This window comes from Podarcis erhardii (genome assembly GCF_964252035.2).
Source record: "Podarcis erhardii genome assembly, chromosome: 1".
NCBI lineage: Eukaryota > Metazoa > Chordata > Lepidosauria > Squamata > Lacertidae > Podarcis > Podarcis erhardii.
Genome location: NC_138497.1, coordinates 32,333,901 through 32,471,571, shown reverse-complemented (window position 1 = coordinate 32,471,571; position 137,671 = coordinate 32,333,901). Strand labels below are relative to the sequence as shown.

At 43.9% G+C, this 137,671-nt stretch overlaps 4 protein-coding genes and 2 long non-coding RNA genes across 15 annotated transcripts in view; 4 read left to right on the top strand and 2 right to left on the bottom strand.

The window, feature by feature from the left end:
• Window positions 1–5,223, top strand: part of LOC309345451 — a 35,190-nt gene extending 29,967 nt beyond the window's left edge. The window contains exon 4 of the long non-coding RNA XR_014158238.1: window positions 5,043–5,223. This is a non-coding gene — a long non-coding RNA (uncharacterized lncRNA). The remainder of the gene's footprint in view (window positions 1–5,042) is intronic.
• Window positions 5,224–18,426: 13,203 nt separating this feature from the next.
• VSX2 (visual system homeobox 2) lies at window positions 18,427–50,819 on the top strand (the record flags this gene model as incomplete). Its single annotated transcript, XM_081864082.1, has 5 exons — window positions 18,427–18,907; window positions 20,073–20,157; window positions 24,898–25,021; window positions 46,487–46,667; window positions 48,351–50,819. The coding sequence occupies 5 exons, from the start codon at window positions 18,427–18,429 to the stop codon at window positions 48,743–48,745; spliced, it is 1,266 nt and encodes a 421-aa protein (XP_081720208.1). The 3' UTR covers window positions 48,746–50,819.
• Window positions 50,820–63,011: 12,192 nt separating this feature from the next.
• Window positions 63,012–81,877, top strand: LOC309341569 (acetyl-coenzyme A synthetase 2-like, mitochondrial). The gene is made up of 14 exons (XM_081861241.1): window positions 63,012–63,635; window positions 65,669–65,765; window positions 66,671–66,870; window positions 67,755–67,930; window positions 69,287–69,439; window positions 73,064–73,211; window positions 74,047–74,184; window positions 74,825–74,917; window positions 75,655–75,767; window positions 76,504–76,630; window positions 76,944–77,071; window positions 77,975–78,038; window positions 79,844–79,965; window positions 81,339–81,877. The coding sequence occupies exons 1-14, from the start codon at window positions 63,332–63,334 to the stop codon at window positions 81,513–81,515; spliced, it is 2,040 nt and encodes a 679-aa protein (XP_081717367.1). The 5' UTR covers window positions 63,012–63,331; the 3' UTR covers window positions 81,516–81,877.
• A 6-nt stretch (window positions 81,878–81,883) lies between these two features.
• Window positions 81,884–104,165, bottom strand: ABCD4 (ATP binding cassette subfamily D member 4). 6 transcript variants are annotated; one of them, XM_081861580.1, is made up of 20 exons: window positions 104,024–104,165; window positions 99,934–100,058; window positions 99,673–99,800; window positions 98,465–98,604; window positions 95,845–95,961; window positions 95,560–95,685; window positions 94,910–94,960; window positions 93,678–93,772; window positions 92,803–92,924; window positions 89,808–89,899; window positions 89,163–89,246; window positions 88,780–88,982; window positions 87,087–87,178; window positions 86,765–86,801; window positions 84,817–84,866; window positions 84,244–84,296; window positions 84,065–84,141; window positions 83,497–83,612; window positions 82,294–83,349; window positions 81,884–82,245 (listed from the first exon to the last, which is right to left on the bottom strand). In XM_081861580.1, the coding sequence occupies exons 1-19, from the start codon at window positions 104,038–104,040 to the stop codon at window positions 83,269–83,271; spliced, it is 1,806 nt and encodes a 601-aa protein (XP_081717706.1). In that variant the 5' UTR covers window positions 104,041–104,165; the 3' UTR covers window positions 81,884–82,245; window positions 82,294–83,268. The 6 variants fall into 6 exon arrangements, with proteins under 6 accessions (XP_081717706.1, XP_081717702.1, XP_081717703.1 ...); XM_081861576.1 differs by lacking the exon at window positions 104,024–104,165 and adding an exon at window positions 103,853–103,982; XM_081861577.1 differs by lacking the exon at window positions 104,024–104,165 and having other exon boundaries at window positions 99,673–99,795.
• An 8,541-nt stretch (window positions 104,166–112,706) lies between these two features.
• On the bottom strand, window positions 112,707–118,761 carry LOC309345607. Its single transcript, XR_014158322.1, has 2 exons — window positions 118,639–118,761; window positions 112,707–113,213 (listed from the first exon to the last, which is right to left on the bottom strand). It is a non-coding gene; the product is annotated as an uncharacterized lncRNA (long non-coding RNA).
• Window positions 114,881–134,901, top strand: VRTN (vertebrae development associated). 5 transcript variants are annotated; one of them, XR_014156158.1, is made up of 3 exons: window positions 114,881–115,008; window positions 118,578–118,992; window positions 120,029–120,087. XR_014156158.1 is itself a non-coding variant. In XM_081860683.1 (2 exons), exon 2 carries the CDS (start codon window positions 132,050–132,052, stop codon window positions 134,066–134,068), a length of 2,019 nt encoding a protein of 672 aa, XP_081716809.1. In that variant the 5' UTR covers window positions 118,857–118,992; window position 132,049; the 3' UTR covers window positions 134,069–134,885. The 5 variants fall into 5 exon arrangements, 3 of the variants coding, with proteins under 3 accessions (XP_081716809.1, XP_081716807.1, XP_081716808.1); XR_014156159.1 differs by lacking the exon at window positions 120,029–120,087 and adding an exon at window positions 119,773–119,787; XM_081860683.1 differs by lacking the exons at window positions 114,881–115,008; window positions 120,029–120,087 and adding an exon at window positions 132,049–134,885 and having other exon boundaries at window positions 118,857–118,992.
• Window positions 134,902–137,671: the final 2,770 nt, after the last annotated feature.

Sequence of the window (137,671 nt, the reverse complement as noted above, 5' to 3'; positions counted from 1 at the left end):
TTCTCTACCACCATTGCATCCTCAGTGAACTGTCCAGCAGAGTTTTTTAGGGTTGTGTCCAGGCCCATTAAGCCAGGCAGGATTTGGTACAGCTACCCGTTCAGAAGCCTGCTGTAACAATTTTCCAAAGGTAAAACTGCTGGTATTTGCTCTGAAATTGAAGCCACGGTTACTGCAGATCTTGTCAAGGTGTCCAGAATGCCATCTGGTCACATTTTATGGGAGCAGTTTTAGCATTTGTGTCCTGATGATGGGGACAGGAGGACAAGCACAGAGATTAGCCAGCCATGTGTCCTCTGGATTCTTGCCCATCATGGCCTTATAAGAGCTAGCTGGGCAGATCCATGACTGATTAATGCTGCAGTGCAGGAAGGAGTAATGCCTGTCACCTTCAAAGAAGTGAAGGTGTGGCCTGTCCTTAAGAGGCGGGCTCACCAGCCCTTGCAGTGTTGGACAACTACTGCCCAATTGCTAGTATCCCCTTTTAGGGCAAGGTAACCATGAAGAAGGCTGATCGGCAAAGAATTGATGCTTTTGAATTATGGTGCTGGAGGAGACTCTTGAGAGTCCCATGAAGATCAAACCTATCCATTCTTAAGGAAATCAGCCCTGAGTGCTCACTGGAAGGACAGATCGTGAAGCTGAGGCTGAGAGAAGACTCCCTGGAAAAGACCCTGATGTTGGGAAAGATGGAGGGCACAAGGAGAAGGGGACGACAGAAGATGAGATGGTTGGATATTGTTCTCGAAGCTACCAGCATGAGTTTGACCAAACTGCGGGAGGCAGTGGAAGAAAGGAGTGCCTGGCGTGCTCTGGTCCATGGGGTCACGAAGAGTCGGACACGACTAAACGACTAAACAACAACAACAACAACAACCGAGTGGCTGGCTAACTGCAGATTTGTCAGTGACAAAGAGTGCCTATATCCAGTTATGGCTGGCTCGCCAGTTATGGCTCTTCTTGAACTTTGGTAGGCTGGCCTCAGTAATCCAATCTGATGACCTCATGGCTGGACTACTGCAATGAGCTCTACATGGGGCTTCCCTTGAAAACTGCTGTTCATGCTGAAAGTGACTGCCCAGGTGCTGAGTAGGGCAGCTAAGTGGGATCATATAACAGCATTCCTTAAAATGATACATATGGCACTCCAGATACTTTCCCACTCCAATTTCCATCAGCCCCAGTCAGCATGACCAATAGTCTCAAATAATGGCAGTTATGGAAAAGGCACAGATTCCCAATTCTTGGTCTAGAATACGTAGTTCTTCTCTCAGTCTTGGTTTTGAACCTGGGGACTTAAGAGTTCAAATTCCAACAGAGTGGTTATACTCAATCTCTACTTTTTAAGTCCCGTCCCCCCCCCCCGTAATATAGAATGAATGAAAGCATAAGATAAAGACTGGGATGAGGATTTATCATAAATACCCAATTCCTTTAATATGGTGAATATGTTTGCTCAAATGTTCCTGTGTTGGACCTACGGTTTCTCCACAATCTCTGGCAACCCAGTCATTATCTTGTTACACAGTTTTAATTCTTAGTTGCTGTATTGCTCTCATGAAATATGGGTCAATAAGCAACAGGGGATAGGACGTCCAGATAATAGCTAGTTATGCCGTCCAGCCACATACAACAAGCAACCGTTCAGGGCTCTGTCTCTGGGAGGGAGGCAATGGATTTTGCTGCTTGGCTCATTTTTCAGATGGCTGAAACAAGAGAAGTTAAAAGAATGGTGCACCTCCAGTTATGTTGTGCTGCTGAACGACAGAGAAGAGGCATGGGCAGCAGTGAGTAGAAGGCAAAACCTTGTAACAGGGATGGCAGTTCTGTGCCCCCCCCCCCCCAGGTGGTATGGGACTCCATTCCTTTCAGCCCCAGCCAGCACACCCCATAGTGTGCTGTAGTCTAACATCATCCTCATGCCGCCTTATCATAAATATGTGGGTGCGCTTTTATGGCAAGGTGAAGCTATTGTATTGTACCTGGACATTTTCTGTGTATGCTTCACACTTACTGCCAGGCACCACAAAGTTCCAGGACATTTAGGTAAAGGTAAAGGGACCCCTGACCATTAGGTTCAGTCGTGGCTGACTCTGGGGTTGCGGCGCTCATCTCGCTTTATTGGCCGAGGGAGCCGGCGCACAGCTTCTGGGTCATGTGGCCAGCATGACTAAGCCACTTCTGGTGAACCAGAGCAGTGCACGGAAACGCCGTTTACCTTCCCGCCAGAGCGGTACCTATTTATCTACTTGCACTTTGACGTGCGTTTGAACTGCTAGGTTGGCAGGAGCAGGGACCGAGCAACGGGAGCTCACCCCGTCGCGGGGATTCGAACCGCCAACCTTCTGATCGGCAAGCCCTAGGCTCTGTGGTTTAACCCACAGCGCCACCTGCGCCCCTGCAGGACATTTAAAGGAAAGCAAATAGAGAAGTGATGCTTTGAGGAAAGTAGCTACTTGGGACACACTGCCTGCAGTTGTGTGAAAAGGTCATGCTATTGGCACAGGCATGTTTGAACTGACTTGATTTAGTGTACCTTCTTCAATCATTTCCAAATGGGGCGTTTGGGATACTTCAGTAGGTGGGCAGGGGTTTTGTGGAGGTTTCTTTATTTAATTTATATTCCCCCCTTTCCCCCCTAGGATCTCAAGGTTTCATATATGGCTCTCCTCCTTTTATCTGCATAACCACCCTGTGAAGTAGGTTAGACTCAGAGATAGTGACTTGTTCAAGGCAAGTCTTATGGCACAAAGAGCATGGATTGGAAGCCCCTAGATCAGTGACTTGGAGGAAACCTCTCAAAACAATCCGTCTTGTTCGTGCCCATCCCTTTCTATTAAAAAGCTCCTTTGGCACTATGAGACTGTTCTGCTACAGGTGAGGTGACATGGCCTCGTAGGGTGGGGGTTTAAGATGTGGGAACTTTTCTGTTTGAGGCTATGCTTGCAGGCTATACAGTGGTACCTCGGGTTACATACGCTTCAGGTTACATACGCTTCAGGTTACAGACTCTGCTAACCCAGAAATAGTTCCTCGGGTTAAGAACTTTGCTTCAGGATGAGATCAGAAATCGTGCTCCGGCAGCATGGCGGCAGCAGGAGGCCCCATTAGCTAAAGTGGTGCTTCAGGTTAAGAACACTTTCAGGTTAAGAACGGACCTCTGGAACGAATTAAGTACTTAACCCGAGGTACCACTGTACTTGTTTGGGGTGCCCTATTGTATTGGTGCTGTGGGGGGTTCCAGGACGAGTTGCCAAGTTGTGGGAACTTTCCAATTTGAGGCTATACAGTGGTACCTTGGTTCTCAAACTTAATCCGTTCCAGAAGTCCGTTCCAAAACCAAAGTGTTCCAAAACCAAGGCACACTTTCCCATAGAAAGTAATGCAAAATGGATTAATCCGTTCCAGACTTTTTTTAAAAAAAACCTAAAGCAGCAATTTAACATGCATTTTACTATCTAATGAGACCACTGATCCATAAAATGAAAGCAATAAACAATGTAATGCAGTCACACATTCAATCAATTGGTAGCTGAACTGGACTCCACACAGTCACAAGAAACAAAACAAAAAAGAGCTGCAGAAACAAAAACACAAAACAAATAGCAAAAACAGACAGACCTCAGCATAATACTCAAAATGGAAGTGTGGCACTCAAAACGGAAGTATGGCACTCAGAAAGGAGCACGTTCGGCTTCCGAAAAAAGTTTGTAAACTGGAACACTTACTTCCGGGTTTGCAGTGTTTGGGTTCCAAGTTGTTTGAGTACCAAGCCGTTTGAGAACCAAGGTACCACTGTACGTGCAGGCTATACTTGTTCAGGGTGTCCTATTGTAGGGGTGCTGTGGGGGATCCCATGACGAGTTGCCAGGCAAAGCAGCAACACTATGGCTGTAATTAGCTGCATTAGAAGAAAGTCCCCCTCTCTGATCTCTAGGCCTGAGGCCACAAGGTCCCCTTCTTTTCTCCTTCCCTTTCCTCGCGTCTCCATTATCAGCCCAGGAGCAAGACCAGCCTGCCTGCCCCTTCCCTCCAAGACTGAGGCGGGAGGGAGGCGCCCATTTTTTATTATTAATTGTTGCTTTGCATTTGCCATTCGAGCTGCTAATCCGAGGACTCCGTGTTTGGCTGCTATCCTGGTGCCAGGCCCTGCCGTTGGGGTTGGGGATCTCTGAGCCCAGGGAGGGGACCCTGGGCCGGCGTAGCAGCTGTAATTATTCCCCAGACAAATCTCTGCAATGGGAGGACTAGAGAAATCGCGGCCCATATTGCGCGGCCTGCCGCCCCCACCCGCCAGGATAATTTGAGACTCAAATCCCAGCAAAGACCTGCTACAAATTGCTGCAAATTAAGCTGATTTTGCCCCGAATGAGGGATTTTCTGCTGCAGATCAACCCTTCCCGAGAGCTGATGAGGTGGGGATTAGAGAAGGGACTGAAATCAAAGGGGCAAGATGAGGCGGGTGGCTGGCGAGGGGATGGGGGGAGAGGGAGGAAGGGAAGGGAAGAGGAAGGAGGGACGAGGGTTGGCCTAGCAGTGAAAGTCCCGGAGTATTAGCACTTTATTGATTTCTACTTTACTGACATTTTATTCTATTACCAAGTTTCCGATTAGCCTTAACAAAAAAAAACCAATCCGAGAAAGGCAGAGAAGGCATGTTGGGTTTTGACCTCAGGGCACTGGCTTTCATCTCGTACTGGTTTTAGAGAAGAGATCCCTTTCGATTTGCCAGATTGTGCAGTTTTTTAAGGGAATGTGAACTAGAACATATTAAACACTCGGGTGTATCAGAACACCTCAGACCTGTTGGCATTTCACCAAAGAGACCCCCTGAACAGACACCGACACACCACACCCCCCCACACTTTTGTACAATTTTTGCCCTGATATGCAGCGTAGTGACATCAGGGCATATGAAATCTTTATAGGAATAAAACCTACAGAAGAGGAAATGTGTTCCTGGGAGTGTTTGTGTATGTGTTAAATGAGTTAGCTCCCGCCTGTTGGTTCTCCTCCAACCCTCCTGTACCTCCTCCCCACAGGTATGTTTCCTCGGTAAACATGGGTTTGAGAACACACCTTGTGGACATGTTATGAAGTTTTGCATAGTCTTTATATGTTGATAGAACTAGTTTTTTCCTCTAGGCTGCAGGCAGAATATGCTTTTCTTCTTCAGAGGTATGTACCTGTGTTATGTATATTTACCCCACAATCACCACAGGTATTTTCAGTGCTTCAAAAACCTGGAAAAAAAATTGACCAGAGATGACACTTCAAAAAAGAAAAGAAATGTGTGTGTTCAGAGCAAGCAACACAACTCCGGCTCTTTTAGAGGCTATTGTCTGTCTCCAGCAAGCTGAAGGCTAGTTGTTCTACTACCTTTGCTAGTTGTGGCTTCAGGACATAGCTATCAGATGTAAATTAGAAACATAACAGTGCCCCTGCTACACACATGGATATTACTTCTCATGTCAGAAAAAAAGTTATGTAAGAATTCAGCCTAAAGCTTGGGTAGGCAGTTTGGGAAACTGCTCACTTCTCCATCCACACTTTATCCCTGTGGCTCTTCTCCATCCACACTTTATCCCTGTGGTTCTAGAGTAGATCGTAGTTTTCATCTGTTTTAACAGGAATGCATGTTGGAGGTCTCTGCAATGGCATCATTAAAGATTTTATGCTGTGCATGTTAAAATTAAAAAGATATATGTGCAGATAGTCACTACGAATGTAATCAACTTGATTTAATACTAATAGGAACCAGCAAATGGAATTTATGACTTAAAAATAAGTGTGTGTTTTTTTTAAAAAAACATAAATACAAGTACTTTCTGGGGAAAAAACAGGGAGAAAATCTCAATCTGAATAGTTTATTAGAGTCTAATCCCTCACCAACAAACGAAACCGGGGCTGCCCACCCAATAATCCCGACTGCCATTAAAATATTAAAGATAAATCTAATCGTCTCTTTATCCAAAATAAGCGACTTTTATGTTGAGAGAAAACGTCTAACCCTTTGGGAAGAGAATTACTCCTAATGTATCAAATGGAATTCAGTCAGGAGGGTGAAACTGGGTTTAAAATCAAATGAGATGATAATAGAGATAAAGCGTAGTATGCCAAATTAAAAACACTCATTTACACAAATTAAAATCTCCCCAAAGAAAGTATACAGTTGAAATGGGACTTCACTGGACTCCCGTTCCCTCCTTGTGCGAAAGTGGTATAACCCAACTAAGACTGAGACTTCTAAAGGTGCTGATTGGATATTATGCCCAAGAGAGAAGCCTAAACCCAAAGATCATTCTTTTCTCATGACATCTCTTCACATATATTCCTTCCAATTACTTTTCTCACCTGTGTCATGTTTGCTTTGTGAGTCCTTGTCATCCAGGAGCCAGGAAAATCCAAAGGAATTGGTACTTTTGAGTTTTTATGACCCTCTGTGGCTAGAGGTCTACAGCTGGTCTTCAGGTTCCATCCTTGCTCAGCACTGAATTTGCTGGGTAACCATGGAAAACAGGGAGCCTACCTTCTGCCATATCAGGTTTATTTGTCCATCTAGCCCCTGTTGCTCTGAGTGATATTAGCTCTCCTGGAAGTGTTTCCCATTTCCCAAGAGGGAAGTGCCAGGAATTGAACCTAAGATCTCTTTCTTGCAAAACATCCACCCTGCTGCTGAGCTATGCTCCTGACCCCTCCATCTCAATTCCTCACCTATAAAGTAACAGGAATGTTAATGACTAATATGAACCATTTGCCATTTGCCATCTCTTTAGTGTCAACATTCTGAAGTGTGTAGAGAACCGAATTCTTCAGTAAACTGAGAGTACCTGCAGCTTGGGTTCTTCCGTTAGCATCCTTTGCTATGGAAGACATAGTACTGCTTAGCTCTTGATTATTGTTGTTGTTGTTTGTTGTAGCACACTTACTCAAGCCATCCTAAGCTCTTTTCAGTCTGAACTCTTATTTGCTAGGTAAACCCTTTTCTAACTCAATAGCTCTTTGGGATGTGTAACCATTTATTTTAAAGAATCATCTTTATACCTGTAGCTCCTTAGCACCACTGTAGGGAAGAGTAGTATAATTTTGGATTTTAATTCTTCTGTTTCTTTGCTGAATTGTGGATACCTAATAAGAAGGCATTGTTGTCACTGGACATTTTGCTATACTATTTGATCTCATTGTTGAAAGATATGCTTCTGAAAGCATACAGTTTCAGTGCTGTTTCAATTGCCATTGTGTTTCTAGCCATTATTAAAGAGAACATAAGCAAAAAATGTAATCAGAATGTAGTTTGGAAATCAGAATTCAAGATAGGTGCACCTACCTTTTATAGTTTGAACCTGTCTTTAAAAACCCTTTTAGAAGCTACTTGAGATGTATAGTATTGGGAGGAGAAGGATAGTAATTAATATGACCCAGATGGACCTTTGAATAAACCATCAGGAGAGCATAAGGATTCAGCTAGATTGGCTCCTAAAATTCCATAACGAAGATAAGAGCTGAGAATGAACAAATAAGTAGTATTCTCTGTTACAGCTCAAGTTCCTGCAGAATGGGAAATGTTCTTGTTTCCTTGCACAGTCATTAACTATTAACTGTGCTGTGCACTTCAGCAGTTTCTGCGCTTCAAAACCTTGCATTATACAGAACAACATATAGGAGGAAGTGTTTGCTTCTGAAGTACTAAAAAGGGAAATGCTGTGGTTCCAAGGGTGGGGAGAGCATTTGTTTTGAGTCATGCATGGAAGCCTTTACTAGAAGAACATTTTAGTCAGAGTCTAATAAGAGTCCAGAGTTTTAGAGTTTTCTAGTTAGGAATGTGATGGTAGTGGCCAGTGAAGGAAGAAGAAGAGCATGGAATTTGGATATAAACAGTTTCAGTGAGAAGAAATATAGTGGATATTGAGAGAGAATAGGTGAGTACGGCATGAATCCTGATTCTTTGTTCAATTGAAATTCTTCCCAGATCCCTTAACAGCCTCCAATCTCATTTCCAACTTAAACATTATACACTATGAGGACTAGAAACTATTTTTATTTTTGTAATAATTTTTATTTCCAAAAAGAGAGAGTAAGTATATCTATCACAAATGTTCAAAGAAATAGATATACTGCAAATGGTTAAATAACAAAAATAGGATGTTTCAGTGGCTGTTGTCTAAAATACGTTTTCTGGTAATTAATGCATTTATCACAATAGCAATTAATACATTTCTGCTAAGGGTAGTGATACGTTTTCCTCCTTTTGTCTACGTATAATGTTTGTTAATTAGCTAATTCCAAATATTTTCTTAATAATTTCTTAAGATTATTTTTTAAAGCACCATTGAGGTGAAATCTCAGATACAATGCCAAGTTGTGTGCCATCAAGCAAATAACTTACACAAGCAAGTATCTCACACAAGCTCATTGAAACAGGGTATGCACATAGCCACACTGACCATAGCAAAGTCTGCAGGTACTTGCTCCGTATGAAAGGTTGCTTCTGTTTTTAATGGTTCAGATCTCTTCATCAAGGATAATAGGAGCAAATTGTATAGTTAGTTTCATATCATCCAGAAGAAAACGGGACAATCTTGTGAAAACGAGACAGAACCCCTTTGTGTCATCTGAGTACCAAGCTTGGATGTCTTCCACAAAGTCATATGTTATACATTGACTTGTTTGATTTGTTATTGCAGGCACCAGTTCAAAGGGTGATTAAAGGTACCATCTTCATGCCCAAACATTGAAGCTACCAATTTATGAGGAATTTAAAGACCATGGTAGACATCCTCTAGCTCTGCATCATTAAGCCTGAGAACACATACAGAAACAAATGTGCAATATAAAACAAAAATAATTATACTTTGATCTATAAAGCCAATTCAGATAATTTCAGGAGCTGAAATATAATATGTAGCCTTAACATGCAGCTGAGAAACAAAGGAAACCAATAGATAGAATATGATCTTAGGTCCATAAAACTTGGAGGGTAAGAGAGAGGGTGTGCCAGAAGGAAAATGAATTGATCTCTGTATATTAGTAACTTTGTATTAATGTAACATTTTTATATGTAGCTGTGTATTTTTGTAATATTTTGTTTAAGTTGCCTGTTGTTGCTTCAGTTTTTTTGGTATACCACTTAGACATATTTTTAAAATATTAAGCGGTATAGAAATTATATAATTTAATCAAATTAACAGATTTCCAAATTAATATTTATGTGACACTGGATATTACTGCTGCATAGTAATAGGTGGTAGTTTAAGGGTGCAATCAGAAACACACTTACCTGGGAATAAATCCAATTGAGGAGAGTGGGTGTTTTTTTGGCGGGTGGCAGGGAACATGTTTTGGATTTAACTAAGGATCTGACTTAGTTTTGTGGTCACAGAAGGTGAGAATTTTAAAACATTCGCAAACATCTGCTTATTGTCCTGCATAGCAACATTATATCACATGTACTGCACATACCGTACTTATTACAGTCAGTTGCTTGGACAATAAGTCATGACCGTTTGCCTCTAGGATTATTTTAGCTTTCATAAAAGAGCTCACAAATTACAGGAGAAGTTATTAAGAATTTGTAGGTGGATATGAATAGGGAGTTGGTAAAAAGTCGTGACAAGCTTTTCTTTGGCGTGTGTTAGTTTCAGAGGGACAAAACAGCAAAATATTTTAACAAGTTAATGTTGATTCTCCTTTGGATGAATGCTCTGTACTTTTAGTTATGATTAATGTCCACTCAGCGATGTCTTTAGTCTTATTAAGTGCAATATATGTTATTTCCCAGCAGAAGCACAAGTACCTACCATATGTTATGATGAACATTTGTCAGTTTTGCACCAACACGTATTGGAAAGCATCTGTGATATCATTAATAAGTAGACATAGGGTGAGATTGACCGAACTTTGTCAGTGGCAGTCCTGTTCATGGGTTTCTGCTTGCCCAGTGGGGCTTTTCTGCCTCTCTGGCCCCTGTGTGCCTCCTGTGCCCCTGAAATTGGTTCAGGGGGTAGAGAAAACCCTTAGAACAGTGCATGGAGGAAGGGAGGGAGACAGTTCTTTCTGGCAAGCTGAAATGCTTTTGCAGGCAGAATGTTTGTGACAGCGCAACACTGAATTCCACCCATAGCCTTCCCTGACCCTTGCCCATGTAATATTGAAGTTCTTTTAAAATTGATTTTTTTAAAAAAACATGCCACAAGGATATGTGGTAAAACTATTATAAGGAATATAGAGCACAGGAAACTGCCTTATGCCAAATCAGAGCTTTTTAGATACAATTGTAATCCAGCTATTTTGTGCCATTACATCTCTATTATTATTATTATTATTATTATTATTATTATTATTATTATTATTATGGCTTTTTGTTTATTCTGGTGTTTTTTGTTCACATTTTAATTGTTTTCTTTCTTTTGTAAACTGCCCTTAGAATGTGACTGAAGGCTAGTATAAAAATAGTTATGCAGTGGTACCTCGGGTTAAGAACTTAATTTGTTCTGGAGGTCCGTTCTTAACCTGAAACTGCTCTTAACCTGCGGTACCACTTTAGCTAATGGGGCCTGCCGCCATGCGATTTCTGTTCTCATCCTGAAGCAAAGTTCTTAACCCAAGGTACTATTTCTGGGTTAGCAGAGTCTGTAACCTGAAGTGTCTGTAACCTGAAGCGTCTGTAACCCGAGGTACCACTGTACTAAATAATAATGAAGCATATAAGCTGCACGATGCCTCTACAACTGCATTTCTGCAGTGTTCATGCTATATTGTGAACAAAGGACTCGCATCACTCCAGCATTAGGGGGGAAGTTGCTCTTGTTATGGTGGGAAAAATTACTGGCTAAGATCCAAATAGCTGTTTAGGCTCACATCAGGAACTTCAACTGGCCCCATGGGATTTTTTGCTTTTGAGCAATACCACAAACTTCTAAAAGCATGCATGAAAACTTTGTTTTTAAAGCATTGCCATGCAGCATATTGGGAGGTCAGGTAGTGCTGTTTGATAAAAACAAATCTAAAACGTCATTGGACTAACAGAACTTGTTTTACAGTTTTTAAAATCCTGGCCATGAATACAATCCATATAAACCTTAGAACAACAACCAGAGATCTTTAAAGTTGCAATTAATCAACAATATCTCGCTTTTTATTCTGAAGTGTTTGTGGCTATCTTTGCAGTGGTGAGGCACTGTTACTTCTATTTATAGGTAAGTCAAAGAGCAATTTGTGTTCAAGTGTTATTCATAATTATTTTTAGCCTCTCTTGCACAATTTGAGTACACCTGCGGATTGCAGTGATTCATTTCTGAATGCACAGAGTCCAGTTTTTGTTCTGCGAATTCACATATCAACTTTTGTGTTCTTTTTGTGTCACCTGTGAAGACAACTGGTCTTCTATCAACTGCTATTGAGCCATATTTTGGGAAAGGATATTTTTTCATTTTGCCCCTACCATTATAATAAAGGCTTCTGTATTCATTATACGCTGAGCAGGAGAGTAACAATGGCTAGACAAGCATCGGAATGTGCTGCTCGAAGGAGACACATGAATCAGCTTTTGATATTGTGAAGTATTTGTGAGTAATAATTGAAGTGGGTTTAAAGACACTAGTGAAAATGCCCTAACAATTTGCGTTACACATTTACCGTATATTGGGGAGAATATATATATATGCAGGCTTTTGTTCATTGGCATTAGGGCAATAGGTCAGTCACGCCCCGCCTCCAGCCTTCCAGTCAGGCGCTGTGGGTTAAACCAGAGCCTAGGACTTGCCGATCAGAAGGTCAGCAGTTCGAATCCCTGCGACGGGGTGAGCTCCCATTGCTCTGTCCCAGCTCCTGCCAACCTAGCAGTTTGAAAGCACGTCAAAGTGCAAGTAGATAAATAGGTACCGCTCCAGCGGGAAGGTAAATGGCGTTTCCGTGCACTGCTCTGGTTCGCCAGAAGCGGCTTAGTCATCCTGGCCACATGACCTGGAAGCTGTACGCCGGCTCCCTCAGTCAGTAAAGCAAGATGAGCGCCGCAACCCCAGAGTCGTCCGCGACTGGACCTAACGGTCAGGGGTCCCTTTACCTTTACCAGAGAGTTTAGTGGAAGAGTTGCTCATGTACTTCTCCCTTTCCCATTGAAAACAAAGGAGTGCTTAATTTTCACTGGATCATGTACTTAGTGTTTACATCCAGGAAAACTGCGTGGCTGTTTTCAAAATAATTTTACACATGGATATGATGATTGTATAAATTGTTCAATAATCTGTATTTTAGAATGTGTTCTTCCTTGACACTTTGATATTGGCCAAATACCATGAAAGCAGCTGGAACTCTATTCCTGTTGGTTGAGATGAAATACTTTTTAAAATATTCACTTAATTTCTTATCATCGCCTGGGTTGCAGCTAATGAGATCCCAAAGAGATATTTCCTCTTGGCAGGTAATAGGTCCCCCCCCTTCTTTCACCTCCCAAGCATCTGAGACAGAATATTTGGCTTAGATGAATGTTGCTCTGGCAATGTTGCAGCACATTCTAATTAAGTAACAGTGTCAAGTCATTTTTATATCTGTTATAACGATAGCTGAAAACAGATTATATTAAAATATTCACAGATTTAAGGGACACAAACGGTGGTGATGGCCAGTTCTTCTAACAAAACGTGTGTGCAGGTACATATGCTTCTCAAATTCACCATCAGATAAGAGACTTCAGTTATCTGTTCCACAAGGTGTCCTGTTATAAAACTAGTTTCTGTTTCCAGGCTGAGGTCCTCTGATACCCCAGGTACATAGAGCATTTTGCCTTAGTATTCAGGTGCGTCCCACACCACACAGAGACAGTGCCACCTAGTGAACATGAAGACCTTCTACAAGAGAGTTGTGTGAGGGTGTGTTTTTTTGTATATGGAAACTAAGAAAAGGAAACAACAAGCATATCTGGGATGATTCTCCATAATGAATAAAATAAATTACTTTAAAAACGTAATTCGAGTGTTTATAGAAATACAAACAAATATGCACAAAGTCAGGTGACAAAAGCACAAATCACCAGTGTACCAACAAGTATCTCACACAATTTGCAATGTGGCTGATTTCACATGCCAGCTTACCATACTAGAACTCCTGGACACCCAAAGAAGCTGTATGTTGGAAGATTCAGGGAAGATAAAAAAAAGTACTTCTTCTTCGCACAAGACTATAGAACTCGCTTCCACAGGAGGCAGTGTTGGCCACCAACCTAAGATGGCTTTAAAAGAGGGTTAGACAAATTCATGGAGGAAAGAGATATCGAAGGCTACAGGCCATCATGGCTCTGCTCAGCCTCCACAGTTGGAGGCAGCAATGCTTCTGAATACCAGTTGCTGGAAACCACAGGAGGGGCGGGGGCTCTTGTGCTTGAGCCATGATCGTGGGTTTACCACAGGCATCTGGTTGGCCACTGTGAAAGCAGGATGCTGGGCAGGAAGGGCCATCTGCCTGATCCAGCATGCTCTTCTTATGCTGTTATGACAGGGGGTTGTAATGAAGTATCCAGGTTCAATTTAAAGTGCTTGTTTCGACTTTAAGGTTCTGAAGGACTTGGGACCAGGATTTCTGAAAGACTACCGTCTCCCACTCCCATATGTACTCACTGAACCTTAAGATTCCCTTCAGTGGCCATGCTAAGTGTCCCTGACAAATGAAGTGAAATAGATGGCTGTCAGAGAAAGGGCCTTTTAGGCAGTGGCACCCTGGTTACGGAACAGCCTTCTCAACGAGCTTTACCTGGTGCCATTTTTGTGGTAACTTTGATGGCAGCTGAAGACTTTTCTGTTTACCAAGGCCTTATAAATAACTTGCATAGTTTGGTTTTCAAAACTCTTATTTAACTTTGGGGATGTGGTGAGTTTTGTCTTTGCTGTATTTATGTTGCTTCTGATTTTATGGTGTTAGGTCTTGCTTTGTATTCAGCTGTATTCTTACTTATTTATTATAAGCCGCCCAGATAACTTTATGTCACGGGGCGGCATACAAATGTCGCAAATAAGCCAGTCTCCATAACCATTCGGGAATTAAAGGATCCATATACTTTCCCCACCTGGAGTCTGTCTACTAAAGCATCACGAAATATTTGTCTCCTTTAGTGAGAAACCAGAGTTCTGGTTTAAGCCCAAAGTTTACTACTGTTAAGAAGGTTGGTTGTATTGTGCCATATTACAGCCTTCTCCCTTTACCTCTCCCCCCACAGTACTTCCATCAGAATGCCACTATACTGCCTAGTGGGAACAAATGCTTTTTTTAAATCTTTAGGTGTCAGCTGGCTCAGGATAATGCACAGGTTCTCATCTGAATCAGAGTGAATGAATTAACAAATTCATGTTGCTATCAAGTGCCAAAAGCAAGTGAGTGGCAAATGTGGCCGCGTGTCTCTGCTGAGATATGCAGGCATCCAGGGCATGGCTAGATATCATATATGGTTGTTTTTTAAATGCCTTTTGAAGCTTGGAAAGCAATGGCTTCCTAGATAGAAACTATACTTTTTGCTTTTTAGATTCCAAAGAAACACTGAGCTTCTTGTCACCAAAGAGCAACAGTTCTCTTCCTAAATTAGATATATAGTGGGTGATAAGAAGAACCAAAAATTTGTATTCTACTGTTCACAGCCCATTCCAACACAGAGTGAAAAGTTCTTAAGCTCATGGAAAGCCCATTGTGTTAGAATCTGGCCATTGTATTTATTCTACCACCACAAAATAATTCTTACAAAGTACTTTCATTAAGGCCCTTCTTAGCAGTGATATATAAACTAGCTATGGCATTAATACAACAACACCCAGCTGTCTTGGTGAATTCAAAGTTAGCTGGGCAACAATAAAGTGCTTAGGGGTGCATGGTGTGATTATTTATTTAGCTGCCAGTAGATGGCACTGTTACTTAAATCTGTTATTATAAAGAACATTGTTTTTAACAGGTGGCCTTGCTGAACATACCTGGAATGGCACATGTGAGAGTGTAAAGCAGTTGCCAAGATACACTTTATTGTTATTCTGGATTGCTGTTTGACAGTCGGATTCCAGATTCAGCTCTTAGGCAGAGATTCCCCACCCCCACCCCCAGATCTCTTATAAGGAAAGCCACACATCAAACTTATGTGACTTATTATATGCAAAAACACTTTCGTTAGCAAAACAATAAGATTTTTTGTAACAGATCAAGCATATGAATCAAAGAAAATACCAAGCTATTGAGAGGATTCTGTCAGCTATCTAGAAAACTATTTAGTGTTCTAACAAAATGTGGCACCCTATTTATAGTCCTGGGAATCTTAGTTTCTATTGTATTTAATTTTTTTAAAAAATGCATATCTAGATCTCATGGTTGTAGATCCAACCATGAAAACATGTGAGTGATGCCTGGTAAATGTTAGACCAGCAGGAACTATGTAGGAATTCCAGTAGTAATTTTTTTGTCTCATCTCATGCTCACATGTGTGGTTTCTTAAATTTATTTATTCAGAACATTTATTTCCCACATCATGGAATTCCTAGGCAATCTCTCACTCAGGTATTGAGAAGACACTCATTTCAGTCAGGTGGCTGTATCACATGCTCTCGCATCAAGTCCTAGGATTGATCTATCTTACGACACACTTGTGTTAGTGTACTAGGGGAAGAAGAAGCAAAGATCACCAGTGTCAAAGCAATGATTCTTCAAAATCAACTTCGTCTGGTCATGTTGTTCAGATGCCTGATTATCGTCTTCCAAAGCAACTACTCTATTCCAAACTTAAAAATGGAAAGCATAATGCTAGCTGTCAACAAAAGAGGTTTAAAGACTCAAGGCAAATCTAAAAAAATGTAGTATAAACACCAACAACTGGGAAACACTGGCCTGCGAGCACTTCAATTGGAGAACAGCCTTTACCAAAGGTGTTACGGACTTTGAAGACACTCTAACTCAGGACAAAAAGGAGAAACGTGCTAAGAGGAAGGCACATCTGGCAAACCTTCACCATGTTCAGCTCCAGCCTAGAAACCTATGTCCCCACTGTGGAAGGACGTGTGGATCCAGAATTGGCCTCCACAGTTACTTAAAGACTCACTGTTAAGGCCATGGTTATGGAAGACAATCTTACTGGGCTATGAGTGATCGCCAAAGATTCTACACAAAGATTCTATCAACACAGGAATGTTGTGTTGCATGAAGTTGTTTTGAGGAAAACTTTGGAAAATGTAAACAAAACAAAAAAACAAAACTCATTTCCTGAGCAGTTTATATAATTTAAGCATAAAACAAAAGGCAGCAGCTGGATATACCAGAAAATCAGGAGCTTCATCAGAGAAGCTAGAAAACAAAAAGATCCTTTATATTCTGCAATGTCCCCTGTCCCCTGAAGATTCTTTCCTTTACCATATGTAGGGGTTTACTATATCTGAAGAATGGGTGAGGTGTTAGACTATATAATTTCAGTTCAAATCTGATTATCTCCTGTGCTCATGGATAACTTTCAACTAAACTTTACTTTTAGGTCAGAAACAAACAAGATGTGTTTGTGTTTCCAAATCAAGTCTTATTATTAATTTACTTGGCTGAATATTTGAACACACAACCAATTAGAAAATTGGATATTTTACTGTGACTCACTTTCACCTCCTCCACTAATATAAAATGAATGGATAGCAATATAAATTTATTTTTTAAAAGAAGTATATGTCAGTTATTTTAAAAACTGTATGCAATTCTAAATAAGATTTGATTCAGCACAGGACATGAACTTTAATTTTCACAATACAAAATATCACATCCTTGGAAACAGGTGCAAAAATTTAAAATGTCAGTTGAAAACCTTACCTTTTTGCTAAACAATGATTTAGTAAAATTTTCTGGGTGAAATCAATTTTGAATGTACAAAGCTTTTACTTCAAAAGTTGAATGGAGACCTTTGATCTATAGTCCATAAAAGTAAACTATAGTTTGCTTTTAGTTTGGTTCATATGATTTCTTTCAACTTAGGTTATTCGTTTTGCTTCCAAGAATCCACCTTCAACAATGTTAGTATTAAAAGGATAGCATTAAATTTGCATTATGGAAGGCTAATTACTGCAAGACAAGAAGCAGCCCTTATTTTTTAGATGGGCGCTAGTACTGAATTGCTTTCGCCCTCTGTTCCACATTGACTTCTCATTCGCAGTCATTCAAAATGGCACCTGTATATTTCATCTTACATTATAGTTGTAGCACCTATTGAAAACAGCGCGAAGTATGCACATTTTCCATGCCACCACAAATCCGGTTTGCTGCAGTGATTCCTGTGAACGAATTTCCAAACTGTTTTTATTATTATTTATTATTATCTGCCACTATTCAACGTATAATTAAACACACCACAAGATTATTTCCATATTTCGATATGGAAATCATTCTTTCCACATTTCGATATCTTTTCCCAGTTGTTTTCTCCAAATCCAAATTGCGAAACTGATCACTGGGAAAAGGAACCCGTTGCTGCCAAAGTTTGTGCAACAAACTGCAAAGTCTCGGATCAGCCCACCTGCCTGCCTACGCGGCGATTCGTTCTTTTTTAAAAAAAAAAGAGAAGAAGAAGAGGGGTGAATTCGGATTTGAATAACCCTCTCAGGAACTGGGATGATTTCATTGGTGAACTGGGCGAGGGAACTGTCGCCGTGACTTGTATAAGACGCGCCGCGCTCGCCTCGCCTCTATTCGCGCGGTCAAACCAAGGCAACGAAACGCTTCCCAGGCGTCGGCTCCTCTCGTTGCGCCTTCCCTTCTCCTCCGCTCCCCGCGGCCTCCACCCCACTTCTCACGCGAGGGCTGCAGCCTTCGGAGCCTGCTGACCATGTTCCAGGAAAATGCCCCTGCAGCGCTCGCCCGCCCGCCCGCCCTCCTGTCAGCACTACGCGGGACTCCCTCCTTCCCGCCCTTTCTCCTCTCACCCTGGGCGCGCGCGCAAGGGCCCTGCTCTTGGCCAGGGCAGCCAAACCCCTTTCCGCTCTGCCTCAGAGTCGCCTCTTGGGTGCTGCGGGGTCTCCCACCCACCTGTCACATCCAGAGCTTCTTCAAGCGGCCGCGGCGAGTTGCCCCTTCTGACCCCTCCAGAGCGACACCCAACAAACTGCCCTCCGTTGCTGGCAGCCGTGCGGGCGTCTTACCTGCCGCTTAGGCTCTAGCTCTGCGCGCAGCTGCCCGTGCGCCCCAGGCCGCCCTCTCTCTCCACCCCCCCCCCAGCGACGGGTCTTCCCCCTCCTCCTCCTCCTCCTCTCTGTCTCCTCACCTCCCCCGCCCCCCCCCCATATTTGGCTTTTTGGAATTCCTAATCGCGGCTGGTCCCTGTGATTGGCTGCTGGGCTCTGACCCCGCTCGGGCTCCAGGCTGGGCGTATAAAAGGGGCCTGAGGCGGGGGCTCCCGAGCATTCCCCGGAGCGGGCACCAGGGACCAGTCGCAGCATGACGGGCAAAGCGGGCGACGCGCTCGCCCACAGCCTGCCCGCCAAACTCAAAGCCCCCGACGGCGCGCCGCCTGCTCCTCCTCCTCCGCCGCCGCCGCCCACAGCCTCGGGCCCCCCAGGGGCGGCAGGGGCCCCGGTGGGCTCCGTAGCCGCGGGGGCCAAGCCCGTCTCGGGCCCCGCGGCGCCTCGCTGCACCGGCTTCGGCATCCAGGAGATCCTGGGCTTGAACAAGGAGCCGCCTTCGCACCCTCGCGCGGCCCTGGACTCGTTGCCCGCCGGCCACCTGCTGGCGGCCCGCTCCGTGCTCAGCCCCGCCGGGGTGGGCGGCATGGGCATGGGCTTGCTCGGCGCCGGCAGCCTGCCCGGCTTCTACGCGCAGCCCACCTTCCTGGAGGTGCTGGCCGACCCGCCCGGCGTCCACCTGCAGCCGCTGGGCCGAGGCCCCGCGCAGCTCGACACCAGCCAGACGGCCAGCTCAGGTAGAGGCAGAGCCGGGGGGCGGGCGAGGAAGAGGGCAGCCGGGAGAGAGAGAGAGAGAGAGATCCAGCCTCAGGAAAGCCGGAGGCCGCGGCTGCAACCCCGTGTGGGAGCCCTGCAGGCTGGGCAGCCCCACACAGCTGACCCAGCAGGGAGACTCCCAGGTCTGAAGGGGTGGTCCGTCCCCCCCGTCCCCCCTTCGGGCCAACACAGGCTCTTCTTGCCTTCCCATCGCCAGCGATCTCCGCTTCTTCCAGATCGCGGCTTTTTGAGAAAGTGGTCCATCAGCTCCTTCCCCAGGCTGCGGCCATTATAAAAGCATAACGAAAGATAATCGACGGGGGCCAAGGAGAAGGGGGCGGGGGCCTCCGGAGGCAGGGAGAGGGGGCGACTTTCGAACACAGGACCGGCCGCTGGTTTCCATCCTTTTGAAGGGATGAGATCCAAACGCGGGGACCGGCGCTGTTGAAGGTAGCGCGGTCGGGGCCCAAGGTCCCGATTTGTTACCATAAGTGCCAAGGGAATAAAAGGAAATAATAGGAAAAGCAATGGCCGGTTTCCAAACGAATAATAGTAATAATAATGCAGAATAATTTTAAACGGGTAAAAATTAGGAGAAACAGCAAAAGTTGTTATTGTAGAGTTTCTAATATATAAATACCCTTCCTTGTGTTCCAGCTCCTCTGGTTCAAAGTCCATTTTTTCCTTGCCCTGTCTTTTAAATATAGGAGCGATAAGATTTAGTAGGATCCCCCAAATTGCAAGCTTTGGGGCGATGCGCCATCGACTTTTTAAATTCATAAATACTTTTTTTTCTTTTTTAAAAAATTGACATTTCGAAGGGGGAGAAATGTCGCGTAAGGCTTGGAAACGAAACTGGCCTTCGAGTTTGGAAGGGAGAAAAGAGGAGCCAAGAGCGCGCAGAGAGCGAGGCGTCCTCGGGATGCAAAGGGGGAACCCGGCCAGGGAACGAAACCTGAGTCGATCGCACGAGACCAGCGCCCCGATCCCCCGATCCGGGGAAATCCGAAGCGAGGTCTGAGTGCGAGACTCCCTCGCCTCGCACCCCGGAGCGTCTCGGGGAGCCGGGAGGGGAGACTCACCCGAACACACCCACACCCTCCAGGAGCTCTGGTCCCCATCGCTGCCGCCTTTCTGTGTCCCCAGATTCCGAGGATGTTTCGTCCAGCGACAGAAAGATGTCCAAATCCTCGTTAAGCCAGAGCAAGAAGCGGAAGAAGAGGCGGCACAGGTAAGGCGGACGCTGCTCGGGAGCCCGGCGAGGCGGAGAGGGAGGATCTCCCCACCCCCACCACAATTGCCTGGCCTGCCCTCCCAGTCTCTACCTTTGGGCCTCAGGATCCAGGGTGTCAGGATCGAGCCCCCCATCGCCTTGTGCACGCGGGTGGGTATGGGGCTGGGGGGACGACGACAGAGAAGGGAGCTGCAGAGATGCGCCAAGGAGAGTTGCGCCCTTCTCTGGGTCCTCCATCCCAACGGAGTCCTCTGTCTCCTCCACCAGCATCTCCTCGGATGGACCCGAGGCGCAGCTCAGGGAGGAGGCCGCGCTTCTCAAGGCATTTGTTCTGCCTTTGGGTGCTGTTTTGTCTTGAAACCTCCGACCCAAGAGAGACCAGGGGGGGTCGCCCTGGCTGATCCGACCGGCTGCACGGTGGCACTTTCCCTTCTCCCCGTGAGCCGCAGTTCTCCTTCGCCCCATTGTTGTAATCCGTCTTCCTTGCCTAGTGGTCCATTGTCATAAAAGACGCAGCAACGGGGTGGGGTGGTGAAGCTGTCCTCGGAGACCTCTCTCTGCATTCCTCATTCTCCAGGGATCTCTTGGGCTGTTTCTTTCTCTCTTTTAAAAAACGAAATAAATTAGGGATATTTTTTTTTTTTGCATGTGTTGGGACCCTTTAAAAAGCAGTGCTTTGACCCAACCGGAATCTCCTGGTGGTTGTGTGTGTGTGTGTGTGTGTGTGTGTGTGAGAGAGAGAGAGAGAGAGAGAGAGATGTTATTATGAAATGCATCCTATAAAATGATATGGCTGGCATCTGCTCAGGAAAACAACAACAACAACACGGGAGATCAAGGGTGGTTTGTGCGATGAATTTATATTCCTCCTCCCTCAGCAAAGAATGCTGCTGCAATTTCCGTGACTAGCAATAAAGTATTCGAAATGTTCCGCAAGCTGACAGGACAGTTTGCAAACAGGAGATGTGGGAGAGAGGAAAGGAAAGTGAAGAGGTCTTTTGTGGAAGTCTACCCTCCCTTCCCAGATCTGTCACAGTCTCAAGAGGGGCAACTTGTCATTTTGCCCCCAGGAAAGGGGGACGCGGTCCTCTTTCCAGAAGTAGCTGCGTTCGTCTCTGGTAGAACTGCAGGGGTGGCCAGGAAAATATTCCCAAGCGAGCCAGTGGCAATCCTGTTATTCCTGAAATTCAGGACAATGGGACAGCAATGCATCTGTTCGGACCCGGTTTGGGAAAATAATTAGATCAATTTTGCTAAGCGGCGGAGTGTCTGTGGATTACGAGAACTTTCCCGTGAAAGGTTGGCTAGAATGACGAAAAGGGCAAATTAAGGGTTCAATATTTCTTTAAGCAGTGCAATTGCCGTGGCAAAGCGGATGCTTCCGTTTGACTGATGAGGTCAAAGCAGATCGGGTACAAGAACTTCCCAGATGAACTGGACTGATGCAAGGGAGTGGGTTGGTTCGCCGTTTAGATCCAGGTTAAAATCGAAGCACGATTCCTTTCTGGATCCAGAAAAGAGCTGGAATCAAGCGTTGAATTTCTTAGTGATTTCAGGAGTGGCTTTTTCTTCTTCCAATAGGTGTACAGTATTTACCTTGTCCAGTATATTTGGTTTTTTTAAAAAAACAACAACAATTAATTCACCTATAATTAAATACTTCTCCAACAAGTAGTTGCAAAACGGAGAGACACTAGAAATGTCTCTGTTACTGAGGTTTGTTGGTACAAAGTGGACTAAGGTGACTTTTGAAAAAAACGAAATTTAAGTATGCATTTCAGAAAGACGCATTCTGCCATTTATTTTTGACAGGAAAACTATCCTGCAAGAAAAGTGGGAGAGTTGTGTTGTCTCCCCCCTCCCCCCCCCAGCAATTTCCCCAAAGAAATAGTCTTCAAATTGCCTCGAGAGAAGGATATCGAATGGTTAAACGAGTTTGCTGTATTCGCATTGGCTGTGATTCCGTTTGGGGGGGGGAGACACCCCAAACTCTACCAGTTAAAGAACTAATACAAACGCTTGATCGTAGAATATGTCCTTTGTGTTAACAAGGTCTTTTTGTTAACACCGTTACTGATCCGATACAGTGCATTAGATTTAAAATGCTTGGAGGTGATTTGAGAGCATTGGAAATCCGAAGACTACATTTTCTTTTATTTTTACTAAGTGACTTGGATTTCTTTCTCCTCTGGATGCTATATTTCTTCAGGGATGCAGGTGTTTATTTCATATTTCTTTTGGCTTGCTTGCATCCGTGTGTACAGACACACACACACACACACAGAGAGAGAGAGAGAGAGAGATGAACTACAATATTGTAATGCAGACTGCTTCCTTGGTAGATTAATCACAGAACCAGAGGGCTACCAGGCATCAGAAATTGGTGCGGATAGCCTAATGCTCATTCAGATTTGCGACACAACAGGAGCATGAAAGGAACCTGTCTGCTCTGCAGGCATCTTTCTTCAACTCCAGTTGTGCTTCCGTTTGTTTCCAGTCCCAGACAATCGTTTTGGGAGTGTGCCTGTCTGTGAGGAGGACTTTGGAATAGATAAACGTGGGAGAAGTGTGTCCTTGGTATGAAATTCGTTGTTTTGAAGAGGTGGAAGTCCTACTTACTATGCTGTTCACAGCACAGCACAGCACAGCTGAACTGCTGACGGCACTGGTGGTACTTACTTAGGTTGTAAAGTGTTAGGGAATCTATATGGTGCTCAGGTCATTTATTAAAAAAAGGAAGACTGGCAGATGTGAGAAAGGCTGGGCACTTTCAACATTATAAAAGAGGGGACGGTGTTCTTACCCATCAATTTAAATGCCAAACATAGCATGCTGTGCACTGGTGTTGAAATAATATTTGCACCTGAAAATGCTGATATGAATGCTGCATTGCAAAAAAGAAATAAAGAAAAGCAAATAATGGTTTTTATTCTTTAAAACTTGCATTTTGCCAGAAAATCCAACCTTCCACATGAAGCCACTCCCTATAGGTATTGACAAGCAAAGCAAAGTCTTTTCAACTTAAAGCATGTCTTCTGACACTGAAAACTACATCTTACAGAATTAAGAGTCACCATCTGGATTCACACTGTTGGGTTTGAATGTAGTGAATTTGCCAGATTTTGTTAGGGTTCTGCTTTAGTGTTACATTTCACAGAAGTACTGCTAATAATAATATGGAAGTAATTTTTTTTTTAAGATCCATAACTCTTATCAGTTAAGTTGTTATTGTAATAGCAACTAACCAAATCAGCAAGCCAGCATCCTTATTGTTATTTTGCTAACATATAGCAAAAGATTACCTTTATTTTTATTTAAAAAAAGAAAGGCAAAATGATAGTCTGAAGAACCTAACAACAAGTAGTTTAATTCTTAACATGTGTGATTACCAATAGAGATGTACATATATTTCGACGCTCTATAGTTAAGATATATATGTGAGAAACTGAATCCAGTCTAAAACACATTTATTTGATAGCAAGCGCCATTGACTGCAAATGAGCTTACATCCTAGTGAGGGTGGTTAGGCTCACAACCCAGAGAAGCAAAGACTGATTCTATCTGCAATAGCATTCTATTTACAATAATAATAAAAAACCATAGCATATATACAGTGGGATGGTATAGATGATAATCATGTATGCCACTCTGAATTATTGGTGGGGATACTGATATGAAAAATAAATTTATAGGGACTCCACATTTTTTGGCTGTAGAAGCTGAGCTGGTGTTTGGGGGGTGCTACTTCTTGTCCCCCCCTCCTGTGACTTTCTATGAGGTGGTGCTTTCCCCTAATTTAAATCTTTTGAGTAGCTTCTGCTACAGATGGGTTTGTTTTTGTGATGTCTTTCTTGACAATGAACAGAAGCAGGAATCTAAGACTACCCATTTACCGTATCAAAGTTTTTTTTTAAAAAAAAATCAAGTGCCACACTTATTTTTGTTTAAGTACCCTCACCCTTTGCCTCCTTCTGAATAATAGCCCCATTCTCCATGTGTTGAGAGATTTGCTTTTGTCTCCCACTTTGATTTGTTAATATACTTTATGGATAGGCCTTCGCTTTCAATTCAGCTGGAGGGCTTTGGAGACATAGTTAATTCTTCCATTTCAATAAATTGGACTTGAAGCTAGCCATTTTATGCACACTTACTTGAGAGTACCCCACTGAGTGAAGAGGGATGCAGCAGACAAAATGTGGGTAGGATTCGACAGCAAAGTGCTTACCTTTGCTTATCATAACTATGGTGAACTTTCTCTCTCTCTCTATGTACCTTTACTTCCTATGGCTTTTGGCTATCCATCTGTAGATACATATAGGAGGCAACATGGTGTAGTAGTTAGAGTGTTGGGACCCAACCTGGGGAACCAAGGTTTAAGACCCGACTTGACTTGACTTGCAGAGGCTTGACAACCATATGTCAGGAGTGCTCTGATGGTGTTTCCTCTTGGCAGGGGGTTGGACTCGATGGCCCTTGTGGTCTCTTCCAACTCTATGATTCTATTATTCTATGACCATGTAGCTCACTGGGTACATGGTCCCAGAGTTGTTGTGGGAGAGGGAGAACCAAGTTTGCCACCTTGAGCTAGTTGGAGGAACAAGATGGGATGTAAATGCAATAAATCAATAATCAAATATATTTTACCCACTCTCTAAGCTTTCCCTTTGGTCCTTCACCCGTTTAGGTTAGATTTAGTTTCATTTTTACTTTTTCATCAGTTAGTTTTGTTTCCTTCAGGACAATTTTCACATCCTATCAACTGGAGGAACTGGAAAAAGCATTCAATGAGGCCCATTATCCTGATGTCTATGCGAGGGAGATGCTGGCAATGAAAACAGAACTTCCTGAAGACAGGATACAGGTAATTGTACTGCTATGAGACCCCCATGATACTAATTTTCCTTTTCATGTTCTTTAGTTTCTTCAGAAAGGACAATGTATCTTTTTAGACAGAAATAGAGTGTCAACCCTAAACAGTTTTCTTGCAACCCAGATCCTCAAGAGCTAATTATCAACTGTGCATGAGAAAATAACCCTCAGTTGGTATGGTTTTTGTGTGTCTCAGGTTGCATTGTTTGCTCCCGAGTTTATAGTAAGATGTATTATACAGGGAGACATGTAAGCTAGAAAAATCCTGAGAAGGGAAGTGTAGTGTGGGAAGAAGGCTAAAAGTATCCTTGTTGAAGTGGCATGAGTACTCAGGATCTATGAGGGCTCAGGATCTATCTGTGAGGAAGGAAATGGTTAAAAAAAGGAACCCAAGCACAATTGTGTCCCAAGCAAAGGATTGCTGGAAACCTGGTAAGTGGAAGTTCACGTGAGTGAATGCTTCTCCATACAATAAAATAAAATTCCCGTAGATTTTTTAAAAAAAATGCACTGTTGTGGAGAAGGCTAGGGTAGAACTCTTTTCCCGACATTCTTTTTTAAAGTAGAAAGTCTCTGTTTTGTATATTAAGAAACAATCTTAATATAACAAAGCCCAACATAAATTTACCATCTAACAGAAAACTGGACCTGAACTGAACATGCCACGTATTTATTATTTGGAAAATAATTTTATGAGTTAGATTCATTTCTAATAAAATCAAGAAGTGTTTTGTTATTCACTGTAATGGTGTGTAGATTGTGTCCTAAGGCTGAGGATTGCTCCCTAAAGCTGAACCAAATAATGGCTTATTAGCAAAAGTCACTATTAGTGACTGCCAACCGCAGTAGCCTTAAGGAAGCTAAAATTTGTAACACTGTGAGAACTGCCCACTATCTGTTTTGGCATGGGGTTTTGTTTGTTTGTTTGTTTCTGCTAACAAATCTATTGCCTGATTGTACTGATTTCTTTAAGTTGTGCATTCTGCTAGTGCTTAACTGTGGACCTACCCTTCTAAAAATTGCAGCCTTAAAGCTTAATCCTATATGAGCCCCTCTGCTGGCAAATCATTGCAAAGTCATGACCTGTGCTGTGCTGCTGACTGCCTCAGCTGATCCTGGGTGTTATGCCAGTACAGTGTGGTGTGTGGCAGAGTGGCCCTGCACTGAGATGTCTTGTGACGCACAACTCTTACATGGCAAGAGTGGGGCAGCTAATGTTTGCTGCAAGCTAAAAAGCATTTCAGTTGCTCAGTCACCTTTCATGGGTACACTGCTCTATGCTAGAGATATGGTGGAAGGGCTTTCGGTGAGGTTGCGACTGATGTAGGCAGCAAAACAGAATGCATCTGTGCTACTTCCCTGGTACAGGATACGGTTGTACCAATGACAGTATACAGCACTTCATGTCTTACCGCAGATCAGAGGACTCAAGCATCAATAGCGCTGAAACATAGGAAACTGCCTTATAGCAGGCCAGGCAGTTTGTCCATCTAGCCTAGTGTTGTCTGCCTGTCTCAGGTAGAAGCCTTTTCCTGTTACCTGCTACCTGATCTGCTTTTTAACTGGAAATGCAAGTGACTGAGACCGTGACCTGTGTGCAATGCATGTGTGCCACTACTGAACTTTGGCCGCTTCTCACTTGTTCGCTTGCAAATGAGTGGTGACAGCATCAGGAAATTATGAACTAATATGGCATTCATAAAACATGGTGCGGGTTAATAATCTGAGCCAAAGCTGGCAGAATCCTGTTGAGAGTTCCTGCTGGAAACCACTCATTATTTCATGAGTCGTCCCCCCCCCCTTGGATACTAGCACAGCATCAGCCCTTACCTACCATCTTTTAATATTTTGTCACATTAATTGCGACTTCATTGGGTTTCCTTGCTTCGGATATTTGCATACTCTTCTCCTAATCCTCCCCCCCCCAACATCCCTTGGGCTTTCACCTTCCCATAGCACCCCCTCCCCGTCGACACTATAAAACTGTTTACTTAAATTATGCACCATAAATCACCTTCTCTCCAGCTCCTTAATCATTTGGTTGCTCTCTGCTGAACTCTTTCCAATTTGTCAATCTTTGTGGTAACAAGACATAAAGTGTGTATGATTGCAGTGTGCCAGGTTGGTTCCTCTCGTGGCTTCAAATGGGACTGGAGACTCCTGTCCTTGAGGGTCATAGGCGACATTCAACTAATATTGGCTTATATCAGAGATCACATTGTGCCTTGTGCACTTCCTTTACTCAGGGATATTGCTTAAATTTCTAAAACTTTTTGTCGTCCCCTCCCTTAATTGCTAACCTGTGACTGTGACCCAGAAGACCACGTGAAAAATTCTGCACGCACAGCCACATTTCCAAGAGCCTTTCCACTGCACGTTTTACTTAGTGCTAAGAGTGCCTTGCAGTTATTCATTTGTTGTTCTTTCACCTAGCACAGTTACTGGGGAGAAACTGCTTGTTCCTAGCTTTAAAATGGGAAAATTGTGTTGCTGGGGAAAGCACATTTTACCCAGCTAGCACTTCCAGTGTTCTTTATGTATACTGGTTTGACATCCACATGGGGTGACATGCACCCCTACTTGCTGATCAAAAGACAACAGGCTGCCCGGGAAACAGGGTCAGGCCTTCTTGGTGGTGGCACCCTCTCCTCCATTGGGAAACCTGTCTATGCCCAACTTTCCTTAGGCTTGAGATGACAGGTGAAGATCTTTTTAATGAGGGTGGGTCAGTTTGGAAACTGAAAATGCTAAATACTATTTTAATTGACTTATTGATATATAAATGCTAAATAATATTTCAACTGACTTACTGAGTTTTATATAATACTTTCTTTTAAACATTGCAGTACTATGGTTGATGTTAGCTGCTTTGGGTGTTGTATGGCTGGAATGTAAGTTGAGATAGTAAAACAATCAAATAAGCTAGAGATATAGACAGATATATACCTCTGAGACTGTGGTTATAGGAATATCATAGGGGCCCATTGACTAGTGCTTCCATGTAATTGCAGGTGGCCTGTACTGGCCATCACTCCCGCCCCTTACTATTGGCCATACCATTTTGTAAGCTTTTAAAAAAGTATTAATTGAATTTTATTACTTTTGCAAAGACGTTTTTGCTGCCTGCACACAAGCATGACCACCACATGTGCTCATGCACAAAATAGCATGGCAGCCCGAATTAGGCATCCATCTTATACTGAGTCCGACCACTGGTCCATTGAGCACAGTGCCAGAGATGGTGCCTTTCTATCCCTCTTGACATAGTTGGACTCCAACTCCCATCAGCCTCAGCCAGCATGACCAAGGGTCAGAGATGATGGGAATGGTAGCCCAACAAGGGACCACTAGTTCTCTTTCCTTGGTCTACAGTGACTGGGAGCACCTCTTCAGAATTTCATGCGGGGACTTCACCATTTCTACCTGGAGATGCCTTGGTGTTGAACTTGTGTGTGCATCTGTAGCAGGTGCTATACCACTGAGTTAGCAAGGAATCTGAGAAGAAAGGTAGGTTCTAGGATAACAGCAGGTATCATATTGGGGGCAGGAGATTCCAGTTTAACTGGGCGACCAGACAAATGCACGCAAGCTTAAGCAAAAGTATGCGAATAGGCATCATTTTAATCGCAACGCATTATTGTGCTACATTTCCCGCTGCTTCTGCTCCATAGAGCTCAGAGCAGTTCATGCAGCTCCTGCGGGGTGGACTGTTCATGTGGTCCTGCCCAGCATTGTGGTCCTTTACGGCTGCACTGTGGGAACAATGCTCTCACACAGATAGTCAACAGAATACTCCAAGCAATGCAGCTGTGTTGGTGCCCGTGTGCCAGAACTTAGTGTTGTGGCCAACAGGGAGCCCCCTTTCTGAACCCTGAGTACTGTACTTACCTCATGACCGTTGCATAGGAGACAATGGTACCCACCATGGAAGAAAAGCCAACACGTGGTATCCTCATATTGCAGAGGTGTGAAGGAGAGAAACTTTGTGGCTATGGAACTTTTAAAAGTCAGAAGCTATGGTTGGAATGTATTATCCGAGATTCACACACATGAAACTAATACACCCAGTGCCTTTTATAGCATGGTCAGGGTCCAGGGAATGAGCCAAAGAAAAGGAGACTGAAAAGACACAATCAATGTTGTAATGGCTTATCCAATGAGAAGGAATGCATTGTGAAATATATGATGCTGTATTCAAATTTAATTTTCTGTTTCAACTTCATGCATTCTGTCACACACACCCGCCCCACCAAAAAATGGCAAGTTTGAGAGTGGTTGGTTGTTTATGTCTGCAGTTTATGTCACTTCCAAATAAGTTTGTTTTACACTGAGAATCAGTTCAGGGAATTAATTGTAAATCAAGCCTCATTAATTCTCCTTAGAGTGGGGAAAAGAATAAATTAAGGATTCTGGAAGACCGGGGTGGGTGGACATTGGCAAAGGAGATGCAAGCATCTTTCCCATCATTTCACCTTCAGTTCAATTAATGTGAGTCTCTTGATTGGCAAGAGAGGATGCTGACCCTTTCACCATCTCTTGCAACCCAGGGCTTTGTGATACTCTATCACTGACTGATGATGAGGAGAAAACAGAGCAATCTCCTATTTGTCAGAAGCATTTTGCTTCCCTAGATCTCACCTTAGACCACATCAGAGGAAGGGATGAAAGTAAATTCTCAAGACATTAAGTCTTCATTAGCTATATCCTCTTTAATGATCCTGGTCAAAAATTTGAATGTAGAGCTATAAAGTGATGTTGGCCGGAGACACTTTGAAAACATTTCCAAGCAAAATTATAGTTATCTCCCCTGTTCTATTATTGTAACACGGATGTCTAACATCCGATCATGGTACTTTCTTGTGAATGTTAATTATTTCATTGCTTCTCAGGATATGAACAGGAAAAAAAATATAGGTAGAAGTGGGGAAAGAATTGAAGCAGGAAAAACAGAATGAAAGTGAGAGTTAGGAGAGGAAAGAAATGCAACTCTTAACAGCGAGTTCTTAAATGAACTGAATTCTCTCAGTGAATTACACTGGCTGTATTGTAAAGGCACTGAACAAATGGTTGATAACATAAGGTTTATAAAATAGGTGTAAAGGACGTAAGTAGGAAGATGCCCAATGTGGCAGAAGGGAGGATGATTCCAGGAAATGCAGACATAGTGCCATGTTCCTTAGATGTTATCTAGCATATGGTTGTACAGCACAGAAAGAGTCTCTCCTCTTATGATACTTCTCATGATACCTATTCCATGTGATCATAGTGTGCATTCTCCATATATTAAATAAAGCAGTTGATGGCTGCTCCATTTCCATGCAAATATGTTCTTGTGAATCCTTTTGTCAGGTATCCAATGGCTATTTGCAGTTCAATATATAATATATAAACCCCACATTTTGCTTTCAGCATTTCCTTTTTATTAATATTTAATATTTGTTTTCCCACCAAAAAGCCTTCAAAGTGGTTTGCAATTTAAAAACCAATAAAATACAAAACAACAACAGTGAGAAGCAATTAAATAAAACTAACAGGCACAAGACCTGGCAAAATAAAACAGTCTTTGCAGCTCTCCTAAAACTTGTAGTGTTTGAGCCACATGAGTCTCCAGACATTCTATTCCATCTTGATAAAGGTACTGTTTCATACTTGATATTAAGTATTTGATATCCTGTGTATTTTAATAGTTGGTACACATGATTGGATAATGCATACTGAATGTGCAGAAGATGCAGTGATTTTTTTTTTTTTAAAAAAGATAATTTAATTATTGCACATGTTTTTGGATGGACTCAGCTCAGTGAAAATGATTTTGCTTTGTGAACACGGCAGGAGCGTCTGGGCATTGTGAGTGATGGCCATGCTTCCCAGTCCGCTATCACTGATAGGATCATGCAGTCTTGTCCTGCTAGGTCTCATCTTAGCAAAAGTCACAGAATGGCCAGCTCAGCACTGTGCCATGGAACCGTTTCTTGCTTTCCCAGAATTCTGAATACAGTGGTACCTCAGGTTAAGTACTTAATTCATTCTGGAGGTCCGTTCTTAACCTGAAACTGTTCTTAACCTGAAGCACCACTTTAGCTAATGGGGCCTCCTGCTGCTGCTGTGCCGCCAGAGCACGATTTTTGTTCTCATCCTGAAACAAAGTTCTTAACCTGAAGCACTATTTCTGGGTTAGCGGAGTCTGTAACCTGAAGCGTATGTAACCTGAAGCGTATGTAACCCGAGGTACCACTGTAATCAGTTGGTCAAGCCTCCTTTTCATGCTGCCAAGCTAGCAGCCTCAATTATTTGGAGCGGAAAGTGGAGAAATCTATCTGCCACTATCCTCCAATGATATGAGAGAAGGGACTGAGGAAACAGCTTCTGTTTCCCCACGCTAATGGTGTTTGAGATCTCAGGATACTAGTGAGTGTCTCCATCATGCTCTACCCCAGTGGTTCAAATTCACAGTACTGTCTGGATGGTTTGGTAGCAACATCACTGTAGTCCGCCTAACTGAGTAGGCTACTCCTCACTGTTGCCCAGAGTTGTTTTCCCATTTTCATACCTAAAGTATTATACCTTTTGCTTCATACTCAAAGCTCTCATTCCCAGAACTGTTTGCTCTAGGAACTGAGCACAGATTGTACAGATAACAGATTTTGTCATACCGGCTTATCACAACTTCCCCAGTTTTAAGTCTCCAATGAAGAGATTTGGGTTCTCTTGACCACAGTTTTTCAGCAAACAGAATTACCTTCAACTACTACAGCAGAGACTACTAGCTTTGGGGGAAATGTCTGTACATGTGCAGGGAGGACTCAGAATTATCTGTTTTGCAGCCTTTCCATCATGCATCTGTTGCTTTTCATCTATTTGTTTGTATGTTATTACTCATTGAATACTATTACTATTTTGCTCAACAGTTAAGGATTAAAAGTCCACCTTCATGTTAGGAAGAAAGACACATTTTCCGGCATTATAGCCATAAATGGCTCCCCCCCCCCCTTCTGGATAATCTTAATTGATCTGAGCAAGGTTGCTGAGAGTGAGTTTGGGCCGCAGTAAAAAATATCCACCCCCCCCCACAACAGCAAGGGCAGATGGATTAAAAATCTGTACACAGGATATAAAATAAATGTGTGATCTTGTTTTTATGTTAATAATAAATATGATATTTTTTGTACCCGTTGAGACTATTAAGATCGTAATGACTAATATCAATAATATAAGCACCCACACAGTCGTTGCTGAACTAACCATACACTTTAAACATTAAACTTGCATGTGTAGCATAACACAATGCGTATCACAAAACAGCTTTGTTGCATTTGTAAAATGTGAGCCAGTGTGGTGTAGTGGTTAAGAGTGGTAGATTTGTAATCTGGGGAACCGGATTACAGCTGCTGGGTGACCTTGGGCCAGTCACACTTCTTTGAAGTCTCTCAGCCCCACTCACCTCACAGAGTGTTTGTTGTGGGGGAGGAAGGGAAAGGAGAATGTTAGCCGCTTTGAGACTCCTTCAGGTAGTGCTAAAGCAGGATATCAAATCCAAACTCTTCTCTTCTTCTTCTTCTTAAGAAAACATGTAAATGCAACCGCGCGTAATAGGATGAGACAGCATTGCCATACTGTCAAAGCGCAGAAGTGAATGTTTGTATAGAGTCAGGCATGCTTGATTCATGGCACAAGTTCGCAAGCCATTATTCAGACTTGTGGGTGCATTGAACATGAAATATATACATATATATATTGTTCAGAATTACAAAAAACAAATGCAGATAGTCGGGCTCAGGGGCCCCCTTCCAGACTGCTGGGGCCCAGTAATTCGTACCAGCCCCCCCTTGTTGGCCCTGGGTCTAAGGCTAATATGAATACCATTATTTCCCAACCAGGTTTTTAAATGATGGCAAAGGAAGGCAGCAATACATAGTACTGTGCTTTACAGAAAAACCTAGAATATTGTTGTTTTTAAACATTCTGATGACCTCACATATGTGTCACATTGATATGATCAATTCTGTTTGTGCGATATGTCAGCTAGAAGTTAAACAGGGAAGATTTAGGTGTATCTAGCCTACAGCAGTGGTATCAATAAGTATTTTCAGAAAGAAGTTATCAGATAGCTTAGCAATTAGCGAGGCCACTGGCAAGAAAAGTCCCCATACATTGCAGAACAATCCTCTTTCCTTGTAGTAGCATTCCTCTGCAAGTTTCTGGCAGGCAGCAGGGGCAATGCCAGCTATCCATCTTGTGATCAGGTATGCAAGGTGTGTGCCACCTTTACTGTGCTCATTTAACTTCATATCCCTTTTAATAGAGTCATAGAAAGTGATGCCACCATAAACAGTTCCAATAATCTCGACATTGCATTTGAATAGGTAGCCATAAAATAGTTCCTGGTTTATAAGAGCATAGCAGCTTTCTGCAACAAAACTTAGAACTGGAAATTTCTAAACCAGTTCAGGTCTGTGCTCATAGGAAGGTTTAGGAACCACCTACCTATCTGAAGACAAAAGTCCAAGCTGAGCTCATATTTTTCCCGTAACTGACAGAAGAAAATAGTTCTTCATGTCTTGCATTGAGGGCAAGGAAGTGCTCAGAGTCATCTCAAGCAACTTACTTCCAGATAGGTTGAGCAACAGGCTGCTGCAGCCTCTTACGCTTCAAATTAACTTCAACACGTACAGTTTCCTGTCATGTGTAAAATCTATTTTTGACATTTATGTTCCACAATAAAAAGCCAGCACAGGATTCACAAAGAAACATATTTAGAAGCTTTGCAGGGCCTTATGCTGCGACTCAATCATAGCTGTCAACTTTTCCCTTTTCTTGTGAGGAATCCTATTCAGAATAAGGGAATTTTCCTTTAAAAAAAGGAAACGTTGACAGCTATGGACTCAATATAAGCAGTCTCTCTCAACCTGCCAGAGCAGGGCAGATCATGGAGCACCTAAGTTTCAGATGCTGCAGCCTAGCCTATTCTGAACATGCTTCCAACCCCCTCTGAGGAGTTCCCACCTGGACAGAAGACATTCCCTGGTGTATTATCGCTCCAGCAGTCCCTCTGACTCTGGATTCAGCTCTGGCTCAGGTTTGATTTAAAGTCTTCCCACCTCTACTATTCCTGCCTGCTGGTGGCATTACTAGGGATTCCTTCAACGGAGCAGGATCCAACCTAGATCAAGATCAAGCTACTTTTGCTACAGTCATCGCCACCAAAACCAGCATGCCCAAGCAGAGGGCATCTACTTACCCTTCCTGGAACCTGCTAGGCTCCACAGAGGACTTGCTGTTCAATACTGAAAGAGAAGCTAGGCTTCATGAGCAGACAGCAGAGGTGAACAAGGCATCCTGCACGAGGAGCGAGCAGCTCCCACCCTGATCCTACAAGAATCCAATGTACTCTTGCAAAGTGCTCTTTGGAGGGTCTGATCATCACCTTCTGTGCACTTGGCCGGTGAGAGTGGAGTGGAGTGGCCTGGTAAGGATAACAAGCACCCCTGCTACTCTCCCAAAGGTAATGTGCTGAAAGGCTATGCCTATCCAGTGTTTGAACTGGAGACGCCTGTGAATGCTCTGCTCCAGTATTGCTCCTGTGTTGTGCCGAGTCCTGTGGGCTGAGTGAGTACTGTATCGAGATGTGCAGCCACAGAATGTGCTGCAAAGAAGTGCAGGTGGTTCCTTTGGTCCTGGCACGCAGCAATTTCATGTGCAGCCCAACCTAGAGGCTTGACAAAACGGTCCTCATGCTAGCTGCTGATGGGATGTTGAATGCCAAGGCTTGTCTTCAGGGGCCTGTTTAGTGATGTGGTGTGGTGCATGCAAGTTGACAAGCACATATTGGATCTGTCTGTGTCCTTCCAACAACCAACTAGCCATCTGAAAGCAGTGAGTGCTGGGTTTGTGGAGATCAAAACAACCATGTTTCCAGTACAAGTTCCAACTAGTCCATACGTGGAAGATGCCAGGGTGTATCAGGTCTGAAGTCTTAATCAAGTCCCTTCTTCTACAGAGGTCAGCTCTGCTTCAAGCACTTCTCACGCTCCTACGGGCATTGGAAACATTCCATGGAGATCTTTTATCACTACCGTCCACTGATGAACAACCAGAAGAATAGAGACGCTATCTAAAGCGGTGGTGGGGGCACCAGGAACTGCTCCAGCTCCTGTTTACCTACCACTGTTTACCTACCACTAGAAGATGCCTACTGGTGCCACACTCAGGCTGGGGATGTCCATCTGAAGGACTTAATGGGGAATCTTGCCTTCATGTTTGCACTTAATGGTCTTTATTTGTTTTTGCACAGTGATTTGGTGTGTGTGTGTGTGTGTTTGGGGGCTGTTCAGACTGGAGGGCCCCTCAAACAATTTTGCAGTTCCCAGATTTTGGTTTCTTCTTGCTGGTTAGAAAATGTGTTGGATGAAGATGCCTTCACCTTGGTTTATTTATCAAGGGCCCGTTTTTACCTGCCTTGCAGTACCGATGGCAATAATGCAGGTGTAATTGTGGGGTGTTGTTGTTGTTTTGCAGTTGTCTTATAGTGTGTTTCCATTCATTTAACCCTCTATGGAATGAACTGATTGTTCAGCAAGTGTTCTTCATGTAAACAAAATCAGATTTCACAATTTAAGCTCCAGGATTTTTACTAGTTCCTTTTTACACTCTTGCAATAGTTTTTAAGTTGCTTGAGATGAGATTTTTTCTTTCTTTCCAACCAGCTTTTAACATAATTGTGAATGGTGCTGGGAGCTGTAAAAAACAACAACCCCCCCAAAAGTTTCCCAGTTGCAAAAGGCAGAATTTGCAACCCCAGAGGAATAGACTTTTTGGATTTTGAAAATAGACCAGATCTTGGAGCTACTATAGTTTTTGCACTTTAAAGTTGCACTGAAGAGGGGCTTGATAAAGGTTTTTAATCACCAAGTCACAATACTTATTTTTTTTTTTTAAATTACTGAGCTGGTTTAAAGGGCTGCACTTTGATGGGGCAGGCAAAGATTCTCTAAAGTCCTGTTCTGTGGGGGGGGGGCGGGGAGAGAGAGGGAGAGAGAGAGAGAGAGAGAGAGAGAGAGAGAGAGAGATTTTGACAGCCTTTAAAGACTCTAGTAAGCCAGCAGCTCAGTCCAAAATAGATTGTACAGGGAGTTGAAGTTCTGATTCTGCTTTATTGTTCTTCCTCTTTTGGAAGATGTGTGCCAAAGGATGAGTGTTCTAAGTTATCCCCCTTCTTCCTACTGAGTTGATGTTGCATATTCCAGCTGTTGTTTATGGAGCAGCAACCTCATGTATGACTATGTGCACATGTGGCCCTCTAGTGGACATTTTACAGCTGAAAGGCAAGCATACATTGGTTGTCCAATGAAGTTTGTTGTTTGTTACAACTTTTCAGCAGATAATTCCTAGCAGAATAATCTGACAGAAACTTGTTACTTGTAAGCCACTAAAGTAAGTCCCATGGAACTCACTGGTATTACTTCTGAGTAGATGTGAACAGGATCGTGTTGTTGGTCACAATCAAGGAACGGGTCGGGGAAGTGATGTGTCCATATAAAGTCCATTTTGGATTGGGAAGGAGGCGCAGGGTAGTATTGAACTGAATTTTATTCAGACCAGACCTATTGAAATCAATGGACACAGCCATGGTCATTAATTTCAATGGGGCTACTCTGAGTAAAACTCTGTTGAATAAGCATCTTATTTATTGAACACTCCACCCCGTTTTCCTTGCATAATGCTTATGCAGAGGTTAGATTATATCCAGACTTTTTGAGCATTTGCTCTGATTTGTTTGTAGGGAGGTTATATAACAAAGAGTGTCCATCCTGCATTCATCCCAATATCCTTGTACAATGCTTAGACGTCTTCTTGTTAGTCATTTGTTCGCTCCACACTTTTCGGTGCATTTCTCCATCACTTTCCAAGATGCACAAAACTCCTGCTTTTTAAAGTGTATTTGTTGTGGTAGGGTGACAGAGTCCTTTCACAGCAAAAAATATAAAGTTCAGGTATGTGCTGAAAGTCTGGAGGTGAGTTATTTCTTGCGTTCTGATTGCAGCACAACTGTAGTCTAGATCATGTTGCTCTATAGCAACCTATTATGTGTGGGTGGTATTTGAAACCAGATTATAATCCCCAGTTTATTTTCACACACTCTGAGAGTCTCAGGGATGGGGGGGGGGAACCGTACATAAATAGGTTTATTTCCCTTCACACAGTGTAAGCCAGATGTGAGCGACCTTTGGCCCTCCAGCTGTTCCTGAACTACAACTCCCACCTTCCCTGATCATTGGCCATACTTGCTGGGGTTGATGGGAGTTGGATGTCAGCAACATCTGGAGGGCCAGATGTTCACCATGCCTCTCAGATAAATGGTAACTTTCAAATAGGAAATGGCCTCAAAACAGCGAATCTGAAAATCTGTAGTCCTCATGTGCTATAGAGGCAGCAGGCACTACGATACAATACAATACAATACGATACGATAATCTTTATTGTCATTGTCCCATACAGAACAACGAAACTGAAAATCTACATCAGTCATTCAGAAACCAACAAGCCTGCTATCCCAGCCTGGTTAGCCCCCTAAAAACTCTGATACCCCATAATTAAATATAATATACTCCCATAGAGACTACATTACACTGGGTTTAAAACCAAAATCACATTTGAATAGAAACTGTTTCTGAGGCGGCCAGTCCTTGTCTTTATCTATGTCTATCCAAAATTAAGTATCATGGCATATCTGGCCCATTGTGTCGACGTACCATTTGTTGTCTGCAAAGAGAGAGAGCTGCAGTGGTCTGGATTTGTACATCAAAGGACATGGGAAGGAAGTATAATAGACAGTGTGAAATCTCATTGCACAAGAGCCATCTGGTGGACAAGGAAATAAATTACATGGAAGGCAAGATAAAATGAGTAGAAGCAGCAAGACTGCTACGGGAGGGCTGGATGAGGAGGCATTTTCACACGTTAAAGCATCTTTGCCCTGTTTTTCAGAAATGCATATCTATTCTACATTAACTTTGACCACACATTTCCATTGTACTGTAGAGATTTAATGGAGTTTCTTCTTCTTCTTCTTTGGCGATGACTCTTAGCCGAGTAAGATTGTCTTCCATAAACACGGTTTTAACAATGAGTCCGTAAGTGACTGTGGAGGCCAATTCTGGATCCACACGTCCTTCCACAGTGGGGACATTGGTTTCTGGGCAGGAGTTGATCACAATGTGGATTTGCCAAGGGTGCCTTCTCCTAGCACATTTCTCCCTTGCGTCCTGAGTTCGAGTGTCTTCAAAGACCATGGAAAGCGTAATGCTGGTGGTCAACAAAAGAGGTGGAGTTTAAGGCCTCATGGCTACAATACCTCTCTAGTCACATGCAACAACTAGTGGTGTTGGATAGGCATTCCCAACTGCACCCCCAAAGACACATCCAGCCAATTCAGTGGAAGGCATCAAAATTCGGGTTCAAATGCACCCCCAGATGAACATCTATACTGTGGCTGTGCTCATAGAAGCCTCCTTACATACTCAGACTTCCCTCATTGGAACAGGACACTAGTATAAAAAATACTGTGCATGTCCCTAAACTCTGTGTACAAAGCTGCAAATGACATTTGCTAAATGAAAATTTAGTTATGCATGTAACCCCTTGATAAGATGGTCAGCTGTTAACATCTTGGCAACCTGTAAAGTGGATGTTCCCTGATTTTCTAGATTTTTGGCTAAGTGCAGATATATGATTCTAAAAAAATCTTCACCACTTGGCAGGCAACTGATTTACCACCATGAAATCATAAGCAGACACTGGTACATTACCTCCTGATAAACGATAATATTGCTGTGTTAGTACCTAGGAGTGAAAATATTCTCTGAACGTGAAAGAGGAGAATGAAATGGGCAGACAAGACTAGGTAGAGCTGAAGACAGATCACTCCCCTTCTCCCCCCTCCCCCATGGCAGTTTGAAAGAGGGGCACTGCTCCAAGTGTGTATGCCTCCTTTGCAGCATTCCTCTGACTGCTATTATAATTAAGCCAAAGTAGTGTAATTAAAGTACTGTAATCACAGTATTCTACCCATGCCTCCATTTCCCGCTTCCTGTTATTTTCCTGTGCCTACTTTAGATTGTAAGCCTCTTGATGTAGGGATCTGTTATACCAGTTCTTTGTAAAGTGCAATGTAGAGAGATGCTGCAACAACAACAAGAACAACAATGTGCATGTCCACTTTTGCCGGCAAAACCCATTTTGGAGGGTTTTGCATTGTTCCCCAAACCTGCAAAACCTGTTTGACAAGAGGTGAGAATGGAGCAAAAGAAGTACCGGTATGTCTCAAACCAGTTTCAACTCTCTGAAAAACCGTTGCCTGAGATCCTATACCCTTCTCCAGCATTTCCTTATACCTTCCTAGAAAGCCGCACCAGTTTAAGGTTCGATTAGACTTTAATGGATATGCCGCCTTTCCAAAGACGAAACGAAAAACAAAACAACTGCCGCAGCAGCAATCCCTAAAAGCAAGCAGCAGCCCTCTGTCCAACGGCATATATCAGAGAAGCTTTGAATAACTGACACCTTCCTCCACACCAGAGAGGCTCCACTTTATAAAACAGATCCACCACGGCAAACCCCTGTCAGTTTCCCACCTCAGACAGGAGGAGGGCACCCCACCATTAGACTGAATGAGGCAGTTCACCTCTCTGCTGCCACATTTTTGGATGTTATTAAGGGGCAGCAAATTGCCGGTTGATTAATAAAGTTTCTCCTCCATGGCCACCTCCAAGTTCAAGCTGCCTCTGCGCATGATCTAAGAGTTGCACCCAAGTATCCTGGGGTTCACCTCTCCATCGGCATCCTTTAAATAGCTGTACCCCAGGTGACAGCTTCCTCGTCTACTTGTGAAGTCCACTGATTTCTAAGGCTGGTTTCATATGTATTAGGGAGAAAGTCCCATTGAATTCAACGGGAGTTACTTCTGGATCGCATCGTGCTTGTCCTATATTTACCTAAAGCAGGTCCAGACTCCAGAGCACAACGGCATTGGTACGGGCGAGAAAGCATTACAAGGGAAAAAAATACTGGGTGTGGGATGATGATGAAGAAGAGTTTTGGATTTGATGGGGGTTTTAACTCCCAAGTACAAAACGTGCTTGGGACTGCAGCCTTATTAATTCCCAGTTTACGATGCAGTTAAAATTTGTATATGAAAAATGTCTTTTCTGCAACTAATCATAGGGGGTCCACCAATGGAGGAGGGGGGAGGTATTTGTTGGCAGCAGCCGTCGCAGCTCCCCACCTCTCCGCTTATAAAGCCCCTCTGGCACCATCCCCTTCCTGACAGGGGCTCTTCTGGAGCCAACCCCCCTCCTCCCCACAAAAGATAATAATAAATAAAACTGGTCCCAGTATGAATGGTAGGGGAGAGGAGACCCCCTGCTCTGTTCTGGCTGGTTTCTGCTGTCCGCCCAGCGGAGTCATCAGAGGGTTAAGCTGTCAGCTCTATAATGTTAAACAGGTGTCAAAAGGCGCCTCCATATATCTGCAGATTGAAATCAAATTCTTTGCCGTATAAAAAGATAAATTACCCAGGCGATTCCCGCCTCGTCCCACTCATCAGGCCAGCGCCAGACGGCGAGCAATTTTTTTTTAATGTGCTAACGACCTAATCAAGCAATCAAGTCGGAGAAGATTGCGGAGTGACCCCCGAGCATCCATCTGCCAGCGAGCCCCCCCCCCCATCCTCCATTCATTTCCATTCCGCCGGGGGCAGAATTTGCTTTCCCTGGAAAGGGAAAGGGGAGGGAGGCAAGGGAAAGAGAGAAAAGAAGAGCTATTGGGGAGGGGGGGCGAGGAGAGAGTAAAAAAAAAAAAAAGAGAGAGAGAGAGAGAGAGAGAGAGAGAGAGAGAGAAAGATTCCTAAACAAATTAACACCCAATTTTCCAGCCTAATTAGTTAAATGAGAAAAAGCTGGTGGCGTGAGGGCGCGCGGGGCTGTGTCACTGCAGGGAGGGGGCGCCTGCGCCGTGGAGAAGCGAGCGGGAACTTCACCGCCGCGGCATTAATTAGCGCGGGTCAATGGCGCCGATCCCCGGGGAGCAGCCGCTTTAATTTCCCGTGATATTTCAGTGCCTGAGGCCCATCGATTCAAACTGAAATTAACTTATTTTTCAATCAGGCCCGGGCTGCCCCTGGGGCTGACTCTTCCTTTGCCTCCTCCTGAATAGGCCGCGAGCAATTTTTCATCTCGAAACTGATGCTTCTCTCTCTGTGGCGGGAAAGGAGGGGAAGAGAAGAGGAATGAGAAAGGGGAGACGCAAGCAAGCAAGCAAGCAAGCGCTAATAGATTTCTGCCACCAGCCTCACGGGTCACGCCGCGGCGAGGAGACACTCTCGGCTGCCAATTTCGGGGCCTGCTTGGGCGCCTCGGACTGGGAATTCAAGGCGGGCTACGCCCATTAGTCTCTCTATAGCGCGCTCCGGCTTAGACAAGACGTACCAAAGGCCAAAGGAGCGCCCCCCCCCCAACACACACACACACACACTCTCTCTCTCTCTCTCTCTCTCTCCCTCTCTCCCTCCCTCTCCCCCCCTCCCTCCCTCCCTCCCTCTCTCTCTCTCTCTCTTCAGTGGTGCCCCTTAAATAATGAAAACCCCAGGCACGACAGTGAAAAGCCAATATCACAGAAAGAGAATAATGGGGAATCAATTACAGCCCTGCTCCTGAGCCATCAGGCACTGGTTTCTGCCACTGCCGAGAAAAAGTGAAAGCGCAGGCCCAGCCAGAAGGAGAAAAAGGGTTGAGATGTGCAGCCTCACCCAATCTCTGCCTGGGCCTGGGGTGATGTTTGGGAGTGGGTGTGTGGAGGGGAGGCCATTGGAATGAGGACGAACCAACCCCAGGACCGTAGCATCAAGTGATGACTATAATATACGAGGCGGTAAAGGTAAAGGGACTCCTGATCATTAGGTCCAGTCGTGACCGACTCGGGTTGGGGCGCTCATCTCGCTTTATTGGCCGAGGGAGCCGGCATGACTAAGCCGCTTCTGGCGAATGGAAGCAGCGCACGGAAACGCCATTTACCTTCCTGCTGGAGCGATACCTATTTATCTACTTGCACTTTGATGTGCTTTTGAATTGCTAGGTTGGCAGGAGCAGGGACCGAGCAACGGGAGCTCACCCTGTCGTGGGGATTTGAACTGCCAGCCTTCTGATCAGCAAGTCCTAGGCTCTGTGGTTTAACCCACAGCGTCACCCGTGTCCCTTACGAGGCAGTAGTTAGTGGCAAAGACAGTGCCATCATGTCAGGCAATGTCACAGCATGGGCGCCTATGAGTTGAACTGAAGGGTATCATGGGAAGCAGCGGGTAGAAGTATCTCTGGGCCCGTTCTCTCTAATTTGGGGAGCAGTTCTGAGACTTTGTATGAGGTTGAGGATGACCCATGGTGTACAGCAAACGGGGGTTCCTAGGGAGAACACATGTGCAGGGTCATAGAGGTGCGTTGTGATCATCTGGCTGGGCAGTCCAGTGTTTGCTGTAGTGGGCACATTCACCTCCCCACTCAAATGATGCCCCCTTGTACCACTTTTTTCTTTCTTCCATTCCCTTCTATCCCAGAAAATACATGATTATGTTCAACGACACAGTGGAGGTAAGGAGCCTTGCTCCTAGGTCTTAACACTGGGTTTGTGAAATGGCTCTGGGAAGACGTTGGTCTGGTGCCCAGAGATAAAACCACTCCTCTTCTGGTCCTGCTGTTTGGTTTAGCATTATGCCCAAATCCAGGTCTGTGGTTTTACTCACTCCAAACAAACCACAATCTGTAACTAAAGTTTGTTCTTAATTTACTGTTCATGGTTTGTCTGGGGAAGGCAACCACAAGACCTGGGTCATAAGTAATGCTAAGTCAAACTATGATGTAGCATTCAGGTAGTGCGCAGCAGTGTGGCCAGGCGGCGGGGAACAAAGTGGCCACAATTTTCACTCCATGCAGTTGCACATTCATGTGTTCATACTTTGCTTCCTGTGTGCAAACTGGGCTATTTTGTGAGTGCACATGCATGCTCTGGGCTGGGGAAAGGGGAACATGCCCCCTTCTTGTTCTGCTGGTTACATCCATTAATAGACAAATGGGCACAAACCTACATGGTGTACAATCACACGAGGCTATCAGTGGCCAATAGTAAAGATGTCTATATATTACCTCCAGGATCAGAGATGCCATGCCTCTGAATACTAGTAATGTATTTCACAGTGAGTAGGAAGAGAATACTATCCTCAGGTCCTGCTTATAGACTTCTCAAGAGGCATCAGGTTGGCTACTGTAGGAAGCAGGGTACTACATGGGCCTTTGTTGGTTTGATCCAGCAGGGTTAATCTTATGGTGAGGACAGAGGTGGATTTAGGGGAGTGCGACCAGTTCGCCCGCACTGGCTGCTGAGCCAAGAGGGTGCTGCAACAATGACAAACAATAGAAGGTGAGAGGCAGGGGTACATGCCAAATTTTGGCATTGCACAAGGGTGGAATCTACACACATACAAAAAAAGTTGTGAAAATGCTTTTATTATATATATATATATATATATATATTGTTGTTGTTGTTGTTTAGTCGTTTAGTCATGTCCGACTCTTCGTGACCCCATGGACCAGAGCACGCCAGGCTCTCTATTTATATATATATAATTTGCCATTAGTGTCACATTTGTATAATAACACACTTAAAACGTCATATCTGCAGCTGTATAGCTGAATCCAAGGAGCTGCTTTAAAGCCCAAAGTCTGCCGCTGATGAGGACTCCTCTTCTTGGCACATGTTCCTGATGTGAGAACAGTTAGTTAGTTGTACCAATAGGAAAGTTGTCCTCATCATGGCCCAGTTTAGGCCTGACATTTTACACTAGCCGGATTAGCTGATCTTAAGGGTCGGGGTGACAGGCATTGCAGGCAAAAGGTGCCTGTTACTGCCAGAGCAACAGCAGGTTAAAGGAGTTGGACCCCCACACACCAACTCTGTTCTTGCAATGCCAGCAGCAGCTCAGCTGATTTCTGTCTTGGCTTAGCTTTGGCATGTATGTTGCAACTCCTTCACTCTTGCTTCGTTTCCATTGGTTGCAATGGGGGCATCTGCAATACAAGACAGCAAGTAGTGAGTGGAGAGTCAGGAGAGGATACAGGAGGGGCAGGTCTGAGGAAGCAGACAGGCCTCTAGTTATTCATACAAGTCTGCCAATCTCTTGGTCATGCTTAAATGGGTAACTAAGACACAGGGCTTCTATATGTAATAACTCAGGTTTCCTAACATTGTATAAGGTTGCTCTTAGCTTAATCTCTGGTTTTTTGAGTGGCACAGATATACTGTGTTTTTCCATGTATAAGACAACCCCTGTGTATAAGACAACCCCCTATTTTGGACTAAAGAAGCAACAGCAAAAAACATAGTCGTATACACGGAAAAATATGGTACTTGGGCTGCTTCCATACTAGGTTTTTTTTTTGGGTAAGGGTAAAATTGCCTCACCTTGTTCACTCAAATTTTACAACACGGATGTGTCTCTGTGATGTCGTCCACAATTTGCAAACCTCCTGCATTTCCCCAAGAGCATCTTCCATTTGTTTTATTATTGCAGACAGTCTGTGTGCAGAAGAGCAATGCATTCTCCAAAGATAAAGATACCATTAGTGTTGCTCTTCCATCTTTTCCTTTTTCTAAGATGGAAGAGTAGCATTAATTGCCCGCTTGGTGTGGGAAGGTAAAACCCTATCACAGCTCAGCATACCTTTGTGGTGGACACAATTTTATAAAACAGTTAACATTTTAATTGGTCTTTTAATTACACCTACATCACTTTTCTAGCTGGATTGTTCAAAACAATACTAAGATATTTGCAAAGTACTGTGTAAATGAATTAGCACTATTATGATAATGTACAAAAGAAAAAGAAAAAGGCTTTATGGCCACTGGCATTTTAGCAATGTGTTTTCCCCCCTAATTAATTTTTTCCATTGTATACTCCTGATTCGAAATAAACATTATGCTTTGTTTTGTGGTATTTAATGGGCAGTTATAAAAAAAAACCCACACTTAAAAGAGTGGTGTCCAAACTTTTTTTTGATGAAGTGAAGGGCTGTGAGGGACAACTGTTGACCTTTTTTAGGATTGATGTTACTGAGCTTTTTTTAGGATTTTACCCCAGGAAATAAACTAATAAACTGCCACAGGGGCCAGATTAGTTCCCCAAAACGAACTTTGGACATGCCTGGAGTAGGGGCTTAGTGCTAAATAATTAAATAATTTTAGTTTATTGTTTTTAAAGGATCACTTGGAATCTCCTCCCCTCCAATAGTAACTCAAGTGATTTGAACCTTCACCCATTCTGCATCATACTGCTAGTGTAGATGGAACATAGTGGGTTGAGCATTTGGGGAAAGTGCAGAAGCTCCAGTAGTGTGGAAAGTTGATTGCAGTTCTGTAAGCTACAGTGCAAGAGCAAAGATTAATTAATATTATGTGTGCTTCAAAAAAAAAGTTGTGGGATCAGTGCTTCTCATGCATGCACTTTTTTTTAACAGCATCCGCATGATGTCGTTGGCAGCAAAATGCCAGCCCATTCCTCCTCCTCCTCCTCTCCATTTAATCTGGGTCTACCCTTTTTTTGGGAAATCCAATAAGTCAAAAACAAACAATCAGATAACTATGATAGCCTAATAACACCTTGCAAATTAACCCCTATCTGGAAGAACACTAGGAGCTATCTATCTGGAAGTAAAAAAAATCCCACACTAACACATGTTTATATTTGTATGTGAAGGTAAATATTCTATATTGCATTTGCAGTATTCTGAAACTAGGCCAACAGAGCAATTCAAACCCCACTTAGGGCTTAGCAGCCATCAGTGGCCCACAATGGCTCAATAATCTTGCCCTCCCTGTTTTTGGCTGCGAATGTGGCAGTGGTTCTGCTACTCCATCGAGCTCTGGCATAGGCAGTGCCAAGAGTGGTTTGTGCCTTAAGGCTGCAGTCCTGTACATACTGGGAGTTCGTCTTCTAAGTACCCATGCCTAGGATTGCACTGTAGTCCCTATAACACACTTACCTGTATATAACACACTTACCTGTTATAGTCCCTATAACACACTTACCTGGGAGTCATCTCCACTGAAAATTATAAAAAACATTTTTAACTTAATAAAAAAATTCCTTCCAGTAGCACCTTAAAGACCAACTGAGTTAGTTCTAGGTATGAGCTTTCGTGTGCATGCACACTTCTTCAGATACACTGAAACAGAAGAAGTATCTGAAGAAGTGTATCTGAAGAAGTGTGCATGCACACGAAAGCTCATACCTAGAACTAACTCAGTTGGTCTTTAAGGTGCTACTGGAAGGAATTTTTTTATTTTGTTTTGACCATGGCAGACCAACACGGCTACCTATCTGTAACTATTTTTAACTTAAAAATTCTCCTCTTTGCAGGTTTGGTTTCAGAACCGAAGGGCCAAATGGCGGAAGAGGGAGAAATGCTGGGGCAGAAGCAGCGTAATGGCAGAATATGGGCTGTATGGTGCAATGGTACGTCACTCCATTCCACTGCCAGAATCCATCCTCAAATCGGCCAAGGATGGCATAATGGAATCCTGCGCTCCTTGGCTGTTGGGTAAGAGATTAACCTTGGGAATGGACCTATTTTGTCTAGCGTTTCTGGTAGGGTCCTGTCAGTGATGAAGGCAATAAAGCAGTTGGACCAGGGAAGTGTATAGGTAAACACAGAGATTACTGCTACGAGTATCAAGTTTGTCTAATACAGAGATGGAGAACTTGTTTCTCACCAGATGTTGCTGGACTGCAGCTCTTATAATTCCTGACCATGGGCCATGCTGGCTGGAGCTGATGAGAGTTAAGAGTCCAACAACATTTGGAAACCACAAATTCCCCAACCTCTTGGCTAAAATTTGGTCATCTAGGGATTTGATCCCCAGGGTCTAAGGTATGATTACCAATAGTGCATTATTTCCAAGGGGAAATTACGCTATTATACTTTATGGACTTCAAACCCCTTATTCTTAGGCCTGGTGCTTATACCGCACTCCAACAGCTATTTTGTGGTGAGTTCTCCTTGCCCATGCTGTGATGTATCAGGAGTTTTCATGCCCCTCCCAGATGTTCATGCTGGCTGCTGGCTGAGGATGTAGACTTTTGATAATGGTTGTGGTTCCTTAAACGAAACCCCACAACTTTATTGTGGCATGAGTCTTCATATGCAAGAGTCTGTTCTATCAGATGCATAAAGAGGAAGCATAGTGGGCAGTTGCCTATAGCAGATCATACAATAATAAATAGAGCAAAGGGTTGTATATATGCAGATATTAAGAGCTCTGCTGGAACAGACCAAAGACACTTCTAGTCTAACATTCTGTCCTATAGTAGTTGCTTCTAGGAAGTTTGCAAACAGGCCTTGAAGTCAATAGCCCTTCTCGCTGCCTAGTTTATGATATTCAGAGATAAAATGCATTTGAAGATGTCCTTGATATTTGTCTAATATGTTTTGGAAACTATCTAAACTAGTAGCCCTCAAAGTGGGTTTAGCAAATTTCCTCTTGCACTCCTGTTCCTTGCTTGGCTCTTCTCTTCTGCTTTTTCAAACTAATGCTACAAATAAAGTTAACTTAGGGTTTCTTACAAATATGCTGCTTCATACTTCTGGCTACTATGTGAAACCCAGAGTCGAAAGAGAGAGAGAGAGGGGAAAAAGGGCTGCAAAGGATGTGTGAGAAGAAATCAGTAGCGTTCTTCTCAGCCCTGTAGGTGATAACAGAACCAGAGTCCCGCCACCAGGGCCTTCTTCACATACAGAGTTATTGTGAGAAGCACATTGCCACCATTTTATCTCTGTTAGCGGAGAATTACCCAGTCCAATAGAGTTAGGTGGCCCTGTATCTCTGGGTTCTTCCTCGCTCACCCGCTAGGCTGGAGTGGACAGCTCCTGCCACTTTGATATCCTAGAATGTGTCTTCTGTAGTAACAGCATTTTGTGCATTTCTCAATAAGTGCAACTTCCTTTCCCAACTCTACTGCTGTCCCTGCTTGTGGACAACTTGTCCCAAACAGGATGCCCCATCCCATCAAAAATGCACAGACTTGGCATTCTGATGTAGTCATGCCTCATTGCAGCACTGGCCCCAGTTTCTGACCTAGTTTTGGCCTGTCTCTGTCAGAGAACTGGCCTGAGGTCCCCCTCATGCAGGGCCCAGAGCATTGAGCTCCCTGTGTGACTGCTGTTTGAAGCAAGGCTTTCTGCTTTTCCTTAATTCTGGCCTCTCTTTATCTTTACTGTTTTCAGTTCAAGATGGCTTTCCCATGCCCAGGCGCTTTTCTAAACCCGAATACCAACAATTCTTTTTAGGGATGCACAAAAAATCTCTGGAAGCAGCGGCTGAGGCAGGAAGGAAGCCAGAGGTGGAACGCCAGGCTCTGCCCAAGCTTGACAAGAGTGACAAGGAAGAAAGGGGCCCTGACTCCAAAACCACCATTTCCCAGGAGGAACTGAGAGAGAACAGCATTGCTGCCCTCAGGGCCAAAGCTCAGGAGCACAGCACCAAAGTCCTGGGGACCATCCCTGGAGATCCTCCCACGTCAATCAGGAAGCCAGAGAAAGAGGAAGAGGCAGCCACAGCGGAGGATGAACGGCAAATGGAAAAGTCAGATTTATCACAAGAGGAAGATAAGCTGATTTAGAAGGAAGGGGATGATAGGAATCAGCCATCCTCTCTAAGATTGACTCCTCTAGGAGCTACAACCTCCTCTCAGACTAACAGGGCCCCTCCTGCAGCCCCTACACACATGGAGGTAGGCCCCACTTGGTCTCTGTACATTCCAGGAAGCCACGGCTAAGGCCACGTTCCGTCAGGTGTGTCTATAGAGACTGGTTTCCCTCGGGAGCATAATGCCCCTGCAGTCTCCCTGTCCTCAGGAGCACTCTCGCTCTACGTCCCCGCATTTCAAGGAAAAGGGAGGTGGGAATCATGTACCGTCTTAGTCGGAGAGGTAAATCAAGCTAGGATTTTTTTCCTCAACACCAGCCATTAAACCAACGTTGGGTCTTTCCCCGCTTTCCCCCTTATTCAACCTCTGTTGTCCCATTCTCATCCTCATCCTAAAAAGAAGTATTTCTGTCATTTCACCGTATATACGACAGGCAGTCTCTTTCTCCTTGTCTCAGTCAGGTTGTTAGCTTTTTCAGAAGAAGAATTACCTTTTCTTTTTATATGTTAATGTATACATGTTTTGAACTGCCCATTGCTTAGCACTGAGGCCAAGGTTTTTTTAAAAAAATAAAGGAAGCCAGCCACTCCTTTCTCCAAAAGTCAGGCCAAATTTAGAACTGGCATGGTGGCAACCCTACCTCAGATCAAGTCTCTTTCTCACTGCGGTATCAACATTGTAGCTGATTAAAGAAGCCCAGGCACCCTTCCAGTGCAATGTGAATTTTCCGTGGAGAATATACACCCCTGTTGTGACTTGTTTATGGCACCCAGACTGCTACATTCCAAAATCCTGACCTGCTCTCCTCAGGTGGCTATACCGTTTTCTGTTTTAGCCCAGATTGTTCAAGGAAAATTCTGTTAAAATTATTACCTATGGCATTGAGTTGATTCTTACAGTCGTTTGACTCTTCCATAAAAGTCTTTCCTAAAGGAGGCCTTATTTGTTCTGAAATGGAAAAGGAGCAATTAATTACTGAAAAGAGAGGTATACTATGGTTGCTCGGGTATTTTATATTGTCTGAGGTGGAAGCCTTGCCTCCTCAGTCCAGTATGGGTTGTGAGATCTGATAGGGTTAGGTGATGGTGAGAAAAATGCACTCTGAATACACTCATGTCACATAACATATTCTAGGAGTTAGATGTAGCATTTAGTATCAGCCAGGGCTTTGCCCTTGTGAACCTTGCCTCAGTTTAAGTCAGGGCTGGAGTCTAAACAGTTGGTTCATGTTTCTCCAATAGAAGTCAATAATAAGTGGAGAATCACAGCCATCCTACCAGTAGCCAAATTTATAGGGAAGGGACATTACCGGTAAGTTTTTCACCTGCGTTTTAGAATACTAAGAGTCCGAGAGATGTGCTTAGGTCAGCGCTTGGCTCTCAGATGAAAGTGAGAACTGACTTCATTGGTGATCGCTCATTCACACATGCACGTCATTGCTTGATGCTGCAGTCATCAAATGATGTGTGAAATAGCCTATCTGGGGCAGACTGCTTGGGTGCACTTCCCCAATGCTACTCATGTGCAGCGAAAATATTAGCTGAAAAATTTGTCCGATGTAAGTAGCATGAAATAAAGCACTAATGGACATCTTGGTGTCCCAAAAAAAGAAAATCCACATATCCCGTTACCTTCATAGGCAATTGACTCAGACACTGAGATGAAGTCATGTACACAATGCCATAAGAAATTGCCTCAGTTCCATGACAACATTGCTCTCCTATCCTTTTTTCTGTGAAGGCCCCTGGACAGCAAGTGTCACATTCCCTTTCCCTGTCCTTGTTTCCAGCAAGAGCTGTTTTTACCTGAAGTTGTTGTTTTGGTTATGATTGATCTTTCCTCCCCACATAACCCCATTCTGCCTATGTCCCAGTTCTTTGGCGTCTTAGATTATAGCACTCAGTATGTAAATAATGTATATATGGTGAGAAAAGTTGGTATTTGAGGTGTTTAAGATACAAAGTTGTAACAACTAGTCATTTGAAACCTGTGATTTTTTTGTGCCATTTTCTGTAAAGATATAAATCAGAATAAAACCGAACTAAAGATGAGCAAAACTAATGTTGTTGTGCACATGTCCTGAGGGGTCTGCGGGATGCGGGTGGCACTGTGGTCTACACCACTGAGCCTCTCGGGCTTGCCAATTGGAAGGTTGGCGGTTTGAATCCCCGCAATGGGGTGAGTTCCCGTTGCTCTGTCCCAGCTTCTGCCAACCTAGCAGTTTGAAAGCATGCCAGTGCAAGTAGATAAATAGGTACCACTGTGGCAGGATGGTAAATGGTGTTTCCATGCGCTGTGGCACTCATCACGGTGTCCTGTTGCACCAGAAGTGGTTTAATTATGCTGGCCACATGACCCGGAAAGCTGTCTGTGGAAAAACACCGGCTCCCTAGGCCTGAAAGCGAAAAGAGTGCCACACCCCATAGTTGCCTTTGACTGGACTTAACTGTCCGGGGTTCTTTACCTTTACCTTTTACCTTAAGGGGTCTGCATGTAAAATGGATGTCCAAACTCTGTTGGCAAACATACACAATTGTAAACTGTTTAGAGACTAGATATTCTAATGTGGGGCTGCCTGCAAGCATGGCAGGAAAAACCGGAAAGACAAGCAGAGAAATATAATAAATATAAAAACACAAAGGTACTTTGTGCCAGAACCCCATAGTTGTTGTTGTTTAGTCATTTAGTCCTGTCTGACTCTTCGTAATCCCATGGACAAGAGCATGCCAGGCACTCCTGTCTTCCACTGCCTCCTGCAGTTTGGTCAAACTCATAGTTACCCTTCACATTTACTTCATGTACATATTTTGTGCTACTGAGTGACCTCCTTTCATTAGTATCAACAATGTGGAAGACATAAACAATATTCATATAGCTCTGTAGTAAACTAAGCATAATAGGCTATGGACCATTGTTACAGTAGTTCTATTCCTTGTGGGCTGCGACAGTGGAGATACAGAGAATTAACAAAGACCAAACAACTGAACACAGTTATTTGAAGTATCCTTTGCCTGGTGTTGTATTGGGACAAGTACTCAGACTATGGAGAGCCAGGAATCCTGCCTAACTTAGCTATACCTCCTCCTAAAAATATTGTTATGCCCTGTACTAGAACCACGATAAATCAAGAAGCAGCATTACATGACTCAATTTCCTTGGAATGAGAGTTGGTAAGCGCTGAAAATATATGAGGTCTTACATGTTATTTACAAATATATGAAGCAGGCTATATTAGGAACAACTAGATCCCTAAACCAGGCAGCATAACTACTAATCCTGTATCCGATCTCCAAAGATCAACTGTACCCAAGGATTCTTTATGTTCAGACAACTGCAACTAAAAGTTACAGCAACCTACAGCGGCGTAGCGTGGGTTGTCAGCACCCGGGGCAAGGCAAGTAATTTGTGCCCCCTAACCTGGGGCAAGGCAAGTAATTTGCGCCCCTAACCTGCCGCCGCTGCCAGCTTCTTCTTCTTGCTGCCTGGGCTGGGGTATTTACGGTAAGGTAGCCACGGCGGCGACGGCGGGTCCGTGTCAGGTGATCTGAGGCGAGTTGCCGCTGGCGCTGCTGCCCAAACGGCGCCGCTTGCCCAGAGGAGGAGGAGGGCAGAGAGGCGAGGAAAATGCAACATGGCCCAGCAGCTGCAGCAGAAGCGGCGGGGCTGTGAGGAGGGGCTGCCTGATGCGCCCTCCGCAGCCCTGGCGCGCGGGGACCGCGGCGAGCGCTGAGAGCCGCTGCCTGCCGGACGCCTTCAGCCCGGACGCGTGCACAGCTCGTCGGTTCCGCGAGACTTGGGGCCCTGCTACAGCCTGCGCCCGAGCTTCTTCGGCGACTCTGGAGGCGGCGAGCGTGCCCCCCCCCCATATGTTGCGCCCGGTGCGGCCGGCCCCCCCCCAGCACCCCCTACGCTACGCCACTGGCAACCTATGTTCACACTTAAACTGCATAACTGATAGCTTTTTCTGGTCTCAGACTGTACTCAACAGGTAGACCGCCCATTATGTTGTCTGGACCCCCTAAGGGAGGAAGTGGGGGATATACATTCAATAAATAAATAAAATATTATAAATTCATCCCAAAGACAAAGGCTAAGGGGACAGATTGCTTCTTCACTTTACATCCCACAGAAGTATTCTCACTGCAATGCTTAGCACCTTGAACATTCTGAAGTGGTCAAATACATTATCTCAGTAATCCTTGTAACAGCTCTCTAAGCTGGGTCTGAATGATTATTTTCCTACTGCAAAGGAATGGGACCAACGGCTGGATAGAGGGTAGCTTAATAAAGGCATCTTTTTGAGTGATTCATTGAAGAAACAAAATCTGAGCAACAGACTTTCTGGTTCCTGAACTACTCCATTCTAACCCCTCCATCTTTCGTCTCCTTATTTTAACTTATGTGCATATAACAGTCAAACATATATACAAACAAATTAACATTATAATTATAAATCAAAGATTGGTTAGAGGTGCAAATTCAGGTAAGTGAGAGCCAAATAAAGTACAAGAAAGAATGAAGACAGTACCAATTAACCTTCTGCTCTTCCCTATTGATCTGAACTGCATGTCTGACCTGGCATCAAGTGTTCTTTTTAACGTCTCCTGCCTTGCATTTATTTAGAAGAATATGCACCTTCTTTTTATAAGATTTATATGTAAAAAAGGACCAGGTTCGCCTGGCGCCTTCATGATACACCTTAAGTGCCAGGCAAAAATGTTCCTCTTTAACCAGGCCTCTGGCTGACTGACATCCAACGCCCTTTGAAAATGTGTTGGGGAGGGGGGTTTATTGGGCTGTTTTTGTTTTTATTATGTATTTTGTGGTTTTATATTGTGATTTTATGTTGTAAATGCCCTCAGACCTGTGGTTCTAAGGCGGTATACACATTTAATAAGTGATAAAAAATATCAAAGTTGCTAGCCACAATGTCATTTTTTAACATATACTGCAGCATGAGGCTATGTTTTACCTCCTCTCTCAGAGGCAGTGTGAGAGGGAGCTGCCTCAGAAAGGCTCATGGCAGCACCAGGCCAGCTTCTCCTCTTGGAATGTAAACCCCAAACCCAAAAAGCTTTCTTTCATGTGTCCACCAGAGGGCAACACTTTCTATTGCATGAGTTCGCAAAGGGTTTCCAACCAAACGCTGCGATGGATGGCATGAAAAAAGGGTTTTGTTTATGTGGGAAAGTTGGAATTGCCTGCTTTGTTGTAGCCACTTGAGGTAACTTTTAGCAGAACAGAATTTGTATTATTATTATTTATACATCGCTCTTCATCTAAAGATCACAGGGAGGTTTACATAATAACAAAGACACACACCCCCTCCCAGTTTAAAAGGTAATAAATTGTTTAATTAGCCAAAGGCCTGGTAGAAGAGGAATGTTTTTGCCAGTTGAGCATCCCGGCGGGGGGGGGGGGGCACTACAGAAAAGGCCTGTTCTCTTGTTGCTGCCTTCTTGACCTCTTGTGAACGAGGCACATGAAGAAGGGCCTTTGATGATAATTGCAGAGTGCAGGTTGGTTCATATGGAGAGAGGCAGTCCTTGAGGTATTGAGATATTGTGGTCCTGAGCTGTTTAAGGCTTTAGAGGTCAAAGCCAGCACTTTGAATGGGGCCTGGTAACTAATCGGCAGCCAGTGCAGTCAGACCAAGATGGGAGTTATATACTTAAACTTGTTGGCTTTTTGCAGTATGGTAGCGCTGCAGAGAGCTTGCTGGGGAGACCATGCATTAAAAAGAAAGGGACTCAAAAATAACTTAAGCAAGGTTTTAATTACAAAAAAACAAAAACTCCTTATACACTAAATACATTAACAACAAACCAGACCCAACCACCAACCCAACCCCCAGGGTAATGGGAGAGCTAGGTGCTGCTCCTTATATACTACATGCAAATGCTGACACACCTTAATCAATGCAACTCAGCAGCACCTGCTATGTTTCACAGCTGTAAAGCTGGGTCTCGTTATCTTGCTCTGGCCCTTGCTCTGGCCCCTTAAAGACATACACATTAGGTGGAACAATGATGAACCTTTACATTTAAAGAAACCATTCAACATTTCCCCTGCGGTTCATCATTGTGGAACAAAAACATAAAGCATACTTTGTACATGTTTTTCATGTGTAACCTTTGGAAGTGCTTTTGTAAAAATGTCCGCAATTTGATTATCACCTGGGACATATTCAAATACAATCATTTCGTCAGCAATTAATTTCTTTACAAACTCCAAACGTAATCTTAAGACTCTGGTGCGCTGCGTATTGGTTTCTGAACATAGGATAGCAAGTCCACTCTGGGAATCAAGGTAAACTTTTACTGGTAGTGTTACTTGCATCTGTAGGTCTGCGAATACTTGCAGATACCATTCTACATCACGAGTGGCCTGAACGCATGCACATAATTCACTCTCTGTTGTGGAGAGACAAATAATGGTTTGTGTCTGGGACTTCCATTCAAATGGACAACCATTATAACAAAACACCATACCAGACACACCCCTGCAATTATTTTGTTCCACTGCATGAGATGCATCGCAGAAAATTTCAAAACCTTTGTCAATACTTGATGTAAACTGCAACCTATAATGTTTGGTATGTTTAAGGTACATTACCACTCTCTTAAGAGCAGAGAAACATTGTGTAGTAGGTTTTTCCACAAATTTTGCCAGAAAGTGAAAAGCATAAGTTATATCTGGTCTGGAGATTCTTTGAATGAAATTTAGCTTGCCTATGGCAGAACGATACAAAGTTTTGTTAGGAAATGGCTTATCTTCACCTGTAAAGGTGAAACCACACACCATAGGCGTTTCCTTCCCATTTGCATTTTCTAAATGTAGCATTTCAACAAGATCATCAATTTTTGCAGTTTGATGAACCTGAAAAGATCCATTTTTGCCTTTCTCAATTTGCATGGATAAGTAATTTTTAGCTATGCCTAATTCCACCACATCAAATTTCTTCTGTAACTGTGATACTACCTGTTCATATTCCTGTTTAGTTTTTGTAGAAATTAACACGTCATCTACATACACACATATTTTTGTTACAGAGTTTGCCCTTTCCTTTATAAACACACAATTGTCTGCCTTTCCTTGTGAAAAACCAATATTCAGCAATTCTTTTGCTAAAGTTTGGTGCCAATTCCTTCCACTTTGGTGCAGACCATAAAGGGATTTATTTAGTTTGCATACCAAACCTTCAGCAGCGTCTATGCCTTCAGGAACATGCATAAAAATTTGTTCTTTTAAATCTGCAAACAAATATGCAGTTTTTATATCTAGGTGATAAACAGAATGTCCACGTTGTGATGCATCTTTTAACAAAAGCTTAACTGTTTCATATTTTACACTTGGCGAATAACACAAATCATAATCTTCACCTGGAATTTGTTGAAAACCCCTAGCAACTAATCTTGCCTTGTACCTTACAACTTCATTTTTGTCATTCATTTTAACTCTATAAACCCATTTTGAATCAATAAGTCTCATATCTGGGGTTTGTGGTACAAGAGACCAAGTGTTATGCTCTTTTAAAGAAGCTATCTCAGAGTTCATAGCTTTATACCAATTTGCAGCTTTGTGCTTAGGTAAATTCTGAATGTCACTGTAGCTTTTTGGCTCAAAAACCACCTTATTGGCATACACAGTATTAAAATGTTCATCCGCAAATCGTTGTGGCTTCTGCCTCTTTCTATCTGAACGTCTTAGTCCAGAAGGAGAGTCAGACTCCTCAGACTTAATGGGACTAAGTAAATTACTAGTTTCAGGTTGTAAATCATCACTGTCAGATTGAAGAGATGCCTGTAGGCTAAGCTCACGGTCAGAAAACTCAAGAGAATCTAACCTCCCCTCGGGTGCCTGTGACTTTAAATCATCAAACAAATTATCAGATTCAACAGGCTTTTTGTCTTTTTCCATTAATTCAGAAGCACCATTTCCTGCTGCTGCTGCTTCTTCCTCTTCTTCCTCAGTACTATCTATACCGTCAGTATCTTGGAAAACAGCAACTCCATTCCAATTTACAGTTTGTATCATGCTTCTGGTAATATGAAATTTGCCAGTTGCTGGTATGTAAATTCTGTACGCCCCTTGCTGGTAGCCCATTAATTTTCCCTGAACACTACGCTCATCCAATTTTTGCTTAGCGGGATAATGCATAATTACATCTGAACCCCAAATGCGTAGGTATTTCAGATTAGGGCGTTTTTTAAACAGCTTCTCATAGGGGGTGACATCTAAACCAGAATGATAACTGCGATTTCTGACATAACAAAACGCATTAAGCGCTTCAGCCCAAAAGTCTTTGGGCAGATTAGCATCGTGCAGATACGTTTTAACCCCTGCCTGCAGGTCACGCTGCACAACTTCAACAAGCCCATTTTGCCAGAGAGTTCGGGGGCAAGATAACTCATGAGTAGTCCCCTGCGCTTCCAGGAATTTCTCAAAATCCTCAGAAACAAATTCTCCGCCCCGGTCAGAAAACAGGTTCTTAATTGGTTTGTTAAAGTGCGTTTTTACCCAGTTGCAAAAAACTTTGTACTTCTCAAATGCTTGTGACTTTTCAGCTATTGCATAAGTCCAACAGTATCTACTATACTGGTCTATCAGGGTAAGCCAGTACTTAGAACCTCCTAATGATGGTGGGAGTGGCCCAACTAAATCACAATGTACACGCTCAAATGGCTCAAATGGCTCAAATGGCTCAGTTACTTTCCTATCTGAGCACCTACCCTTGCGTGCAACCTTAATCTTATTCTTGCAACAGGATAAACATTGCATAAAGAATTTACATGGCTTTAAGTTGAGGCCATTAACAATATTCTTCGTCCTAATTACATCAGCAAAATTCAAGTGTCCCAGAATTCTGTGCGCCTCGTGGAGACACCCGGAATGAGGCCTTGCATTCCTCAACCCCTGGCTTGACTGTGCTGCTCTGCAATTTATAGGCAATTGGGAGTAGGTGCGAAAATACAGTCTATATAAACCATCAGAGTCCCGGGCATACAATAGACGTTTGTTCCCCTCAAAAAACTCACACATTGAATTTAAGAAACGCACACTTATGCCTTGACGAGCAAAACACCTTACTGATAATAAGTTGTCCACTGATGGGCAGTAAATGCAGTTCGCTATTGTAATGTTTAAAGAGTCAAGTTTAACAGTACCTCTGCCAAGTGACTGCAAGACTTGTGAATTGGCTAAATGTACATTACCAATTTCCTCTTCGAAAGAAATAAACAAGCTTCGATTGTTGCAAACGTGGTGAGAAGCTCCTGAGTCCACAATAAAAGAATTCCACTTGGCACCTTTAATTCTTTTATGATCTGCAGTCCGAGCGTGAAAAGCTCGCGGCTCGTTTCTGTCTTTACGGTGCGATGTTGGCTGCTGAGATGACACCCGTGACTGACGAGCAGAAACAGGCTTGGGAGTACTTTGCTTTCTTTTGGCTCTGCAGTCCTTTGCAAAATGTCCTTGCTTATTGCAGAACCAACAACGCTTTGCAGCTTTAAATGCAGTCGCATCACCACAAGTTTGCATATGGCGTTCCTCATTACTTCTGGAAATAGGAGTGCTTATGGCACAAGCCTCCCTTCTATCCAACTCGCCCATTAATCTTGCCGTTACCCCTTCCACAGTTAATTGTGCTGGTGGAACGGCAGATATCTGGCTAGCTATACCATCAAAGTCCTCGTTAAGGGAACAAAGAATGATAAAAACATACTGAATATCAGGTATGTCTATGTCCCTTCGAATTAATTCGCCGCGTATTGCCTCCAGACGTCTCAAGTGTGCTGCCAAATCACCACCAGGCTGCAACTTAGTCTGGTACAACTGCTTGAAAAACGTCAATGCAGACGCTGACTCTTTTCTAACATGCACTGCTGCAAGACTGTCCCACATTTCTTTGGCAGTTTTCTTATTCCTTATATAGACTACTTGCTGGTCGCTGACTGCCAAATTAATTATCGCCCTGGCTTTTGCATCTCCTTTCGACCAAGCATTAGTTACAGGGTCAGGAGGGTCTTCAGTTACATAGGTCCATACTTCCCTAGAGGTCAAAAGCGCCTCCACCTGAAAAGACCATAAACTATAGTTCTCATCTGTTAGCTGTGGGAAGACCAGAGCCTTCTCAGCTTCAGGAACCCGGTCAACCATTCTGGAAATCTTCCAGACCCACAAAAACTACACTAACAGGAGAAGGAGTTTTCAAACCTTTCTCAGAGTCCAAAAATATGCAGTCATCCACTCAGTAGCTGGGCCCATAACCAAAGATGTTGGCTTTTTGCAGTATGGTAGCGCTGCAGAGAGCTTGCTGGGGAGACCATGCATTAAAAAGAAAGGGACTCAAAAATAATTTAAGCAAGGTTTTAATTACAAAAAAAACAAAAACTCCTTATACACTAAATACATTAACAACAAACCAGACCCAACCACCAACCCAACCCCCAGGGTAATGGGAGAGCTAGGTGCTGCTCCTTATATACTACATGCAAATGCTGACACACCTTAATCAATGCAACTCAGCAGCACCTGCTATGTTTCACAGCTGTAAAGCTGGGTCTCGTTATCTTGCTCTGGCCCCTTAAAGACATACACATTAGGTGGAACAATGATGAACCTTTACATTTAAAGAAACCATTCAACAAAACTGCCTTGCGCAGGTGAGCTGCCCAGCTGCTTAATTCTGCAGCAGTTGAAGTTTTTCTGAAATATTTTCAGAGGGAGCTCCAAGTATAACATGCTGGGCTGCCAGCTGAAGCTGATGGAAGGCATTCCATGCCACTGAAGTCATCTGAGCCCCAAGAAACACCGCAGGACCCACAAATTGCCCCCCCCCAGCTGTATACCCACTCCTTCAGAGGGAATGTAACCCCATCAAATGCAGGTAACCTCCTGTCCATCCAGTCTAGGGAACCAACCACTAACAGCGCCTCAGTCTCATCTGGGTTGAGCTTCAGTTTATTGGCTCTCATCCAGTCCATTACCAAGGCATGACAACGCTCCAGCATATCCGCTGCCACACCTGCAGACGTAAAGGAAAAGCAGAGTTGTGTGTCAATGAACTCCCAAACTCTGGATGACCCTATTCAGTGGTTTCATGTAGATGTTAAACAGCATGTGGGATAAAATCGAGCCCCAAAGACAGTGGCACCCTGTGTGATGCCAAAATCTGGTACCCCACAAAGAAATGTTTAACGGAAGTAATTTCTCCTGTTCCTCAAGTCCTGAGAAGAACCTGCTTTCCAAACCTCAGTTTCTTGCATCGAGATTAAAAGTATGAACACCCTTTTTACATCTGCTAAGGACTGGCCCGCCTATGAGGCAAAGTGAGGCGACTCAGGTGGCAGGTGGCAGGATCCATAGGGGCAGCTGGTCCTGATGTAAATCTTTATTCCCACCCCCTTGTTCCTGATGTAGATCTTCACTCGCTCCTTCTTCCCTAATAGGGGGTGGGGTGCTCTTTTGTGGTTCACAACAGGTGCCATAATGCATCTGCTAGATGTAAAATGTTATCCAGTGTTTATTCATTTGTCCTTGATTTGTTCTGCTGCAAGAAGGGGTTGTAACTTTGCAGAGCATATGTGACTGGTACAGTAGCAGAGAGAAACTGGTTTAGCTGCTTTGGCACTTGCAGAAAAAATTGAAGCTGTGGAAAACAAGAAGCTGCCTAAGGCCATCTGGGAATTGGCAGCAAATGCTGGAGTTGGGATGTGACTGCAAGGCACCTTGTCTTGCGCTTGAAACTACTAAGTTTACATCCTTATAAGGCTGAGAATGTTGAAAACCATAATGTAAACCTACTATCTTGTTTTCATTTTAAAAAATAGCATTAAATTAAACACAGAGGGATTGGAATAGAAAGTGAAGAGTCAGGGCCCCTAAGACAGCTTCCAGAGCAAAAACACAAAAATTCAATAAGATAAGATAATTTATTATGGTTAAAGACCAGCTCACATAACATAACACAATAAAAAAGCATTCATAAAGATAAAATATACAGTTGGTGCAGATTGCAGCAGTAGCTCATGAGTTAAAATTGAGATATATACATACACCCGTACAACTGAGGTTTGGGCTACCATAAAAATTGACCCTGAGGCACCACAAAGGGCAGCTTCAGCATTTCCCTAGTAAGCTATTTTATTCTAGAGGATGATCTGTGCCTACAAATCTGGGTGCAGAATCTGGCTACCAGCCAGGTCATCTTGTGATCTTTGCCTAAGAGGAGAAGATTAAGTTTAGTCTTGTCTGAAAGATCGGTGAGCCTCTTCAGGAAAGGATCAATGGTGTCTCTACGAATCTCAACATAAAAAGGACATCTAAAAAATATATGTTCGGGGCTTCCTATTTCCCCTAATGGGCAGGCGCAAAGTCTCTGGGTGTACAGGACTCTTCCATAGGAGCCTTCCAGAACCGGTGAGGGCAAGGCCAAGCTTCTAGCACGAGTAAAAGCCCTTCTTGCATTTCTGGATGTGAGGAAATAGAGATATGTTGCTGGAGTGGCTACATATCTCCCGTTTTCTATGATTTTATAATCGGAGACGCTTGTACAGTGCTGTTGTCTCTCTATGTCCATGATTCTTTGCCTAACCACGGATCTAGGTTGGCCCAGGCCCATAGTTATGAAGGTTTGGGGAGCAAAAAAATGCAATACATCAGCGTATCAGTGCATATAGCACAATCCTATATGTGACTATTCAAAAGAAAGCACAATTGAATTCAGTGGGACTTATTCGTCCTGGATAAGTGAGCAGAGAAGACTGCACCAGAAATAATTGAAAGAACCACATATTTATTTAACAGGGAGGTGTAAGGTAAAGCTAAAGGGACCCCTGACCATTAGGTCCAGTCGTGGCCGACTCTGGGGTTGCAGCGCTCATCTCACTTTATTGGCTGAGGGAGCCGGCGTACAGCTTCTGGGTCATGTGGCCAGCATGACCAAGCCGCTTCTGGCGAACCAGAGCAGCGAACGGAAATGCCGTTTACCTTCCCGCCAGAGTGGTACCTACTTATCTACTTGCACTTTGATGTGCTTTCGAACTGCTAGGTTGGCAGGAGCAGGGACCGAGCAACAGGAGCTCACCCCGTCGCGGGGATTCGAACCACCGACCTTCTGATCGGCAAGCCCTAGGCTCTGTGGTTTAACCCACAGCACCACCCGAGGTGTAGGGCAACATAAAAAGCCTTTAAAAACAATAGAGAACAATCAATAGAATTGTTTTTAAGAGGCTTTCAAATATTGCTCCTTCTTGTCAAAATTTGTCATTCTATACAAGTGCCATTCGAAACAACGTGAGCTAAAATCATTGGCGGTTCTCTACAGGATATGGAGAAGGCAGAATGGGCAAAAGGACATGAGAAAAAAAGAGTACGCACATCTGATTTAAGCGCGACCGCGCATGCACGCATCACAGCGACCTGGAAGTGGCAGGGAAAGGGGGCATAATGGGGTGGAGGTGGAACGGGTGCAGGGTTCAGGAACATAACCTGAGTGTAAATCGGGTTTTGCCTGTACGTGAGGAAAAAGAAGAAGCCTGTAGCAAAGATACAAATATAACTGCTGGAATGGCAACAGTTAAGACCAGTGACTTTCATACTTTCTAGAGCCAGGGAACCCTTTTCTACATCTGGCAAGGAATCCCTGCCCATCTTCTGTGGATCTCCTGCACAAGGGATTGTGGGAACTGTCCAAGGTCACATGATTGTTCACATCGGAGCAGTGGGCCTGTTCACTGTTGCCACTTGCATCCAACACATTGCTGGGAATGTTCGGTGGTTGTAGGCGAACTATCATTTCAGGGAAACATGCCTGCTGTTATTGGTCTTGTCACTTAGAAAACTGTGATAAATTTCCAAGAAACCCCTGGGTTTCCTGGAAGAACACAGCACCAAAGCTATTGCGGCAGGGAAACTACATCTGCCGGTGTCTTTAATGTTTGTGTTGGAAAAGCAAGTGCAGGAGTGTAAGGAATAAACTGGACTAGGGGCCTCCTTTTCCTTTTATCACGAACTGGCACACTGCAATCTACATGTTACATACCCCAGTGCATGCTGTACTTCACAAGCAGATTATTTTTTCCCCGTAATCCTGTGACCCCGTATCTATTGCAGAGTAGTTACTAGAAGAGGAATGCAACACAGTGTGAGCCAACACAGTCCAGTCTGGATAAACTGTGGCTATGCATACAACTAACAGCCATAACTGGCTTCAGTACAGGAGGAGATTCAGATTAGCATGAAGGTTACCGGTATTCCAGTTGGACATTCCTAAACCCCACCCCCTACTCCTCCTTTCAAAGAGATTGAATTTCCTTTGCATATTTTCTTTGGAAGAGGATCAGTAGATGTGTGGTTGGTTGTTTCTTTTTCAGGGAGAGAGTGGAACGCTCTGTTGAGCTCTCTTTCTCAACGTGGATTTACAGTTTGGTGACCGAGAAGCAAATCTCTCCGTGGGAGGGAAAAGACGCCACGTTTTCCAAACCTAGGATTTATGCTTAGAGAAGAAGAAGCTTGGCTTGGCTGAGGGACAGGGGGTTTCTCTTGTACCCCAGGATCATGGCCTGGCTGTTTGCTAGAAACTGTTTCGCAGAAATTGCCCCTGGAGGCAAATTGTCCTCTTACATATTCAGAGCGTGGAGCAAAGGGGCACTAACTGCATACATGCCAGAGGCCACCTCTTTTCCTGGACCAAAGGACCACCACGGGTTGTACCAGGTATCTGTGGAACAAACAAATGAATTCTGGGGAGCACTTGGGAGAAGCCGGCTTCTGTGGATCAACCCTTTTCATTCTGTCAGTGACTGTAACCTGCAGCAGGGCCACCTGACCTGGTTCCTTGGAGGGCAGCTAAATGTAGCAGGTAAGGAGAAAACCTGCTATTCTCTCCCCCCCCCCCCCCGCCTGTAGGGGAAAAATTCTAACTTCCATAGACTGGATTCTTTTTTATTATCCAGTATAAACATTGCATTCAAGGTGGCAAAACACTTGAAGGAGGCTGGTGTGGGGCATTGCATGGAGCTGTGATGTGCATTTGAATACCTCCTCAACCTTGAAGCTCACGCTGGGTAGCTACCATTTCTCAGACTAGCTTACCCCACAGGGTTGTTGTGAGAAGAGATTGGGGAAAGCTATTCATGCTGTCCTGGCCTCTTTGGGGAAAGAATAGGATAAAAATAAATGTGACAATAATAATATAATGTACAGAAAAACAATAACAGGCCTTAAGGTGAGATTCATTGCCTTGTTGCTTTATTCCAGATCTGGGAATTATTTTATTTCTTATAGATTAGACTTTAATCTATGGTCTTTGTGATAAAAGTTCTGTCCAAAACTTATTGCAGTGTGCCTGGTTTTTGCACCCTGCAAGTTTAACATGCTGGGCTTCAAACGTTCACACCAAATTTGAGTCCAGGGGGCTCAGACTGACTAGAAGAGAACCACAATATAATCAAATAATGAGTGGAAGCATCATGCAAGCAAGCGGAACACACCATGTAAAATGTGTGGTGGGAAATATCTGGCTTCCCAAAGTGCACTAATGGATAAAATTGTTTATTTGTTCAAGTATGTGGCTGTTCTGTTGCCTATTGTACATCAAATATTTTCCATTTTAGCATTCAAAGATTTAGGGTGCAACCATCGGCCACATCTTTGTTTAAGAATTCTTCTGGGACAAGATATTGCTGCCACCATCTTTCTGTTCCTTTGAGTTGCCACACAATCTATTATTTATTTCATTAAATTTATATACCGCTTAATTGTTGTTGTTTTTTAAAGGGAAAAAAAAAACCCTCAAAGTGACTTACAAAATAGTCTAGCCTGGTGCCATATCAAGTACCCAGAATTCTATATCCTGACTGACAATGGTCTCCCAGGTCCTCATCCAACACTCTAAACGCTACACCACACTGACTCTGTTGAAGGGTAGAATATATATATATATATATTTAAAATAACTAAGAAAAACTAACTTAGTTGGTCTTTAAGGTGCTACTGGAAGGAATTTTTTGTTTTGACTATGGCAGACCAACACGGCTACCTATCTGTAATAAGAAAAAGGAGATTGTAAAGTGGCAGAAATGGAGACTCGGTGAGCAGTAACCCACACCACGATTAACATAAACTGTGGAACACTATCTATGATTTGCTGAGCGCCAAAGTGTCTCACATTGTACCAAATAGCTGATTATTCAGCTGTGTTCATTGCCTTAATAACTGCTATAGAGAGGCTGGGGATTAAGAAATGAATCTGAGTGTCTAGTAAACAGAAGCGTATTTGAAATGTAATGGACTGGTGGCATTGAACCTTACTTTCCGCTACAATTTCAGATGGGCAAAATGAGCAACTAATGTAGTATGAGTTGTGAAACGAAATAATACAAGCTGTACAGCTAATCTATTACAGGATGTACAATCTACAAAGGTTGTGCAACTGATGTGTTTTGGGCTGTGCAAATAATTAACTTGGGATGTACAGCTTTGACTTCTGCATATTGATAACAGGTTGTGCAATTGACCTTAGGCAGTGTAGTTGACACGGGGCAAGTGCTACCTGCACAATCTACGTGTACTGTACAATTTGTTACAAATCAGCTGCAAAATTTTCACTCAGCAATCTGATGATGGCCAGTCTGTTCTTGTACATTTATGGAATACTTAATATCGATAATTCCAGTACTTTTATGTGTTAATAATATTTATTATGCTTTTGTATATGCAGGAAACCACTCAGAGTGCCTGGGGCAATAATGACACTGTTGTTGTTGTTGTTGTTGTTGTTGTTGTTGTTGTTGTTGTTGTTGTTGTTGTTGTTGTTAACTATCCACTTTCTCCATAACATGGGGTAAACTGCAGACACCTGAGCCTGTCATTAATGAGCATCTTCTCCTTTAGTCAACTGTTTGGATAGACATGTCCACAAAGCCCCCAATAAAGTTGCCCTGATCTGGGAGAAAGATGAGCCTGGGCAAGAGGAACGGATTACATACAGGTAATTGCTTGCCTTTTTGCACTGCATTTTGAGCTGCATTTAAAAACTATTCAGTTTTCTAATATGTGTGGACATCATTCATTTGGAGAAAATGTCACAATGCAGTCAGTTTATAGTTCTCATTCCTTAATGTTAAGCTCAGCCTGCAAGTTGCAATGCTGTTCTTAATATTGCAATGCTGTGTTTTAATATCAGAGCTCAAATTTCAGTATATAAAGTGATACTTTTTAGGGATGAGCAAACTGTGGCCCTCATGGCCGTCTTAAGCATATCCAGTGCTGTGGTGCAAAGATACCTTCGGCGCCCCCCCCCCTTTCCCAGAGTTGTCGACCTTTTCCCAAGCCTCTGCAGGGATCACTCTCCTTCCGCAGAGGCTTGGGAGGCAAGCTGCCCGCCTGCCAGCTATATGGTTTATGGGGCACAGCTGGCGGGTGTGCAGGGAAAGGGGAGGCCACTGGCAAAGCTGCACAGCTCCTCCACTCACTGGGGCACCCCTGAGAGGTCGGTGCCCTGGCGCAACGTGCCACTAAGCCCAATAGGAAAGACGGCTTTGGTGGCCCTCCAGATGTTGCTAGACTCCAGCTGCCATCAGAGCAGGGTTACTCCAGTGTGGTGTAGTGGTTAAGAGCAGTTGACTCCTAATCTGGTGAACCGGGTTCACGTCTCCGCTCCTCCACATGCAGCTGCTGGGTGACCTTGGGCCAGTCACATATCTTCCTTATTCCTTTTCTTCCTTCTTCCTTTTACTTTTGATGGAAGATACAAGGGAGTCAGTGCTAAAGATCATAAATGTGGTGCTCTGTAGTTATTGTCCTTAACATGATTCAGAAGAGATTGGTGGGGTTTTTTTTTGCTTTTTTTTTTTAAAGAGGGTATCTAAACAACCAGGTGTTTTCTTTGGACAGAGAATTGCTAGAGATGACATGCCGCCTTGGGAACACCTTGAAGCGACATGGAGTGAAGAAAGGTGACCGAGTCACCATTTACATGCCCCCGTGTCCGATGGCTGTGGCAAGTATGTTAGCCTGTGCCCGAATTGGAGCAATACACACAGTGGTATTTGCTGGATTCAGTTCCGTTGCATTGGCTGACAGGATCCGTGATGGTAAGAGCCTCCTTCACTGAGGACTGTACACATCCTTTTCTTCATTTTTCTTTTACTAACTTTATATACAGCCTCAGGGACCAACTGAGTGTGCAGAAATAGTGATTTATATGCAAATATTTCTGCCGTTAATGTTCTCTTACCAAAAGTCCTTATGTATTAGAGCACTCTGTTCTCCAGTCTTGATGGAAAGAAAAGTATGGAAAGGGGTGTCTTAAAAAAAAATATCATTTTAATCATGACACTCTTTCCCTCCCTTCTCCTGCGTTGAATCTCCCAACCCAAGCCTGATCCCAAAAGCACTGCAGAGCTCATGGCAGGCTGTGGAATTACTTTATAGCAAAGCACATTTGTGAAGGAATCCCTACCAGCATTAGGAAGGGATTTTCTAGAGGAAGGAATTCACCCCCTGTATATACTTGAGCTGGGGGGAAAGGGTAAAGAAGAAGAAGAAGAAGTAGTAAAGGACCCCTGGACAGTTAAGTCCAGTCAAAGGTGACTATGGGGTTGTGGTGCTTATCTTACTTTCAGGCTGAGGGAGCTGGCATTTGTCCACAGACAGCTTTCTGGGTCATGCGACCAGCATGACTAAACTGCAATGGAACACCATGATGGAAACTAGAGCCCGCGGAAACGCCATTTACCTTCCCGCCATAGCGGTACCTATTTATCTACTTGCACTGGTGTGCTTTCGAACTGCTAGATTGGCAGGAGCTGGGACAGAGCAACGGGAGCTCAACCCGTTGCAGGGATTTGAACCTCCGACCTTCTGATTGGCAAGGCCAAGAGGCCCCGTGGTTTAGACCACAGCACCACCCGTGTCCCATGCAGGGGGAAAGGGTGCAGTATGTTGCATCTGTATTGTTTTCTTTCATCTTCTCCAGCTCAGTCTGAAACAGTGATCACAGTGAACCAAGGCTTGCGAGGGGGCAAGTTGGTTGAGCTAAAGCAGACAGTGGACGAGGCTCTTGAATTGTGTCCAAAGGTGAAGCGGGTTTTTGTTTCAAGGAGGACTGATAAGAAGGTGCCCATGTCAGCCCTGGATCTACTGCTGGAGGAGGTGAGAACCAATGCCCCACTCATAGGCTATATTTGAACATCATTGTTGGCTCCATAAGCCATAGGTTATGTATGCCATAAGCTATAGATAAGCACTGGGGCCACCTGCTCCTCTCATGCCTCTCTTCTCCTCCTCCTTCCCGCCAGCACATAACAGCATGGCGGGAGTGGTCATTCACAGTGCTCGTCTGCAATTTCATACATTCATTTCTTTAAAACGTTTTAATCCTGCCCTGAAAATATTTTAAACCTTCTCAAAGCAGTTTACAATAAAATAAAAAGTAAGGTATATTTCTAAGATTCAATTAGCTGCAACATCAACATTAATATAAAATTTGAAAGACATACATATTAGGATTTCAGTAACAGTGAAAACTAGAACAGTAGAATATGTAATAGAAAACCAGCATAAATTGAAAGACTGAAAGGTTTAAGGCCCATTTAAGAATAATAAGGAAGGGAGCCAGGTAAACTTGCTATGGAAGAGCATTCTGTGAGGATGGGACCAGCGCACAAAAGGCCCTGCCTCTCATGAGCTCATATATACTACTGGCAGACATGTGAGCAGGGCCTCCATGACTGATGGTTCCTACATATAATACATTTCTGAAGCTGCTGTCAAACATCTGGGGGGGGGAACCCACTATTTAAGCCTTCTTATATCCATTATTGAGATGTTATTGAGGAAGATGCAGAGGAATCTTTAGGAAATCTGCACTAGGATCAACTTTTTTTAAAAAAAGATGCTGATAGCAGCTTCACCCTTTGGAGTGAGATTTTAGCAGCAGGGGAGGGGTATTTAATCCTGCTTGCACAGTTACCTAATTAAAATTCCCCCCCCCCAGAAAAGCTCAATTTCTTTCTACAGAAATGGAACAATAAGGTGGAAATGGTGTGGTACTGTAGTGTCAAACTAGACAAGATGCTAAATATGTAAGTTGCAATAACACCTGCTTTTAAAAGCATATAGAAGACATGGGGTCTCTTTTCATCATTTTTATGGGGATGGGCCATAGCTTAGCGGCAGAGCATCTGGCCAGTTAGTGTGTAGACAATGGCCCAATGGTCTGACTACATAAGACAGCTTCCTATGTTCCTACCCATATCAGTAGGAGCAATGGAGGCTAAAGTTGTGGAGCTAATATACTGCCAAGCTTCTTTCTTCAGCCATAAGAATCTGAGATGTGCTTAAAAAAACCCCAAAAGCTTGGGGCAGTGGAGATGTGTGTGTGGAAAAGGTGGGCCCAGTCCCACTAAGCTTCCTTCTTAATTTGGCCCTTGGTGCAGGGGGAAGTGAAGGAGGTCTGGGGGCTGTGAAGAGAGCCTACTGAGAGAGCTTCTCTGCTTCCTGTGACAGGAGATGATGAAGGAGGACGTGACCTGTGAGCCTGCTGCCTTGGAGAGTGAAGATTTACTGTTCCTCCTCTACACTTCAGGAAGTACTGGGAAACCCAAAGGACTGGTCCACACCCAGGCAGGTTATTTGCTGTACGCTGCCATCACGCACAAGGTAAGTACGCACAAATGTACAGAGCAGAGATATCCCATAACATCACAGAGGACAATTAAACCCTGCTAACCTGCCATGTCATATTTCCTTCTATGCATCTGCTACCGGAGAGCTGCTCAGGAGCTGCCGGCTATAATTTACTCCTCACTAAGGGAGAATCTGACTGGTCACAGGCTCGACAGCAACTAAGGTGACAGAGACCCAAAGCCAGGCACAGCGAGCAGCCTCAATCAAAACTGGTGTCTCACCACGATGAAAGCTGTGTAGACGCTTCAGGGAACGTGTTTATTTGGCTTACAGAGCTCAAATCAATTTCCGTACAGATGCAGACTGGGAAAGAGCTATGCTTAAAAGGCTTCTTGGTTGATGAAAGTCTTCAGTAGGTGCCAAAAAGGCAACAGAGACATTACCTGTCTAATGTTTTAGGGGATGGATTTTCAAAGGGTAGGTGCCATAACACTAATGGAACACCACCTGGTGGAATGCTCTGTCCCATGAGACTAGGGCCCTTCAGGATTTAACCTCCTTCCATCAGGCCTGTAAGACAGAGCTATTCTGCTTGGTCTTTAATTTGAATTCAGCCTGAACTTTTATTTTCCTTCTCTCCCCCTCCCCTTTTATGAAGATTACCCACAGCTAATTCTCCCCTGGTCTCCCCTGGTCTCCCCTGGTCTCCTCACTGGCCCATGTAGGACCAATTCAGACAGCTAGCCCTGGGGATTATCTAATGCTTATTTCCCCTAAATTGATTTTTGAATTTTATTGTTATTCATGTTTTTATACTGTATTTTAAGCTGCTTTTATAATTAAGTTTGTTGTTAGCTGCCCTGAGCCCTGTTTTTGAAATGGGAAGGGCAGGGTATAAATAAAAAATTATTATTATTATTATTATTATTATTATTATTATTAACTCCGTTCTTATATGGTGTGATGTGGACCTCCTAATAAGTTGGTATATATAGGCAGCCCTCACAATGATTGACTCAGGTATATAAGGAATGAGGCAACATTTCACATATCTGTATAGGACATTATACACCAAAACCAAGACCTTGAACTGACAGTAGCCCTGTCAGCCAATGCATTTATTTCGACAGCAGGGTAACATGTTGGTAATATCCTGTCCAAAGAGCAGTTAAGCTCTTGCATTTCCCACCAGCTACAGCTTCTAGACCAACCTCAAGGGAGAGCCCCACAAGGAGCACATTGCAGTAAGCCTGCCTGGAGGTTACCAATGTCAGTGATCAGAATTTCACGGTCCAGAAACAGCCATATCTGTTTTACCAGTCAAAGGTGGTAAAAGACACTCCTAGCCACTGAGGTCACCTGGGCCTCCAGTGACAAAGATGGAGCCAGGAGCATCCTCAGACTACAAATGTGCTCTTTCAAGGGCAGTACAACCCCACCTAAAGCAAACAACTGAACAATTATCCCGACTGTAGAGTTTCCTTTTCTAGGGAAAATCTATTTAGTTTTTTAAAAGGTTGCCATTGACTTGTTTGCAATTAGAATCATAGCATCATAGAATTGTAGAGTTGGAAGGGACCCTGAGAATCATCTAGTCCAACCCCCTGCTATGCAGGAATATGCAGATGTCCAATTTGGGGATCAAACCTTGGCATTATCAGCACCACACTCTAACCAATAGCCTGTTTGCAGTATTAAGCCCCCTTTACAGATGCACTCTAAATCCCGCTGCATTCAGTGGAGCTGACTGCCAGGTTAGTGTGTAGAGAATTGCAAAAGTATAGACCAGATCTAGACATGTCTATCAAAAGTCATTCTCATGGTATTCAGCGGGGCCTATTCCCAAGTAAGTGTGCATAGGAGTGTAGCCTTTCTCTGGAAGCCTGATCCCAGGTTTACACATTAATATAACCGATAATGGGATTTAATTCTGATTAAATATGATCAGTTCAGACTGAGAATCAAGTGAATTCATCATCAGAAGTTACATTTTTACCACTTCAAGTTGCAATTCTTTGGCACAGGACATAGGAGAAGGCATCTGTGCGATATGTTACTTTGAGGCTACTCTGTGATTTGGTTCATCCATCTCCTAATGTATTATTTTTAAAAGGAAATGCAGACATTAGTGGCTATAAATTTGATTTCAGGCGCTGTGCTGGGGAAGGAATACTCAATCCATTTTTTCATAGGCTACTATTGCAAATAAAATCCCCCCTCCCCAGCTGCTTCTGCCTTGGCAGGTTCTCATAAAACGGAGGGGAATAGTTTTGCTCAGAAAAGTGGCTCATAGGGAAAGGGTTAAGCATTCATCCAGTGTTCAAACCTACATTTTCCTGGAAAGGAAAAAAAAAAAGTTGGAATATTGGTCACAGAGCTTCCAAATGACTTTGAAAACCACAAGATGGGATTGCAGTGGATTTCTGCTTTTTTTCCTCCCTGCTGGAAGCAGCACTCTTGGTGGTGTCTTCACAATGAAGCAACCCAGAGAATGGCAAGTTTCCATTGCAAACATGCTGACCCACACTCCTCAAATCTGCCCCTCAGGAATCCTCATCTGTCACCAGGAGGGATGACATTGCTACAGCAACCCCAATAACAATAAGCTCAGAGAGTGGGGAGAGGAGAGGGCACAGGGTATTGTTTTACATAACAGCTGCAGAAGCAACAGCCAAAAAACCTAGAGAGGATGCATTTGATAATGATCTGGTTTAAAAGAAGACAGAAAGTGAAACTACAAGAAATGGACCCAATAAAAATAAGTTTTGCCAAGTGGATCATCAGCCATGCAGTCCAGTTGTCGCTGAATATGCTATAACTCTATTTTGCTCCAGGGCAGTATTAAAAAGCCAGCCACATTTATAGCCAGGAGTCTGAGCAGCAGAAATTGCAATAAGCTCTGAAATGATGATTGCTGGTTACAGCAAGGGACAAACAGGAGCACGATGTTAAGGTTGCAGTCACCTCTCTAGATGCCCCATGCCTGTCACAGATGATGGCAGGCGTGGGGCAGATGAGTGTGGTTTGGGGGAAATGGCCTCATGAGCCAGTTTGGGACCTCTGCCAGGCCTAATTAGGCTCAAACCCTGCTGTTGATAGAGCTGGTTTCTGTGGCAAGCCATGCATACCCAGCATTTGTTCAGCAGAGGAAGCAAGAATGTCTCCTCCAGGCCTGGAGAGCATTTCTTGAATTTCTAATTGTAATTACAAGCTATGTAAAGGATGAAAGGACTTGGTCGGATCATTTTAAAGCACTGAGGGTGTTACAACACTGGGTAAAACAAGCATGCCCAGCAGGCTAAGCCACTTTTGCCACTACTGAGACTGATAATTGCTATGAACACCACTGCACCCAAGCATTTGGTTTTTCCATTTTGTTGTTCTATGACATTGCTTCCCACTGGGCATGTTCACACAATGCTTTTTAAAAAGAAGTATCTGTCTCTTGGCACCGTATTAGAAAAGTTCATTTTACTCTAAACATGTCTGGCCAGAGATATTAAAGGGAAGAAAAACAGGAAGTATGAATGTTGGCAAGTTTTCCAGCACGGAAACAGTACCCCAACTATAGATAACTTTTACCCAATAGATGTTATGTAAACTCGTTGGGTGGGGATGAAGCTGTTCTCATTTCTTACATTGCTTGCTTTCCTGCAGTACGTGTTTGACTACCATGATGGAGATGTCTTTGGCTGCATTGCAGACATTGGCTGGATCACAGGGCACAGCTATGTGGTATATGGCCCTTTGTGCAACGGAGGAACCACAGTCCTTTTTGAGAGCACTCCAGTGTACCCTAATCCAGGTAAAAAACAAAACAGTAGACACAATAAATGGCTGTGGACAAAGCTGTTAATGTATGGAAGGGATGGCCAGCTGTTGCCTTAAAGTGAAGTTGCCTTTGTAAAACCCCACTTCTTAGCTCTACCCTTGCCAATAAATACATTAATCAAGGTGTTGTAAACATTTTTGCTCCATTTCATTCGTAAGAAAAAGGAGTAATGAGTCACTCTGCATACATATACTGAGGTTGCATCCCATCTTCCTACCCTCACCAACCTTGCTTGCCCTCCATGCCCTGCCAAGCCTCACCCCATTGCCAATTCTTCCCCTTCCCTTTACATTTGGACAATCTGCTCCCTTTACAACAACACTCCAAAAAAGTCCTCTGTGGCTCACCTGGGCCGCTTGCCTGGGCAACCCACCTACATCTCTGTCCTCCTGTTCCCTCTTCTTCACCAGATTCCTCCTTGCCTCACCTGAGTAGCCTGTCCATGTGTCCACCCAACCATGGGAGTGCTCAGTTTTTAAATTAAATGAATAAAAACTTCTGTGGTATTTTTTTAAGAATTTTTTTTTTAGGTGGGTCACAGTTGGAGTGGTCAGTAAAACAAAAATTGAACGATTGACCTAGATAGGGAGAACTAGATGGTGGGGGGCCGGATGCAGCCAAGGGATCATGGATTAGATAAAGAAGAGGTTGTCAAGTTAAAGAGAGGCCAATTGGCCCGTTTAGAATTATGCTTGTTTATGTCAAGTTGGGCTTCACGTGCTTGAAAAATACAACAAAGCATGGCTAATTCAAACACAGGGGATAATGACCACTTCCTGAGGTAACTGGTTTCATCTTTTTATTTCAGGACGTTACTGGGAAACTGTGGAGAGGTTAAAGATAAATCAATTCTATGGAGCCCCTACAGCTATTCGCCTACTGCTTAGATACGGGGATGATTGGGTAAAGAAATATGACAGATCTTCCCTCAAAATCCTTGGATCAGGTAGCTATTGCGCTGGAACTTTGCATTCATGGCAAAGCCACATAAAAGAATAACCAAGTTTACAAATTTGGTTGAATATTTCGCAGCAGGTGGATTCATGGAATCTGTGGTGCCATCAGGTCACGACTTTGGGGCAGAAGTCCAAGGCAGACACATTGGAGTTGGCTTATCACACTTTGAAGTACCGTATTTTTCGCTCTATAACACGCACCCAACCATAACACGCACATAGTTTTTAGAGGAGGAAAATCCGTAGGCATGCCACCCGTAGGCATTTCCTCCGTAACACGCACAGACATTTCCCCTTGCTTTCTAGGAGGAAAAAAGTGAGTGTTATGGTGCAAAAAATACGGTACCTGCAGTAATCCACATGGCCCTCTAAAGAGCTCCTCACCCAAGACGATTCAAGTCCAGAGCCTAAAATTACACAGCAGCTCTGCTGGGTGGAATGTGGAAATGATCAGACAGATCCAAATATATTTATATACTACTGCTGCTTCACAGAGAATATATAAGGGAATGCAAAAAGGACTGGCTGACAAGAGATTTAATTTATTCCATTGGGCAGGGTGTTGTGACGTCTAAAGCTTGCAGGTGCTTCTTTCTTACAAGCTGTTTGCTTCTTTTCTTCCTCTTGCAGTGGGAGAACCTATCAACACAGAAGCATGGGAGTGGTACTTCAAAGTGGTTGGAGATGGACGGTGCCCTGTAGTGGATACCTGGTGGCAAACAGGTAGGAAGACTATAATTTTACACAACTTGTTAAGTAGCATCTGAAGAGAACCTGTGCAGTTTCAGTTATTTGCATATAGGGATGTATTCAATCAATCAAGAAACTTGTCCCAGCAAAAGAAAAATGGATACAAAAACTTATGGAATATACAGAAATGGCAAAACTTACTGGAAAAATAAGAAATCAAGATAGCAAACATTTTATAAAAGGATGGAAATGGTTTATTGAATATTTACAAACAAATTGTAAACAGCTATGAACAGTGGCAGGATTATTGTAATAGCCTGCAGAGTATATATTTAAAGTAGATGAATAAATGAACAAATTAAGTTAATTTGGATATGCAGAAAATATTAAAAATAAATTTAAGGAACTGCAGAAAGAGGGGGGGAGAGAGGGGGAAGTAAGTTAAATTTTGAAATGTTAAAATAACTGTAAAATTATTGAAATGTATAAACCTGAAATTCATTCATTCATTTATGAATGAATAAAATGAATGAAAGAAAGAAAGAAAGAAAGAAAGAAAGAAAGAAAGAAAGAAAGAAAGAAAAACTTGTCTTCTCCCCATGCTCCTTATGAAGACCAGTGGCTCAGGCCTTTCTTGACATTCTTAACACAGGAAAAGCATATTTGCCTCCAAAGAACTGGAGATCATACAAAGTAGAAATGTTTTCTTGTTAGCATTCTCTTACTGACCAGATTTCAAGGGTGTTGAAGTTTTGTTTTGTTTTGTTTAGAAACTGGAGGCATCTGTATTGCTCCTCGACCTTCAAACCCAGGTGATGAGATCCTTCCAGCCATGGCCATGAGACCATTCTTTGGCATCAAACCTTCCCTTTTGGATGACAAAGTAAATTTTAATCCTATCTATCTAATCTACCTATCTATCTATCATCATCCACTTTTATGTAAATTCTCAGTCATGTAAACAGCAATCAATATTAAAAACTAACAGACACACATTAGCAAGAATCTCAGTCCAATGTGGCTTGTAGGTCAAGATTTTTGGAAGGATCAAGCAGAATTTGAGATCAGGAATCTACCGTCAAGTTTTTCTTCCCTACAGATTTTCCTACTTTGAGAGTTGCTCTGCACAATCTCTCCTCCCAATTTCTTGCATCCTTTGGGGGATTTCGGATGAATTTCTGATCATTTATGCCAAGGCAGTTTCTGTATTATTTGTCACAATCATGGCCACAGAACAGAAGCTAGGGTTGAATTAAAGAGGAAACAGATGTGGCTAATTTGAATCAACGAATCAATGAACTAGCAAAGGGTCAAGAATTTTAAAATACTAGAGAATTACTAGAGAATAAGAGAAATCGATAACTAGGCTCCAGTGCCAAAGAAGATTCACACTCTGCAACGAGAAAACCCAAATCTTCTTATAAGAAGTATATTTTTGTGGAGGTGTTTCTAGATGTTTGTCCACAGACATAGAAGCTTGCTTTTAAAACAAAACCCCCGGAATGCTGAATTACAAGCTACTTCCTTGGTTGCACAGCATGAGCTAGATGTGCAGAATACATTACACTGTAATTCATTCATTTATTTTTAAAGAGAACCCCATATTTCTTGTTTTCAAGGGAAAACTCTTAACAGAGAATGATGTCTCTGGAGCACTTTGCATTTCTCAGCCATGGCCAGGCATAGCCAGGACCATTTTCAATGACCACCAGAGGTTTGTGGAGACCTACCTGACGCCTTACCCAGGTACAGAATTGTAGAGAGGGAAAGGGGAAAGGAGAGCAGTGAAGGGTTATTGCCATGGGTTCGAAGAAAAGGTTCTTTAGGGCATATGTATTCAAGAGCTTTGTGGAACCAGAAAAAAACTGGGGTACAACTTCTTAGTCAAACTAAGGACACAACACCATTCACCCAATCAGCAATTGCCTGAACAAGTTTGTAGAAGTAAATAGCAGCTCCTTTCCCCATGGAAGAACCCCAGGATCCCCCAAGCTAGTTTAAAATCTATTGCCTTCTGCACGTTAGAAGTGAAAATGATCTCTTGTTTTGATCCTCCTAGGATATTTTTTCACTGGGGATGGAGCATATCGGACAAGCAAGGGATACTACCAGTTGACAGGCCGTCTGGATGATGTCATCAACATCAGTGGGCACAGGCTGGGCACGGCTGAGATAGAAGACGTTGTGGTAAGAAATTGTGTCATGTCTATAGAGAGTTTACCAGGTCTCACAGAAGCAGCAGTTGTCACAGTAGTCTCTGCCATGTCTTAGCAGCAGCCTACGAAAATGGGCATGTGCTATGAGCTGGCAGCGGATACTAGCTGCTGCAGGACTGACTGCTGCAAGTTGTATGATAACTTGCCAGTCCTTTTACTTTGCCAATGCTCCTCCAGCATTGATTCTGAGCAAGGCAGGGAGGGGATGACAGTAATTGCGAAGGCAAAACAAATTTGATAACCAGAAGGATGTAAATGAATGTCTCCATTTTTATTTATTTGGTAAACTAAACAGTGAATCCCAGTTGCAGAATCTGTGATTTCTACTCACAGAATCCAGCAGGTACTGGAATCTCAAATGCCTCAACTAATAATTTACCGAAGTCACCTCAGGGAGACTTTAGTGTTCTGCTAAAATGGGCTTAGAAGAAAAGGTCCTGAACTACAAGACTTCAGAAGAGATGCCACAGCATTGTTAGTTACCAAAGTATACCCATGATTGCTTCGCTTCTCACAGTTGGACCACATTGATTTTCTGAAGATGTCCTCTCACACAGTACATCATTCCCCGGTGGCATTCTTTGCTTAAGAGCATCTTCAGCTTAATATTCTTTCTGACTTACCCTATATTTTTGTCCTATAGCATAAACATTCAGAGGTGGTACTTGGTCCCTTGTTACAACTGGTGTATCTGATCTGTATTAACAGTGATAAATAGTAAAGTGGGGACTGGGCCTATCACAGCCTTTTACCCGTCAGGAGCAAGGCCAGAGCTCAGGGATAGTGGGAGTTGTAGTCCAACATCATCTGGGGATCCACAGCTTGAGAACTGCTGCTTTAAGTGAATCTTACCACAGACCTGCCTGTGTTTCAGAATAAGCACGGGGCAGTGGCAGAATCAGCTGTGATTGGATTTCCTCACAAGATCAAAGGAGAAGGTGAGCAATTCAAGTCTAGTTGCTAATGTTTGCGCCCCCTTGAGTGGCTCTCCAGTGGGATTTTTCTTTGCACGTTTACTGCATTATTGGGAAGGGTAAACAGAAGCAAAGAGAAGGATCTCGCTCACAGCATCCACACGGGAACTTCTAATGGTAGCTGGAATGAGTGCCTGCTTATATCTATTCCTGGGGCTCCAAGCCTGTGGGGACGGGGGATGGGGGCCACCAGTGGTCTGTGAACATTCAAGCATTCCGTGGCATGGCTGTGGATTTGTGGTGGAAGATGGGTGACTGCACACCATTGTATTAAAAATTCATAGGCTCTTCAGTTGCAATTTATATTGCTGTTTTTATTTCTTATACAGTGGTACCTCGGGTTAAGTACTTAATTCGTTCCGGAGGTCCGTTCTTAACCTGAAACTGTTCTTAACCTGAAGCACCACTTAAGCTAATGAGGCCTCCTGCTGCCGCTGTGCTGCCAGAGCACGATTTCTGTTCTCATCCTGAAGCAAAATTCTTAACCTGAAGCACTATTTCTGGGTTAGTGGAGTCTGTAACCTGAAGCGTATGTAGCCCGAGGTACCACTGTACTGTATTTTACTGTACTGCAGCTTGAATTCTATATGGAATTCAAGTTGCAATACAACACAACATATAATAAATAAAAGCAATTAAAAATCACACAGCTTCTAGCACTGCACGTTACAATTGCTGCAACAGGCAGGAAAAAAAAAGGGGGGGGAGGCCCTACTTAATTTTCAAGTGGTCCGTGGGAAAAAAAGTTTGGGAACCACTGATCCAGTTTATTCAAGCCTTGACAGGGAGAAGTGACAGAGACCAGCTGTTGAAAATACATGCTGTGGGCCAGGGAAGGATGGTGAGAACACAGGAAAAGAATGTACAGTAGCCAAAAGCTCCCAAGCTTCCACCTGCATGTCTGCAGAGGCCTATTTTATTGTACAGAGCACATAAGGCTGTCGAACTGATCTTGTAGCACAAGCCTGAACTTTTTTTTACAGCACAAAATAATAAATAAGAATAAATAAGGAAGATAATTATACCCCACTCTTCTTTTTATTATTTATCTATGCATTTATTATTTATTTATTTTTATTATTTACAAGCAACTGCCCTCTTGCGCACGATCAGCACCATGTGCTCCTGCTAACATACATGCCCAAAAGAGCACTGAAAGGGGGTGGAATGGGGCAGGAATCTCTGCTTATGCGCATCCTGGTGATGCGCACAAGTGGCCTGGAACAGAAACCTTGCGTGAGTGGGAATTCCCCTGTATTAAATTTATACAGTAAACCGCCCTTCATCCGAAGATCTCAGCGTGGTTCACAAGACAAAATGCAAATGCATCACTCACAGTTGCGTGCATACATATATATTTTAAATCGCATGAGACAAATCAACAAAAGAGACTGGGTCAGCAATTAAAACAAAGTCACAAAACCAAATAAAAGGGATTGCATATTGAAGCCTCCTTGCAGCATGCTTCTTACTTTGGCATGGAAGTAATTGCTGAAGCTCCCGGCCACGTGAATCCACATTGAAATGTTCCTCCCTGGAAACTGGAGTGTGGCGTTTATGACATTACCTTTGCTACATGAGCAGCAGCTGCTTGGCAGGAGGTGCCGTGCTGCAAAAAGTAACACCCGAAAGGGCTCTTCATTTCTATTTTACTGACGCCAAGAGATGGCAGAGGGTTATGACAGGAGTAGAAGCAGCAGAGTCTGCTTTGCCAGGCACCTCTACGCTTGCTGATGGCGCATCCTTCTCCTGGCTTCCTCTTTCCACAGGTGCCTATGCCTTCATTGTGCTGAAGAAGGTCTCTAATCTCTCTCAGGAGAGCCTGGCCTCCGAGCTTCGAGGGCTCGTCTCAAAAGAAATTGCAAAGTATGCAGCACCGGAATATATTCAGGTAACAATCTGAGTGATTTTCCTCTTCCGCACATTTCCACCACTTTGCGCTACATAGTGCTGCATGTTCAGGGAGGGATTTAAGGTGACTGTTCCATCAGTGCACACATTTCAGCTTCCCAGGAGGAGCAACCCCCCACTTCTCAGCGCCCTGTGCAGAGTTTGGGGGGCTGCCTCAACCACCCAAGAGCCAATTTGGGTGTGCATGTGCAGCGGGGAGGAGGGGGTGAGCCGTTGCACTAGCAGAAGCCTTTTTGCAGGCTTCCACTAGCGGGACGAGTTGGTTGAATCCAGCTGAGGGCAGGATCTAAGGTAAAAAGCATACAAACCAGCTGTGTAACCACTGCAGTAATATTTCTAAATATTTTTTAAAATGGGCTAAAGTATTCAGATCCTTCCAATCTCACTGTTGGTTTCCTCAGAACATTCTAGTACAGCAGCAATAGCCACGTTAAGGATCTTGTGGGTTCCAAGAGTGCCTTTAGGATTCATCTGTTCCCTTCCAACATGCCCTGCATACATTTCATGTTATGAGAGAAAATACATGTGTGTAGACTGCCTTGAGCAAGTTTTACTACATATACTTGAATTTATATCCTACCCTTCCTCCTAGGACCTTAGGGTGGCATGGATATTTATTGACTTCTCTCTCCCCTTTTTTAATTCTCACAATAACCTTGTACTATGTTAAGGCTTGGAGATAGTGGCTGGCCAAGGATGGTTCATGGCCAAGTCAGGATTTGAATTTGGATCTTTCCAATATTAAGTCTGGCACTGCACTAGCCTGGGCTCACTCTGACACATAGCATGATAGCTCCTAAAAGCCTAATTTGCCTCAGTTCCAAATACAGTCGTATCTTGGAAAATGAATGGAATCCATTCTGGAAGTCCGTTCAACTTCCAAAATGTTCATAAACTGAATTGTGGCTTCTGATGGGCTGCAGGAAGCTCCTGCAGCCTATCAGAAGCCATGGAAGCTCCATCAGGCGTTCGGGTTCCAAAACAGCGTTCATAAACCACAACAATACTTCCGGGTTTGCAGCGTTCGGGAACCAAAATGTCCGAGTTCCAGGGTGTTCAGGATTCAAGTTACGACTGTACCGCCTTCTATGAGCTGGCCAAATTGCTGTTGCTCTAAAAGCTAGGATTCCTTCCTAAGGGCAATGAGCAAGATGAGGGTTGAGGGATTGCCCTGAGGAACTAGTGGGAGGAGCATGGCTGCAGCAGAGTTCCAGACGCAAACGTGTGTGTGTGTGTGTGTGTGTGTGTGTGTGTGTGTGTGTGTGTGTGATTTCAAGTACATTTCACTTTCTCAGGTTAATGTCAGCAATGTACACTTCCCAGCCTTGCTCTAACCCTCGTTTTCTGTTTCAGGTCACTCAACGTCTGCCCAAGACTCGCTCAGGGAAGATTATGAGGCGAGTTTTGAAGAAGATTGTAGAAAACAAAGCAGATGAGCTGGGAGATCTGACAACCTTGGATGATCATGAGGCAGTGAAAGACATCATTGAGGGACACAAGCAGATTCAGAAGCAACAGCAAGGGCGGTAGCTCAAATGCTCTCTCAACAGCCTCAGAAAGAGAGTATATTGCAAGCAGCAGCGATTCCACACTTGTTATCCCTTTCAGAAGAGGAAGGGAGTTTATTCACTGTGAATGAAAGAATTCCAAAGCAACCATCAAAAAAACATCATTTTCCAAGACAGGGAAAGATTGTGCGTATTAAGGCTGGATACAAAGTCTCTTCCCTCCCTCCCTCCCTCCCTCTGAAGGCCTCCCAGCTGTGTATGGATTCCAAGGCTTATGTATTGTACCAGAAAGCTGGGGGTTTTACTTTCTTTGCAGCCGAAGTCCACAGTGAAGAATCTCCAAACTAAATAAACTTCAAGTTAAGAAGAAAATTCACAATGGAACAGATCTGCAAGTCTGTCTACTTTACTCCAGGTTCTGGGAGGGGGGAAACACTCGATTTTTGCCACTTGAAGCATTCATTGGGCAGGTAGTTAAAATGAGAGAGGAGGCAGCAGTACTGATGTATGAATAGAGAAAAGTATATAGAATAATTGGATGCTGTGCAGATCTGGGGCCTTACCACGACTTCTTCCAGATTCTGGACTTCAAAACAATTTAGGATAAACACACACGTTTTCAAACTTTGTCTTTCATGTCACTCTTCCCTTTTATTATTCTAATCCAATAAAAAATCAGTCCAAAGAAAGTAGCCCTTGAGGTTGGCATTAGCCCACAGATTCTCTGCTAGACAGCTGTATCCAGAGCAGCTCTGGTCTTTGTGTAATCAGTGGCTGACACTACACATGTGCATTTCCACCTGAGACACTTTAGTGAGGTCCGTCTGGACACCTGCCTCAGCTGCAGATATTAATTACTGCATGTAATATTACTGAATGTATTGAAGCCTTGTCAATTACATGCCTTCTAACTGCTCTGCTGGTTCAAATGGAAACTAAAGATGTGGAGGAAGTACACCAGGCTTCCTCAACCTCAGCCCTCCAGATGTTTTGGGACTACAATTCCTATCATCCCTGACCACTGGTCCTGCTAGCTAGGGATCATGGGAGTTGTAGGCCAAAAACAACTGGAGGGCCGAGGTTGAGGAAGCCTGAAGTACACTGTTGTGGTATGAAGGGCTGAGATCCTCAGCACTTTCAGGCTCCTTAATGAACGCTTATTTAAACAAAAATAGGTTCATCGGGTGAAGGTGGAATCTGTGTATAATATACATTTCTGGTAAACTTCCAAAACAGACATGTATTTTCACACTTGTGGGCAACCAAGAGCAAGGCAGTAATCTGAGCACAACAGAGACAGAGATCTTCCCACATGGAGGCTCCTGGCTGTGGCAACGAGGCTGAAGCTCTAATACTGAAACAGATACATCCTTCTCAGTCTCAGATGAGAAGGGTCCTGCTCCATTCACTGCCAGCACTGCTTCAATGTTATTCAAAGTTGTTTTCACTTAAACAAGTTGCAAGGATGGAAGCAGCAAAGGCCTCTTCCTTCAGGGAGAGATCTTGAGCGGGAGACGCAGCAGTCAGAACAATGGACTGGTAGCCATTTATACAGAAAGGCAAGGTGGTGGGTGGGGAGGCGTTTAAATCCCCGCTTCACAGTATAAGCTGGAGACCTTTGAGTCAAAGAAGCCTTAATGCACCTGCTGGCTTTGAAGTCCTGAAATATTTCAGATCCATGCTTCCTGTAAAAGGTGTGTTCATTTCAAGGCACTTTGGTATGTGACCCAGCTGAGGCCTTAGTTGCATTCTTTTTTGCTGTTGTCCATGACAAGTCAGGGAGTGGCTCGGTCTTTCTTTATTCTGCTGAGCTCCCATTTACCTTCTCCATACAGGTTCAGGCGCCAACTGTGAAACTGAAATGAAAGAGTAAGTACAGAAACTGAGAGCTATGGCTTTAAGAGGGATTTTGCCATCCATACACACCCCACTGGCCCCATGAAAATAAAACCTTATCTGTCCCAGCAGTTCTGCTCAGACAGATTGGCTCCACACCACCCTACCTTTTCCAGGCTCTTGCGATGTCCCACGCTGACCAGAGTCATTCCCAGGTGTGCACAGATCCTGTACAGCTCATCCTCTGCATCCTCTGTGAGTGCGCTGGTAGCTTCATCTAGCACTGCAAGCAAAAAACAACAATGACACCCATACGGGAATCCCCTCAATATGGCACCATCCAAGTCTCCTCCTCCTGAATAAAGCAGGACAAATTTGCAAACTGATAGCTGTTCACCAGTCGTTTTCCATTACAAAAGGCAACCTGAACACTCTCTACATACTGGGCTGGTACAATGGAGAGTTCTGACCCTCTAAACCAGCAAGAAAATATAAGCCAGTTACAAAGATGAGGAAAAGAGGTAGATTGGGATGGTTAGATTAGAAGTAGTGGTGCCTGCCACCAGTGAGATCACAGGCAATAGTCAACAGGTAGCCAATGGCCCTTGTGCTACCTTCTTCTGCACAATATTCCATCTCATAACACTGGCTATCCAGGGATTGTCTGTGGTCAAGGTAAAAAGCAAAGCAGGGAGTCCCATAATTAAGGAACTCAGAAAGAAACACCTTCCTCACCTGCATACTGAGGCTGGAGATAGAAAAGTCGGGCAAAGGAGAGCCTCTGCATTTCCCCTGGAGACAGAATGTCATACCTGCAGCAAAAGCAAAACAATCTGTGATTAGAACAACCTTGCAGCTCAAGACCTACCCACAGCAAACAGCAGGAGCCCCACTGTCACACTAAGCAGCCTTACCAGTTCCAGTCCACTGGCTGGTCCAAACCACCTGTCCTTGCTAGCAAATCAGACTGCATAAAAAAGAAGATGAAAAACAAATTATTCCTGCCTTGGTCAACAGGTGGACACAGCCATAAGGACATTTTCTGTCTTAATCCTGCCCACCCATTGCCAGCTAGTAATTAGTGTCATCTTGTCATTTTTTATTTTATTTTTTTTGTTTTGCTCCCATGCCTTCTATATAATCATCATTGACACCAGAACTTCTGTTGCTTTTGCTCATACGATGTACATAAATCAGGGCTTAATTTGAGCCAGAGCTCACCTTTAGAAGCAGTTTTTAATATAGTTGCTCAGGCTTTGGAATACAAGATAGCACATACTCAGAGCTACATTCATCTCAGAATTCATGGAGCCCACATTACTCTTTGGACTGATCCAAACTTCCATGGTCAAACAGTGGGCCTTCCTGGCAATCCTTTTTAGGAATGATCCATAGACATTTACAGTGCACCTTGCTGAGCTTTTATAGCCACTTTCTATCCCCAAATTGGGACAGAAAGTGCATCATTTATTCCCTCGGTAACTCACCAACCCAGTCAGCTCCAGGAATCTCAGAATCCTTTCATCATCCGAAGACCCTATTGTGCAAGGAATTACATTCATGATAACAGGACTGGGGGGGGGGAGGGTCACTCTGAAGATAGGTCATCAGGGGACAGGGACCTCTTTGCACTTGGTTTGGCTGCTTTGATCATGCTTTAGAAGATCTGAAAAGCTAATAGCCCAAACCTAAACATATCATGTGGAAGCCCATCCCAAGTTATCAATAGGATATATCACCACATAATGTTCATAACAATGGGAGGAAGCCAATTAACGGATGGACTTTCAGCTCATGTGGACACCTTCTGAGCTTACTCTAGAAGTCTATCTCCTATGGGAAGAACTTTTAGGAATAGTACTTTCATCCTCCTCTTTCTTCCTGACACCACGGAAGGCTTTTTCTGTTAGGTGGAGGTGGAGAAAAATATTGTAGTTCTTTTGGTGGGAAGCTGTAGGTGGGAGATATGGGGGAGGGGGGAAGAGGCCATGACTCTTTTGCAGGTTTGGAAGCTAAGGAAGAAAATGCTGTGGTCTTGGAGATGTTGGGTCACAAAGAGGGAAATTATGAGGAAGGGAAATGGAGGCAGGGATGAATAGCAGTCCTAAGGGAAACTGAGGCTGGGAGCAGGAAGATGTTGTCATCTTGGAGAGGGAAACTGAGATGGGTGTTGGAGTGTGGGGCAAGCAGCAGGGCACTCCATAATACTGAGTGTCAACACTGGCAACAACAAAGAATCAGAGAGGAGGAAGATCACCTAATCCGACCCCCTGACAATGCAGGAAATTTTCTACTACAACATCCCTGACAGGTGACCATCCAATATCTGCTTAAAAACCTTTAATGAACATAAACCAAACAGGTTTATTCAGCATTCCTCTTTAAGCTGGAATCTAAAACTATCTTTGAAACATGGTTAAAACATCTGGTAGCATTGCATTTATATCACACCAACCCTTTAATTTAGGTATCCCAATATGAAGATGTAGGCAATTGGAGAACAGGAGTGATCTAAGAAATTAGCAAAATTGAAGATGCATCTATTGGAGGAACAAATTAATCCAAATAGGGGAGTTAGTAATCACTGAGACAGAAGCAAAGCAGAAGGCCTGACAACCTACAAAGTAACTGCGGGCTTCTATTTACCATGTATTAATTTGGTTTATATTCAGATGATCTTCCAGACTATCTGGAAGCAGGGAACAGATGCCTCTTTATATTGCTTTATTTAGAGAACATGTCTCCCTAGGGGCTCCAGTTGGTCTGAGAACTTCATTTTCACTAATAAAGGCTAGTTTTACTTTCAGACAGCCCAAACAAAGTTAGCTTTCTCCACCACAGGGGCACCATTTGATCATTGCTAGGACTGCTTCACACAGGCAAAATACTCATTTGATCCTGCTACATTAGAGGCTCATTCAGCCTTCCGCTTGTCTTGCTTTCCCCCAGGAAAACCTGATTTTTACCGCCTTTCTGCGGATTGACGTTTGCTGCAATTCAGCAGTAAAGGGGTTTTTTTCTTGGGGAAAGCAAGCACGGCAGGGCAAACAGAAAACCTCTGGGATCTGTACCCAGAACGCATGGGACAAGCAGAAAACTGCTCGGATCAAGCTGAAGTTTGGGCAAGACCTAATGGGCGCATATAAGAAACTGAAAGGTTCCTTTCGCTTCACAGCCTCCATGCCGAGTAAGCACAAGAATGGACATTTTGCACCACTCCACATACCGAACACTCACCTGCGATTAATATCCTGGTTCAGCTAAGTTTTTCAGGAAAACAGATAAAGCTACTGAAAGACGACCCAGGCAAGCGCAATGCTGATTCATGCAGCGTGGACACACACACACACACTGCAGAGAAGAGCAGAAGCACAGGAAAAGCCGAAGCAATCTGAGCCCATTTGGGCACAAGAGTTCCAGTGCATTTCCACTCACCCGAAACTGGATAGATTTCCTTCAGAGGGTATATCACCTAAATCAAATAAACCAGACACATACTCCAAATGAGAGTCTCCACCGCAGTCGTACGAAGATGGAAGCAGCCACAATACTCTCTCTGCTAAGAGCTTTCTAATAAACATTAATAGGCCTCTGGCCCCATGTATTGAATTAAAGCTGGCCATTTCCTGGCAATTCAGCTTGCAGCAATTGTAGCAGGTATGGTTTTTTTTTAAGAATTGCCCTGTTACCAAACTAGTCTGTGGGTGAGCAGAGGACCACCCCCCCACCCTGGGAATCTGGCACTGAGGTGACTTACCTGTTCCCGCAGGGTCCCATCTGTGAAGAATGGCCGCTGTGGCAGGATAACCACCCCATGGGGGCCAAAGCAAGTCAGCATGTGGACGTCCCCTGCAGAGACCCAGCAGAAGGAATCACAGAGACATAGGTCTATGAGCCAACACTTCGGTAACAAACTTGAAATGAACACTTGGATTTGATCTAGTCTGCGCAATCATACCCTGGCCTAATAAACCAGAATATAAACCAGCTCTGTGCACCTGCATGCAAGCCCCTTCACTCTTGCTTTGTCCCTCCCTTCGTGCAAGTGGTGAAGCAAGCCAAGAAACAACAGGAAACCAGAACCTCCCATTATATGCAAACCAGGAACTATGGTTAACAGCTTTCAAACCAGGGAGGATTTGTAAGCTAACTTTAAACCTTGGCTTCACAGATTGGTTCGCTTGAAAGCCATTAATTGTAGCTTCCCAGTCTGCCTGTAATATGAACTCATTTCTGGCTCATATTGCCACTTGCACGAAGGAAGGAGCAAAGGAGCTGTGGGCGGGTGCATGGAGCTCATGCACAACCTGGCTTAATAAGCCACAATTTGAATGTGCCAAGGCCACTATCTCAATACTTCCTACGACAACCTTGCACAGCAGGCTAGTATAATTCCCCATATTGGGGTGGCAGAGGGGAAGAGAGAGATGGGTGCTAAGGGGCAGTAGTTTGCCTAGTTCTGCAGTGCCATGCAACATCTATGGCAGTGGCCATGAATGAATGAATGAATGAATGAATGAATGAATGAATGAATAAATAAATAAATAAATATTTATACCCCGCCCATCTGGCTGGGTTTCTCCAACCACTCTGGGCGGCTTCCAACAAAAGATTAAAAATACATTAAAACATCAGTCATTAAAAACTTCCCTAAACAGGGCTGCCTTCAGATGTCTTTAAAGCCCTAAACGGCCTCGGCCCAGTATACCTGAAGGAGCATCTCCACCCCCATCATTCTGCCCGGACGCTGAGGTCCAGCGTCGAGGGCCTTCTGGCGGTTCCCTCATTGCGAGAAGCAAAGCTACAGGGAACCAGGCAGAGGGCCTTCTCGGTAGTGGCGCCTGCCCTGTGGAACGCCCTCCCATCAGATGTCAAAGCGATAAATAACTACCTGACATTCAGAAGACATCTTAAGGCAGCCCTGTTCAGGGAAGTTTTTAATCTGTGATATCTCAGTGTATTTTTGGTTTCTATGGAAGCCGCCCAGAGTGGCTGGGGAAACCCAGCCAGATGGGCGGGGTACAAATAATAAATTATTATTATTATTATAAACGTCAAATAGTTGCTTATTTCTTTGATATCTGATGGGAGGGTGTTCCACAGAGTGGGTGCCACTATTGAGAAGGCCCTCTGCCTGGTTCCCTGTAACTTGGCTTCCCACAGCGAGGCAACCGCCAGAAGGCCCTTGGCACTGGACCTCAGTGTCTGGGTTGGACGATGGGGGTGGACACTCCTTCAGGTATACTGGGCCGAGGCCACCATTAAGTCTGCACTGGGGAGGGCAATATCACTAAGAACTCAAGCATGAAAGAGACTACATCTGGGTTCCTGAATCGTCCAAATCCAGCATTTGCCTCACAAACCTATGGGAAAACAGTGTTCTACCCTCCAATCTGCTGCAAGGGCGCCCTTTCACCAAAGGAACGTTTCAGGGAGGCTGATGAACTCACCCTGCTTGCTCTCCCAAAGGCCACCGAGGACACGCAGCAAAGATGTCTTCCCTGTCCCTGTGTTCCCGGTGATCAGTAGATTGTTCCCCTGTGTGACTCTCAGGTTTAGATCCTTAATGAGCAGCTTCTCAGAGGGAGCAGAGAGAGAGATTTTCTCCAGGAGGAAAGCTGTGTCGCTTGAGACCACCTCCTCTTTGGAAACGCTGATGGCATCAGTGCCCCCACCACAAGAAAGGAGGAAAGGTAAGTAGAAGGAAACATCACAGCTCAGTGGCCAAGGTGTTTGGCTGCCTTTTGGGTCCACCACTCGGTGGTACAAGAAACACCATAGCAAAAACAGGAAAACTGTTGTCCCACGCTTGATGTTAGCTAGAGATACTCACCTGTTGAATTCCCATTTGCCTGGCGAGTCACAGTCGTTTTGCTTCCTGGAAAGTTTCAGCAGCATCTCCAGCAACTCCCCAATTCTACAAAAACACACACACACACACACACACACACACACAAGAAAGTTGCTAATAAAGGAGTAGAAGTGATGCCCCAAAGCAGCAAACTAGCCTGAATGACAAGACCCAGAAGCCTAATCTCCACAAGGGAAAAGAAAAAGGTTTATTAACATATTACTAAAACCTGGTAAGCACTGAATTATTGTTTGCAGGACAGTAATGGTCACCTAACGTACATAGTCTGAACACAAATGTCACATGGGCTGAAATACCTGCTAATTGATCTGAGAGGAAAAATTTAGATTCTCTCCGCTGCAGCAGACACAAAGATTACAACAAAATATATTTGACATTCTATGCCTAATAGGGAAAGGAGATTCCTTGTTTGTTTCTTTTGAAAGGATGCCTCTGAAAAGAGACTGACTTAGTGCACCCATACTGGGACACAGGAGTCTTCTGCATTGTTTATTACCTTTGATGGATCCATAAGAAGCAGATGCTCATGCTCTTTTTTTTTTTTTTACACACACAGGCCCTCACTATTATGACATAGGTGCCCCTCAAGCAGGCAAGAGGACTTACCTGTGTGTATAGCCAGCTACGTCAGACACGGTGGTGGAGAGGTCAATGAGCTGGCTAAAGCAGCCAATGAGGTAAAGAGAGACAAAGGCATTCTGCAAGACAAATCACACACAAGCCAAGCGTTAGCAAGGGCTGGGAAGCAAAAACATACAAGAAGCAGCTCCCACATTTTCATGCCTCAAAATCAGCTGGGGGAGTGGTTTGTCTCCCTGGCTGGTAGCAGAATTAACCATTATCTGATCCCTGAGGTGGACTGATCATTTTGCAAAAGCAATTACGTGGGTCAAAACTTTTGCAAAACCTTAGCAGTCTGATTGCCATTTTTGGTAAAGGAAAATAAAACTTGGGGTGGGTAGGTGGTGAGGGTAATGGCAGGAATCTGTTCAAGTGACCTGCAAAAGCCTCCTGTTGTCTTCTAAGCTTTCAGCAAACACTGACCACAGTTAGGAGGGTAAAGGCAAAAAGAGAAGCACTGAGATTCTCAGGTTTGTTGATTTATTGCAAACGAGTAACACGGAAACACAGCTGCCCCAGGGAGCAGTGATTCTGGTATCTGGCCCACTCACCAGCAAGTATGCATGCATGAGCTCAGCTACAAAGGGCTTGCTGAGTAAGCCAGCAAGGAAGAAGCAAATGTATATGTGTGTGTGTGTGTATATATATATGTGTGTGTGTGTGTGTGTGTGTGTGTGTGTGTACACACACACACACAACATATACATACACACATAGGTAAAGGCACCCCTGACCATTAGGTCCAGTCGTGGCCGACTCTGGGGTTGCGGCGCTCATCTCGCTTTACTGGCCAAGGGAGCCGGCGTACAGCTTCCGGGTCATGTGGCCAGCATGACTAAGCCGCTTCTGGCGAACCAGAGCAGCGTATGGAAACGCCGTTTACCTTCCAGCCAGAGTGGTGCCTATTTATCTACTTGCACTTTGATGTGCTTTCGAACTGCTAGGTTGGCAGGAGCAGGGACCGAGGAACGGGAGCTCACCCCGTCACGGGGATTCGAACCGCCGACCTTCTGATCAGCAAGCCCTAGGCTCTGTGGTTTAACCCACAGCGCCACCTGCACCCCTCATATATACACTTACACACACACACACACACACACACACACACACATAAACAACAGCCTACAGCTTTTCCAATCTAGCTTCAGGCTGATCTTGCCAAGGTCCACCTTTGCTCCCATGAGGCTGCCAGACCTGTTCTAAAGAAGCCTCTTGCTGCACAGTGAGGAATGCCAGGCTCAACTATTTTTAACCCTCTGCGATTAGTTCCTGACTGTTTGGTTGGGCTAAATGGATTACATTATGGCAGGCTCGCTCCCAGGCCTGAATTAGGCTGCATCTTGTTTACAGAGGGAAGAATCTCATGCCACGACAGATGAAGTAATAAATTTGCTGCCTTAACTCTCTGCACGATAAGCTTGCTGCCCTGTACCTGCAAACTCCCAGCAGGAAGGCTATTCACACATTACGCTATACACAGGTGCAGGCATCTATGTGAATGACTGCACTGCATGGTGAATTTAAAATTCAACATGTGGACTAAACTCCTTAAAAATGTGGAGTATGGTGGTGTGCAGTGTTTTAGGGTGCTGGAGCAACACACACCCTGTGGCAGAGTTGTGTGCTCTTGCTGGTCTCCTTCCCAGCTTCTACTTGGGATATCAAGGGACAGCATCCCTAAAAACAGTGCCATCTCCCCAAAAGACGAATAAATCCGCCACCAGTAGCACTTGAGGTATCACATTTGTTCTCTCTTTATGGTGGTCTGGCCCTGTCTTGGGACTGACTTGCTCTTCATCACTTCCAATTACTACTTATTATTTACTGTTTCTTAAATTTCTATGCCGCCATTCATCCGAGGGTCACAGGGCCAGTTACAATATAAAAAACACAACAATACATAACATAGCAACAAGTGAAAACAATCATTTTGCCTGACGCCAAAAGATATGTAACAAAGGCTCCAGGTGAGCTTCCCTGATCCTTGTATTGTATTGTATAAATATAAGTTTGTAGGGAGGTAAAAAGAAACTATATAAGAAATATGTAACTGTGCGGTGTAAGGTCATGGATAGATAAAGTACAGTGAGATTAATTGGAAGTCATTTTTAATTTTCTTCTCTATAAGTTTTATAGTACCAGGAGTACTATACCAGTACCAGGAGTATAAATGATGATAGTTATATTAATCTTGTTGTTTCTTATAGCATGGTTGTTTGTTTGATTCTTCTATTATTTGTTTGTTTGTTTGTTTGTTTGTTTGTATGTATGTATGTATGTTTATTTATTTATTTGTTCATCTGTTTTTTTCATAAATGTATTTATTTTAAATTAATAAAGATTAAATAATAATAATAATAATAATAATAATAATAATAATAATAATAAAGGCTCCAGGTGAGCTTCCCTGGGGGGAGAGCATTCCACAAGCGGGGAGCCACCATTGCAAAGGCCTGTTCTTGTGTTGCCATCCTCCGGACCTCTCACAAAGGAGGCACACAAAGAAGGGCCTCAGATGATGATTGCAGGGTCTGGGTTGATTCATACGAGGAGAGGCGGTTCTTGAGGTATTGCGGTCCTGAGCCGTTTAAGGCTATTATGTGGTCAAAAGCCCCATGCCAGGAAAGCATAACAGTTTGCAGTGTTAGACGGGGCAGCAACAACACAGAGGTGGCTAGAACACCTGAGCTCCCACATATTCCACCTGGACTGAGGGAACGTCACTGACTGCCGATCAGCTATCAGGCTACACTTAAGCTCTTGTTACTAACGTTTAAAGCTCTGAACAGCTCAGGGCCAAGTTAAATGAAGGACCAATTTCTTCCCTGTAGACCAGTAAGATCACGGAGGAAATGTTACTCCTGGCACTACAGCCTACAGGACACTACAGGTCAGTGTGTAGGAATATCAGACCTGGGACCTTCTGCATTCAAAACATTATGTGCTCTAGCGCCGAGCTATGCCGCTGCAAAAAGCTTACCTTGCTAACCAAAGAGCTCAGTCCTGCTGGATCCAGATCAGCGTAAACTCCATTGAAAATGGGAATGGCAATCACCACATAACTCAGGATACTGCCCAGATAGTCAAAAGTGTTGATTCCAACTAAGTGGAAAAAAGACAATACAGTGGTAATGCCGGCAGATCAGTTAATCTAGGACCTCCATCTACACAGTTGTTTTTTAAAAAATATATATGTAGATATGTACAAAATTCTTGCTAAATTTTCTGTTTTACAATTTAGAATACTCATTTAAACATCCTTAAAATATCAATGACTTCCCTTCTCTTTCCATGGTTCATTTTGCATATCATAAATCCCTACATATTTTACATAAACGAAACCATTCAGTATTCCATTATTACATCTACACAGTTTTTTGTGTTATGTTTTAAAAGTTTATCAGGAACATATGCTCTGGAAACAAAGCCAGTTAACAGTGCTACTCAAGATAATAACTGTCAATTAGAAGGTCAATCTATTTCAGTTCAGCACTCAGTACCCAATAACAAAATGTTTAGACAGCTTCTCTGGCAGACAGAGCCTGAGATAGCAAAATCCACGAGGCCCAAGTGCTGCTTGGCCTACTTCCTTGCTGCTACTATTCCTTCCCAGAGTTCAGTCTCAAGGCCTTGTTGTTTGGCCTATTCAGGCACTCCTGTGAAGGCCCAGAATGACCCCATTTTGGTCTGGATTCCAGTAGAACCCATTTTCTCCCTCATCGGTTCATCAACTTGTTCTCTGTTCCCATTTGAACAGTCACTTCCCAAATGTCTTTTCTGCATGGCAGAAATCTAGAAGCTTCCTTCCCTGTGTAAGGAGTGAAGGAGGGGATGAAGGAAACCAGTTCTGCTTACTGTACAACCACAGCTCCTTGCCTATCAGCTCCCTCTGGGTCTGCAGGAGGGTTTGCAGCCTTCGGTTGGTTCGCATGTGCTCAACTTCCCCAGCTCTGAAAAGCAGGACAGTAGCGCACAGTCAGTCTGGACAGGGATCATTCCCACGGACCTGGGGGTAAGATGCATGTGTGCGCATTTAGAGGATGACAAACGGGTGGTGGGGGTGGGTTGCTGCGTGAATACAACTCCCAGGAAAGTGGTGAAGAGGAGACAACCAACTGATACACCTAATCCACACTTTCTGAACTCTTGTGAGATTTCCAACGACAACAGTGACCTCATGTGGCAAAAAGCAGCCATGGCATGTGTTGTTTTCATTCTGTTTTTTCCTGCTTGCCTTTCTCTCTCCCCCCCGCAATTCTGCTGGTGTTATTCCTCCTCTTCTTGCTTTCATAACTGTGGGGTGTTCTGTGAGCCAAGTAAGTGACAAACAACAACAATGGGCGAACTGGTGTGTGTGTGGAGAATAGAGAACAGAATGGATAGGCATCCCGCTATCTAGCCAAATTATCAAAGTGAACTATGTAATGATGAATACTAATCTTACACTTTTTCCCAGTAGTGATGTACGGAAGTGAGAGCTGGACCATAAAGAAGGCTGATCGCTGAAGAATTGATGCTTTTGAATTATGGTGCTGGAGGAGACTCTTGAGAGTCCCATGGACTGCAAGAAGATCAAACCTCTCCATTCTTAAGGAAATCAGCCCTGAGTGCTCACTGGAAGGACAGATCGTGAAGCTGAGGCTCCAATACTTTGGCCACCTCATGAGAAGAGAAGACTCCCTGGAAAAGAGCCTGATGTTGGGAAAGATGGAGGGCACAAGGAGAAGGGGATGACAGAGGATGAGATGGTTGGATAGTGTTCTTGAAGCTACCAGCATGAGTTTGATCAAACTGCGGGAGGCAGTGGAAGACAGAAGTGCCTGGCGTGCTCTGGTCCATGGGGCCACGAAGAGTCGGACATGACTAAACGACAACAACAATCTTACACGTAAAACAACAAAAAACAAACAAACAAACAAACCCGACCACCAGCAAGGTGGAACCCAACTGGGAACAGGAGATGGGAAGAAATGCTAATTATCTAAGATGTTTGTGGGATACACTTCAACACAAACCGTGCAATACTCGCAGGAACCAAAGGCGTCACAGAAAAGATATACTAAAAATTGAGATGTCCACTTACTTACCTGTAAAAAGCAGCAGATTCGGCATTCACCCGTAGCTGCATATGCTTAAACCTGTTAAATTCAGAAAACACTTGCTTCCATGATCATTTTTTTCAGATTGAGTAATCAGCGTCTCTGCAAAACCCATTCTTATTTCTGCCTTAGAATGACTCAGGCCACTGAACTCAATATTATCACCACTGACTGGTAGCAGCTCTCCAGGGTTTCAGACACGGGATCTATCCTGGCTCTACCTGGAGATGCCAGGGATTGAACCTGGGGCCTTCTGCATATAAATCAGAGGCTCTACCGCTGAGCCAAGGCCCCTTCCCCAAACCATATACATCACTTAGGCTGGAGAGCAGACACAGAACTCTACTATCGCAAGAGACAGCAAAGGACTTAACAGCCAGGTTTATGTGTATGAACAACATCATCCTCAGCAGCAGCCTATCTGGTTTGCAATGTGCATTCCATTTGTGAGCCATCAGGAAGTTCATATCCTAAGAACTTCCATCAGGAAGTTCATATCCTAAGAAGACTTCTATAAAGGATTCTCTTAACACAAATCACAACCAGCAAACGAGAAAAGAACAGTGGCACACACATCATTTCAGACTATAGCTATTTTCAGGGTCAAACGGATCATGAGACCTGCTGAATAAACTCACCTGAAATCACCTTCCAGCTTCTCCTGCTGCACCAGCTTTGAAACAATGGGGCTCATTAGGATCTTGTTAACAATTGTGCCCATGATAAAATATCCAAAAATACTCACTGGGCCCATCCAGCCAGTGCTAGGCAAGAGAAATGGAGAGAGATTAGCAAAATTGTCAGCGGAAGGCTGCCTTCTAATATATTAGAGGCTCATCTATGCTGTACTCCAATTGGGAGAAAAGTTAGGGCTGCCCCTAAGCATGTGGCCATCCCTCTCCCTAGGTGAAGACCGCCCCTACCTGTAAAAGCACTGATAGGTGTAGTAAGCAAGTGTGAAGGGAGAGATGATGAGCTTACTGGCCATGGAGCTCAGCTGCTTGCAGAACCTCTCCACATCCTGGCTGATTCTTTGATCCCTGCACGATAAAAAGGATATTTAAATTTGCATCGACTGCTATGACAGAAAGAGCAAAGCATAAGAAAAGTTAACATGTTAGGAACAGAACAGTTCGTCCACACAGAATCAGAGCTGGGTAGTTATGCAGTTTTAAGGCTGGGGAAGTATTTTCTTTTTTAATTATTAGCTTGCAAATCAATGCTAAACAACAGCTGGCAAAAATACCAGCTTGGTTACTGGCACAAAATCACAGAGTCAGAAGGGATCTCAAAGTCAGTCAGTGCAACCTCCTCCTGCAGGCAAGAAATCAGATGTTACAACAGCTCCAATGGGGAGCCTCCCAGCCTTATCTTATAAAACCTCTTGTTGGGACACTCCATCTTCTCCTTCCTCAAATATTAAAATATTAGAGTCCTCCAGCAGAGCACTGATTCCACTGCTCTATACAAGTGCTTGTTTTTTGTATCAGTTTGCTGCAATCACTGCTGAGTTGACATTACCCAAGAATTGGAGTAATTCAACTGCTGGTTATTTTCAGGAACCAAAAGCTGCATTTTTAGAATTCCTGTTGCACAACGTCAAGTCAAATAAAGTCATTATTGTGTTTGTAGCTTCCCCTTTGCAACTCCAACCTTAATCATCTCTTGCGAGTTATCTAAACAGCTACAGAATTGCACCTATAGTTGTTCCATACTATGAACAAGGCAAATGCTAATTGTGCTGCAACCCAAGGATCACACCACAATGTCAGACAGCCTGTACTTTAATCAAATTGTACTTTAATCCAGTTACCAGTACTCTTCAATTTTCTTCTCACAAGCAGATCCATTTTGTCTTATAAAACAACAGCCTCCCCTAACCTGGTGCTGTCCAGTTGTTGCAAGGTCACAAATCCCATCATCCATGTTGGCCTGGCCCGATGGGAGATGTAGTCCAAAACTTATCGAGGGCACTAGAATCTCGAGGGATTAGCGTCCTAATGTGATTCTAGTGTTTCAAAAACCACAAACTAAAGCAACACAGGGAAACTGTCCTCTAAAGCAGTTTAAATTTAAATAGTTTAAATAACTGGAGCCCTTTCACATCTTGCTATTGTTAGCCTCTTTACACATCTCCAAGTAAAGGTAAAGGTAAAGGGACCCCTGACCATTAGGTCCAGTCGTGGCCGACTCTGGGGTTGCGGCGCTCATCTCACTTTATTGGCCGAGGGAGCCGGCGTACAGCTTTCAGGTCATGTAGCCAGCATGACTAAGCAGCTTTTGGCTAACCAGAGCAGTGCACGGAAATGCTGTTTACCTTCCTGCCGAAGCAGTACCTATTTATCTACTTGCACTTTGACTGCTAGGTGGGCAGGAGCTGGGACCGAGCAACGGGAGCTCACCCCGTTGCGGGGATTCGAATTGCCGAACTTCTGATCGGCAAGTCCTAGGCTCTGCGGTTTAACCCACAGCGCCACCCGCGTCCCTTCTCATCTCCAATTAGATATGGATAAAAAACCCCACCCCACATTTGTTTGTTGCAGTTTGCATTTTAGTTTTAAATATAGTGGGTGGAATTCAGCATTGTGCTAGGGGGGTCAGTCTGTCAGGCCAAGCATTTCCAATTGCCAGACTGATTCCCGCCCCCACTCCCACCCTAGGTGCTGTTCCGGGGGCTCTCCTGAACCCCCACTCAAGCCAATGGTTGGGACATTCAGTGGGAGGAGCCCTGTAGCACTAGTGGGACACTCTGCGCCGACTTCTGCTAACACAACTATTGCTTTGAGTCCTGCCTGGTGGGTTGCAGCCAACTATGCCTTACTCAGAGTAGACCCTTTAAAATTAATGGGCCAATGTTAGTTGCATCCATGAATTTCAGTTGGTCTACTCTGAGCAGGACTAACACTGGCTAAAACCCAGTGCCTGGAGCACAGAGCATGTATTCAAAATGTAATCATCATCATAATAATTATAATAATTTTATTATTTATGCCCCACCCATCTGGCTGGATATTCAAACTACTTCCCTGTGCATCTAAAGAAAAGCCCATGGCTCCCTAGAGCAGTTTTCCAAACTTTTCATTTTGGTGACACACTTTTTAGACATGCATCATTTTGCGACACAGTAATTCAATTTTCCTAGCAAACGGGAGGTTAAACCAGGCACCCCCAAACTTGGCCCTCCAGGTGTTTTTTGGGACTACAACTCCCATCACCCCTAGCTAACAGGACCAGTGGTCAGGGATGATGGGAACTGTAGTCCCAAAAAATATCTGGAGGGCCAAGTTTGGGGATGCCTGGGTTAAACTAACCCCTTTCCAGCCCTGGGAGGAGCATGGGGAGAATTCGCGTGGCACACCTACACATTGCATCTGACACACTAACGTGTCGCGACACAGTTTGGAAAGCTCTGCCCTAGGGAGAGAAAAACAAAGCAGGTCAACATATATGGGGAGCAACGAAGCCAGCCCTCATCAAGGCAGATGGTGTACAAAATATGCTAGAAGGTGCCAGGAGGAGTTCGAATCATGTCCAGCCACCTACGGATTATCGACTTCCTCATGCAGAATATTCAAGGTATAATACACCTGGCCCTGAAAGTAGTAGCCATGGAGGTATTCTGTGAGAGTCTTCCTCCAGCTCACATACATCAGGTTGCGGATGAACTGGTCAAAGCTCTTCAGCTGAGAAGAGAGAGAAGTGAGACTCACAATGGGGAGACGAGATGAGAATAAGGCAAGAAAAGCATTTATGGCTACTCTTGTGGTCCAACAACTGCACTTACGATGTCATATGACATCAAGTGGGTATGTTCCCACGTTCCTGAGCGGAACCAATCCCAGCAGGCTTGCACCACATTTAAACAGTGTGAGATATAAGCCCCACCCATAACAAATGGAATGGGCATGCGAAACTGGTGGGGCTAATTTAGCTCGCAGCCCAGAGATTCCCCAGCCATGGATTGCATGAACACATTGACCCGAATAAAGACTTCTAGTCTGAAGGCATCCTCTGCTCAAAGCAACTGATTTAAAGCATTAGATGAATCCCCCCTTGTCCGACTGCTGACATAAAAAGCTCTTCACAACAGCTAACAGTCCAGACGGGTTTACAGTAAACAGAACCTTCCAGAACAGAGAGTGGTCACAAAGCAGTGCTAAGAGGCCCAAGCCAGATTAGCTTTTTCCATTGCAGCTTAGAAACTGCGAGGGAAGAGTTAGAAAGTTACTCTCTTGTTGTTGTTGTTTTGTTTTATGTCACCCTTTATCACAAGATCTTAGGGCAGTTCGCAAGGTGAAGATGTGCCTTAGAAACTTTTGAATTGCTATGGCTGGAATCAGTGACTTGACTGTCCTGGCTTAACTACACCATCCCTGGGGATAGCCACTTTTGTGAGGTAATAAAGCAGCCCAAATTTATCACACGATGGAAACATTACAAAAACACACACGTTATTTATAGTAAAATGAAGACCTTTAACAGTTGAAATAAAATAAACAAAATAAAAGTGACAGTGATAAGCAAGCCTTGAAAAAGTGTGATTAGCCGTTAGCTAACATGTCGTTTGGCCCTCAGGATACACATGTGCAGAGCAAGGCAGTATCACAGGATCATAGAATTTTAGAGGTGGGGGGACCTCAAGGGTCATCTAGTCCAACCCTGTACAATGCAGTAATCGCCACTAAAGCATCCATGACAAATTGCATTGCATGTGCTCTTGTCTCCTTGTAAGAAAAAGAGGTTTCACTTACCATAGAGTTCAGTAGAATAAGAATCAGTGCAACTGCTGTCACTTGCTGGAATCCATGGAAGTCTTTGTTCCCCAGAACTCCATAATACTGGCTGGGAATCAGTCCCACCTGGTAAATGACCAGCTGCTCTAGGGGAGGTAAAGGGTGGTGAAGAGAAAAAGGATGAACTCCAAGGGTGCTCCCATATACATCAACAAGAGTCCTGGCACATCACAAAAGGACTCGCTTGATATCATCCTTCTTAGCCATCGACTCACTTACCCAACAGAGCAACCATGAGCAAGGTTAGGAACATCAGTACATTCTTGGAGCACCATGCAGGAAATAAAATTTCTTGGATTTTCAGAAAACGCTGGAGAAACTGCCGGTCCAGCTGGGGCCGAGGCCTGGAAGGAAGAGATTTGAGAACAGCCAGGTTATCGGGCTAGCACGCAAGCCACACACAAAGGTCTGCTCAGTTCAGACTGACTATAACCAAATGAAATTCTGGAATCGCCCTCTGAAAACAGGAATGGGAGAGATTTCACCCCGATACTCCAATAGTGGCAATAATGAAGAATCCTCTCTGTTAGCATGGATCTTTTTTTTTTGAAGGCCAGAGGGTATCCTCAGTTGGAAATGCACTAAAGTGCTCTAGAAAAGAAATCCAGAGCTCATTGTGTGGGTCCTGATTCCATACCAGGAAGGAATCTAAGGGTAGATTCAGACAAGGAAGAGCCATGTGGATTTTTAACCATCTGATGTGTATGCTATCCTTCCTTCAGGAGCTTAGTGCATAGTATGTTGGGAAGAGACAGTGTGTAGTGGTTAGAGTATTGGACTAGGACTTGGGAGAGCAGAGTTCGAATCCCCACTCAGCCATGAAGCTCTTACTGGGTGATCTTGGGCCAGTCACTACCTCTCACAGTGTTGTTGTGGGGAACAAATGAGGAGGAAAGCCATGTATCCCACCTGGAGAGCCCCATGAATAAAAAGGTGGGATAGAAATGCAATAAATAAATGAAAAATGCGTGAAAAATCTATAATTCTTCACAGTAACAAAAAGAGCACCACACAGCCGTCTTCCTAAGCAAATGAGGGATCAATGGGGGAATTATTTGTTTCTCCTTGGGAAAATATAACCTGTTGCATGACTTGATCTTTCAACTAATTTGTTGAAGCTTAAATTAAGTTTTTCATAAATTAAACTTCTTTGCCGCAACTCCCTCCCTGCATCACACACTTTTCCTACTTCCGACTGCAAGAAACCTGCAGCACCAGCATCTAAGGAAATGTTCCAAACAGATTTGCCACCTTTACTGGTTTTATTCTACTTACACTACTGAAACTAGAAGAACTTCAACTTTCTTTCAAGTAGCTGAAATAAACAGATAAGCCAAACTGTGCTCGAGCTGTAAGTTAAAATGACACTGCTACTTTCTGATAGTTCACTGGGAGGGTTTTGCTGAGAGGTGCACAACTCTTCATGGGAGATATCAAAGGATGAATACCTAAGCTTGATTCCTTTGCTTTTTAAATATTATTTTCAGCTCCTTTTTCCTAAGCACATGGGAGTGACTGTCCTGTGAATACCACCATTATGTCCCGAGTTCTTGTTTCTGTTTCGTTATTTTCAGTGGTTGCCCAGTGGCCTTACTGAGGGATCTCATTCTCTCCTTGCATTAGCCTGATGTTCCATTCTGCATCTCACCTACAAGTCTTCTAAACCTAAACATGATTAGGTTTCATAGCAGTCATACGATAGCACCAGAACTCCCATTACCTCAACCCCTTTCCTAATTTCCTTTCCATCTTTTCTTCCTAACTCTTGTCTCCTCTTCCTGCTTCTTCACTATACAGTGGTACCTCAGGTTACAGATGCTTCAGGTTACAAACTCCGCTAACCCAGAAATAGTACCTCAGGTTAAGAACTTTGCTTCAGGATGAGAACAGAAATCACGGAGCAGCGGGAGGCCCCATTAGCTAAAGTGGTGCTTCAGGTTAAGAACAGTTTCAGGTTAAGAACGGACCTCCGGAAGGAATTAAGTTCTTAACCCGAGGTACCACTGTACAGCTTTCGGAAAATGCTGAAGATGTATCCTCTTTGCCTTGGTCTTTGACATCTGAGATGTATATTTTCAGGTCCCACCCTATTTTAGCTGTTTAATTCTGAATTTTAAATTTCTGTAACCCATGCTGGGACCTGCTGGTAAAGAGCAGGTATTGAATTTGAATGAGACCAATGATATCCTTGGAGTCTGTGGGCGCAATTCAACATTGCACTATTGCAATCATTCTGTCTGGGAAAACATTTCAGCTTGTCAGGTAGAACCATGTTTCCTTCTCCTGCCTGCTGTTATTCTGGGGGTTCTTCTGGCCCTGCAGAGCCAATCTGGCTGGGGCGGGAGGGAGAAGGGGGAAGCCCGATTGTACTGATGAGCCTTGTTGTGCTGGCTCCTGCTGGTGTGACTATTTAATTGAATCAGGCCCTATATTTTTATCTGGGATGATTACCACCATCATTCACAGTTAAGTGCTCGCAAACAGAATATCTATTTCACCTGTAAGAAAGACTCCAGTGAAAGCTACTGCTTACTACATTTATACATAATTATGAGCACACCTGAGTGGTTATAAAGCATGCTTAATGGGTAAATAATCTACATTAAGCTGTCTTGGGTACCGTGTGCATTCCTAGCATTTACCATTATACTATTTGAACCTCCTGGATACCCTTCAAACCAGAGGTGCCCCATAATTCCTCACCTAGATTTGAAAGCACTTAATGCACCCCTTAACACCCTCAAGCCACCCTTTGGTAATCTCAAACATGTTGGTACCATATCACTGTTACCTTCAATGCATACTGACAGGTGTAGTGCAGTGTAGTGTGGCAGCTAACAGACTGAGCTATGAACCAGGAAGTTTCAGTCGACATCGGTCACAGATTTACTAGGCAATAGACTCTCAGCCTCTACAGCTCCATATGCAACATTGAGATAATAGCACTGACCTACCTTACAGGGCTGTTTTAAATATTACAAGGAAAGAATGTACCTGAAGCACATTGAGCACCTTAAGTGTACTACCTATTTACTGCCTCAGGAGTGTGGTGATGACCACTCACTCAGATGGCTTTAAGGGGGAATTTGGCAAACTCAGGGATAGTTCCGACATGTACTTCCAGATGGGCATTTATTGAGCATTCATTCTGATTTGTTTGCAGGGAGATTAAGCAATGTTTAATGAGCATTCACTCTGATCTGTTTGCAGGGGGCCGATATGACATTGCATTAGAGCAAGTTATCTCAAACTTCCTAGTCCATTTTCCTCATTTACTGTCCTTATCACAAAAGTCTGATCTTCTGAGGAAGCGGATTTGGTCTGCAAGACCTCCCAATCAGTTACAATTGGGCAACCTGAATTTACTGGTATGCGACTCAATCCCACCCCAAAAGGGGGACAACCTGCAACTGCCCTTTGTATTCTTTCAGACACCAGATAGAAACCCACCTTTTTTGCTGGGCTTTTACTTAAAAATGGGTTGCATCACCTTTATGGTGTTTTTAATCATCCTGTTTACATAACTTGGTGTGGATTATTTTAATCATTTTGTTTATTATGCACTATTTACTTCATATATACACCGGTCAACTGCAAAAGAAAAAAAGAACTCTCAAAGCAGTTTACGAAAATGAACTAAACAATAAAATTGCTGATAAAAACAGTTAAAAGCAACAATTTAAAACTTTCAAAACTAAATTAAAATGAACTAAAAACAGATTAAAACACACATCCAACGCCCTACATATATTGGGTAGGCCTGCCTATGCAAAAATGTTTTACGCAGACCCCCAAAAGAGGAGTGAAAGCACCTGCCAGATATCAATAGACAGGGAGTTCCGAAGTCTAGCTGCTGCCACGCCAAAAAAAATACAAACACGCGCACACACATATAAAATATTTTGGTGGTACTGTACAGAAATCTCTAAACAAAAAATAAAAAACAAAGCCAGAGTACCTGGGCGTGAGGACCCTGCAGCTTATGGGGAGATTTTCACCCCTCTGCAGCCTCCGCTCCTTTTCTGCAGCCTGATTCCTAATAAATGGGGGTCACGATCCCCTCACGCCTCCGCCCAGCACCCCAAACCCTCCGCCCGGCGCCCCCGCCGCGCCCCTGGCAACCCGAAGCCGCGCTCACCGGGCGCTTCCCGGCGCTGCTGCCCTGGGAGCCATGAGCGAGCTGCGCCCGGACCCGGAGTGTCTCCCCAGGGGCAAAGTCCCGGCCAGCCACGTCCGAGCACCCACCCCCTCGCGCGCTCCGCTATGCTCTGGCTCGCCGGGGCTCGAGGAGCTGATGAATATTCATTACCCTTCTTGACTATTCATGACTGCGCGCGGGCGACCCGCCGACAGCAGCGACAAAGGCCGCTCAAGCAAAGAGGGAGCATCCGTCACCCTCGGTGAGACAGAGGTGGGGCCAGGGCGGCTAGAGCGGCTCGGAAAACGGGAAGGCGGAGCGCGGCTGGAGACAAGGGAGGAGCTCAAAGTATGGCTCCTCCTCAACCAGAGAGCGAGAGCGAGAGCAACAAGTCAAACAGGTCCGTGTGTCTAGGCGCGCGTGCGTTTTTCCCCTATCTCTACGGCAAACCCTGTTCACCGCGGTCTCTGCGGGCGGTTCCATTAGAAACGAAACAGGTTGCGGAGGCTAGAGGGAGACCTCGCTGCATAATTTAAGCTATACGTCCGGTTCCCGGTTGCACATTTTAGGATTCTCCATGTGCGGGGCAGAAGTGGTGGAAGTACATAGAACAGCCTTATGATGTGGATTAGGAAGAGACAGGATCGCCGAGTTTCCAAAACGAACTTTCGCTGCCTAAAAACTTTCACTAGATTCTTCCTTTAAACCTGTATTTGCCAGCAGCAGGTACGCGGGTGGCGCTGTGGGTAAAACCTCAGCGCCTAGGACTTGCCGATCGCATGGTCGGCGGTTCGAATCCCCGCGGCAGAGTGAGCTCCCGTCGTTCGGTCCCAGCTCCTGCCCACCTAGCAGTTCAAAAGCACCCTTAAGTGCAAGTAGATAAATAGGTACCGCTGGCCCCCGGCCTCTTGAGTGAGATGAGCGCACAACCCTAGAGTCTGTCAAGACTGGCCCGTACGGGCAGGGGTACCTTTACCTTATCCCTTCCTTTAAACCTGTCTACCCTTTCTGCACTCACCGATTGCTAAAATAACTTTTAAAAACTGCGTGTTTATCTCAAAGCGCTGCAACCGAAAGAAGTCTCTGACACTGTTTTTATTATCCAAGTATGCACGTATAAATATGTACACGGAGAGCTGGTGCTGTTTTATATGAACTTTATTTACATTGATTGCAATGTGCTCTTGCCGCTCTTGCCCCGCACATGGAAGATTCCATGGACGACCCTGAGAACAGGAAAAGGGAGCCCCGTGTGGCTTTCTTGCTTGGCTGCCTGTTGGGAGAGAGAAAAAGTAGAGCGCCTTCCACCGTCCTAAACGTACATGGACAGCATAACATTCAAAATCTAGGATACGAGCCCGGAATAAAATGTGTGGTTTTTTTATCGAAATGGAAGGGTTCTCTTCAAACGCCAGGACTTGTTATCAGCATGCATCCTTTGGGCACAGAGAGTGTTCTTACTTGTAGTTAAATTGTTAGGGGATAAACCAGCATTTTATTGCAACTCTCCTACAGCATAACACAGTGCCAATCGGTGTCAACAATACTGAAGTAAACGGCTCAGTAGTAGCCTGGTAGGATATTTGTTTTCTGTGTTCTACGTTTAATTAGTGCTACAGCACATCCTGTTTTAAGTTTCAGGGCAGATGAAATAAAGTGCTTCTTTGCATAGTGCATAATTAAACTATGGAACACTACAGGAGGTAGTGATGCCCACAAACTTAAGATGGCCTGAATGAGGAATGGAAAAAATGGAAAAGGATATCAATGGCTACTGGCCATGATGGCTGTGCCCTAACAGCCAGAGGCAGTAGTGTCTGAATACCAGTTGCTGGTAACAACAGGAGGGCAGAGGGCACTTGTTCCTGGGTCCTGCGTGCAGGTTTCCAACAGGCGTCTATTTGGCCATTGTAAAAACATGATACTGCACTAGACTGATCTAGTAGGTTGTTCCTATGTTCTTAATATTCTAAGTTAGCTTTTTATCGCAACCCCAATCTCTTTCATAACATTTCTTGATCCCATTAGTCACTGATGCAATGCAGTTTGCTGGTGTGAATCCCTATGAAATCTGTTTCTCTAAAACACATATAAAAGTGCTGCTTCATTATACTTATTTCATTTTGTCGTTACAGCTTCCAGTTATTGTCACCCACAAGGGGGAAGGCTTCCTGCCCTGATGAACCCTAATCCATGGGTTCCACCTCCCTTTTATTACAAATAAATGAATAAACAGCAAATATCTAGCCCTTGTAGAACCCAGATGACGAGGCGAACATATGCAGGTACTATTCTGTTCATTTGGTGTTTTTTTAAAAAAAACCAGCCTGCTTCACTTCAGTTTTTTTTAGCCAGTGAATGAAGTTATAGCAATGATTGACATTTAGGAAAGGAGATGAGAAGTTAGACAAAGAGGAGTTGGAGTGACACACCCGTTGTCTGGATAAAGAACTTATTGGTTCATTTGTATTTCAGTTTGCTTTTCCCTAGCAGAGAAATAATTGCTGACCCAGATAAAACAATCAGGTATCCCAGATTTTAGTGCAGCTGTGATTAGACATTAGTGTGCCTACCCAAAACAAAAGGTGAAAACAAAGAGAGGAGTATGATATTTCTAACTCTGGTTACCCCCCCCCCCTTATTTATTTGGAGTGCTTACTGCTTTCTGCCACCCTGTAAAAATTCCTGTGGACGCCCTTGCTTGTAATTCCTCAGAAATGCCAGTTATTTTATTGGTTTTGGCATTTCTGCCAAATTGACAAACATTTCCTAATTCTAGATCTGTGATTAGGATAATTCACTTTGAACATGCGCAGAGACCTCTACCTATTTACAGCTGACCTCTAAAATCTAATAGAGGTAATGGAGTTTTTCCGTAGGGGCTTTGGCTGAAATTAAGCCCTGAAGGCACTTTAGTAAAAGTTTTAATTAGATGGAGTACACTTCTAGCTGTGTACTGCAGCATCCAAAACCCACAGCAAAATCCAGTTGTGGGTTTTAGAAGCTGCACAGGGGAGACTTTGTTCCTATCACTTTGAAGCAGGAGTGGGATTTGTGCTTGATAACAGCAGCCTAAGGTATTTCACACTTGAACCCATTAGATAAGGCACATTTCACAAGGAGAAAAATGCTGCCTTTGAAGCAAAAATGTTTGCTGTTGTTCCCCAACAGTTTACTCAGTATGTGGCAAGTGGAACATTTAAAGAGAGCAAAAATACTGCAGAGCAAGTCACAACTCAGCATACTGTTCTACTCTCGCCGCACATTTCTAGTATCTAGAAATAAATTATCCAAGCTGAGCCAAGCTCCCATCTAGCAGCAAAATTTTTTTAATTTTTGTCATATGCATGCGACTCTGAAAAGCAGCTTTGTCGCATTACCTGGGAATGGTGTTTTTCTTTTGCAGTAATATTTTAGGCCCTCGTTACACTGGCAAGCACCAAAAGTTGATTTACAGACATGCCATAAAAGAGCTAAAAATAGTTTTAAGAACGGTACAAAAAACAATGGACGAAACCAATGGGGGTTTGGTTGATAATAAGATCCCAGCAACAAACAGCGAGTTGCATTTCTTTCCCAGCTGAGTCACTGCTGCAAATACATAACCCCACCCCACCTCAACTTCTTTTTGCACAGATAAGTTAGTGGAAACTTCAGGAGAAAGGTGCGCCCACCCTCACAGTCTTGTTCTGTTGTGATTTCATTTCCCAGTCAATAGCTGTGTGCACATTGCCATCTACTCTGGCTCCAGGGCGCTTCCCACCGATGGCCTTTGAATCCATGTACACATCACGTTACACATTATGCAGAACTATATTCTGGTTTTTTGAGACTCATCTACACTTGCGTTTGCCCCACGAATACCAGGCACAGGTCTGAGAGGTTTTTCATTTGTCTCGCTGCTATCCCTGGGAAAACCCGTTGAAAAATCTCTTGAACCCATGCCTGGAAATCATAGGACAAGCAGAAGTGTGGGGGAGCCTTTAATCCACATTCCCTTTGCTGCTAAACTGAGGCGTGTACATTTGAGGCAGCCATTGTGCAGATGACCACTTCATGAAAATGAGTTGGGGCGTGGTGGTTTGGAGGGGCAAGGAAACTAAACTGATAATGTGCATCAGGTGAAAACATCCCCACCCTGTCTGTGGTGTGTACAGCCATGTGCAAATGTGACTTGAAACACAGCAGAGGAAAACAACCTTGCTGCATTTTCACATAGACATGGGACAGACAGCTGCAAATAAAACGTTTTAAAATGTGTAGTAAAGTGCAATATACAAATGTGACACTAGATGGCGAGAGTGAGCTACATAAAATTCAATGTGTTTTTCAAAATTTTCCTTAAAAAGCATTTTCGCAGAGTTTTTTATATGTGTGTAGATTCCACTATAAAATCACAGAATCATAGAGCTGGTAGGGATCATGATGGTCATCTAGTCCAGGAGAACACTGAGATGAGTATCCACATTTTACTCTGGTGTAAAAGGTAAAGGTAAAGGGACCCCTGACTATTAGGTCCAGTCGTGGCCGACTCTGGGGTTGCGGCGCTCATCTCGCTTTATTGGCCGAGGGAGCCGGCGTACAGCTTCTGTAATAACCACATAACAAACGTATTAAAGTGGCAATCAGTTTGTGAGTAGGTGGAGTTAACTGGTCTGCATAAATTGGGAGAAAAAGTCTTCACGCATGTCTCTACCTTCTATTACTAAATGTATATTGTACAATAACTCTGGGGTAACTCAGTGCGTGATTTTCTGTCACCATTTGAAAGCATGTTTTGAGTTGCGGCCTGCCTTGTCCTTATTACCTCCTGCAAATGTAGCACCTCCCATCTGAGCTGCCATTCTGACCCAGCTCTTTTGTACTCCCTCATCCCTTTCGGGAGATCAGGCCCCTTTGATATGCACAGCCTGGTTGTGAAAAAACTGGACCACTATGGATGAGGCATCAGCTCCATGGAAGCTGAGGGATTTGACACACTCAGGACATGCTGAGCTGCAATTGTCCACTCCAAACACTTCCCCACCCGTCCTTTTGTCCTCTTCATGCCAGATGAAGCACCTGCTGTGAGCTCCATTTAGTGTCTAAGTTCCAAAAATTTCCATGGCCCCTCCTGACACATCCAAATCCAAGAACAAAGGACAGGCGCATTTTCTGAGCCTCTCTTTCAGCTTCCTCCTCCTCCCCCAAGAACTGGTGTCCTAGACCCTTGGAGCCCGGCACAGAACTTAAACGTTTACATATTTTACAACACAACGCCCTTCCCCCTGCTTGCCCATCTCTGTCACCAAAGGACACACCATAAGGCAAGGCTAAAGCATTGAGAGCACCACTGGAACCTTTATCTCTTTTGCTTTGTCTACTGGTCAGAACAGCAAAAACGTATTGGAGCATTCAGAAGACTAGTTCAATATGCAATATATATATATATGACAAAAGGAACATTTTCATAACTACACAGTACCAGAACATGGCTACATAAGCTCACGGTTTGGATGATATCGTATGTCTCTTTCACACAGCATAGTTGCTATTTTTCTTCTCTATGTGGCGCTGCCACCATGTAGAAAAGTACATTCTAGCACTCTGAGGAAAATGCAAGCACTCACTAAAATTGCTGAATATATATATTTTTTGAAATTGAGTCACAAAAAGAATGGATGTGTGTAGGAGTACGGTGGGTAGGAGTTATGTGCCTGTCTATATGTAGACAATAACACAAAGGATGCCTCTTAGACAATAGCTAACAAAACTAGCAGTCCTGCTGTACAGAGAAATTGCGGCAGCAATGGATACACTACCTGTGGAGAAAAACCTCATTTTTCCACCGACAAAACACTAGCTTGAGTACTTAAATAATGCAATATCGCTGCAGAAGAAGCACATTTCAGAAGGCATTAATTGCTTGCAAGTTAAATGGATAAGAACTGTGTGTTTATTGCACTGAAACGAATTGTCTAGAACTAAATGCTGAAAAATGCATTTATTGTTCTTCACCTATTCAGTGCCCTTGCTCATTTATACCCCACCTTTTTTCCCCAAAGGAGCTCAAAGCAATGTATATGCTCATTTTATCATCACAACAACCTGGGAGGTAGGTTAGGTTGAGAGAGTGCCAAGCGCAAAGTCAACCACCAACAAGCTTAATGGCTGAGTGGTGATTTCAACTTAAGTCTTCCCAGTCCTCATCAAGCATTCCCATCTCAATATACCACTCTGGATCTCCAGTTAGTGCTGCACATCTTGTTGAGCAAGGGGTCTGTGTGTCTGGCTGTTAACCAGGAGATTGGTGGGTTCCTGCATTGCAGCGGGTTAGACTAGATGACCCTCAGAGACCCTTGAATTCTACAGTTCTATGATTCCATGAAGAGATTTCAGAAGTGGGGTAGGGCCGATGCATTATGCTTTGGTTCTTTTGTCCCTAGAAAACACAAAAGTATCACTGTCTTTCAACTAGTGGACTTGTTTCTCAAGATTTCTCTGTCTTCCGAGTAGATTGTTTTGTATGCAGTGATATACACAGGGACCTGTAATGCAGGAAGGGGCTTGATGTGGGGCTTGAACCCACAACCATGAGATTAAGAATCTCATGCTCTACCACCTAAACTATCCCTACTGCATAGGTTTTTCTAGGGGAGCTCATTTCATCAGCTTCATCCAGTAAAATATTCTATTGGTCCATGTTATAAGAAAAAAACTGCTCTTTTCCCCTTATGGGGTACCCAAGAGCCCATATAGAGTAGTCTTTTTATGTTCTCTATCGGTAGGAGAGAATAACAGAGGCCAACCAGAGAATATTGAGAAGCAAGGCAGCTAGGTCACAGGTCACAGGCTCACACCCTGTTCATATCTTGACAGTGGCGTAGCGTGGGGGGTGCAGGGGGGGCCGGCCGCACCGGGCGCAACATCTGGGGTTAGGGCAAATCCACAGGTTAGGGGGCGCAAATCCACGGGTTAGGGGGCGCAAATCCACGGGTTAGGGGGCGCAAATTACTTGCCTTGCCCCGGGTGCTGACAACCCACGCTACGCCACTGTATCTTGAATGTGCCCTTAAGACCGGATTTCTGAGGACAAGATTTGTGAGGAAAGAGACAATGGGGAGGTTTCCCACTTTGACATTAAAATTCTTATAACAGTCCAGCAAACAGAACAATCTGTTATCATTTTGGAACCCATCTGAAAAATCCATGCCCTGCCCTTTGAACAGTGGGAGATGTGAAAGGAGTGCGTTCCCAGGTTTCCACAGTGTTTTCGGATGGAGCTGCTGATAGCACAGGAAAGGCAAAGGGGGGAAAGAAGTGCCCAACCCCATGCGGAGCTGTGATCCTGCTGAGTCCTCTCAGCTTTTATGGGCATATAGGAGGGCAAAACAGCTGGAGCAATTCGGAGGGGAAACACTTTGATCTTGACTTTGAACCTCTGACAATTCCCAGCAATAGTTCTTGCCTCTCACATGCCGCAAGGATTTTGTCAATGCTTAGTCAAAGAAAAAATAAAGATTCCACTTGAGCAAGGAAACGATCTTACTGCTTGTTGCTATTGCCAACTTATTTGGTTACTGATTCTGCGTCATTCATCTGCTTTCATTTATGGTTTCTGTTTACATTCTGTTCGTTTTTATTTTGCCTTGCATGGTAGGGCGGGTTAACATATTTTCAATAAAACAAATATGTATTTTATTTACTTTTAAATTTATATTCCACTTTTCTTGCAAAACAGGAACCCCAAACAATGTAATGCAAGAGATCCGGTAATGTACATTAATCCTGCATTGGCATTAGTGGTGCAGTGGTGAAATTTGAAGTGCAGGAGCTCGTCGTTCCTGCACTGCAGCGGGTTGGGCTAGATGACCCTTGGGAGTCCCATCCAACTCTACAATTCTGTGATCATGACAGTCGCCATGACAGTCCAAAACTGCAGGTAGCTGTGTTGATCAATTATACAATCTTGTGATGAACTGTTACCACTTTAAAAATGTGGTAAGAATCTCATCCCAGAAAAGGGAAAAAAATTCTTTCTTTGATAATCTTTCTCATTCTCTGACTGCAGTGTGTCCAGACTATAGCTATTTTTGGGTGGGATTCAATCACATACCAACAATTTCAGGGGGCACAATTATAGCTGATTGGCAGCTCTTGTGCAACAAACCTGCTTCCCCAAAAGATTAAACGTATTGCGAAAAATGAGTGCTCAGTAAATAGCTAATGTCATCTTATCTCCCTGCAAAGAAATCAGGATGAATGCTCAATAAACAGGTTGTCTGGAAGCACCTTTCCTCTCTGTCCAAACTTTTTGAGCCCAGGAGCACATTTGGAAAGTTGTTGTGGGCACTACAAGATACCCATTTCACAGTAGAAAAAACTGATGTTCAGAACTTTCACACCCTGAAACCAGGCAAGGCAGTTACACACTCCCAATAAAAAATTGCTTTCCCCATGGGAAGAGCACCTTATTTTTTAAAAACATAAAGAATGCTAAATATGTGCTTTTTATTATTTTTACATTGTTAATTGTGCAAGAGTGTGCAAAATCTGAAGGGAGGAAGGAAAAATGTATTAAAAGATGACTTTGTTTAATACTATCAAAGTGATGCACAAATTGAACAAGGAATAGGCTCTAGAATCTGTTTGATGTTTATGTTGGTGTGTGCACCATCAGATTAAAAGAAACAATTTCAGAAAATATAAGAACCCATTCTAAAAGTGGAGCAGGAGGAAGTGGTGGGGGTGGGGAGAGGAGGACTTGTGAAATGTTTACTAGTGTTTGGTACCTGTGCTGTGGGGAATGAAACCTGGGAAGTAGAGCTAATATCAGTAAGATGTTATCAGATGCAAATGGAAATATACTAGAGGCTTTCATAGAATAAAATATTAGTGAAAATCAGCATATCATTTTCAAACAGTTCTCTGCAGTGCGAGGACTAGTACCGTAATTTACCCCACTTTAAAAATAAGCAATTGGATCCTTAAAAAGTGCTTTGAAGGCTGCAAAATCAATTCTTTTTTTACTGTAAAAATGAGTTTTTTCCTCCTTTGTTCCGCCTTTTCCCTTGGGATATCTGATTTCCCAACTCACGCTTGTCTTTATTCTAAAATTCAGTCGCTGGTTGTTGTTTTTTGTTTCTTTGTTATACTCCATGAACTGTATGTTGCGCACTCGTAATAAATTCTCCTAGCCGCTTTAAAGATTTACGCCTTCCAGAAATTCTCTTTTCCTTCCCTTTCAGTCATCATTTAGACACAGATAGGCTGAATAAACTAATTCAATCTTTTGCTATAAATCACTCACATCAGCATTTCAGCAGCTTTGTCCAGACTTTGAGCCCTCTGATTTGTCAATATCTCCTCAGGTAACAAAGGGCTGGAACTAAACACAATAGCTGTTCAGAGAGGCTCCTTCACCTTTCTTGAATCTGTTGTCATAATGCCCTATTATAGTTTTGTGTCGTGACATTGTGCAAATTAGTATGCTGCAAAAGTCACTATTCAACCAATTCCTCCCCTCCCGTCTCTCTAACACCCACACCATACAATTAAAGCACATGGCTCCCCCAAAAGACTTATCAGGAACTGTTTACCCCTCACCAAGCTACAGTTCCAAGCAACTTTTAACAAATTGCCATTCCCAGGATTATTGGGGTGAAGCCATGACCTTTAAAAGTCCTTTAAATGTATGTTGTGGACGTGAACTATTCCACTTAAATGCTCAATTCTGCAAGATGCTGAGGATGCCCCACCTCTTACAGGATTAGGGAGTACATTTAAAGCACATTAAAGCATGCAGGATTCACACACCCCTCCTGAGAATCTTGAGAACTGTTGTTTACCCCCCAAAATGATACAATTCCCAGCACTCTTAAACTATACTTCCTATGATTCTTTGGGAAGGAAAATGCACTTTAAATGTATGGTGTGTACTTAACCTAGATCGAGCTGAATATAAAAGCTTATATGACTCCTTATGAAACACACATTATTTTTGTCCTATAATCACAGTTGGGTCCCCCCCTTTCTTTTAACGTAATAATCTAGTGCCTCATTGGTTCCAGAGTTCCGCACATTATTACATATGCATTACCAGCTCGTAATGTGATGGCATAAAAACATCAAATCACACGGACTTAAAAAAAGTGTTGTTATTAAAAGATTTTCATAGATAACAAAGGTACAGAGGTACCTCGGGTTAAGTACTTAATTCGTTCCGGAGGTCAGTTCTTAACCTGAAACTGTTCTTAACCTGAAGCACCACTTTAGCTAATGGGGCCTCCTGCTGCCACTGCGCCGCCAGAGCACGATTTCTGTTCTCATCCTGAAGCAAAGTTCTTAACCTGAAGCACTATTTCTGGGTTAGCGGAGTCTGTAACCTGAAGCATATGTAACCTGAGGTACCACTGTACATATAACACCTCTGTTTTTAGTCCTTTCAGTCCTTTCTATGTGTCAGTAACATTTGATGTGAGACATTGCTGTCCTATGCATGGTGGTGAGGTTGCGGGGAGAGAGAAGGGGGGGGGGAGAGAGGAGAGAGAAAGAAAATGTGGGGTGGGGGGTAGTAGCCCTACATAGACAACACTTTTGTTAATGGTGTTGTCTTAAAGGATCGCTCTGTACATCAGATCTACTATTGCCCTTCTAATCAAAATATTATTGGGAAATTTGGAAGAGCATACTGTATGTTGCTTTCTCATTTTGAATTTGCAATGGCTAAATGTTTATTGGGATACATTTTAACACATAAACAACAATGAAAACATACTGACCACACATCTGCAAGGTGGAAAAGGACAACACACTGCTACAATTTCACGGACTGCAAAATATAAGAGTATGAAAAAAAAAAATCCATCCAAGAAGACGTACTGGAGGGACGTTGTTCATGCCCAGGGGTTGACTCATCAAATGAAGGAATTCCCTCAATGAATTCTGGGCACTCTGGTTTATCTTTTACAGAGTTAAAATTCCTAGCAAATCTTAACAAACCACAGTTCCCAGAATTATTTGAGGGAAAGCATGTGATTCAAACGTGCCTTCAAGATATAGCGTGAATACAGCCTAGATGAGATTCCTGCATTTAAAGGGGTTGGACTAGATGACCCTCGGGATCCCTTCCAACTCTACAGTTCTACAATGTTATGACAAGTGACTCTGAGGGAAGGGTGAGTGCGTTGGTCTAACTGCAGAAATCTGCTAAGCATGTTCTCTTGAGTCGTCTCGAGGATATTTGCTTTGCAAACAGCTCTCTGCAGCATAAATGAGCCCCACATTGCAGGCTGGGTGTGGGACTCATTTATGCTGGGGGGGGGGGGTTGGATCTTTATGGGACTGACAGAAAAACAATCTGCCTCACGTCAGATGCAGTTTACTATTTCATGCCAGATAACTGTTTCTGTGAACACTTAATTTTCACTCCATACTGTATTGTGTCACTTCCCACATCAGAAAAATCTTTACCGGCTAAGACAGAAATGGGTTGAATGTCCTTTAGCACTGAATATGTACAGTTTATCTTATCATCCCATCTGTACTGCTGTGTTCTAGTAATGCTTTCTAGAGTGTGGTTTAAATAGGTCAGGTATTTATCTATTTTTTAAATCTTGCCTTTCCTCAAGATGGCTCAATGCTACATACAATCAGGGGTGCCCAAACTTTTTTCAAAGAGGGCCACATTTGATGAAGTGAACATGCTTTTTTTAGGATTGGAGTTTTGTGCTTTTTTAAAGGATTTTACCTCAGGACATATACTGCCACGGGGACTGGATTAAATCGACCGACAGGCTGGATTAGGCCCCCAAAACGGACTTTGGACATGCCTGTATGGTGCTCCCTTTCACAACAAATTTAAGGTGAAAAACAGTGGCCAGCCTAAGTAAGTTTCACGGCTGAGTAGGAATTTGAATTTAGGCCTCACTGATCTTAGTCATACACTCTAAAATCCTGTATCCCACTGAATCTACTAGGTCTTTCTAATGCATGCGTAGGCAACCTAAGGCCTGGGGCTGGACCTGGCCCAATCGCCTTCTAAATCCGGCCCGCAGACGGTCCAGGAATCATTGTGTTTTTACATGAGTAGAATGTGCCCTTTTATTTAAAATGCATCTCTGGGTTATTTGTGGGGCCTGCCTGGTGTTTTCACATGAGTAGAATGTGTGCTTTTGTTTAAAATGCATCTCTGGGTTATTTGTGGGACATAGGAATTTGTTCATTATTATTATTTTTCAAAGTATAGTCCGGCCCTCCACAAGGTCTAAGGAACAGTGTACCGGCCCCTTGCTGAAAAAGTTTGCTGACCCCTGTTCTAATGCCTCCATTGAGTTAGTGCCCCAATTCACACTAATACAGCAACTTACATACACATGACTGTATACAATAATTTCTGTCTGCTCTGTTGTGGACTAAATAGTTGGTGCTGAATGGGCAAGAGGTGGGGAGAAGGCAGAACAGGTTTAAAAAGTTTGAAAAAGATGGCTTCACAATATCGAACTCCCTGCATATAGTTCTTCCAAGAAGCAGGCAGAAGCAGAAAGAGATTAAACCAAAGCCTTCTGAAATCATTTTCACACCCTTCTCTCCATACATGCAGAGTTGTGGGAATTGTCACACACGACAATCTATACATAGGTTGAATGTCATTTCTTACATGGATGTGCCTGAAACTTTGTAATGAGAAGCAGCCAGTCTATCAGTGATTCACCAAGAACCCTTTGGCTTTCTATACTTTATCTAGCTGCAACCTTCCGCCTTTGCTAGAAAGACAGGGCAATTTTTCAGCACACAATCGATGAGTTTCCTTTCCAAACAGGTTTTTGATCTCTGTGCTGCACTGAACAATCATGCTGAAGTAAATAAATGACTGATTCAATTATCTAGTCAGGGGGAAGGTATGCTGATTAAACCAAAAGCATTAATTTGATCTATCTACAACCTCATGCTGTTTGAGAAACATTGCAGTCCTAAACAGACAAAAGTCCCATTTCACTCAAAAGAGCTTACTCTCCCCAAGAACTGTATTTAGAATTGCAGGTTTATCCACATATAAGCATGTATAGATTGCAACTTTATTCTGCAGTGCTATTGCCCAATTACTGAGGAGTAAGTCCCATTGACCAGTGGCGTAGCATGGGTTGTCAGCACCCGGGGCAAGGCAAGTAATTTGCGCCCCCTAACCCTGGATTTGCGCCCCCTAACCCTATCCCTAACCCTAACCCCCAGATGTTGCGCCCGGTGCGGCCGGCACCCCCTGCACCCCCCACGCTACGCCACTGCCATTGACCCTGCCAACCTAGCAGTTCGAAAGCACGAAGTGTAAGTAGATAAATACGGTAGGTACCACTCTGGCGGGAAGGTAAATGGCGTTTCCGTGCGCTGCTCTGGTTCGCCATGCTGGCCACGTGACCCGGAAGCTGTATGCCAGCTCCCTCGGCCAGTAAAGAGAGATGAGCGCCACAGCCCCAGAGTCATCCGTGACAGGACATAATGATAATGGTCAGGGGTCCCTTTACCTTTACCTTTAAGCCCCATTGAATTCAGTAGGATTTCCTTCTGAGTAGGCACGTGTTATCAATGCCAAATCCACAACAGTGGAGATGTTTACAGCTACCCATAATAAGCTGAGGTAATAACAGTGTTAAACTTTATTGGGTTATAACTTAAGTTTCTATTATCACTACCAAATCTTTATCTGAAGTTTATATTTTAGTAAACTGTGTCCATGTTAAAAAAAACTGTTTTCACATAATGCAGGTGCAACCATGTCATTGGTTTTGGAGAGTCATTTGGCTTATATATACTTCTTTAATACTCAGGATAGGCTCCAATGGGAAGAAATAATTATTAATTATTTTAAAACAAGTCCCTTTTTATTTTATTAAATAGCTCAACACAATTTTTTTTTTTTAAAAAAATAGCTCAACACAGCAGATGCTTCAAGTGGTTCCCCCAAATTCAGCTGAATTGCAACTTATACTGGCTTCTCCAGTCAGTGGCGGAGGAACCGTCTCTGGCATCTGGGGTGGGACACTGAGGGGTAGGGAGAACTGGCAGGTGGAGCACGTGCGGCAGCTGTACGGTCGCCTTGCAAGCAGCAGCCCGTATGGGCACCTGTATGAATGGAACACGTGGGGGGCAGCCCGTACAGACACCGCATGAGCGGCATCTATACTGACTGCGCGCACCCCCTTGGCCGCTCTACAGCTGGGGGGGGCAGTGGGCCATCTTGTCACCCCCCCCAGAGTGGTACTAGGGGCGACCCGCCCCCTTCATACGCCCCTGTCTCCAGTCTATTACAGTTATACCTCGGGTTACAGACGCTTCAGGTTGCGCGTTTTCGGGTTGTGCACCACGCCGAATCTGGAAGTACCGGAACAGGTTACTTCTTTGCGCATGCGCAGAAGCACTGAATCACAACACGCACGTGCAAAGATGTGGTGCTGTGAGTTGCGAACGCTGTGGGTTGCGAACGTGCCTCCCGCACGGATCACGTTCGCAACCCAAGCATCCACTGTATTCAACCCCTTGAACAGAATCCCTCACAACAGCACGAAAACAGGTATTTTCTCAAGCACACCTGATGCAACTAATCAATATTGGGGGGGGGGGAGGTGAAGGGACCTTGGCCCTTAGGAATTGGCTCCCATACATGGAAAATCTGACCCAAGGAAATGCAGCTGTCAGGATGAAAAATGACCCCCCACGATTTATGGCATGCCTTCCTCTGGTGTCATTAGAGATAAAGAGTGAGCTGTACATACTAACAAGCAAAGGGGAAATGGCTGCTGAGCTGCACCCACCATTGTGAGGCCTGAGGAGGTGATGATGATGGTGCCTCTCCAGCTGCTGTGATTGGCTGTGGACGCCCTGTGATGTCACAAAAGCACATGGCAACTCAGTGGATATACAAAAGTGGTCCAAGGGGAAACCCAAGGCAAAAGCTTGAAGAGGACACAGTGGACAACAGCTGTGTTATTCAGTACTTGGTGGTCTCCTTCCACATGGAGGCAAAGTGGCAAATGGAAGGAGGCCATCATCCGTCAATGAGATGCTGTGGAGCAACGAGAAGGCAAGTGTACCTGCTCAGCAGGACCGTGGCTTGAAAGCGGCAGATATCTATGGTTGGAAGCTGGTGATGGACCTGGTAGAAGCTGGTAGTTGTTGGTGGGCGGAAGCTGTGATTAGCATGTGGATGCCCGGGATGCCGCAGGGCTGAAGGAGGCTGAAGTTTGTGTATATAAGCTGATTGAAATTCACCTTCAGAAGGCTGTTGACAAAAGCTGTGTGGATATTTGTGGATTGATGCTGGTGTAAGTATGAATGGAGAGTGGACATAGGTCACCCACCAGATACGGTATGTCTGGGAATTGCATGTTCAGATAGCGGTGTAGGCTGCCCTCCAGGCTCTGGGTGAATGAACCACTGGATATTCATGGGTGGAAGCCAGCGGAGGTTGACAGGCTGGCAAGTGGAGGTGGCTGGATGATACTGTTGAACGAGGGCCATTCCCCTCACCATATCTGTGTTTGCCTTTCATGGATGTCAGAAGCTGATGAGGCTTTCCCCGAAAGCAGCAATGAAGGGGACAGCAGAGCTTAAGCAAGCCATCTTCTACTTCTAAATCAATGTATTTCTAAATACATCTAAGTAACCTTCATGACATTCCCCTTTCCAGTACCAGGATGGGAGGCTGTGCAGATGCATCTCCAGCAGTTGCTGCTGGCTACAAACTTCCTGTGATGTCACAAATGGACAGGGTGGCTGAGGGGGAAAAAGGCAGTTACTAATGGGAGGTGGTTGGAAGAAGGGAGAAACCCCAGTAGAAGGTTCAGGGGAAGTTGGGGTGGGCAGGCAGGGCCAGCTGGATATGCAGAAGTTGACTATGGGCTGACTCCCTTCCATCTACTTGCATTGCCAATGTTTTGTTCTCTCAGGCTCCTGTACCTGTCTCGCCTAGACCGCTTGGCAGAGCCCCAGCCCTTTAACGGTTCCTGCATTTCTGCAGAGAGCCAAAAACTGTGGGAAATAATAATAAAAAACAACCCTGCCTGGTGTCCCCGCGCCCACTGGACCAAATAAGTCCCATTTGTTGAATATGATAAGGAAAGATGAGGAAGTTAAAGGCATAGTAGTTGGAACTAAACAATATAAATTAAAAGCCTTTGCTGCTGATTTGGTATGACTTTACAGGACCCTGAGACCAGGGCAATCAAAGCACTGAAGATAATTCAAGAGTTCGGACAAGTTGCAGGTTTCAAATTGAATAAGAATAAAACCAAAGTTTTAGGAAAAAAATTAACGATACCTGAAAAACTTATTTTAGAGGAAACCACAGGGCTGAAGTTTGTGAAAAAAGTGAACTATCTGGGTGTAAATATGACTGCAAAAAAAAGTGAATCTGTACAAAGATAACTATGAAAAGTTATGGAAAGATATCAAGAGAGATTTGGATATCTGGACAAGGTTGAAGCTATCTTTGCTGGGCCGAATTTCTGAGATAAAGATGAATGTATTGCCTAAGTTGTTATTTTTGTTCCAAGTACTTCCTATCATTGATAAACTGAATTGTTTTAAGGAATGGCAAAAGGTATTATCTAAATTTATCTGGCAGGGGGAAAAGCCCAGAATTAAGTTTAAATTATTAACAGATGTTGTCAGGGGCTCAGGAGCTGAGGCACAGGGAAGATGGGAGATGGAGAGCGAGGGGGAGGAATCCGAAGGGAGCGTAGGAGGGGACAGTGGTCCGAGGGATTCCATGAGCCTCTCCAGCGAATCGGAAGATTCACAGAAGGGAGCGCCAGTGGCCAGGGGCAGGGGGGTCCCAAGGGGAACGCCCCAGGAGCAAGGGGGCAGCAGGGACTCCCAGAGCAGTAGTTGGAAATCAGGACCAGCTTCCCCACCAGAGCAGAGTGGGGGGGAAGAGTCCCAGGCATCGGGGCCAGTGCTTTCCCCACCAGGAAGAGGAGACGAGGCAGAGCCTACCACGCCTCCCTCGGAGAGTTGGACAACGGAAGGGAGGTCAGATCCGGCCAGTGTCACGGAAGAGGGAAGCAGTGATAGAAGTAGTGTAACGGTTAGGAGAAAGGTCACTGGGTTGGCGCGAGAAGCAAGTTCAAATGTACAGGAGCGCGGGACAGCAGAGAGTGAGGATTGGGAACCGGGTCCTAAAGCACGCCGGAGGCAGGGGGAGGAGCTAAGCGACTCAGCGTCGGAAGAGTCCAGAAAGGGCAATGCCCCAGAGGGCAGGAGGACCCAGAGGAGAAGAGAGCAGCGCAGGAGGTGGAGCAGGGCTAGGATCTTAAACTGGTGTGGAAGGGGCGGAGACTCAGACGGGACTTCACCGATCTAGAGTCTAGGCGTAGGGCTGCACGCTCTGGCTTTGAAATGGAAATTAAACTTCAATAAAGACTTTTGTACATAACATCAGCCTGGCGTTGGTCCTCTGTGAGCTGGGACCTAGAGGCAGCTCTGACAGATGTGAAAGAGAGAGGGTTTTCTCCCTGCCAGATTTAAGGATCTGTTTAGAAGCAGCGGCCTTTTGCTGGTTGAAAGAATGGTTTTTATTGGAAGATACAGATGTTCTAGATTTGGAAGGGTTTGATTGGCATGCATATTTATGGTATGACAAGATAAAAGCTCACAAACGATTTAAAAATCAAATAATTAGAAAATCTTTGTACAATGTTTGGATAAGATACATGGATTTATTAGAAAGGAAAACACCCAGGTGGATATCACCACTGGAAGCTAAGACCTATAAAAGTTTGAATATGAAAGATACGTGGTTGAAGTATAATGATATTTTGATGGAAGTAGGGGACCAATTTAGATTAAAACCTTATGATCAGTTGAAAGATAAATTAGATGATTGGTTCCAGTACATCCAGATAAACAAGGTGTTTAAAATGGATAAGAAAATCGGTTTTCAAACAGAGAAATCCAAACTGGAAACGGAATTACCAGATACAAAACCAAAAACCTATCTAAGATGTATAATTTATTGCTGGAATGGCATACGAAAGGTGAACAAGTGAAATCTGTAATGATTGAATGGGCCAGGGATGTGGGGCACAATATCATGATGGTGGATTGGGAGAAATTGTGGAAAAAGGGAATCAAATTTACAGCTTGTAATGTATTAAGAGAAAATTTGGTGAAAATGATGTACAGATGGTATATAACACTAGTGAAGTTAGCAAAAATGTATCATACTCATGATAATAAATGCTGGAAATGTAGAGAAAAAGAAGGAACCTTTTACCACATGTGGTGGACGTGCCCCAAGGTAAAAGACTTCTGGGAAAGGATTTTTAATGAATTGAAAAAAGTGTTGAAAAACACATTTATTAAAAAACCAGAAGCCTTTTTACTTGGTATAGTGGGGGTTGAAATCTCCAGAAAGGATGTTACTTTTTTTCTATATGCCACAACGGCGAGAATATTGTTAGCGAAGAATTGGAAGAAACAAGATTTACCAACTATCAAAGAATGGCAGATGAAGATGATGGACCATATGGAAGTTGCTGAACTGACCGGGAGACTCCGAGACCAGAGAGAAAAGACGGTGGAAGAAGATTGGAAGAAGTTTAAGGAATATTTGAAAAAATATGTTAATATTTAAACCTTAGAATAGCTTTGGAAGTGGATAAACGCTGTAGGGTTAGGAGTAGAAGATAGGGTATTTTAAAATAGTATTATTTATAAGTGATAAAATGTGAAGTTATTTTAAGTGTGATGAAGTAAAATGAAAATCAGATAGGTGGGTTAACAATGTTTAGAAAAATAAGGATATGACAAGAATTTTTTGTATTGTTTGTCTTTACTGTTTGTGTTTTTTATTTGTGTTATAAAATGAATAATTTTTTTTGGGGGGGGGAAGTCCCATTTGACCTCAGATATTGTGTCCTACTGATGCATTTGCTGCAAACTGGCTGCAATATTTGTATGTAATGTAATGTTTGCAATTGAGAGTTTATTCCTCTGGCCATCCAAATCCCTTAATTATTTTCCAAAATTTCCTGCACTATCCTCAGCATGTTCAAAATTTAAATGATTTAAATCAGGACTGATTAATTATATTTATTCTATTCTGTCAAACAACCAGGAGCAATGACTGACATCAACATTGAGCTTGCTCTAGTCCAGGCTTCCTCAACCTTGGCCCTCCAGATGTTTTGAGACTACAATTCCCATCATCCCTGACCACTGGTCCTGCTAGCTAGGGATCATGGGAGTTGTAGGCCAAAAACATCTGGAGGGCCGAGGTTGAGGAAGCCTGCTCTGGTCTATGACTCTTGCAATTTTTCTACAGGTTGCTGCTGGCAAATACTTAGCTATATATTTATATAATTGTTTATATATATATTGCATTTCTAGTTCGTAAATTGATTTCCAGTCTTGCATAATAATAGCTGCCATTAGTTTCAAGGTGCCATAGAATTCTTCCTCTACCGGTGAGCAGGACACTATTCACAGATGGAGAACAAAAGCTGTGCTGTAGTGACTTGGTGAATGCCACACAATGAGTCCATGGAGGAAGTGAAACTTGAACTCATATCTCATATATTTCACCAACCCTAATCTTCTACAGTAGGGTGGGGAGGGAGAGATGAAGGGAAAACTTTCCTCATCTTCCTGATGAGGAAACCACCCAGTCCCTGCTCTACCTGAGGTCAAAGCAGAGTTTCTAGTGTCAACACTGAAGCCTAAGTGTTGATGCCCTGTATTGGTCGGCTCTGTTCTCATTTTTGTTATCTGTTGTGTGTAACTCCTAGTGGGATTCTGCACATGTGCAGAGAAAGCAGACAAGTTATTATTGCAGTAGAATTTCTGAAAAACTCAGCTCTCTTATACCTTTTAAAGCAAGTTTCTAAGCCCTTAAAACAGTAACGATAAACCTGGAGATTTGGAGGCACTCTGCAAAATCTTTGATGTCAGAAGAATTTCCTGTACAGTGATACCTCGGGTTACATACGCTTCAGGTTACATACGCTTCAGGTTACAGACTCCGCTAACCCAGAAATAGTGCTTCAGGTTAAGAACTTTGCTTCAGGATGAGAACAGAAATTGTGCTCCGGCGGTGCGGCAGCAGCAGCAGGAGGCCCAATTAGCTAAAGTGGTGCTTCAGGTTAAGAACAGTTTCAGGCTAAGTACGGACCTCCGGAACGAATTAAGTACTTAACCGGAGGTACCACTGTACAGAGGGTTGAGGCTCCAGTGCCCTGCTAAGGATCCTTGCTACTACCAAAGCAGAACAAATTAGTCAGTATGTGTAACTACATATTTTGTAGTATGTTTAGTATGTGTTCGTGACATGTAAGGAATTGGTAAGTATGCGTTTATGTTGTAGAAAGCAATATTCTATTCTTAAGAGAAGGTTTGAGCGAGATCCAGAACAGGAAATCAAGTCACGCTGAGGGATTGTGCACCAAAATTTGTTGAAGAGTGATGTGCTTTCTCAAGAAAAACCTACTGTACCACAAATGCATATAAAACATCTAGTTGGTTGATAAGCAGACTATGTTTCGTCACCATGCAACCCCCAAACCTCAAAATCAAGAGACAGAATATGCTTATCTCAAATCTAATGAATGAAAGACCAGTGACAAAAAATGCTACTTGTTTATTCATTGAGTTCCTCATGTATCTAGCAATCCGCATAACAGAATGACTCAGAGAGTCTCTTTTGTCTCTTTTTTCCAGCACCTATGTTAATTACCAACCTAGCTGACTCAGCGCTATCCTTGCCTCTGAACACTTAGTAATCTCTGTGTGAACTGCATAGCACACTGAGTCCTTGTGTAGGCACTGCTACAACAAACATTTTTATTATTAATAATTATGATAATGAAAAGTGTTCTCTATCAATAATGTTTCACTGACCAAACTGTTCAAATCCTATAAGGTTCTGTCTCTACTGATTTTAAAGCACTGCACTTCTGATTTCAAATGGATTTGCTTTATTTTCCATTTCAAAGAGTTTTACAATCCTTATTTTGTCCACCTGCACAGCAGAGTTGGGCATTAATGTTTTACATTCCTAGATCTTATACAGATTTGTTCAAAGTGACCTTGTAAGACCAAGGCTGTGCAAGGATCTGAACACAAGCCAATACTATATTTTGTTTTCTGTACTACATGGGATCTCAGTAATAATTTAGGTAAGACCCTCATCATCCAATCTGTTATGTGATAACCAAGTGATGTTCTTCCTCACAAATTTCTTCCAGCACTCTTAAGCCTTTCCATACCAATAACATTTTCAGAATAATGATTACCGGTATATGCTATGATTGAAACGACCCCCCCAGGTAGTCCAATTTTAGCATTTGTTCTATGCCTCAAAATGCTTACAGGCAGCTCTGTGACAGGCAGATTCTTATGTCTCAGCAACCAAATCTCTCGTTATTCCCAAGAAAAGTTAAGGAACTAGCTGCAGTATAAGGGTTCAGGGCCAGGAGTCCAGTAAGGGTGAATATTATTATTTTCATAACTAGAAACAGAAAGGCCTAACTTCAAATCCCTCCATAGCTGTGAAAACTCTGGATGGACTTAAGCTATTTGATATGATGGTGCAGGGAAGTCTTAAACTGGGTCAGACCTTTTCAAAACAGACCTTTCAAAAAGAGAAACCCAGAGTTAGGGTTAGAATAGACCCTGGCTATATTGGTTCTGTTGCATTGCTGAATTACCACTTTAATTGAAGCTAGAGCAACTACAGCTATTTTGAAATGATTCTAGGTTTGCATTTTATAAAGAAATATGATGAATCAGAGCAAAAATACACTTTAGGTGGACTCATCATGCCTTTCCTGGAAATGCAAGGCTGTTGCCAATTTGTTTTCACTTCTTCAACCAGAATGCAATCAGTTTTGTTATCCTGTGCATGTGTGTTTTGAGTCAGGTACACAATAAAGTTATGATTCTTTGCTTCTCCATTTCCTATATATTTGCAGAAACAATACAGTATGAGCAAGTACAAATATTGTGTCCAAACCAATTTCCCTTTACATGGTTTCTACCTATGAGCATAATTTCTACCTTTGCATTTTGGTTTCCCTCCCCGCCACCACTGCTTTTTTTTGCTCAGGTTCTGAAAATAATTGTGATATTTTAACAGTGGAAGTGCTTGTCTCTTTAAGTGTCTTCGATAATCGCAAGGATCACTTTAACTTTGGAAGTGACCCCTTACATCTGCACTCCTTTCATCTTATAGACAAGAACACTTGGGGATGGACTATTTCCTGGTGGGGAGGGGGAGGGGTGGAGCCGAGATCCTTTCACACAAGTCAATCACTCCAATTGGTTCACTCCAGATTTGAAACCAGTTCTAGTCTGAATGTGGGACACAGGCTCACAGCTGAGAAAGGGGAGCTCGCTACGCTTCCTGCTCCAGGATTTAAATGTCCAGGAAACAGCTTTGCAGAGAGAGGAGGAAGGAGCAGGAGCTGCTTAGGACGGGTTGGGGTCAACGCCAGGGCTTTGCCCAACAAGCAAAGGTGAGTTGGAGGGAACTTCCGAAGTCTGCAAACCGGTTTCTGGAGAGAACGCTAAACCCCTCCAAAAGACTCCGCTGAATTCCAGTAAAGTAGGCCAGTGCAAACTCAAACCCAAGGAAGGCTTGAGCACCAGCCAGGTTATATAATGAGGGCTGCAAACCTAGGGAAATACTGTATCCTGCAACCTTAGGAAGCAGGTCCCATGAACTCGGCAAGGCTGAGTAAACATGCACAGAGTTGCGCTGCGCGTTATTACCTCCCCTTTCTATATGCAGCTGCTTAATTCAGAGTCGCCTCCACGTCTTTGGTTTGCTGATCCAAATCTCTCTCCCCACACCCCGCGCACTCCCTCTTTCAACTTCTCTCTCCAAAGATAGTCTTTTGTTAACAGAGGATCTCCTGAGGCAACTTTTGGCTGCCCTCTGCTAGGTCCCGCCCCACAAACCTCCCATCATCTCTTCAGCAGAACAGGGAATCCGTCTTGGGGTTAAGCCCTGGGCAATTTCCTGTAGGTTTTTGGTGGTTTTTTTTTTTAGAAAACCCTGTTCTTGTTTGAAGGATCATGTTTTTCCTTTCCTTCCTCCACCTCCTTTTTATTGGTGCCCTTATGTATCTTGAACTGGGTAACAACCGCTCATCAAGCTCATTCCCAAGTTTATTCCTGTGCGTCCACCATCTTTGGAAAGATGGCTTCTCCGCGGTACTTTAGGACAAGCGAGACTGGCCGGCAGAGGGGGCACAGCGCTTAGTTCTTTGGCTGGGCTTCACTCATGACCTCATTTAAGATTGTCCTTGGACTGGAAGGAAACATGGAGTTTTCCAAGGCCCTGGCTGGCCGCGATCTGACTTTTGTGCTGTTGATGAAAATCTGGTGGGATCCAGCAAGAATAACTCTTAACACCTGCGCTATACTTTTTTGGGTTCCAACTTAGAATGCTTGCGTGCACTCAGAGAAACATTGGGACTCGAAATGTTTTCTCTTTTTCTCTTAATTTAATTCATTATGCTGTTTTGTACTGTCTCTTCACCTTTCATGCCAAATCAGCAGATGAGCTGCCATACCCCAACTCCCCAAAAATTAATGCTGCAAACCTAACCATGTCTACTCAAAACTTAGTCCTATTGACTTCAGTAGGGCTTACTCCCAGGTAAATGGGGTTAGGATTGCTGTCTTAGTCCCACAGAATTGGATAGGACTCCTGAGCAAGCACATCCTGATAAAGTAATTATTAATATGATAAAGTAATTTTGGGGAAAATATACAGAGGGGTTGTTGTGGCAGTAGGTTCCATTGGCACAATTCTGTTTTGTTGTTTATGTGAGTTAGCAAAAGTGAGTTATATAAACTGGTGGGTTGAAGAAAAGTAAGGGGTAAACTAAATCAACTTTCTCAGTTCACACTTCTAATGAATAAAACATAGTCCTCGAAGATGCTGCAAGCATTGCCTTTTTGCAGTGAAAGATTTAGCATGGCTATTCTTCAATACTATGACCAGGTCAAAAAGTAATGTCAGCAATAGTGCTCAAGTATTCTGAAATGTACTTATTTTTAGCTTTGGATGCTACCGCATAACATGAAGTTTTCTTGGCAGCTGACAATAAAAAAGTAAAAAATAAAGTGAACACAGGATAAAGCATACAGGCAAAACTAAAAATCTCAAAATTGTGATATCTCCTCTCCAAAAAATAAAATAAAAAATATACACTAAAAAACTAAAAGGCCCAGACAATGGAAATTATTTTAAAGGCCTGAAATATTGTAGACTAAAAGTAGGAAGGTGTCTAGTTCACCAGTATTAGCTGGAAATGGTACCATTTCCATAGAAGGGAGGAAGGAAAGTGAAATTGAGACTAATGCTATAGTTTCAAATTTCATCCTTGGATATGTTCAACATTAAACAAAAAAAAAAAAAAGCACTTTTAAGTGTATTCATTGTGTTTTTTATATCTTCTATATTTAAGAAAGTATTGAGTATCTGACAACAAAGTAAAATATTTGGTTAGTTCACTGGTCAAGCATCAGCATGAAAACTTCTGTTAAGTAGTTATTTTAATAAATAAAACCTTAATGTTAGGTGAGGAGTTTATACATGTGTGATGATTGACAACACAGGTCTTCTCTTTCACTTTTATCCTAGAACATCAGTGTCGGCCTTCAATTACAAAACTACGGTATTTTTTAAAGGCCAGTTAGCAGCCACTATTCAAAACCAAATGTTTTTTTAAAAGGCATTTTTGCAAAGTAGGCCGCAGACCAATCCTCCAGGCATCATGAGCTGCAGTCAAATAATGATTTTCAGCTGATAATATTTGACCAGTCTGATTGGCAGGCCAGCCCTACCTCATGACAACTACAGCAATATTATCAGCATGGGTGAAATGGTAATTTGGGGTGTTTTTTAGGCAAAGGGATTTATACTTTTAGCACATATACCTATTGCAGAGGCTGTTATAAAAGGTTAGATTGTTCAGTGCATAAAAGAACTAGTCAGCTGACTTGATATAGGCATGCTTTTGAGAAATAATGAAGGGTAGTTGGAAATACAAAAGGGTAGAGAAGGATATACAGCCATCCTAAATGGCACCCCTGGTTGCATCCCTGGGGTTAAAACATTGCAATATATTTGAGTGCCATCTTTTCCTAAGAGAGAGAGATGTTTGATTCACTGCGATTGGCACTTGAAATGCCTTTTAGGGAGGAGGGGGGCCTGATAAATGAATAAGACATCCACCATGAACAGAACTGGATGTTGCAGTGTGTGCAGCTACCTATAGAAGTGTGTGTGCCTTGTGCTGCCAGTCGTGCTGCTATTTAATGTCTGAAGGGTGGATTGTATACAGTTGTACCTCGGGTTAAGTACTTAATTCGTTCTGGAGGTCCGTACTTAGCCTGAAACTGTTCTTAACCTGAAGCACCACTTTAGCTAATGGGGCCTCCTGCTGCTGCTGCTGTGCCGCCGGAGCACGATTTCTGTACTCATCCTGAAGCAAAGTTCTTAACCTGAAGCACTATTTCTGGGTTAGCGGAGTCTGTAACCTGAAGCGTGTGTAACCTGAAGCGTAAGTAACCCGAGGTATCACTGTATTACACACTTGATTTCCAGGGGAGTCAGGTGTTGTTGCATCCTGCTTTTGGGGCTGCTGCATTCACCATTCTTACCAAGCTACTGTAATAATGAACTTTTAAAAGAACCTTAGGATTTGTATAGCCTTCTGTGACTATGCTTCAATTCCGGCTTCGTCCACCTCGGCCCTCCAGATGTTTTGAGAAGACAATTCCCATCATCCCTGACCACTGGTCCTGCTAGCTAGGGATCATGGGAGTTGTAGGCCAAAAACATCTGGAGGGCTGAGGTTGAGGAAGCCTGCTTTAATTAATGCCCTAAGAGATTCAGGATGAATAGAGAAGCTTTAAATTACCCCCAAAGTGGGCCTGCATGGAAACAGAATAATGTCCCTCTGTACTGGGAAGAACTGAATAAAATTTACAGATATCCAGGATTTTGCATAATATTGGAAGCTATACTGTCAACTATGAGTTTGAATTGATGTGACCCTAAAAAACATGGCAGTATTGTGACATGAAGCTGTAAGTAGGTTCTAAGGCAAACTAAGGCCCAGGGGCCAGATCCGGCCCAATCGCCTTCTAAATCTGGCCCACGGGCAGTCTGGAAATCAGTGTGTTTTTACATGAGTAGAATGTGTGCTTTTATTTAAAATGCATCTCTGGGTTATTTGTGGGGCATAGGAATTTGTTCATCCCCCCCCCGCGCAATATAGTCCGGCCCCCCACAATGTCTGAGGGACAGTGGACTGGCCCCCTGCTGAAAAAGTTTGCTGACCCCTGTTCTAGGGTTCCCTGTGCCTTTTGTCCTGGAGCTATGATGATGAACCTGTCGCCCTCCGGAGGTTACTGTTACTTAACATTGGCCATACTGTCTGAGGCCAATGGGAGTTGGAGTCTGAGAACATCTGGGGGGGCTACAAGTTCCCCATTACTGTCCTAGAAGCTTGCTGTATGTTGCATGTGACAAGACTTTTGTCCCCAAACCAGCCTCTGTGAATATATATTTTCCAGGACACCTTTGAGACCCTATTCTGTTGCTGTCTGAATGCAGATTTTAGTGCTTCTTCTGGTAAATATAAATAAAGGTTGTTACTGCCTAGCACTAGGTCCTGTTTCTCTTCATTATTTTCAGCAGAAGGAAAAAGGATGTGCTATGCAAATATTTTGATCTTCTATGCTGGGTGCTAGGGCCTAAGAATATCTGAGGCGGAGGAGACTGGGAGTGTGAAATATAGCGTCATATGAAAATAGGCTTCTGCAGCTTGTAAAAAGTCTGGAATATAGTAGTACAGTCTGAGGTTGTCTCTTGAAAGAAGGCTTGCTGTTCTAAACAGATTAGCAATTAAAAGGTGCAGTGAGTAATTAAGTAACTAAAATACAAACTCAGATGTGAAGGCAGCCCTGTAGGCAGGGTGGAACAAATGGGTGCCCTGACCCCAGAGCTGTGCTCCCCCCCCCCCAAAAAAAGATGTTTTTGGAAAATTTTCTTTTTAATTTGTGACGTGACACATGATGAAAGCCTTAGTAACCACAATGCACCAACACAGGAGCAATTAAAGAATAGGACCCTCTGAAAAAATGGAATAAGCCAGGTGAGTTTGCAACAAAAACTTCATATGGAGGCTCCCGAATAGCCTACTAACTAAAGACTTCCCCTTCCTGTGGGTGGATTTTTCATGATCACAGCCACCCTATAATCACTTAAGTGAAACTGAAAAAACAGCCTATATGGTAATTGTGGGCTACATATAGACTCCACCCATTGTATTTTTCTTTGCTCTGCTTTCCAGTATGGGTTGTGTTCTCTACCCAGCCAGGCATTTTTTGTTTGCCTGCAGTATAAATTAAGAGTGTGTTTATTATGCAGTTCAGGTGAAATAAAGAGAAAACTTAAAAGTGATCTGAAAAAAAAAAATCCCATGAGTTACCCTTCACTCTTTTAAAGCATTCATTATACTCACAAGCATGGTGGCAACCTTTTATTCTTTTTATTGAGTACTTGGTGGCAAAGGATAATGATTATTTAATAAATTTGTATAAAGGATGAAAACAGCCCTAGAGGAATAGAAACACTTCTGAGCACACTACAATAAGCTGGCTGGCTGGCTCAGGCATAATTTCTGATTTTCCCAGTGTGTGCAGCTTAGCAAGAGGCTTTTTCAGGGTTTCTAGGCAGGAAAAATCAAGCCAGCAAGCAGTTTTAAAAAATCATTTGCTTTCCATAATTCCTGGACCAGTTAAAAAGTTTCCCCTTGATTGCCGGACATTAAGGAAAATCTAAAGGTCAGGAACAAAACTAGAAGGAGGGACTCTCAGGGAAACGTTGGCTTTAGATCACTGGGGGCCAGATTTTAGGGCTGCTGCAAGACCTGATTTCAGAGAAGCATAGAGTACAGAATTGTGGAGTTGTAAGGGACCTTGAGGGTCATCTAGTCCAACCCCCTGCTATGCAGGAATCCTGCCACAGCTATACCTGGGTGGGCTTGAACCACCAACCTCCTGGTTAACAGCCAGGCTCACTGACCCATTTATTTTTAACTAGAATACAATAGTCTCGGTAACTGAGGCCAAATGCCAAAGAAAGTGCATGAGGAAATTCTGAATGTGTGACAGCGTCATTGTCTGAACTCTTCTGTGGTTTTCAGGATGATCCAGCGACACCAGCTGGTGCAGTCCGTGCTTCAGGAACTGCAAGAGGCGGCCGAATGCTTTGGGCTGGAGGGACTCACCAGCGCAACCCTAGAAGCCGAGAGGACTTTGTCCTCGTTCTCCTTACCTGGCTACCGTGAGAGGCCGTTCCAGGAAGATCTGGAAGTTGACCGGGTTGCCAAAAGCCTCTACCCAGAAGATGCTCCCTGCAATATGCTGCCTTTGGTTTGCAAAGGCGAAGGGAATCACCTGTTTGAGGCTGCCAGCGTGCTGCTGTGGGGGAACACCAGCCTAAGCCTGGAGCTGCAGGTGCGCACAGCGGTGGAGATGTTGCTGCACAAGCAGTATTACCTGCACGGCATGATTGATTCCAAAGTGATGTTGCAGGCAGCTCGCTACTCCCTTTGCACGGAGGAATCCCCTGAGATGACTAACTTGCCCTTGGCCATCCTAGAGGCCATTTTTGATGCGGACATCAAAGCCACCTGCTTCCCTGGCACTTTTGCCAACATGTGGCACATGTATGCCCTGGCGTCGGTGCTGCAGTGCAACATCTATTCCATATACCCAATGAGCAACCTAAAGATCCGGCCGTACTTCAACCGACTGATCCGACCCAGGGGGTGCGGCTTGCAAGTTTCCACGCTGCATATCATGTGGTCAGGGCAGCAGCTCTCATCCCAGCTATTCAGAGCTCAGTACTTTGTGCCTGTGGTCGGCCTCGAGGAGTTGGAAGCCACAAGCCCAGCTTCAGAGCCTCCCGTGCAACCGGTGAATACCTTGGAGCTGCTGCCTAAGGATCCCCAGGTGACTCAATCAAACCTATGCATCACCAAAAGTACTTTCTATCGATGGAAGCGCCAGTCTCAAGAGCATAGGAAGAAGGCGGCTGCCAGATTTGCGGCCAAACAGTTCCTGCAGTCCTGCTTCCGAGAGGGCAAGGTGGTCCCTCTTCAGCACTTCCGACAAATGTTCCCAGAAATCTCTCGCTCCACTTACTATGCCTGGAAGCACGAGATGCAAAACGCGACAAATGGCAGGGCCTCTTTCCCTGCGGAAGTTGTGCTGCCAAAGGATCCTCAGGTGCACAAACAGGAGAATCTCCCTGCAGGCAAATACGGTGCAATAAAGTCTGAAGGAGGCCTAGGGCCCAAAAGCCCGCTCTTGAATTCCAACCAAAATGGGACTTCCATGCAAGGAGCCAAGTCTTACCTGGAGAGGTGTATTTCCATGAATACTGTTCTGCCCTACAGGAGCTTCAAGTGCTGCTTTCCTGGCATCTCCAGGTCCACCTACTACAACTGGAGAAGAAAGGCCATCAACGAGAACCCCAGCTTCATGCCTTCCCAGCCTGTTTCCGTCAACCAGAACCCCCTTATGAACAAGAAGCCGTTCCTGCCATTCAAGCCAGGAAGCCTCCCTAGTGAGAAGATGCTCAATGGACACCATCCAGGGCCCCGTATTACCGTGCGCATCAACCCATCTCTACACATCTGGCAAAAGCACCTTCGCCACTTGGCCAAGAAACGTGTCTGTCAGTGGAAAATGCCCTTCTGCAAGTTCCGCCTGCGCTACCCAAGCCTTTCTTCCACAGCCTATTGGTTTTGGAGGAGAAGCGGCAGCCAAGCAACCGAGAAGCACGGCCTTACCCTAAACAGGCTTTCCGAAAACTTTGAAAAGAAAACCGCTGAGACTAGTGGGAAGGCAGAACTTGAACTGCGCCCACTGCAGCAAAAGGAGAGTGCTCTAGTGCTCATAGACAAGCAGCCTCCCAAGCCCTACAGCGCCGTGATACCAGGCTACCAAATGGCAGAGAACAACAGCATGTTTGTGATGGATGTGATTGCCACGGCTCAGTTCAAAGCCCAGGCCAAGCTGTTTCTCCAGCAGCGCTTTGAGTCAAAGACCTTCCCAACGTACAAAGAGTTCAGAGCTCATTTCCCCTTGACGGCACGTTCCACTTACTACATGTGGAAACGTGCCTTGCACGATGGACTGACGCTGGTGGATGCCTGAGGCTAGTCACGACCCTTGCCAGTCTGCTGTTGGAAGTTGCTGTCATCTCATCAGTGGGAAATGCAACCTCTCTCAAGTAGTTATTTTTGTCTTTTTTATTTTCTTGGTTTCCAGAGTTGGAGACCAACTTTGCAAAGTCTCAGCCGCTGGAGGAGTGGAAAAAGGCAGGGAGGATGATGGGGATGAGGTGCTGGTTTTTTTGTTGGGCTCCTGAGTTGCCCATAATGAAATATATGCTTTTCTTCTTCTTAGTGAATAGGACAGATAAACTTGGTGGTGGTAGAGAAGGGGAGTCTCTGGGATCTCTAATGCTGCTGTAGGTGGACTGTGAAATGTGCCTTATTTCTTTAATGTGATTATGAGCCACAATCTTAAGGGCAGTGAATTACGCCCAGGTCCAGGTGTGCACCCTGTTTTGTTCTTAAAAAAAAAAAAAAAAAATTCTTTCAGGAAAGGAATACAAAGGAAACAAAAACCCTAGCATCACCCTCCAGAGTCCTCAAAAAAGGTGGCAGTGACTGGCTCAAGAATAGTAATATTGTAGAGGCATCAGATGGCAAATAAAACAAATGTATATCTTGTGCTGACAGTGACATATTCCAGGAAAACTGAGAAGTACAAGGAGGAGTCTTCAGCAAGGCAGCGAAAACAGATCAACAAACAATAGACGAATGTCTTGAAAGGTGTGCACTCTGTTAGTGAGCTGGATTCAGCCACTCCACTCCTAGGCATAATGCATGTTCTATGTTGCACAGCATAAAGCTGCAAAATCTCCTGTCTGTTAATGTGTGATACAAGTGGAAGAAATTCATTAAAACCTCAAAAAATGGAAATAAAAACTGTTGCAGTGTGTTATGATAGAGGAATTCTAAACTCCCAAAACCAGATTTAGAGATACGGTAATTTAGAGCGCAGGGCCCAATTTGGAGACATGTGGTCTTCTGACATGATGTAGATTAACCAGACCCAGGTTATGGGAATCTTCCTCTTTGCCTGCTTTCTGAGTCACGCTGAAACTGGCAGAGGCAATAGGAGCAGCCAAGGCAAGCACAATTTGGGAGGAAGGAAGGGCATACATGGATATCTTTCCTGGCACATCCCAGCCCACATAGAAGAAGGTGGGCAGCCATGATGTGGCACTGATGTGTGAAATTTGTAGCTCTCAAACTTTGACTATTTCCCACAGTATAAATGTGTGCTTTTGTTTCAGTTACTCTGGGAAATAATAATGCATAATCCAGAAATGGGTGGTCCTTCTTTTTTAAACCCTTCTGTGCCATGTGCACCCCTTGCTGGTACCCTGAGTCACCCACAAAGCTCCTGTCAGTTTGGAAACATTCGCACATGTGGTTTCTGAACAATATGACATTGAGAACTGAATACATATTCTGCTTTACTTCTTCCTGGGAGGGAAGTGTGCTACATATTTCTCCTTTTAAAATGCTCCCTGTGTGCATGAGCAACCCCCCCCATTGTTCTAGAACAGAAGTGGATGACATTTTTCAGCTGCTTTTTCTTTTGATCAACTTTCCATGCCAGTAGTGGGTGAGTACAAAGGCAAAAGTGGGCAAAGGAACAAACGTGGATTTTACCTTTCTACAGCAGCTTAGTTTTCTACACACACACACACACACACACACACACACTCCTTTCTGTTCTCCAAAGCAAGCAAAAAGCATAGTTGGAGTTCACAGATGCCTTCCAGCCAGGCACAAACATTCCATGATGCTGCAAAGGATGAACCAGTGAGAGAGGTGGCCTGGGAAGGAGGAGTGTGCCTTGGCAGGGGAGTGTGGTCTGGGCAGAGGCCTGAAGGTCAGCTAGAGAGGCCTGGAGGACTGCACTTGGCTCCTGCTTGAATTTCTCCATCCCTGTCCTACAACTATCAATAATCTATGCTAAATGCTTCAGCAGGTCAGGGGACGTGACTGAGAAGCCTAAAGACAACAATGTTTAGATATTCATGAAGCATAGACTATTTCCATATAACTTCTGACTAATTAGTGCCCATTTGCAAAAGGGTGAGCTGGGTTGAGTTGTCCTTCACAGTGAGTTCCTATATATTCATACCTTGGAAGTCGAGCGGAAGTCCGTTCTACTTCTAAAACCAAATCATGGCTTCAGAAGCTGCGAAAGCCCCATCGGACGTTCGGGTTCCAAAGAACGTTCACAAACTGCAACAAACACTTGCGGCGTTCAGGAGCCAAAACGCCCAAGTTCTCACGTTCGGGAGCCAAGGTACGACTGTAAAAGGTAGCCAACGTGTGGCCCTCTAATGTTGGATTACAAGCCTGGGGTGGATGGGGTGTTAGGAGAGGGGTAGTACCTCTGGTGCAGGACAACATCACGCTCCTTCTAGGTTAGTTTGTCCATCTTTGGTCCCCACCCTGCACTCGGCTCTCCACTAGAAGATGTCGGCATGTGGTGGCGGCCACACCCCAGAAATGGCTTCAACTGGCCAGCTAAACCAAGTTAGGGTAGCCAATGAGTCTCAGTCCCTTGGTGAGTTAGGACTTGCCCTGCATGCAAATGCAGGATCTGGCAGATTGAGCGGATGAGACCAAAAGCAGGTGCAATGGTCAAGAAGGCAGTTTCTGCACGTGCTAAGTGAGGGGGCTCGTCAACTTGGGAAGGTAGCCTATCTAGGAGAAGGGAAACTGACCTTAAGCTTCCTCGGCCTTGTGGGACTTTTTTAGGAGACGAAAAGGCTAAGTAGTAAATCCTACACAAGTCTGGAGTGGAGTTCCTAAGATAGTTGGATGGCCTCTTGCATGCCTCCTTCCTGCAATGCCTGCAGCCAGACTGGTGCCAAACATATTGCTCTACTTTCCTTTGGAACCCTAGAGAGGGGTCGTCATCTGGGCAGCCCAGGACCTCCATAAGCCCTGCCCAGACTTGTGCCCCAGAGAGGTCACTTCAGTTTGACTTTGCCCCTGAAGGCACACACTATTGTCTCCCGAAGCAGACGGACGCCAGCAACTGCCCTCGCCCATCATCACTGAGCGGGCTGGGGTTGATGGGATTTTGGAGTCCAACAGTATCTGAAGTGCCACAGGGTAGCTACTCTTGCTCTAAAATCTTACATAGTTCTTCATTGTCGAATTCCAATAATTGTTTTCGTCGTTGATACCAAATGGTAAAAAATTTTCACAAGTAGAATCTGATCGGACCCAGCAGGTGGCACTCTTGTAGTGCGGGATTGATAAATGCTTGCTGCTGGTTTTTTAAATGCACAGTTCTCTTACTTCCATTTCCTCTCCTGCTCCTAGATAATTTTTCTGTATATACAAAGAAAAGAGAGCTACGTATGCCTGCCTGTGAACAGCTATTGGGACTGGAAATACTGTTTTCAGCGCAGCATTTGTACAGCTCAGCCCAGTCCAAGGAACAACATGCTGTGCTGCTTCCTCCTACATTTATGTGCCCAATAGGGAGCGGAGCTATATTGTGTAGTTGGCAATACACTTGGCTGGCTTCCTTTAGTAAGTGGATTTGTCCTTTTGGGAAAATGGTACATTTTCCATAGGCTCTTAACAGGCTATTAACATGGTTGCAGTCCTTAACAGCATTGGATCAGTTTACCTACGAGATTGCCTTACGCCA

Excerpts from the sequence above, each read along its gene's own strand:
- LOC309341569 (XM_081861241.1), top strand. The coding sequence starts at position 63,332 with ATGGCCTGGCTGTTTGCTAGAAACTGTTTCGCAGAAATTGCCCCTGGA. Across the intron at positions 73,212-74,046 it reads TCCAGTGTACCCTAATCCAG|GACGTTACTGGGAAACTGTG; the intron begins GTAAAAAACAAA and ends TTTTTATTTCAG. Across the intron at positions 79,966-81,338 it reads CAGCACCGGAATATATTCAG|GTCACTCAACGTCTGCCCAA; the intron begins GTAACAATCTGA and ends TTTCTGTTTCAG.
- ABCD4 (XM_081861576.1), bottom strand. The coding sequence starts at position 103,887 with ATGGCTCCCAGGGCAGCAGCGCCGGGAAGCGCCCG. Across the intron at positions 100,059-103,852 it reads GCAGCGCCGGGAAGCGCCCG|GCCTCGGCCCCAGCTGGACC; the intron begins GTGAGCGCGGCT and ends TCTTCCTTCCAG. Across the intron at positions 94,961-95,559 it reads AAGCTGGAAGGTGATTTCAG|GTTTAAGCATATGCAGCTAC; the intron begins GTGAGTTTATTC and ends TGAATTTAACAG.
- VRTN (XM_081860682.1), top strand. The coding sequence starts at position 127,270 with ATGCTTGCGTGCACTCAGAGAAACATTGGGACTCGAAATGTTTTCTCT. Across the intron at positions 127,485-132,048 it reads TCAGTAGGGCTTACTCCCAG|GATGATCCAGCGACACCAGC; the intron begins GTAAATGGGGTT and ends TGTGGTTTTCAG.